Source organism: Panicum virgatum, chromosome 9N (assembly GCF_016808335.1).
Source record: "Panicum virgatum strain AP13 chromosome 9N, P.virgatum_v5, whole genome shotgun sequence".
NCBI classification, from domain to species: Eukaryota; Viridiplantae; Streptophyta; class Magnoliopsida; order Poales; family Poaceae; genus Panicum; species Panicum virgatum.
The window spans coordinates 2206190-2323654 of record NC_053153.1 but is presented as its reverse complement, the minus strand read 5'-3'; the positions used below and the strand labels follow the sequence as shown (position 1 = coordinate 2323654).

At 47.6% G+C, this 117465-nt stretch overlaps 11 protein-coding genes and 3 pseudogenes across 19 annotated transcripts in view; 5 read left to right on the top strand and 9 right to left on the bottom strand.

Annotated features, from left to right (window-relative positions):
• The first annotated feature begins 17836 nt into the window (after positions 1 to 17836).
• On the top strand, positions 17837 to 20889 carry LOC120690275 (hsp70 nucleotide exchange factor fes1-like). The gene is made up of 6 exons (XM_039972867.1): positions 17837 to 18172; positions 18634 to 18776; positions 18951 to 19001; positions 19097 to 19318; positions 19431 to 19533; positions 20139 to 20889. The coding sequence occupies exons 1-6, from the start codon at positions 18084 to 18086 to the stop codon at positions 20674 to 20676; spliced, it is 1146 nt and encodes a 381-aa protein (XP_039828801.1). The 5' UTR covers positions 17837 to 18083; the 3' UTR covers positions 20677 to 20889.
• A 346-nt stretch (positions 20890 to 21235) lies between these two features.
• Positions 21236 to 22916, top strand: LOC120690276 (annotated as a pseudogene).
• A 582-nt stretch (positions 22917 to 23498) lies between these two features.
• On the bottom strand, positions 23499 to 27653 carry LOC120693527. Of its 2 annotated transcripts, none has more exons than XM_039976978.1 (3): positions 27491 to 27653; positions 24172 to 24764; positions 23499 to 24039 (listed from the first exon to the last, which is right to left on the bottom strand). In XM_039976978.1, the coding sequence occupies exons 2-3, from the start codon at positions 24751 to 24753 to the stop codon at positions 23797 to 23799; spliced, it is 825 nt and encodes a 274-aa protein (XP_039832912.1). In that variant the 5' UTR covers positions 24754 to 24764; positions 27491 to 27653; the 3' UTR covers positions 23499 to 23796. The 2 variants fall into 2 exon arrangements, with proteins under 2 accessions (XP_039832912.1, XP_039832913.1); XM_039976979.1 differs by lacking the exon at positions 27491 to 27653 and adding an exon at positions 25053 to 26832.
• A 951-nt stretch (positions 27654 to 28604) lies between these two features.
• Positions 28605 to 36706, bottom strand: LOC120687203. Its single transcript, XM_039969195.1, has 3 exons — positions 36578 to 36706; positions 29155 to 29724; positions 28605 to 29069 (listed from the first exon to the last, which is right to left on the bottom strand). Exons 2-3 carry the CDS (start codon positions 29713 to 29715, stop codon positions 28905 to 28907), a joined length of 726 nt encoding a protein of 241 aa, XP_039825129.1. The 5' UTR covers positions 29716 to 29724; positions 36578 to 36706; the 3' UTR covers positions 28605 to 28904.
• On the top strand, positions 32812 to 35294 carry LOC120687202 (zinc finger MYM-type protein 1-like). Its single transcript, XM_039969194.1, has 3 exons — positions 32812 to 33162; positions 33256 to 34727; positions 34816 to 35294. Exons 1-3 carry the CDS (start codon positions 32954 to 32956, stop codon positions 34857 to 34859), a joined length of 1725 nt encoding a protein of 574 aa, XP_039825128.1. The 5' UTR covers positions 32812 to 32953; the 3' UTR covers positions 34860 to 35294.
• Positions 36707 to 37020: 314 nt separating the features above from the next.
• Positions 37021 to 40523, top strand: LOC120688380. Of its 3 annotated transcripts, none has more exons than XM_039970683.1 (5): positions 37025 to 37167; positions 37366 to 39311; positions 39611 to 39815; positions 39930 to 40123; positions 40211 to 40523. In XM_039970683.1, the coding sequence occupies exons 2-5, from the start codon at positions 37388 to 37390 to the stop codon at positions 40282 to 40284; spliced, it is 2397 nt and encodes a 798-aa protein (XP_039826617.1). In that variant the 5' UTR covers positions 37025 to 37167; positions 37366 to 37387; the 3' UTR covers positions 40285 to 40523. The 3 variants fall into 3 exon arrangements, with proteins under 3 accessions (XP_039826619.1, XP_039826617.1, XP_039826618.1); XM_039970684.1 differs by having other exon boundaries at positions 37050 to 37167; positions 37371 to 39311; XM_039970685.1 differs by lacking the exons at positions 39930 to 40123; positions 40211 to 40523 and having other exon boundaries at positions 37021 to 37167; positions 39526 to 39670.
• A 133-nt stretch (positions 40524 to 40656) lies between these two features.
• Positions 40657 to 43173, bottom strand: LOC120688381 (annotated as a pseudogene).
• Positions 43174 to 51733: 8560 nt separating this feature from the next.
• LOC120687275 (L-type lectin-domain containing receptor kinase SIT2-like) lies at positions 51734 to 54255 on the bottom strand. Its single transcript, XM_039969262.1, has one exon. The coding sequence runs from the start codon at positions 54082 to 54084 to the stop codon at positions 52021 to 52023; it is 2064 nt and encodes a 687-aa protein (XP_039825196.1). The 5' UTR covers positions 54085 to 54255; the 3' UTR covers positions 51734 to 52020.
• Positions 54256 to 56951: 2696 nt separating this feature from the next.
• Positions 56952 to 61934, bottom strand: LOC120687547 (D-xylose-proton symporter-like 3, chloroplastic). The gene is made up of 14 exons (XM_039969560.1): positions 61673 to 61934; positions 61458 to 61546; positions 60877 to 60955; positions 60740 to 60799; positions 60581 to 60647; positions 60373 to 60497; positions 59554 to 59655; positions 59098 to 59475; positions 58890 to 58937; positions 58679 to 58741; positions 58474 to 58554; positions 58116 to 58214; positions 57885 to 58022; positions 56952 to 57480 (listed from the first exon to the last, which is right to left on the bottom strand). The coding sequence occupies exons 1-14, from the start codon at positions 61889 to 61891 to the stop codon at positions 57346 to 57348; spliced, it is 1683 nt and encodes a 560-aa protein (XP_039825494.1). The 5' UTR covers positions 61892 to 61934; the 3' UTR covers positions 56952 to 57345.
• A 171-nt stretch (positions 61935 to 62105) lies between these two features.
• On the top strand, positions 62106 to 66574 carry LOC120687548 (diphosphomevalonate decarboxylase MVD2, peroxisomal-like). Of its 5 annotated transcripts, XR_005680781.1 has the most exons (11): positions 62111 to 62726; positions 62805 to 62903; positions 63567 to 63610; positions 63850 to 63914; positions 64069 to 64132; positions 64233 to 64295; positions 64678 to 64835; positions 64920 to 64971; positions 65768 to 65888; positions 65990 to 66364; positions 66416 to 66574. XR_005680781.1 is itself a non-coding variant. In XM_039969562.1 (10 exons), exons 1-10 carry the CDS (start codon positions 62306 to 62308, stop codon positions 66211 to 66213), a joined length of 1308 nt encoding a protein of 435 aa, XP_039825496.1. In that variant the 5' UTR covers positions 62106 to 62305; the 3' UTR covers positions 66214 to 66571. The 5 variants fall into 5 exon arrangements, 3 of the variants coding, with proteins under 3 accessions (XP_039825496.1, XP_039825497.1, XP_039825495.1); XM_039969562.1 differs by having other exon boundaries at positions 62106 to 62726; positions 64920 to 64965; positions 65765 to 65888; positions 65990 to 66571; XM_039969563.1 differs by having other exon boundaries at positions 62109 to 62726; positions 65768 to 65894; positions 65991 to 66571.
• Positions 66575 to 72080: 5506 nt separating this feature from the next.
• On the bottom strand, positions 72081 to 76036 carry LOC120692639 (annotated as a pseudogene).
• Positions 76037 to 86997: 10961 nt separating this feature from the next.
• LOC120693468 (trigger factor-like) lies at positions 86998 to 87396 on the bottom strand. The gene has a single exon (XM_039976914.1). The coding sequence runs from the start codon at positions 87394 to 87396 to the stop codon at positions 86998 to 87000; it is 399 nt and encodes a 132-aa protein (XP_039832848.1).
• A 15198-nt stretch (positions 87397 to 102594) lies between these two features.
• On the bottom strand, positions 102595 to 105271 carry LOC120691813 (protein NRT1/ PTR FAMILY 5.6-like). Its single transcript, XM_039975007.1, has 4 exons — positions 105034 to 105271; positions 104645 to 104862; positions 104043 to 104566; positions 102595 to 103772 (listed from the first exon to the last, which is right to left on the bottom strand). The coding sequence occupies exons 1-4, from the start codon at positions 105164 to 105166 to the stop codon at positions 102923 to 102925; spliced, it is 1725 nt and encodes a 574-aa protein (XP_039830941.1). The 5' UTR covers positions 105167 to 105271; the 3' UTR covers positions 102595 to 102922.
• Positions 105272 to 116190: 10919 nt separating this feature from the next.
• Positions 116191 to 117465, bottom strand: part of LOC120688058 (ras-related protein Rab11C-like) — an 8665-nt gene continuing 7390 nt past the window's right edge. The window contains exons 1-2 of one of the 2 annotated variants that reach the window (XM_039970197.1): positions 117368 to 117465; positions 116195 to 117008 (exon numbers count right to left, since the gene is read on the bottom strand). The exon at positions 117368 to 117465 is cut by the window's right edge and continues 317 nt beyond it. In XM_039970197.1, coding sequence (XP_039826131.1) covers positions 116526 to 117008; positions 117368 to 117370 — 486 coding nt within the window. In that variant the 5' untranslated portion in view covers positions 117371 to 117465 and the 3' untranslated portion in view covers positions 116195 to 116525. Of the gene's footprint in view, positions 117009 to 117367 lie in introns of both variants that reach the window. The other variant, XM_039970196.1, reaches the window with a different exon arrangement.

Sequence of the window (117465 nt, the reverse complement as noted above, 5' to 3'; positions counted from 1 at the left end):
GCCTAGGAAGGATCAAATCGGCGTGGGGAAGCTTCTTCTTCGCGGTTCCCTCCCTGGATAGCAGTGGATTCAAGTTCTTCGCGTGAAAATGACTCATCCATGGTACTCTAGCTAGGAATGAATCGATCTCCTTTTCTAGATGATCTTAGGTGATTTCCTCTGGTCAAAAACGTCTAAATGTATCCCTGAACTAGTGCCTAGAAGGGTTTAAGGACTTGTGAGCGATTTTCGCCGCGCCAAGGATTCCAGCTTTTGGTCTGGGTTGGACCGGTTTGACCGGTGGTTGGTTAGGCCAGGTAGCACCGGTCTGACCGGTGAGACATACCGGTCCGGTGGTGTTAGAACTGAACCAGTGAAGTAATGTACTTATATGTTTTCTTTTCCATTTGAGCTTGGCTACGCTATGTAAAAATTTTAAATTATGTAATTTATGTAAATTACGCGAGCTTGTGTTTAAAACTAAATTTGTAAAACTCTCGTTATCGGTTGTCATCCTTGTATATTTTCAAGTATTTTATCGTGATTGTACCATCTGCGCCCGCCTTTGCGTGGGACTTCCAGTGATGTTTCGATCGTGCCGTGGGTTGAGAAAGAATCGCCAAATTAAACTATTAAGCTAATGCGCCCGATGTGTTCAAATGACGGCCATTACATTTAATTTAGAGTTTTAATTTGGCGGTTCCGTCACACAAGTGATACTCGGTACGTGAACACAGCCATTAGGTTGTCGATCTGGCTCAGCCTCTCGCCACCACGTGCCCCGGAGCTTCGAAACGCAAATCCAAGCAAGAACAAAGAGGAGGAGCAGCACCTCTAACCTAGAAGAAAGGACTCCTATACAAAGACTCACAGACCCAATCCCACCGCCGGAGCTCGCGACGGTGAAGAAGAGAGAAGCCCGGAGTACCTTATTCCACGAACGCGACGCCGTCTCCCTCATCCGAGCGCCGCCGGGAACCACACACCTCAGGCTGCCACTGGCCCAGGAGAAGAAGAGGCAGACGAACCCGCCGTCTTCAATGCCGCTGCTGGATACGCAGCACAGGTAGACACCGTCCTCCAACAGCCCGAAGACCATCGGAAGCAAAAGACGCTGCCATGGATCGAACCTCTCCACCTCCACCCGAAGACGAACGGTAGCGACGCCGCTCCACCGGCAACCCTAGCTACCTAGTCCTACCACCTAAAACTAGAAGCTAACCCACGCCAGCCGCCGATCCACCCGATTCCCCTGCCGTACTGCCGCCGGAGCGGCCTCCGGTGAGGGGAATCGGGCGGATCGACGTTGGAAACCGAGATCTCGCCCCTTTCGCCTCTCTCGCTCCTGTAGCACGGGGAAGAGACGGGAGATCACGTGTTTTCAGTAGTCGCCTTTCTTCCTTTTGAAAAAGAATTCGCATGTAATAAGTACTAAATGAAGTCTATTTGCAATATCTTTTTAGGAATGGGTATAACTTTTCGCGACGAATCTAATGACAGTAATTAATCTATAATTGGCTATAGTGATGTTACATTAATAATTTTCTAATCATCAATTAATTATCATCATTAGATTCGTCGCGAAAAGTTACGTCCATCTCTGAAGAGATTTTATAAATAGATTTCATTTAGCCAGCCCGTTGTGCCACGCTGGCACTAGCTTTTTCGTCGGCCAGCAATGGGCTAGCTCCACGTGTCGCACCTGCTGACCACAAACCTGGTCTGCCGATGGGAGCCTTTTCTAGTCTATCCGTGATCCGTCCATCCACCCATCCACGGCTTCTAGTAGGAGGCCTTTGTTTAGTTGCTTCCGTAAAATTTTTGAAATATAATTTTTATATATTTAAAGTATTAAATATAGACTAATCATAAAACTAATTATAGAACTCGTCTGTAAACTATGAGACGAATTTAATGAGTCTAATTAATTTATCATTAGAGTATGTGTACTGTAACAATTACTATAATAATTTAGTGTCTAATCATAGCCTAATTAAGCTTATTAGATTTGTCTCGCAATTTACAAACAAACTATACAATTTATTTTTTATTTCATCTAGATTTAATACTTCATGCATATAAAATTCTTTTTTAATGTGATAGATTTGGAATTTTGAATTTTGCATCTAAACCAGCACGGAAACTCACTCTCCTGTGGGTTGTGGTAGGCTACCAGCTTCTCTGAACATCAGTGACCATTCGGGATGCACAAAACGTAAGCTTTCGATTGCACATTGAGGTTTTCGCAACCTACGTTCTCTACTGCCTTTTACTGACTTTTTACCGATGCTATCAGGAATTTACAGTTGATCATACAGTTGGAAAACGCAGTTTTTTTTTTTAAAAAAAGTCCCAGACAGGGATTTACTGGTAATAATACTGTGGTTGTTTTCCGTGCAGTGCCGTGTTTAGATCACCGTCCCAAAATTTTTGGAAAAGAATTTTAGTAACGTAGAGTATTAAATGAAGTCTATTTATAAATTTTTTTATAGATAGGTTGTAAATCGCGAGATGAATCTAATAAGCCTAACTAATTTATAATTAGAGAATGATTATTATAGCATTACTGTTGCTAATCATAAATTTAGTAGGCTTATTAGATTGGTTTCGCGATTTACAATCTATCCGTGCAAAAAAAATTATAAATACATTTCATTTAGTATTTTATACATGTTTCCAAATGTTTGATGTGATGTTTTTTATTGTAAAAATTTAGGATGTAAGGCAGCGTTTAGTTTTCCAACTTTTTCTACAGTACCCATCACATCAAATTTTCGGACACATATATGAAGCATTAAATGTAGTTGAAAAAAATAACTAAGTATACAATCTAACTGATTCATACGAGATGAATATAATAATATTAATTAATCCATAATTAAATATTAATTATCAAATAATAATAAAATATACTACAGTACCCAAATCTAAACTTTTCACCAACTAAACACCCCTGAACACACCGGGGATGTTACAAGGAATCCGGCCGGACGGGGACGGCAGCTCTAGACCATTCCGCTACTCTCGACCGACGCGGTTCCCACGCACTGGCCAGTCGGTGACACGTAACTCTCCCAGCCATCCCGCCACCACACGCACCAGCTGCTGCACACCCACGTACTACTGACAACGGGGCTCCACCCATCGTCGTCCCCACAAGTCATACACTGATTCAAGGCCCATGGAAGCCCCCAGGCACGCCACCGCCATGCCGCTGGACTCCTCTTCGCGCGTTGCTGCTACGTCACCAATACCACCCACCGCTATATTTACCGCACCACCAGCTCGCTAGGGTCGCCTCAATCACTATCACCATCGCTTCCTTGGCTCTCTGCACCGAGCTGCGAGGAGACCAGGCGCGAACACTACTGTTTCAAATCGTCCCGGGAGAGCGCGGGAGGGGGACGATGGAGGCCGAGTACCACGGCGAGGAGACGGGTGGAGGAGGAGGGGTGGCAGAAGCCGAGGCGCTAGGACTGCCGCATCCCCGTGGTGCCCCCGTGCCCGGCGGCGCCGCCGCGGAAGAAGGCGGTCGCGCTGCCGGAGCTCGGAGGCGGCGGGAGGCGCCAGCCGCCCAAGGGCGGCTACTTCCAGCCGCCGGACCTCGAGTCCCTGTTCGTGCTCGCGCCGCCGCGGAGGCATGCGGCCTCCAGCTGCGCCTGAATTTGCGTACGCACCGGTGGGGATGGTCCGGCGGCCACTGGTGAGCAAGCGACGAAAGGTAGCGTAGGGATGCAGCGGCAGCGGCAGCAGCAGCACATCTTGCTTTTTGGTTTTTGTGGAGAAGATATGGGCGTGCAAACATTCGCCGCTGTTCTTTTTTTTTTTGTGTGTGTGTGTGATGATCCTGCTTGGACTTGTGTTGGTTAGGAGGTTGGTAGAAGTGCAGCCGGTGCGCAGTCTGTACGTGTATGTTAATTTTGTAAATGTTCAGGCAAGTTCGAAAGAGGTGCACCTCAATCTACGGGGCCTTGGCTATTACTCTTTCCAGTTTTGTGATCGTCTATACCCTGTAGTATGGATACACATTAGTTTTCTGATTGTCGGTATTTTATATCAGGGATATCTATTTTTACTACAGTCAGGCAAGGCCCGCGTAGTTATCTGTAACCACGCGGTAAAGGACGGAGCAGCCGGGTCTTACGGGTCAGGCCCTTATCTCACCGGGCCAACGGCCTCGGACCCGCTCCTCGCTTGGAGACGGGTCTGAAGACGCCACGTGTCCCTGAGGAAGGGAAGCTCTGAGCTGACAGCCGAGGCCCCGGACACCCATGGGGTCCGGGACCTCCTACGTCCATCCGGACCTCCCACGCGGTAGAACTCACATACCACCGGACCAGGGAAGCTCTGAGCTGACAGCCGAGGCCTCGAACCCCCATGGGGTCCGGGACCTCCCACGTCCATCCGGACCTCCGACGCGGTAGAACCAACATACCACCGAGGGGGTCCGGAACCGCCACGTGTTCCGCAGGCGCGGGCGCAGGCTCGAGCGCGAGTCTTCCGTTGGAAGACTCGCCCACCCACCGCATTCAATGCGTGTGGTAGAGGCGTGCTCTACCGCCGCGGCACGTGGGGCAGTTTTTGTCAGGCCTCACTGTGGATCGCGTATTACCAAGGTATACAGTGCAGCCGCCTGCGCCGCACCCACGCAGAGCCCGTCTGCCGCATTAATTGGATACGACGGCACGACACTTTTCCATTATGCCGCCTACGCCGCAAGCTACGCGGCCCGTTCAGCTACGTGGCAGGCGACACCGCTAGCTACGCCTAGCGCCGCTCCGACAAGACAGTGCCTGGACATGCTGAATGGGGGGTTCCAGGAGCAGGCAAGGAAATTCAGGAGTATGATCTCCTTCCCCTGCAGCGCCATAATGTGTGAACAATACGTTGTTTTGTATTACATCGTTGGGCCTACCTGTCGGGGACCCAACGGCCATGTACGCGCCTCCTTTGAGATATAAAAGGGTAGCGCTCGCTGTACACCACAAGCTCTCAAGGGCATACACACAGACACGCTGGACTCAGCGCCAACTCTTCAGTTTTGAGCAATACAGCACATAATGGATGTAGGGTATTACGCTCCGGCGGCCCGAACCACTCTAAACCTGTTGTGTTCATCGCGTTCTTGAGCAAGATCGAACTAGTCGTTAGCTAACCCCCCGAGTACTCACCCTCTGGGCTGAGGCGGGTGCATTCCGTCATCCGCCTGTGGTTTGCCACACCACGACATTTGGCGCACCAGGTAGGGGCATATAGCTGGTTTCGGTTCATCTCTTGCTCGTCTCCATGGTTCAGGTGGACGACGTGGAGATGACAGATGGTGTGGCGTCCTCCACGCGACATGCCTCTCGCGTTCCTGCTCCTGGGGCAACCGTGCCTGTGGAGCAGCCACCGTCGGCGACGGCGCGAGCTACTCGTTGGCAAGAGTCAGGGCGCCCGTCAAGGGCCCCCTCACAAGCTGCTAGCGGCGGAGCGCTGGCCGCAGCTAGGGAGTTGCTTCGCAACCCTCCAGCTGCTGCAGCCTTGCCAGACGCCCTGAGGCAGTGGCGGGACGACGTTGACCGTCTCCTCCATCTGGCTCAGGCCTCCCCCAGTTCTGCAAAAACTGGGCAACGACCACCGCCTGGCAATGTGGTGGTACCCTACCACCGGCGCTAGGGCGGCGCGTCGGCATCCGTGCGCTCCCCCACAGTGAGGGGTGCACGGACAGAAGACCTGGGGCGGAGCTCAACCGCAGGCGCGCGGGTGAGGACGCCCGCATCTCCGTGGAGAGGGCGCGAGAGCGCCGTCTCAACATTGTGGGCCGCAACCTCAACGCCGACTTGGACGTGTTGGCACCCAAGCCTCTGGTGAACGCCCGGATCCAGTTGGGTCCCCCGGTGGCTGGGGTTGGCTGTGCTGCGCTGGCGGAGCACCTCCGCGCGGTGGCCTGGCCGTCCAAGTTCCGCCCGCACCTGCCGGAGAAGTACGACGGTCCCACTAACCCGTCGGAATTCCTGCAGGTTTACATTACCGCCATCACAGCAGCCGGTGGTAACGCCGCCGTTATGGCGAGCTACTTTCATGTAGCCTTGACCGGGCCAGCCCGGACTTGGCTCATGAACCTTACTCCTGGGACGATCTAGTCCTGGGAGGAGCTCTGTGCGAGGTTCACTGCGAACTTCGCCAGTGCGTACCAGCAGCATGGTGTGGAGGCTCACCTCCACGCTGTGAGGCAGAAACCTGGAGAGACGCTCCGGGCCTTCATCTCGCGCTTCACCAAGGTGCGGGGTACCATTCCTCGTATCTTCGATGCATCTATTATCACTGCTTTCTGACAGGGGGTACGTGACGAGAAGATGCTCGAGAAGCTGGCGACGCACGAGGTGGAAAGCGTTACCACACTTTTCTCCCTGGCAGACAAGTGTGCCAGAGCCGCTTAGGGCCACGCATGGCACTCAGCCCCCCTAGATGGAGACACCAAAGCTTGTGGCTCCGATGCTACCGCTCAAGGCGGTGGCAAGAAGAAGAAGAACAAGAACCAGAGTCGCGGGGAGCCACATCCTGGCGGACCAGTCGTTGTAGCAGCGGCGCCAGCTGCGACAGCGGCTGGGGGTCAGAACGCGCTTGGCAAACGCCCGCGCCCACAATGTGGCAGTGGAGGTTCATGCCCGGTGCATCCCACCGCTCGCCACAGCGCCGCTGACTGCCGTGAGATCCAGAAGCTCGCGAAGCGGGTCAGTGGGCGGCGTGAGCAGTCCTCTAAGGACGGTTCACCTCCTCCTCGCCAGTGGCCTGGTAAGGAGAAGGCCTCCGACAGCAGGGCCGCAGCCGGGGAGAAGGAGCTGGGGTACCAATCCCCCGCTCGGGAGCTGAAGGGCGTGTACCACGACGACAACTCCGACTCCGACAACGACGACCGCCGCAAGAAGCTGTACGTAATGTATGGCGGAAGCTGGGAGCTTGTCTCCCGGCGGGACGTGAAGACCCTTCGCCGAGAAGTCCTTTCGGCGAAGCCGGGGGTCCCGAAGGCGGCGCTGCACCAGAGGTGGATGAACACCACCATCTCTTTCGGGCCATCTGACTGCCCGCCGAATATGGCTGGGGCCGGTGTACTACCTCTAGTCACCGCCCCTGTCATATCCAACGTCAGGCTCTACCACGTGCTGATCGACGGTGGGGCTGGCCTCAACGTCATCAGCTATGCAGCGTTCAAACAGCTGCAGATTTCGGAGTCCAAGCTGACTCCCTCTCGCCCATTCTCCGGAGTGGGCCCACATCCGGTGTTCCCTCTGGGGAGCATCACACTGCCGGCCACGTTCGGGACCGAGGAGAACTTCCGCATAGAGAGCATTCAGTTCGATGTTGCGGAGGTGAACCTCCCGTTCAACGCCATCATTGGCCGGCCGGCACTCTATCGCTTCCTGGCCATTGCCCATTACGGGTATTTGGTTCTAAAGATGCCTTCCCCTGCCGGTGTCCTCACCGTGCGGGGTGACCGCACCGCTGCCGTCGCTGCAGTTGAGAGACTGCATGCTCTGGCGGCAGAGGCTGCATGTTCTGAGGAGGATCCATCCACCTCGCAACCCAGGGCGCCTGCAAAGACCGGGATCCCCAGGGAAGTGATCGAGCACAATCTGAGGATCTACCCCGACACCACGCCGGTGCGCCAGAAGCCTCGGAAGCAGTCCGTGGAGCGGCAGAACTTCATCCGTGAAGAAGTCCGCAAGCTCCTACACGATGGCTTCATCGAGGAGGTCCACCACCCCGAGTGGTTGGCCAACCCGGTTGTCGTCCCAAAGGCCAACAGGAAGCTTCGGATGTGCATCGACCACACCAGCCTCAACAAGGCATGTCCTAGAGACCCCTATCCTCTTCCACGTATCGATCAGATCGTGGACTCCACCTCCGGGTGCGATCTTTTGTCTTTTCTAGATGCATACTCTGGTTTCCACCAGATTCAGATGTCTAGAGAGGATAGGAAGCATACTGCTTATGTAACAGAAGATGAGCTTTATTGCTATATTGTCATGCCATATGGTCTACGGAATGCCTTACCCACGTTTGTATGAGCTATGAACTAAACTTTCTGTAATCTAGTCAGAGATATTGTTGAGGTGTATGTTGATGACATTGTGGTCAAGACCAAGGTAGGGTCCACACTAGTTGAAGACAAGTCCCTCGTCTTCGACCGGCTGCGCACTACGCGCACGAAGCTGAATCCCGAGAAGTGCATCTTCGGTGTCTCGGCAGGGAAGCTGCTGGGTTTCCTGGTCTCACATCGAGGCATCGAGGCAAACCTGGCCAAGATCAAGGCGATCGAAGCAATGAGGCCTCCTGGCCGCATCAAGGACGTCCAAAAGCTTACTAGATCTCTCACCGCTCTTAGCCGCTTCATATCGAGGCTGGCTGAGAGGTCCCTCCCCTTCTTCAAGCTATTGAGGAGGTCCAGTCCATTTTCTTGGACTGAAGAGGCTGAACAAGCCTTCCAGAAACTGAAGCAGCATCTCACCTTACTGTCAGTATTGGTGGCTCCAGAGCCAGGTGAGACGTTGTTCCTGTATCTTGCTGCGTCTGCGGAGGCAGTCAGCATGGTGCTGGTCGCCGAGAGGACGGAGCAAACTCGCCAGGGGGACACCAGGGTCTCCCCGGCCAAGGATAGTGAGCCGGACCCCGGGCACGGGGGCCCGTCAGCCTCACCTCTGCCTGAAGGTCCGGACCCCGGACAAGGGGGTCCGGAGGAGCCTTGTACCAGTGGGAACCCAGAACCGCTGGGGGCCCAAGGACCTGACGTGGTGGATAAAGGCGAGCCGGACCCGGTCACCAGGGTCCGGACCATCCAAAAGCCAGTCTACTACGTCAGCGAAGTCCTCCACGAGGCGAAGGCCAGGTATCTTGAGACGCATAAGCTTATCTATGCGATACTTATTGCGTCCAGGAAACTGCGCCACTACTTTCAGGCACACCGAGTTGTCGTAGTGACCTCTTACCCGCTAAGAGCGATCCTGCACAACTCCAACGCCACGGTAAACATCGCCAAGTGGGCGGCAGAACTAGCTGAGTTCCAGCTAGACTTCCAGCCTCGCCATGCAGTCAAAAGCCAGATCCTGGCTGATTTTATAGCGGAGTGGACTCCTTCCCCAAGCAATTCTGGGGGCCCGGACTTCAACGCCGGACCCCCGGAGCCGGAAATCAGGACACCAGTCTTCACCAAGCCCCACTGGACACTCTTCTTCGATGGGTCCGTCCGCAAGAAGTGGGCTGGAGCTGGTGTGGTCCTCATCGACCCAAACGGAGATCAGCTGAAGTACATGGTGCACCTTGAGTTCAAGGCCACCAACAACATGGCGGAGTACGAAGCCCTGATCTTTGGCCTGACACAAGCCCTGTCTCTCGGGGTCCGGTAGCTTCTGGTGAAGGGGGACTCTCAGCTAATCATCAAGCAGGTCCGAGGGGATTGCAGCTGCAACAATCCCCAGCTCGCGGCATACCTCATCCACGTGAGTAAGCTCGAGAAGGACTTCGACGCCTTGGAACTGCAACATGTTCCCCGCGAACTCAACTCAGCAGCAGATGATCTCTCCGCGAGAGCATCTACCTGGGCATCTGTGCCCGAGGGTGTCTTCGAAAGACGGTTGCTGAGACCTACCGCCCAGCCTCCCGAGCTGGGTGAAGGGGATCAAGCTAGCACCTCGAAGCTAGCGGTCCTGGCGGCATACCACCTGTGGTGCCCGCTCTGGGTAGTGAGCTCTGTCGAGGATCCTGGAGACCTTGTGGAGTCACTCCCACCTGCTCAGGGAGCTCCCGATGCATGGATCTCCGAGATCCGGGGCTACCTGAAAGACAACATCCTTCCTGATGACGATGTGTCCGCTGAGCGCATAGTCTGATTGGCTAAACGCTATGCGGTGGTAGAAGGGGATCTCTACCACCGTGGAGCCAATGGTATCCTCATGCGGTGCATTTCCTAGGAAGAGGGCCGCGAATTGCTCGCGGAGATCCATGGAGGCGAGTGTGGAAGTCATTCCTCATCTCGCACGCTTATTGGTAAGGCCTTTCGGCATGGCTTCTACTGGCCAACAGCACTCCAGGATGCGGCTGAGCTGGTAAAATCCTGCAAAGCATGCCAGTTCCATGCAAAGCAAATACACACACCGGCTCAAGCTTTACAAATGATTCTGCCCTCATGGCCATTCGCCGTGTGGGGCATGGATATCCTGGGGCCATTCCCCCGGGCCGTCGGCGGGTACCGGTTCCTCTACGTCGCCATCGACAAGTTCACAAAGTGGCCGGAGGTTACCCCTGTGGTGAATATCACTAAAAAGTGAGCAGTCGCATTCCTCAAGTCCATTGTGTGCAGATTTGGCATCCCAAGCCGCATCATCGCGGACAACGGGACCCAATTCAAAAGCAGACTCTTCCAAAAGTACTGCGAGGACATCGGCATCTAGCTATGCTTTGCGTCCGTGGCACATCTCCGCAGCAATGGATAGGTTGAGACGGCAAATGCAGAGATCCTCATGGGACTCAAGACCCGCACCTACAACTGCTTGAAGAAGCATGGTGCCAAATGGGTTGATGAGCTTCCGTGCGTACTATGGGGCAACCGGACTACACCCAACCGAGCCACTGGGGAGACTCCATTCTTCCTGGTCTACGGGGCTGAAGCATGCCTCCCCCAGAAATACACCTGGGCTCACCACGGGTCCAGGCTTTTAACGAGTCCATGCAGGAACAACTGCGGCGCGACGATGTGGACTTCGTGGACGAACGAAGGTGGCGAGCAGCAATCCGAAATGCACGCAACAACCAGGCGCTCAGGCGCTATCATCAATGGTTCGTGCAAATTAGGGAGCTCCGGGCTGGCGACCTCGTCTTGAGGCGGATCCTGAACCGAGCAGGGCTCCACAAGCTCTCCCCCAGCTGGGAGGGGCCCTTCAAGGTTACAGAAGTTTGCCGGCCCGGATGCGTTCACCTTGCCACAGAAGATGGAGTGCCGCTGCCCAACCCATGGAACATAGAGCATCTGCGTAAGTTTTACACTTAGGCAGAACGGGGAAATGAATTTTTTCTTTTGTAATAAGATAGAGTCAGTGTGCAGCTCAGAGCGGTTGGGGGCCCGCCCTTGTAAACCCGACCTCTGGCATCCATCGCACCATCGGCAAGCTTTAACGCGCGGCCCAGAGCGGTAGAGGTCCGCCCTCGTAAACCCGGCCTCTGGCACCCATCGCGCAAGCCATGTATATCAAGTTGCAAAGGAAGAATTTACCCCAATTCTGTCTTTGTGTCAAAATTTAATTTCGCATTTCAATTCTCAAGATTTTACTTTTCTAACCCCCGCGCGGACTGCCACTATTGTCGCTACAACTAAGATCTGTATTGAGTTACTGGACTGCCGTACCGATCTGGACCCTCTTGCTGCTGGAAAGGGGTCCGGACCCCTAGGGACCTGCTCTGGAGAGGGGGTGCTTGTTTCCTGGGGTGGTCCGGAGTCCTGTGTAGCCGCTTAGCCGGTTCCGTACCCAAAGCCTACACACTCCACCGCCCTGTAACAAGTGTCCTAGTACCTGGAGCTGGGTAATTAGGGGCCCGGACCTCGTTCTAAGCTCAAGGGTTGGCTTCCTAAGTCCTACACGGCAGGTCCAGCTCCATATCTCAAAGGATCGAGTGCGACAGAGTAACCTCACCCACTGCTAGGAAGGGTCTGGAGCGCTGGAGCCAGGACCAGAAAATTCGTATTGTTTCCTGGAGTGGTACGGAGCCCTGTGTAGCGCCTTAGCCTGGTTCCGCACCCTAAGACTACCCACTCCACCACTCTGTAACAAGCACTGAATTCCCTAGACCTGTGCATCTAGAGGTCCGGACCACGTACTAGCCTGGGGGCCGGTCCAGAATTAGTCTCGCGGGCCTGCTACTAAGCTGTAACTTTGAAGTGGTACACATGTTGAGCCTTGACTGGTGGTATCCAGCCTCAAACCATTGAGCCTACCTACCAGGGGGTCCCGGCATCCGCTTTAAAAGGTTTCATGCAGATCGAGGTCCACTCTTGGTGGTAGACAGACTCAAAACAACTGAGTCTATCTCCCAGGGGGTCCGAGGCGTTTGCTTTGAGCCAGACACCAAGGACCGATACTGCATGCGTCAAGCAGCTAAGTCGCAGTATCATTACTACCAAACAAGCGAGTTTGATTCCCCTCTCTGTAATTCTTTCCACTACACAGGGAAGGGAATAAGATGCCTGCTCGGCTGGCAAACTATGCTACACCTATGCCTAAGGACGCTTGTCCCGCCGGATCCGGGGGTCCGGAGTGTCTTCTGCGGCTCGGATGGCAGATAGGTCCTAGCAACTAAACCTATCTGCCAGGGGGGCAGGGCGCCGGGGTGCTGCATACCGCAACCAGAGCAATTGACAAGCAGCTAAGTTGAAATTTTCCTCTATTTAAAATTTCAACCATTACGGTACAATGTTTTGTTACATAACTCAAAAAAAAACAAAGCAAAGCTACAATGCCCAGCTAAAAGGTCTGCAGGCTCCCGCTTGAAGTAGGCGGCGACGAAGTCGACGACCTCCCGCACGCTGTCCCGAGCGGCGGCCTCCGTCTCCGCCACAGGACCATCAAGCATGGGGACTAGCGAGATGGCCAGGTCGTGGCTCCGGAGGCAGGTCAGGATGTGCTCCGCCACCATCCGGATCAGCTCGCGGCCCTCGGTCTCAAGCTGACCAGTAAGGACCGGCTCCAGACGCCGGAGCCTATCCGAAGCGGAGTTTAACACTGGGAGGGCGTCAGCAATCGAAGCTGGCGGCTCCGCCACTTGGATTGGGCTCAATCCAAGTGGCACCAGTGCTAAGCTCGCTTCGGTCGCCTAGTCAGCGATTCACTGGGCCCCCGCGCGCTGGTCCTCCTAGAGCTTACGGACCGCCTCCTGGACCGCCTCGTGCACCCGGGTATCCAGAGCTGCCTTGGCCGCTTCCACCTCGCGGGACCTCTCCTCGAGTTCAGCTTTCCTCTTCTCCGCCGACCCCTTCTGCTTTTTAAGGGAGTCGTGTTGGCACCCAAGCAGCTTCTCCATGTTGGCGGTGAGGGACTCCCGCTTATCGAGGGACTTCCGGTCCTCCTCCAGCTCCGCCTCGGCAACAGCCAGCTTGCTGGCCCTCTCCTGTAGTTGCTCGTGCCATCCCTGCAGAGTTGCAGAGAGATTGTCGAGCTCCTGCCTCCGGACCTCGAGACCCTGGTTGCGAGTCTCAAGCTCGGAACGTTGGGCCGCGAGGCCAGTCTCAAGTTCGGACCGCTGAGCCGCGAAGCTGACAACCTCCAGGGCAAAGGCCTCCTCCCGCTGTGCAAGGGATTTTTCCCGGCTCGATACTGCGAACTCCCGGTCAAACACCTTCCGAAGGTTGACTCGGTAGGCCTGTTGGTCGGCCTTGAGTTTGGACCGAGCTTCTGCAGCATGGGAGGCTTCAGCCTTCGTGTGCGCCTCCAGGCGGGTGTGCTAGTCGGAGAGGCGCTGGCGTTCGCTCTCCAGGGCAGCCCACTCCCGCCGGAAGGCCGCCTCGGCAGAAGAGGTTGCCTCCTCTATTGACCGCCGGACCTGGACCAGCACCTGGGGGAGGGGAGTCGCATCCTCCTCCAAGAGACCCTGCAGAAGCTGACTGCCAAAGACCACCTCCAACTCCTCCTCCGCTATATATATGATCGGAGCTGGAGGTGGGAGCTTCCGGCGCAAGCCTTGGGGCCTCAGTAGCCGTTGTGTTCACCGCTGCAGCACTTGCTACCGTCGCGCTCACCGCCGCCGCCGTGTCGGATGCGGCTGCGCCCAGCGCTGGCGCATCCGCCGCCGCTGCGTCGGGTGCGGCTGCGCCCAGCACTGGCGCCTCCTTCGCCGCTGCATCGGGTGCGGCTGCGCCCAGCACTGGTGCCTGCGTCGGGTGCGGCTGTGCCCAGCACTGGCGCCTCCGCCGCCGCTGCGTCGGGTGCGGCTGCGTCCAGCACTGGCGCCTCCGCCGCTGCTGCGTCGGGTCCGGCTGCGCCCAGCACTGGCGCATCCACCGCCGCGGCATCGGGCGTTGCTGAGCCTAACGATGGCGCGCCTGCCACCGCCGCATCAGGCACCACCGGGTTAGTAGAGGTCGCTGCACCCGAGGTTCCCGCACCCGCCGTCGCTCCCGCTATTGCCGCCGAGACCCCGGTCGCCTGGGCACCAGCCGACGAGCCAGCGATGGTGGAAGAACTGCTTGGGCGAGGAGCCCTGGCAACAAAGAGAAGAAGCCTTCAGCAAAAAACAGATCACCTAAGACAGAGGGAGTGAGCAGAATAACACTAACCCAGAAGCGCCGGGTATCCAGCGACCACGGAGGCTCGATGACTGCTTCTGTTGTTGCCGCTGCTCCCATGTTGGCGATGGTGGCGCAACCCGGGACTGTTCCTACTGTTGCTGTTGCTGCTGCTGCCGGAGGGAACTATCTCTCGGCGGTGATGGTGGCGGCGCGGTCGCCCCGGAGGACCCGCGAGGGCCGGAGGCCCGGGAGCTACCCTGGCCCCCGCCCCCAGCGGTCCTCTGGCGCTTCGCGGCGGGCTCCGTGACTGGGGTTCCGTCGCCCCTGAGTAACTTGCGCCGGCCTGCATCTCCCGACGACGCGCCAGAACTGCTCCGGACCTGGCTGGGACCGCTTGTGGCGGCACTGCCGGCCACGGCCTGCTTGCCCTTCGTAGTGGGGCCGGACCCCGCGGCGCTCGGAATAGCTTGATCTCCGGACGCGCTAGGGATCCGGAGCCCACGGTTCGGGTCGCCTCCGGTCTGGCGTGCGGCCAACCCACCGTCGTCGAGAGTTGGCAGGGTAGCCAGCACCGCCGTCCTCAGGCGCGAGTCCTCGCAGAGGGGGACGACGCCCTGAGGAAGGATTAGGTGCTCCGGGATGAAGACTTTCCCCGTTACCGCCCGCACCAGGACCTCCAAGGCTTCCTGGGTCAGGTCGCTCCCCTCTCCGCGGTGCGTCCTGCTGTAGCCGTTGAGACCGGTGAAGCTCCAACCATGACGTGGCCGCTGCTTCAGGTGGGCGATCCGGCGCTTCAGGAAATCTCCGAGTACGTGCAGTGAGGTGAGGCCGCCCTCCGCCAGCGACCTGATCTTGCCCAGCACAGAGTCGAAATCCGGCGGCAGGGACGACTTGGCCCTCCAGGATGAGCGGTCGGATGCGGGTCCCTCGGTCGGCATGGCCAGGCGCTCGTTGGCGTCGGTGGTGGCGATGACCCACTCCTTGCGCCACTTCTCCCACTTCCCGCCATTGACCCTCGGAATGTACGGCGACTGCAGGTCGCTCCTCGTTTGGAAATAGTAGGCCCCCACTTCGTCTTTGCTCTTCCTGGACTTCACCAACTGGAAGAAGTAGCGGAAGAGGATGACATAGGGCCGCACCCCCACGAACATCTCGCACAAGTGCATGCAGATGGCCGTCAGGAGGATGGAATGCGGCGTGAGGTGTTGAAGCTGGAGGCCGAAATCTTCCAGCAGCAGCAGGAAGAAGGAGGAGATCGGCAGCCCCAAGCCAGTGGCGATGTGCGAGATAAACAGCACAAACTCCCCGGCGCGCAGGTTGCCGAGGGAAGCCGAGCCAGCTCGGATCCCCCAATTCGTCTCCTGAGCACTCCATCCAAGCAGGCGGCGCACCGTGCTCAGCTCTTCTTCGGACTGGAAACAACGGGGATGAGCAAGGGATGCCATCTCACTGCAAAGGAGAGGAGCAATCTACGTGGGGGAGCATCGGCGAAGAAAATCGAAGGCAAAGGGGCGCAAAGGTTGGAAGGAAGAAGGTGAATGCGGGAAAGTAACCGCGGTATGCGGTTCACCCCTTTATGAAGCCTGACCCAACCTGTGCGCCCCGGAACCGTCGCTGGAACCCAAGCGACGCCCGCACCTGGTGTTAACCGCCCAGTCCATATCTAGGGGGCCAGGCCCACCTGTCAGGGAGGGCGGGTAACAAACAAATGTGTGAAAAGGCGGGATCTGAACCGTCACCCGCGCGCGAAGGAAGGCGGAAGATAAGCTGACGTGCGCAAATTAAGCGCTGGCATGGCCAGGATTTTCGGGAACTGCGCCGGTGGTAAATATCCCGTTTACTCCGGCCGCAGCTATGCCGAGCGTCGCGCGCGTGACTTGGTGAACCACTATGCGTGGGGGCCACCAGTCAGTAAGCCGTTGCGGAGCGATGAGGCAGCAAAAAAACCCGATGGATGGTCAAGCCGGTCAAGACCTCTGCGACAAGGGGCTTCAAGTTATGCAGGGCCAAATCGCAGTAGTGACCCCACCTGTGGGTTCGTACCTCCCCCGATATGGGCCCGGGGGCCACTGTCAGTACCTTGTAGCAGGGATACCCACTTCTACTGCAGTCAGGCAAGACCCGCGTAGTTATCCGTAACCACGCGGTAAAGGGCGGAGCAGCCGGGCCCCACGGGTCAGGTCCTTATCTCACCGGGCCAACGGCCTCGGACCCGCTCCCCGCTTGGGGATGGGTCCGGAGACACCACGTGTCCCTGAGGAAGGGAAGCTCTGAGCTGACAGCCGAGGCCGCGGACCCCCATTGGGGTCTGGGACCTCCCACGTCCATCCGGACCTCCCACGCGGTAAAACCAACATACCACCGGGCGGGTTCAGAGCCGCCACGTGTTCCGCAGGCGCGGGCGCAGGCTCGAGCGCGAGTCTTCCGCTGGAAGACTCGCCGACCCACCGCATTCAATGCGGGTGGTAGAGGCGTGCTCTGCCGCCGCGGCACGCGGGGCAGCATTTGTCAGGCCTCACTGTGGACCGCGTATTACCAAGGTATACAGTGTAGCCGCCTGCGCCGCACCCACGCAGAGCCCGTCTGCCGCATTAATTGGATACGACGGCACGACACTTTTCCATTATGCCGCCTACGCCGCAGGCTACGCGGCCCGTTCAGCTACGTGGCAGGCGACGCCGCTAGCTACGCTTGGCGCCGCTCCGACAAGACAACGCTTGGATATGCTGAACGGGGGGTTCCAGGAGCAGGCAAGGAAATTCAGGAGTATGATCTCCTTCCCCTGCAGCGCCATAATGTGTGAACAATACGTTATTTTGTATTACATCGTTGGGCCCACCTGTCGGGGACCCAACGACCATGTACGCGCCTCCCTTGAGATATAAAAGGGTAGCGCTCGCTGTACACCACAAGCTCTCAAGGGCATACACACAGACACGCTGTACTCAGCGTCAATTCTTCGGTCTTGAGTAATACAGCACATAGTGGATGTAGGGTATTACGCTCCGGCGGCCCGAACATCTCTAAACCTGCTGTGTTCATCGCGTTCTTGAGCAAGATCGAACTAGTCGCTAGCTAACCCCCGAGTACTCACCCTCTGGGCTTAAGCGGGTGTATTCCGCCACCCGGCTGTGGTTTGCCACACCACGACACTGATCTTCCTCACCGAGAAGCTGATGAATTTTGCTGCTGGTTGCATCTTTGTTAGTAGCACTGAAAACTGCACAAATTTGTGGTGTGTTATTGCATTCCAGGGGTGCGTTATTATTTCTGCGACCATTTTGAAATGCGCCTCTCTTGCCATGCACCTTGTTTTTGTTTTACGAACGTTCGAGGAGCGACTGGTTTGCTGCTACAGCTCAAAACTAGTACGGCGTGCATTTGTGTCAGGCTCGAGAAGAATCGGTCCGAATGGACCAAAAAGGATACGGGCCCATGTAAGGCGTGCAACGTTGACGGCCCAATGAAAAGTAGATAGTTAAATGGGCCAAAGCTTTGCTTTTGTTGAGAGAAGCCCATACACCAACCAATGGGCCGCCGGTAACCAAATTCGCAAGCGTAGTTAGGCGGCCCAAGAACGTTCAGGAGGAGTCGAGCGGAGGCGACGACCGGCCGCGTCCGCAGTCCGCGCACCGCAGGTTCGGGAGTACTACGGAATCTGCCGCCGCCGCATCTACCCGACGCCACGACTGACGACGGGGAGCCCCCGGTTCTCCACCACCGCCACTTCGCCACCCCATAAAAGCAGAGCAAGAGCCAGCTTGCAGAGAGAACCCTACCGATCTCGCTTGAAGCCATCGCCTTTTGCCGTTCTTCTCGCCCCATCGTGCTCAGCAGCAGCAGAACGGAGATGGCGAAGGACGGGGGCCCCGACTGGAACGGCCTGCTCAAGTGGAGTCTCGCCCACGGCGACGGCACCAACCAGCCGCGCGCTCTCAGGTCTGCTCCTCGCGTCTCCAGATCCTATGCTTCTTCCTCCTTTTTGCGCTTGTCCTCGTCCTGTGCCAAAACCCTAACGAATGCTTAGTGTTCATATGCATAGATTTTGATTGTCTTACTCTGCACTATTGCTCGCTCCGTCCCGTTGTATTTGTTCTGTTGCAACAGATCCTTAGTGTTCAAACATATGCTCAGTTTACAGTTTTTACTATCAGGCTATGTGTTTAAACTCAAATAAGAGACACCTGACTTATTTTCTTGTCCTGATTCGTGTGGCTAGTAGCTTTAATTTCTGCTGTCAAAATTTCCGTACTTAGTCTAAGAGAAGTGTGAATCATGACTTGTACTACTGTAATAATGAAATGTTTGATCGGGTGTTAATGCATGTCACCAGAGAAAAAAACAACAACATGGGATTCAATGTTCGTGTTGTTCATACTTTTATTGGTTCCGTTCTGCAGCGAGGAAGACAGAAAATGGTTCATGGAGGCCATGCAAGCGAACACAATAGATGTTGTCCAGAGGATGAAGGAGATCACTCAGGTGATGAAAACTCCAGAAGATGTCTTGGAGTCTCAGGGTGTGACCCCAGAGAACATCGAAGGTATTGTTTGGAGCGTGCCCATATTTCCTGAGTCAATTCTTTCGTTGTACAGACTACGGACAAGAGGGCCAATCTAATGTTGTGAATTATTTACCTTTATGTTTATATGTTCAGCAATTGGTAGCTGATACAGGTAGATTATTATTGGAATAACAATTTATTGCTATATTTCAGATATGTTGGATGAGCTACAAGAGCATGTGGAATCCATTGACATGGCAAATGGTAAGATTCATAGCTGAAATCAATGTCTTCCTTGTTTGCCTTTTCTGCTTATCATTCTGGATCACTTTTAACACATACACAAATTATCCAAACAGATCTACATTCTATTGGTGGATTGGATCCTCTACTTGGTTACTTGAAAAATTCCCATGCTGGCATCCGAGCAAAGGCAGCAGAAGTTGTGAGTACAATTGTGCAGAACAATCCCAAGAGTCAGCAACTTGTCATGGAATCCAATGGACTGGAGCCCCTCCTGACAAACTTCAAATCAGATCCAAGTACAAATGCACGAACGAAAGCTTTAGGAGCCATATCCTGTAAGTATAATTCTGTATCAGTATAATCCTTTGCCAGGATTGTGCAGTTAATTGCACACAGTATCCTCTCCTGCTCATGCTAACATGTACTCTATATATTTGTGTTTTGCAGCTCTGATTCGTCATAACCAGCCTGGAATATCTGCATTTCGCCTGGGAAATGGCTATGCTGGATTGAAGGATGCTCTTGGTTCTGATGATGCCAGACTTCAGAGGTATGTCAATCATAACTAGGAGAGCCAGCATTTTGTAGAAATTACTGACAATGGCGCTGTTCGGCTGGGCTGGAGCTGCTGGGGCCCAGCCGCAGCCGCATGCTTTGCAGCCAGTCCAGCGCCAGCCCCAGCCCCAGCTGCGATCAGCCCAGCAAACCGAACACGCTGAATGTGGTTGATTGTGTGGTATATTCTTAAACAGTGTCTTAGAGACAATAAGATTTGGGTAAATGGAGTTATCTGGGCACTCCACTACAAATATATTACTAGAATACATAGTGATCTGACAGGGCACTCTACTACAAATATATTACTAGAATACATAGGCGCCCTATGAACAGGCAGCTGCATACTAACAGAATCATATTACCATATTGAGATACTTGTGCTCATGTTGTATTGAAATTTTCTTCTGATGGTAGTGTGCCATCATGAGAGCTTGGTGTAGAAGATGGTCCCTAATTCTGAGTGTTGTTTTAGAGCCATTTTATCTCTTTTGCTGAAATTGGATCAATTTGTCATTGGTATTGGCTGAAATATTCGCTGCTTGTGGAATTATTACTCAACTGCAATATTGATGACATAGTTCTGCCATGCCCTTGCAGGAAAGCTCTTCATCTCATACAATTCCTGCTGCAAAACAACAAGGCGGATAGGAGCGTAGCAACAGATCTTGGTTTTCCGAAGCTGATGATGCACCTCGCATCCAGTGATGATTCCTTAGTGCGTGAAGCTGCATTAAGCGGTCTCCTTGAGTTGGCGCAGGACAAGACATCTGGTAATGCTCTACCCGACCAAGACAAGCTGAAAGACATCCTCAAGAGCCGCATTGAAGGCATCAGCTTAATGGATGCCGACGATCTCCATGCTGCCCGTGAGGAGCGGCAGCTGGTGGACTCGCTCTGGAAGGAATGCTACGATGAGCCCTCGTCACTCAGGGAGAAGGGCCTCGTGGTGCTTCCTGGAGAGGACGCACCCCAACAACCCCCACCAGACGTCGCAGGGAAGATGTTTGAGCCGCCACTTCGCGCATGGGCAGCTGCAAGACCTGCTCCGAAAAATGATTCTGATTCCGGCAGTGAGAAGAAGGATGCGCCGCAGTTGCTGCTTGGCCCTGGGCCGTCTTCCAACACCAATTCTTAGACTTGGTCACGTTTGTGGAAGGTTGAAATAGCAGCAGACCTGATGGAAGTCCTCAACTTCGTGGGTGTGCAAACTCCTGTGGTCGTATTCTGATGATGTGCTCGGCATTTTGTTTCGGAGTTTGCTTTGTGGAGAGGTTAATATACTTGTACTCTGTGATGCTATTAAGTTAATGCTACTACTTATGAATTCCCTTTGCCCGAAGAATTTTAATTCCGATGCTTTCTCATCACTAGGGATGGTAAAGCATCCAAAATTTTGAACTAGAAAATCTAAGAACCGGGTCTTAAAAGAGTCGGACTCTAATTTTATACAATTTTGAGTTAAAAAAAATTTAAGGGCTTTGATGGACTGTGAAGAGGTCACTAGAACCGTAGCCCACCCATGACTGATTATCATAATTCGACGGCAAATGTTGTGGCTCCACGACGCGAACTAGCGTCTGTTCTCACGCTTTGCTATTTAAGGATAGCCGTCCGATTGCCACCGGGCCTCTGTGGCGCATGATCTGGACGGCTGGTAATCATGCCTGCTCCAGTCCAGTAGAAGGCTCGTCGCAAGCCATTCAAAAGGCAAACCCAAATCAAGCTATCTCCGGTCCCCCGGCTGCGCCATGGCGCTGCAGCTACAGGGCGCCTCCCCGCCTCCGCCTCTACCACTCGCCGCCTCCCGCTGCCGTCTTGCTCCGCCGGCGCCTCCCCTCGTTCGCCTGGCTGCCATCTCTTCAAGCTCGGGCCCCTCCGTGCGCCTCTCCTGTCGCAGCCCCGCGCCTCGCTGGCGGCGGGCCAGCGTGAGGGCGCGCGCTGGGGCCGGCGGCGGCGGGCGGAGGGAGTCCCCGTACGAGGTGCTCGGCGTGTCGCCTTCGGCGGCGCCCAACGAGATCAAGTGCGCCGTGCGCGTACCGGCGCCTCGCGCTCAAGTACCATCCGGACGTCAATAAGGAGGTGCGTGTGGCGAGTGGCGACCCGACCGCTGCTGGTTGCTCGCGCTCTTATCCCTTCGCATTACGTCTGATCTTCCATGCGATTTCTGGTAACGTAGTTGTGACTCTGCTCACCGCTGGCTTCGCGGATGGCGTCAATGCAGCCCAACGCTCAGGAAAAGTTTCTGCGGATCAAGCATGCTTACAACACTCTGATGAACTCAGAGAGCCGATCCAAATACGCGAGCACCAGTTCGGATTCGTCTTGGTTTTCCAGCTCCAGGGAGAGCAAATCAACTGCTGCAGAAGAGCCATTCTATGGATTTGGTACTGAGTTCTCTCCCCTCTTCTGCTTTCATCAACAGCGTCCGTCCTTGGAAATTTTGTGCGAGCCAGAAAATATGGTTAGGTTAAATGGTTGACCATTAATCTGAGCAAAATATGTCAAATGTCGCTGGAATATTCTACTGCAAATTTGAGACCATAGTGGTTGATATGTGGAGATGTAAGGCTTTCTAGTGTAGTTCAACAAAATGATTTCCCCTACATTGGAAATTTGAGACCACAACGCCTTTTGCAGCGGAATTCCTTAAAGATCTGCAAACAGAATTTCAGAACTGGGAAGCTGGGTTAAATTCAGATCAGAAACCTAAAAGCCTTTGGGAAGAATTGGCTGTAAGCTCTTTATTTAACCATTCATTATTGTAACTGTTACTGTTGAGAAACAGCTACTGATTATAGCTTGTGGTTGTGGAGATGTCATCATGTAAACCCACTATTGCATTCTTGTCAATCAGGCAATTGGTGAGGAATTCGTAGAATTTCTGGAAAATGAACTGAAGATTGATGACTCCAGCCCTAGCAACAACACGGGAAACGATCCATACACGCAGTTTGGAGGGAAAGCAAAAAATGCTAAGGACGAAAAGACATCAACAAATAGTTTTGATGATGGTGTTTCTGAAATAGAGGCCGCTCTTGAGAAGCTGAAGAAGGAACTTGGACTCGGCTAAACCATTGATGTGGCAACTAAAGCTGTAGTTGATGTCGCTACGTGCTACTGACTTCATGTTCATACAAAGTTGTTTCTTGTATGTAACGGTTGGTGATACTAATTAGTGATTGTAATCTAGTTGATAGCTCATGAGCTCATACATTCAGCTTCCATGAATGTTTCTGATATCTAGAGCCGCAGCATTTTTCGGAAAGCACAATGATAAGATATTTGAGTTTCTTCGAAACTTTTGGGTAAAAAGGTTATGAATTTTGTATGTTGGAGTAGAAAACAAAAGGTTGTGCACTGCCATGACCACCTATTGTTCATTATCTGCTATCCGTTTTTCAAGTGAAACACAATTTTGCTTAGACATGATCACATGAACCGCGGTCCTGGCTTTTCTGAGACTCAGGGTGGTCTCATCTCATTCTCATGCAATGCATATTTGTTCTTCCTACTGCATCTAATGAATGCAAATTAAATCGAATATGATGTATGCTAGTATCTCTGTCTATATTGCAGATTAGATTGAATGTATTTTTTCTGTTCTGAACTGTTAACAATTCGAGTTCATTAATGGGATTCATTGTAAGCCTCTTCTGAAACCAAAAAAGAAAAAGGAAAAAAAAAGAGAAAATAACACAAAGATGTTCCTATCAAATGGAGTATAAACAAGCGACAATGCAAGTAGCCAAACCCTTCGGGGGTGGACCAAATCTTCATATTCATATCGCGTTTCTGCATTGCTGTCCATGACACTAGCATAGAGTAGTTCTAAAGATACGAAGCTTGCCTGGGCTACTCTATTGAGTTCTGGGAACCTGCAGCACAGACCAGGCTAGCCTGGGCTACTCTCTTTATTCAGAATTGTTCTATGTTAGTGTCATACATGTAGCCAAACCCTTTGGGGCCAGATCAAATACCAGATATGCAATTAACAATGGCATCACATACACACGATTCAGATTGTTCAGACAAACAAACTCATCTAGAACAATAACGAGTGAAACCGCAGCCAGCAGGTCAAACCAATCTACTCATCGATGCAGCTACGCTACGGATCATGCAACGCGATACACTGAACAACTGCTGACGACAACTGAACACGAAACACACACCATGGCAAGACGAAACTAGCCTACGGTACTCTATTGAGTTCTGGGAGCCTGCAGCATGCAACTGATGACACAACTCACAAAAGCTAGCGTGTTCTTTTGACCAATCTACGGACCTGGCGCGGGCGAGGCCTGCTGCCTTGGGTGTCGCAAGGAGCACAGTTGCTGCTGATCACGTACCGGTGATGGAACTCGTCGATCTCCTCCTGGAGGTTTTCGACCTCCTGCTCCAGGCACTCCACACTGCTCAGGAGGCTGTTGATGTGCTTGGTCGCCTTCTCAGGGAACTCGTCATCCAGCCACTGCGTGAACCCGCAATCTTTGCCTGCCTGGAAAACGGAATTCAGGTCATTTGCCAATACATGCAACCCTACTAGTTCTAGATCTTCACGAGAGTAATAAATTAACATGACATCCACAAGCATTTCTCAGAAAATAAAAAAAGGGCAGGGAAATGTTACCGGGGAGAGACGGCAGCGATAGAACCGTCGGCCCGGATCAAGATTACCCCATGAAGTCTCAATGCTGCACGGCTTGCCGTGCTTGCACAGTGGCCAGCTCACATCGTGTCCATGCATCACAGCGGGATCTTTGGGTGCGGCCACCATTGCTGCTGTAGCAGGCCCCGTCGCTGCTCCGCTGTTGCCAGTGATGGCTCCATCAGAAACAGGATCAGGTGCTGTGGCTTTAGCATGCCACTGGGCGTAGAGCACAAATGATCCACCAAAGCGCGATGTCATATCCACAAATGTTGCCCATGCATAGATCCCAGGTATATCGACCAGCATGTAGTAATGCCGGCGTGGTAACTGAGTATTTTTCACGCACACCATGTACCGCAGGGTGATGTCGTGAGTGGCTTTATCTACCTTAAAGGCATCCATTATCCAGTGCCGCATCATTTGGAACGTCATGTACTTGGGCCCTACTGGCCCTTTGACCTGGAAAGGGCAGTTCTTGCTCACTTCTACACCCCCGTGATGTTCCTTGGAAAACATTCCTTCTCCGTGGTATACCACAGATTTATCCGGTATTGTTGACATATCTGCAGGTTCTGCATGCAGAGAACACATCAGGCACGATCACACCATGGTTCAATCACAGTCACAGTATTCATACTCCTTAATATATATATATATATATATATATATATATATATATATATATATATATATATATATATATATATATATATATATATATATATATATATATATATATATATATATATATATATATAGACACACACACACACAGAGGTTCTTGTGATATGATAGCCCTTTATTTTTCCAGCCTTCTGTGAGAATTCTTGTCAAAATCTCTGCATTTCCACTACAATTACCATTATTTTGTAGCGTTCCCCTTCAGAATCACCAGTTCAGAATGTTATGGTGTAGGCAAAGTGGGCCTTGTTTTGCAATGCCCAAAGCAAAATCAGACCCACGCTGTCTCCACCACTGCAAAAATTTAACCACAACCAACAGTTTCATCTGACACAGACATACTAACTCCCACAGCAACAGTTTAGCAAAACGATTCCATGATCAATGCCCAATGGCAGAAAAACTCTTCTCAGGGTCCAAAGAAAAATAGCGTGTCAAGCCTTTATAAGACTCCCAAGTCCTTGCTCCATCTGGGCAGTGGCAGAACCAGGAAACTGTCATGAGGGGGGCCGGACAAACGCGATCGGTGTCTCACAATATATACTATCAAAAGAACCTACATAAAGCTAATTGTATGCAAGCTAAATTTTTTGTTACTTACACATTTAGAACCGTTTGGGAGGTACTAACTCTGCCTTCATATCTTTTACGCAAATCGAAGCACTGAAGGGTGAAAATCATTTTACAAACTGAGACGAATATGAACTAGAAGCAAAGTGAAGCCAAATTCTTTGGTTTCATTGGTGAATCGGATTTGGAAGAAACCCTCATTTTGACCCTTTACTAAGGATTTAGATAATACTTATAATGGGAGTAAAACCTATAGAGATGAAAATTTCACATGAGAGAATAATCAATAAATAGCTGTGCTAATGCACCCGTAGCACGGGGTTGGTCGTCCACGTGTAGGCATCCTACAAGTGATGGATACCACATGCAGATAAGTTATAGCCATTTAACACTCAATTCCTTAATATAAATCGATCTTCTTGTGTTTCCAGTGCAATTAATTGCTCCTTTAGCTCGTCAATCTCATGCAAATTGAAAAAAATTAATAAGTGATTCTAAAGGCTTTGGTATCTACTGGGGCAGCTAGCTATCTTTCTCTTTGAACTTATGTGTTTTTTCACCTTGGACTGCATGTATGCACTGTGGAATTGTTACTACGCAGAGGGAGCTAAAAAATTTACTGGAGCTAGGGGGCCAAGGCCCCTGCTGGCACCCCCCTGGTTCGGCCATTGCACCTGGGTAGAGCTCTCAATCTTGCATGGTAACCGGAAAACCACTCAAATCAAAACCTTGGCGGATCAAATCGGACTTCATTGTCTCTGTAAAGAACTAGATTTTGGGATATGAGTCAAAATTAAGATCCCTCAGGTGTGTACATCTTAATTTAAATGTCTAGTTGTTGGAATTGGGACTACATTTGGCATCGGCACAACTGCTACTTAAGCTAGATCTAACCCAAAATTTCTTAAATCACATATCTGAACTTAACTAAGAATCTGCACCCATTGTGGCCAATCCAATATACTGCAAAAAAACACACATCTAAAAGTTTATAGATTAAATCCATCATAGTTATTACCCAAAAATTGTGGTTGAGCAACAATACATCTAACCATAAATTATGTGCTGTAGCTAACTGCTAACCTACCGTCAACTAAATCTCGCCCCAACCCATGACTTAAATTCGACATCTCTTATCTATCTTTTCTTTAATATATAAAAAAAACCATTCCTAAAGTCCCTTCCCCTGCTGATGATGTAGTAGCAGGGGGAGCATATCGGAGGTTCACAAAACAAAGCAAAGGTGCGGACTCAACTACAATTGGTTCAGATGCTAAAAAAAACTACATTTGGTTCAAATAAAGTCCGGAGGGTAAAAATGCAAGCGAGCGAGTGATTTTGTCCTCCATATTTCCAAAACTCAATGCGCATCCACAAAAGCTTCTTGTCTTCCACTGGCATTCACCCCCCCAGGGTTTTGAATCCCGACCGGTGACCGGTAACCGCCGGCCTCCGGTTCCGGTATACCGGTCCGGTTTGGCCGGTTACCGGTCGGAACCGGTGGAATGCAAATTTGAATTCAAACGCCCACGTTCAACCGGTTCCTACCGGTATACCGGTCGGTTTGGTCGGTATACCGGCCGGTTTGACTAGTAACCGGTCAAATTCAAATTTTTTTCTTTTTGGTTTAAATTCAAATGCCCACAAAGTATACTAAAATAAATATTTGTATGACATATTTTAGTCTAAATGAACCCTCCAACTCTTTTTTATACTACTTTTACATTGTATTTGTATACTTTCGTATGCACGTTTTTTTTATTTAACTTATAAATTCCGCAAACCATACTAAATGAACGATTTTTTGAGAAAATTTGACACCATTAGATTCTTTGCACCTTGAAATATTTTTTGAAAATTTTTCATTTTTTTGAATTCAAATTTAAATTTTGAATTTTGAACGGTTTCATACCAGACCGAACCGGAACCGGTCCGGACCGAACCGGACCGGTTACCGACGGTTCGGTTAACCCTGCCCCCCCCCCCCCCCCCCCCAAAAAAAACATATACAGCTCTGTAGTAAAGAAGCAGCACTGGTAAGCTTTACCTTGTGGTTGCTGATCAGCTGACGATAGATCTGCTCCTGGGTTGGTTAGGCCGGAATCTCGTCCGCCACCGGCCCACCGCCCGCCGGCGCCGCGGCCTGTCTCTCCAGGTCAGTCTGGTTCATCCTTCTCACAGGGAAATGCGGTGTGTGCCTGGCCCTGGCTATAGACAACTGCCAGACTAATTAAAAGTCTACTATGCATCTATGGGACGTGCACCTCTTTCGATTTGCTCTACCATCACCGCTTCCTGTCATATTTTGGATGTTAATTAAAAGTATTAAATATTAATTAATCAAATAAATTTTTAACCTCTAATTTGATTCGCGAGATGAATTTATTAAATCTAATTATTTTATAATTAGCCCATGTGATACTATAGTAAATATATTTTATAAATTAATTAGATTTCATAAATTTATCTTGTGAATAAGCTCAAAATTTGTGGAGTTAGTTTTATACTTTGTAATTGAAATTAGCATCGAAACGTTCAACGCGGTATAGGGTGTGTTTAATTTCCCCGTTTTGGAATTTTAAAAGGATTTTTTTTCACATTTAAACTATTAAATATAGACTAATTATAAAACTAATTACAGAACTCGTTTGTAACCTACGAGACGAATCTAATGAGTCTAATTAATCCATCATTAACACATGTTTACTATAGCTTTATTGTAGTGATTTAGTGTCTAATCACGATCTAATTAGATTCATTAGATTCGTCTCGCGATTTACAGTCCATTTGTGTAATGTGATTTTTTTATTACATTTAATATACCATGCAGACGATTTATAAATTTTTTATAATTTTGAATCGTGAATCTAAACAAAAATATATAACATAAAATAAACATGAGCTAGCCTAGCCAGACACCTTGTCGCGGGTACGAGCGCGTGAATTAATTGGGTCCCTTGGGAATCGGGGGCGAGATTGTCCGGGCCGGCCCGTGAATGTTTGCCAGGTTCTCCATACAAGCCAGACCGGATTTAAGTCACTGCCGTGCGGCCCAAACAAATTAGGGCCGAATTGATATGTTCAGTGTCTTTGCAAAACCCAAACAAATTAGGGCCGAATTGATATGTTCAGTGTCTTTGCAAAACAACAAATTGGCCGGGTCAGCTAATCACAAACGCCTCTAAAAATGCAAGAAACATGGCACATATAGTTTACAGCCACGGTTCAGAATGTCCAGGGAGACCAGCTCTTCCAAAGCAACAGCGAACGGCGCGGCTACATCAGCACATCGCGAACATAACCAAGAGGAACGGGTACTGACAACACGGTCGAAACTAGCCAAGACTATTCTTTGGCATCGGTTATTGAGAGAACATTACATGCGTGCATGGTCAGTTGTCCCTAGCCAATCTGCAGACCTGGACGATCATGGCTGCCGCGAGGAGCGCAGTGGCTGCACGTCAGTCACATACCGGCGACGGAGCTCGTCGAGCTCCTCCTGGAGATTCTCGACCTGCTTCTCCAGGCAACCCCACACTGCCCAGGAGGCTGCTGATGTGCTTGGTCGCCTGCGCAGGGAACTCGTCGTCCAGCCATTGCGTGAATCCACAGTCCTTCTCTGCATCCTGGGGGAAACGACCAAAATTAATAGGGAATGTCATTTGATCTGACGATGCGTTTACACCACCATGAACACAGGCGTTTTCGTACCGCGAAGAGACGGCAGCGATAGAACCGTTGCCCCGCGCTGCGAGGGCCCCAGTCAGTCTCGATGGTGCACGGCTTGCCGTGCTTGCAAACTGGCCAGCTGACCCCTCTCCTGCCACGCCCATCCGCCCCGGCCGTGTGCAAAGCAGCCGATGCTCCGTTGCTGCCAGCCATCGCGCCGCCAGGAACGGGCCCCGGCACCACCTGCTGCTTGGCGCGCCGCTCGGCGTAGAGCACGAACGATCCACCAAGGTGCTTGGTTATGTCCACAAACCTCCGCCACTCATCGTCCCCTAAAATGTCGACCAGCATATCGTAGCGCAGGCGTGTTGACGAAGACCTGAGCACGGGCACGATGTACCGCAAGGTGATGTCGTGCGTCGCTTCATCCAGCCGGAAGGTGTCTAGTATCCAGCGCCGCATTTCTTGGAACGTCTTGAGCTGGGGCAGGACCTGCCCTTTGGCCTGGAATGGGCAATTCGGGTTCACTTTTACCCCCTCAGGTCCCTTGCAAAACATTCCTTGCCCATGACATACTACAGATCTATTCTGTATTGCTGGCATACCTGCAGGCTGCAAGAGAGAACACATCAGCTGGCAGGATGGCAACACAAATCATTGCTCAACTATCATGGTTAAACATAGTCTCAAACTCTACAATTGTATTGCGTCATCTAAAAAAGAGGGTGCTTTTCATAGTTTAATTCGCTTGCCCTGTGTTTCTTTACTTCCCCCTTTTTATTAGCTGTTTTGTGCTATTTCTTGTAAAATTTTCTGTAATTCCATTAAGCGTCATAATTTCGTATCATTCCTCTCACGCACAACCCTATGCTGTTGCAGCATGCTTCGATTCCGAAAGGACCTCCTCCTCCAATATCCTGCATCACCATACCTTTATACAACCACGGTAACACAGTACCTGATCTTCCCTACCTTAGGTAAATCGTAAAAAGATCTTAGCATATGCCTGAACCATCACAAATTGAAGCCATGCCACCAGCACTACTAAAGACATTTCAACCATTTCTTCATCCAATACACATCAATCGATTAGTTGAACAACTACTCCACAAACATCGCAGAACTCTCCTTAAGATCTAGAGAAAACAACATATCTACCGTTTCATCATCTTCCTACTCTCGCGGAGCCAACAGCGGAGCACGGTCTCATCAGCCACCCCTGGTTCAAGTCTTGCATCCTTCTTAAAACGAAAGAGGGGTTTGGGAATTCAATCATTGTAACCGGAAAAATGCTCAAATCAACACAATCGATAAAGCAACTAAATTTTGTTAGGCCCAAGACCCAACATATCTACCACAAGGCACACTCTAACATAGAATACACCCAAATTGTAATGACAACTGTTGGGACTCGTAGCACGAAGATCCTAGTTACAATAGAGCCCTTAAATATTTCATAAAGCAAAAGGTGTATTTTTCATCCCTTAAGTATTGCAAAAGTGTGACTTCCATTTCTCGTGTTTTAATTAGTGTAAACCTATCCCTTAAGGCCTTAACTCATTAAACCGGCCATCACTATATCGGTCTAACAATGGTTTAGTGCCATGTACCAGCAGTTCAGACCACATAATCATTTTAATAGGTGCAAACTACTCCTCAAAACAAAACAAAAAGAAATGAACTGAAGTCCCCTACCTTCCTGAATCCTGATAGGTGTAAGGTCTCTCAAATGCGAGCAGAGGAGAAGAGAGGAGTGGAGCGCATGCCAAAAAAGAAAGGATTCATCTCCATCCCTCAAAGACAGTTTCCCTGCAGATATTGGCACATCATTCTGGTGGACCATAATTGGACCAGGGGGCTATGGAGGATGAATACGGTCGATGAAATGGTAGCATTCGTGCAGCTGTGGGTCCTAGTGCAGGACAAGCAGTTCACAAACCAGGAAGACCAGATAAGATGGAAGTGGAGAGATAATGCAGCTTACACGTCGAAATGGGCATATCTGGTTCAACTGCATGGAACTACAGCACCTTTGAGGGAAGAAGTATTTGGAACGCTCATGCCTCATGCAGAAGGAAAAATAAATCTTTTTGCTTGGCTGTTGGTGCAAAGCAAAATTCTGACAGCAGATAAAATGGCGGCAAAACATTGGTATTGCAATCAGACTTGCCCCCTGTGTGACCAAGAACCTGAAGCAGCACTTCATTTGTGTCTGCATTGCAGTTATTCAAAAGAAGTTTGGCAACTGATGAGCAGATGGACGGCAGAGCAAGTTTTAGTGCCCGAAGGAGACGAGACAGACATGGAAGCTAAGCTTGGTGGACCAAGATGCTGACCCCAGTACCATGGAGCCAGGGGCGGATTTAGACCCCGGGCTATGGCCCGGGGTTCGGCCCAAATTTTTTTTTCAACTTTTTTGAACTGGCCCAGCCCAACATCGAGGAGGAGGTTTCTACCTGACCGTGTGCCCCTGCCCTTCGCCAGTTCGCCCCAACCCCGACGCCGCCTCTCCCGCACGCCAGTACGCCACCACGCGCATCCGCCCCAACCCCCAGCCCCCAACCGCCACCCGCCAGCGCAGACCGGCGACGCCGCGCGACGGCCGACGGCAAAGGCCACCCTCGGCCCTCCGGTCCGGCCTCAGGCGCCAGGCGCAGGGCGCAGGCGGCCAGGCCCCTCCGCGGCTCCGCCTCCGGCCCTCCCTCTCCCTGGCAGCGGCAGGAGCCAGGCGGCAGCCGGCAGGCCGTAGGCCCCTGCCCGCCGGCGGCCCCTCCCTCTCCCTGCCTGCCTCCTGAGCGGCACGGCTGCAGCCTGCACTGCTCCCTCTCCGAGTCTCCGTCCGAGGCTGTGGCAGACTGATAGTGAGGTATGCTCCCTAGTCCCTAGATCCATCCCTGGTGGTTTCTCCTCCTCCAAATTAGAGTACTATGATGTATTGATGTTAGAGTGATAGAGTCAAACTGTCAATTTTTCAGATTTGAGGATGAAGAGGCATAGGTCGATTAGATCTTTTTTTTCTCTGGCTGTAACACCGGTTATGCCAACACAGTCACAAATAAATACCAACCTAAATCTTTCCGAAGAGGTAGAAACCGGTGCTAGTAATATCCCAAATGATGTCCTTACTGAAATGAGTGTTGATGCTCCTGTTGAACCTCCTGTTGAGGGCAGTCCCCTGGTTGAGGAGATCCAACCTCCTAGCAACGATCCCTTGCCTACCACTACCAATGCAGCAATAGAGTTTGATCCTACAGAAATAGTTGTTGATCCTGGGCTCCGAAAACCAATTGAGGAGTATGACATAAACATTAGAGATATTGTCAGAAGAGAATATTTGTTAAGGGGTCCATGTCAACCAATTGGTTATTTATATCCAAAAAAGATACAGAGTGGTCGAAAAAGAAGCTTCCTTGAATCATGGTTCAAAAAATATTCTTGGTTGGAATACAGTGTTAACGAAGATGCAGCTTTCTGTTTTTACTATTACCTTTTCAAGCAACCAAGACGCGGTGATAATTTTGGTGGTGATGCTTTCACAACTGAGGGGGTTAGTAATTGGAAAAATGCAACACAAATATTTAGAGAACATGTGGGTAAAGTTGATAGCCTGCATAATTGCGCTAGACAGCATTGTGAGGATTTTAGAAACCAAAGGCAAAATATGGACAATGTGATTCAGAAAATAACCAAAGAACAACAGGAGGAATATTTAGGTCGGCTCACTGTGATATTGGCTGTTGTGAGATTCCTTTTATTGCAAGGTCTTGCCTTCCGTGGACATGATGAGTCTCGTACCTCTTCCAATAAGGGAAACTTTCTTGAATTGATTGATTGGTTGAAAATGAGAGATGAAGGTGCCAAAATCTTACTTGATAATGCTCCTGGAAATAATTTATTGACTTCACCATTTATACAAAAAGATATGTGTGAAGCTTGTGCCAAACTGACAACTAAAGTCATTTTGGATGACATTGGGGATAAAAAGTTCTCTATTCTTGTTGATGAGTCTCGCGATGCATCTATCAAGGAGCAAATGGCTGTTGTTTTGAGGTTAGTTGCTCCATTATGTTTGTAGTCCTTTCTTTTTTTGTGAAGATTTCTTGGCGCTAACCATTTATTATTGTTGGTCTTGTGTTGTCTTAGGTATGTGAATGATAAAGGTCATGTGATTGAGAGATTTCTTGGTGTTCAACATGTTCCGGACACAACATCAGCGGCACTAAAGGGTGCTTTGGATGCTATGCTACTTGCTCATGGTTTATCTATGAATAACATACGAGGACAAGGATACGATGGGGCATCAAACATGAGAGGTGAATTCAATGGGCTACAAAGATTGGTACTAGATGAAAATCCCTATGCCTTTTATATACATTGCTTTGCCCATCAGTTACAGTTAGTGGTTGTTTCAGTTGCTAAATGTTGTTCATCTGTCACGGATTTCTTCAACTACACCACTTTAATTGTTAACACTGTCAATGCATCTTGTAAGAGACATGACCAATTGGCCCAGGAACATCATGATAATTTAGTGAGAGGGTTAGAAAATGATGAAATTTTTTCTGGGAGGGGGAAAAACCAACAAACAAATCTTGCAAGACCTGGGGATACTCGTTGGGGATCACATCATAAAACTTTGTGCCGTCTTCAACTCATGTGGCAAGCAGTGTTAGAGGTGTTAGAGAATATATGTGATGATGGCCCAACATCAACAACAAAAACTTGTGCAGCGGGTTTGCTAAAACAAATGGAGAGTTTTGAATTTGTGCTCATTATGCATCTTATGATAAAAGTACTGGGTAAGACTAATGATTTGTCACAATGCTTGCAAAGGAAGGACCAAAATATAGTTCATGCTGTAGCATTGATTGGAGCCACATTACAGAAGGTGAAAGACCTTAGAGAGCATGGTTGGGAAGAGATATTTGAAGGTACAAAAAGATTTTGTGCCAAGCATAACATCATAATGCCAAATATGTTGGATACAACTATTGCAAGGGGTCGTTCGAGGGGTCGTGGAGGCCAGCTAGTAACTTACCAACATCATTTCCATCATGAAATCTTTAATGTGGTACTTGACCAACTTATTGTGGAGTTAAACAATCGCTTTGGTGAAAGATCTACACAATTGTTGAAATGCATTGCATGCCTTGATCCTAGGAATTCTTTTGCCAACTTTGATATAAGTAAGTTAGTTGAGCTTGCTTCAATATATGATGCCGACTTTAAACCATATGATCTGATATTGTTGGGAGAGCAACTTGAGACATTCATTCATGAAGTAAGAAATGAAACCAAATGGTCAAGTTGTAATGATCTTGGTAAGATTGCAGAGTTGATGGTTGACACTGGAAAAGATGGGGATTTAGATTTGGTTTATCGTCTTATTGAGTTGGTTTTGATATTGCCGGTGGCAACTGCATCCGTAGAAAGGGCCTTTTCAGCTATGAATATCATCAAAACTGAGTTACGGAATAAGATGGCTGATGATTGGCTAAATCACCGCATGGTGTGCTATATTGAGAGAGATATATTTACTGCCATTGAAAACGATAAGATATTAAAGCACTATCAAGATATGCGAAAGCGCAGGATTCAACTACCTCATTCGAGTGGTATTTACAAAATCCTTATTCGAATTGTTGATTTACATTATCATTGCTATATGTTTTAGATATTTAATATATCTTTTTCATTTTGCAGTAGCTTCTACCTCTGGACTTGGATCAATTGCTGAAGAAGAATAAATATATTACTTCGCGATGGCGTTTTTTGTATGTTTTCTATCTTTCCGTTTATATTTTCATGTATCTTTTGAACTGTGAGTTTGTGGACGTCTAGTTTTTTTGAACTGTGAGTTTGTGGACGTCTAGTTTTTGTCACAACTATACTTAAAATTTGGCCTGGGGTTCGACTCAATCCTGGTTCCGCCACTGCATGGAGCGGCTTTGTTGATGTATACAGCTTGGCATATCTGGAAGGAGCAAAACAGGCGTGTTTTTGACAAGACACAGCTGCCACTCAAGTGCTTGGCCTAATTCAAGATGAGATCAAGCTGTGCCAGCAAGCGTGCGGAACCTCTCTGGTGGGTGGTGATTGAGCTATCTTAGTTTCCAATGCTACAAGTTCAGAGAGAGTGTTTCTATTTATGTAATATTAAGCTATCTGTAAAACTGCACTTCTTCCTCCTTAAATGATTATGCAGCGCTCCTGCACTTATTTTTTTCTTTATAAAAAAAACAACTCCAGCGAGTTAAGTCTTGAACCAAAGACTTGGGGACGAGAAAGGAAGCGAGCACGCGGCTTATCCCTTTCCGGATTAGTCCTACATAGCCCCTTTTCGCTGTGATGGTGCTGGAGGCTACTGTTGGATTGGTGTGAGAGAAAAACATTGCTGACTGACGAATGACTAGAGGCTGCTGCTAGAGTGGTGTGACCGTGTGAGAGGAAAACACTGTTGGCTGATGCTGGAGCAGAGCAGCAGAACAGGGTGATATTTTCGAAATCTCACATCACACGCGCACGGCGCGATCTCAAAAGTTCCCGTGCAGTTTTCCATTGGCATTTCCCAGCCAAAAGGGGAGAGATTAGGCTATCTCCAACCATTCCTCCCATCCAACTCCCCCCAAACGTACTATTTACTATATTTTACTACCTCCCTCCAAAAGATTCCTCCCTTTATAACTCCTTCTCTCCAACCATTCCCCTCATATCTATTCCCTCTATATACTATCACTCATTAACTAACTATTTATTTATCGTTTTTGAATTTTAAAAAAATCATACAGTATTTATACTATCATAATACGTATTATCATTATGTTACGGGGCTCAAACGAGATTAATATCATGAAGAAACGGTGTGATTAGAGATATAAGAGGAGTTGAAACTCACTCTGTATATGAAGGGAGTTTCAACTCCCCCCGTATATAGGGGGAGCTTTGGGGGGAACCGTTGGATCAGATTTCCCCCAAAAGCTCCCCCTACATGGGGTGGGGGGCCATATAGAGGGCACAGTTGGAGCAAGTCTTAGGGCCTGTTTGGCTCCGGGACTTTTTCCAAAAGTCCCTATCACATCAAAAGGAATCTTACTATTTTATATTATTAAATAAAATCTGTTTATAAATATTTTTTGACAGCTGAGTGCTTTTTCGCGAGACGAATCTAATGAGCCTAATTAATTCATAATTTGCTACAGTGATGCTACAGTAACCATTCGCTAATCATAGATTAAGATACATCATTAGATTCGTCTCTCAGTTTAGCCCCAGGATTCTGCAGTTAGTTTTATAATTAATATTTATTTAATACTTCTAAATACTAAAAAGTCCCTGGGATTTTTTTAAAGTCCCTGTTTCTAAACACCCCTTAGAGAGAGAAAGCCAGAAAACTAATTATTTCTCCCGACAGATAGACCTAGCTCGATGTACACAAAGAAACAGCATCGTGACCCGAGAACCCTACCTGTATGCTGCTGATGGCAGATCAGCTCCTAGCAAGGCCGCCGGAATCCCCTCCCGGCCCGACCCGTTCCCCAGCTCTCGATCTAGCTACAGTTCTCAGTTCATCTTTGCTACCAGCAGGAGAGGAATGCAGCGACCACACCCGGCTCGAGCGACAGCCAGTGCCTCGGGAGTCGGGAACGAAAGCAAGTCCGGGCCGCCGGGCCGGACGCCTCCTCTCCTCTCTCACACTCATGAGAGACTGACGGGTGGGGCAACCGAGTGCTTTGCATTCTCCTCCGGCCAAACCAACCAGGCCGGCCCACTGGTCCGGCACATTCGCCCCGATCAGCCCAGCCCGACGCGACCTGACCCGAACCAACCCCACCCAGCTCGAGAACCGGCTGGGCCGGTGTCCAACCCTTCCCCTCGCGCACACATAACCGGCCAGGTCAACCACCCACCCGGCCGAGCCGCTCCTCACCCCTACCGGACCCCCCCTCCCCCTTCCCCGATCGGCCAATCCCCCCCGTCTCGCTGGTTTTCTTCCCTCCCGCCCCGGCGGCCGCCGATTTGCGGGGAGCCCGGCCGTTTCGCCACCGAAAAACCAGGGTGAGTTCTCTCTCGATCCCACTCTACTACCCTTCACCCTTCTCCTCGGGTTCTCCTGGTTCGTCCGGCTCGCGCGCGCCCCCGCCCATTTCGCGCGCGCGCGCCACTGGGCGATTGGGGATCAGTACTAGGGCTCGATAGGCTGCGTTCGAATCCAATTCCGCCGTTCGTGACGCTCGACGGTGATGGCTGATGCAGTGCAGCTCGCGCTCGCGCCCGGATGGAGACGCAGGATGGGGAAGACGCGGCGTTGGTGGCCGGGGAGGAGGAGGTGGTGCAGATCGGCGCGCAGAAGCACGACCCGGCGTGGAAGCACTGCCTCATGGTGCGCGCCGACGGCCGGGTGCGCCTCAAGTGCGCCTACTGCGGCAAGCACTTCCTCGGCGGCGGCATCCACCGCTTCAAGGAGCACCTGGCCCGCCGCCCCGGGAACGCCTGCTGCTGCCCCAAGGTGCCCCGCGACGTCCAGGACACCATGCTCCGCAGCCTCGACGCCGTCGCCGCCAAGAAGATGCAGCGCAAGCTCGCCAACGCCCTCCCGCCCGGCGACATGAGGCGCTTCGCCCACGCCGACGCGCAGCCTGCGTCCGCCGCCGGCGGGGGGACCGAGAGCCCCATCCACATGATCCCGCTCAACGAGGTGCTCGACTTCGAGCCCGTGCCGCTCGAACAACAGAGGACTCCGGTTCCGGAGACCATGAGGGGGAGTGTCGGCAGTAAGAAGAAGAGGAAGACGATGACTAACGCCTCCACTCCACCGCTTCCTATCCAGACTCAGCAGCAGCATGTTCCGCCTACTCCTCAGACCAATCCACTTCATCAGGTTGTGATGGCAGTCGACGCAGTTACGCCAGCATCAGGACATTTCGGACACGCTGGTTTGGACAAGGAGCTGGTTTCCGTGGCAGTTGGGAGGTTCTTGTACGATGCCGGTGTGCCATTGGAAGCAGTGAATTCAGTCTACTTCCAGCCCATGCTCGAGGCCATTGCATCGGCAGGAGGGAGGCCTGAGGCGCCCTCATACCTTGACTTTCGTGGTCACATTCTTAAAAAGTCACTGGATGATGTGATGGCTAGGTTGGAGTTCTTCAAGGGGTCATGGACCAGGACCGGCTGCTCAGTGTTGGCTGATGAGTGGATCACTGATAAAGGAAGAACCTTGATAAACTTTTCAGTATATTGCCCGGAAGGTACTATGTTCCTCAAATCGGTGGATGCAACCAGCATTGTCGCATCTTCAGATGCACTGTACGAGTTACTGAAAAGTATTGTTGAGGAAGTTGGCGAGAAAAAGGTTATGCAAGTAATCACAAACAACTCCGAGGTCCATGCAGCTGCAGGGAAAAAGCTAGGCGAAACATTTCCCACATTATTCTGGTCTCCATGCTCTTTCCAGTGCATCGATGGCATGCTTGAAGATTTCAGCAAGGTAGGGGCAATCAGTGAGATAATAAGTAATGCAAAGGCCATCACGGGGTTTGTCTACAACAGCTCATTTGCGTTGAATCTAATGAAGAAGTATTTGGAAGGGAAGGATCTGCTAGTTCCTGTGGATACTCGCGCTGCCATGAACTTTGTCACACTGAAGAACATGTATAGTTTGAAGGAAGCTTTGCAAGCCATGGTCAACTCGGATGAGTGGATACACTTCGTGCTGCCAAACAAAGGAGGGATCGAAGTAACCAATCTTATTAATAATTTGCAATTTTGGTCCTCTTGTGCTGCCGTTGTTCACATCACCGAACCACTTGTGCATCTCCTTAAGCTAGTCGGTAGTATCAAGAGGCCTGCTATGGGCTACATTTATGCTGGATTGTACCAGGCCAAAGCAGCAATCAAGAAAGAGCTAGTGAGTAAGAATGACTACATGGCTTATTGGAATATTATCGACTGGAGATGGGACAACCAAACACCACGGCCACTTCATTCAGCTGGTTTCTTCCTGAATCCACTATTTTTTGATGGAATTCGAGGTGATGTATCAAATGTAATCTTCTCAGGGATGCTAGACTGCATAGAAAGGCTGGTTTCTGATGTGAAAATCCAAGATAAAATCCAGCGAGAGCTCAACATGTACCGGAATGAGACAGCTGGAGATTTTCGTAGGCAAATGGCTGTCCGTTCTAGACGAACTTTACCCCCTGGTTAGTATTTTATAACTTGTTAAGAACTAGTTTATTTCTTTTCTAAAAAAGAACTACTTTACACACTAGTATTATTATTCTTGCATTTTGGCCATGCAAACATGAGTTACATTTGTGGGGTTATTTTTTTACATCAAATCCAATGAGATGTAGTACTTTTCTGATAAACCTTGTTAGCTGCCTTTAAAGATTTGGAACCTTGTTAAACTTGCAGATCCTTTGAACGAGGTTGTCACAGGGCGAGGTTTGTTTGGTGATAGTTAACGTTTTGTCTTTACTATTGTTATTTGATCTTGTAGCTGAATGGTGGTATACATATGGAGGAGCTTGCCCAAATTTAACACGTCTAGCGGTCCGTATTCTCAGTCAGACCTGCAGTGCTAGAGGATGCGACCGGGGGCACATTCCTTTTGAACAAGTTCATGATGAAAGAATGAATAGTTTTGAGCGTCAGCGAGTGCATGACCTCACCTTTGTTCAATACAACCTACGGCTGCAGCAAAGGTAATGTAACCATCTCGTTGCTTAGAATCTTGCCATTGGTTGTTAATTTTAGAATGTGTTTTGCTTGTTAACAAAGCATGGATGTATTGAGTGATCTTATTGATATGTTCATAGGCAACAACGCAAGGTGAAAACATTTGATCCTGTCTCAGTGGACCATATAGACATAGTTGATGACTGGGTTCTGGATAGACCTGCACTGTTCTCCGGCCTAGCTGAGCAGCCAAACTGGATGGAGATTAATCAATCAGTCACCCGAATCACACCAAGGGAACCAAATGAAGATGAATTTGAGTCCTTCATTGAAGGTACATCCATATGTATTTCCTTTTTGTAGACTCTATCTGCAGGTAATGACCGAAGCTAAATATCAAAAGTTCTAAACTTACTTTCAGGAGTTGATGACGAAATGATCCAAGGTGCTGCACAGGGGATCGAGGAAGATGACAATGATCCTGCTTGTGGCTGAGGCTATAGATGAACTAGTCAGCTAACCTGTAAGCTAATGTTCATGGATAAAACCTGGCATTGCCTGTTGTGATTCTCCAAGTAGGACCTTATAATGTCACTTGCTCTCTATTTTGGTTTGTCAGATATCTTTCTTATCATTTCCCAAGTCCACTGTTCTAAACGCATACTGGTATTATGAAGTTTGTTGTTTTTGTGACACGATCAATTTCCCATGATATGCAAGTAGTTTGTCTTTTAGTTCCTTCTGAGAGAAGATGACGCTTGGGTTCTTATTCTTCACAGAAATGATGTCACCATATTATTAGTTCGTTTGAGGTTTATTAATTGCTAACCTGAAGAGATTCACCTACAATCAATTAAGGCTGATGTGTTCAACATTTGTTCTCATGCATTTGTCGTTTGCTGGTGTTCTGAAAATGCACCAGCCTAAACTGATAAATATGTGACAAAAAAATTAACCGGATTGATATAGCCTCAGCAGTTAGAACTTGATGCATCAAACTTTTTTTTTTTGTCATCCCTACGAATTGCTGACTATCCTATGTTCACTTCACAAAGAAAATCAAACAGCACCTGAACTGTGACTAGTTTTCCTATCCAACCATTCGCAAACACACAACTCAATTTTTTGGTGGTTTTGGTGAAGATGGCACTACTCAGCCGGAGATCAGCTCCTGCTGCTCGTCGTTGGAGTGCGAAGAGGAGGGCTGTGTCGTGACGGTGGTGGTTTCGGACGCCAGGAAAACGGTGGCGAACTCGTCGAACGACTCGCTGTAACCGAAGAACAGCCTGTTATTGCTGCCTAGATCCTTGGGCGGCGTCTCCGGCACCGTCCCGGTGCCTTCCAGAATCTGTACCACCTGCCTCATGCTCGGCCGGCTCCGTGGGTCCGGGTGCGAGCAGAGCAGCCCGAGCTTGAGCACCAGCTCGAGATCGGCCTCGTCGCACTTGCCAATCCTTGGGTCCTTGGCATCCATGATCCTCCCGGCCTTCCAGCGCTCGAGGACGAGGTCGGCGAGCCCCGGCGAGTCGAGGTTGTCGTCGCACACCATGGGCCTCCGGCCGCAGGCCACCTCGAGCAGGAAGGCGCCGAACGCGAACACGTCGGTGCTCGTGGTGGCCTTGCCCGTCTTGCTCATCTCCGGCGCGAGGTACCCGAGCGTCCCGATGACGTGTGTCGTCTGTGGTTTGCTGCCGTGGTCGTACAGCCGCGCCAGGCCGAAGTCGCTGAGCTTGGCGTTCATGTCGGCGTCGAGGACGTTGGCGGCCTTGATGTCGCGGTGCACCACCACCTGCTCCCACCCCTCGTGCAGGTACAGCAGCCCGGCGGCGACGTCCCGGATGATCTTGGCGCGCCGCTCCCAGCTCAGGGCCGGCTTGTTGTCGGCGAACAGGTGCTTGTCGAGGCTGCCGTTGACCATGTAGTCGTAGACGAGGATCAGCTCGCCGCGTCGCCGGCAGTAGCCGAGGAGCTGCACGAGGTTGCGGTGGCGCAGCCGGCTCATGCTCGCGATCTCCGAGACGAACTCGCGCAGCCCCTGCCGCGAGCCGTGGGCGACCTTCTTGACGGCGACCTCGGCGCCCGACCGCCGGAGCACGCCGTGGTACACGGTGCCGAAGCCGCCGGCGCCGATGACGTCGCGGAATCCCCTCGTCGCCGCGTGCAGGTCCTTGTACCTTATCCGGTGAGGGCCGTACTCGATCTCCCAGTCCTCCTCCTCCTCGGCGAACCGCCGCCGCCTTTTGACGAGCACCGCGACCGCCCCCGACACCAAGATGAGAACCAAGACGACAGCTAGAACCAGTATGACGATCAGCAGCCGCGGCATCGTCTTCTTTGACGACGGGAGCGGCGGGAGTTTCGAGAGGTCGAGGTCCGGCTCGCGGCCGCCGCCGATGCGGAAACTCCAGCCGAGAACGTAGTGAGAGCTTGACGCCGCGCCGTTCGCGCCCAAGAACCCGATGTATGTGTCGTCGGCCACGGCCGACGAGAGGTTGACGATGGAGGACACGAGCGGGACGGCCGGCCTGGGCTTGCCGGCCGGCGACACAGTCACCTCCAGGCGCATGCTGGCGCCGTCGTACTCGATCCACACCTGCAGGGGCTTCCCACTGACCAGGCTGAGGCTGACGAGGCTGGCGGTGCCGAGGTCGACGTACGCCGCCGGTGCTGAGGTCACGGACTCCAGTCCGTCGATGTCAATGCCGACGTGGTTGTCGTTCATGTCGAAGAACTCCTCGTCCTTGGCCGTGTCGAGCTCGACGGCGACGACCGCGGCGCTCCTCCCCCGGCCCCTGTTATTCGACGTGTTGAACAGGCCGAGGTACTTCCCCGCCACGGCTCCCGGCACGGTCGGCGACGGCGCGAGCGCGAAGGCGATCCCGTGGCCGTGCGCGTCCAGGTACCGCGGCACGATGGCGACCACGAACGTGGTGGAGAAGGAGAGCGGCGCGCCCGTGGAGGCGTCCTTGAAGCGCAACGGCGCTGGGTAGAAGCCGTGCCCGAGCACCTCGTTGGTCTCGTTGGTGAGCTGCAGGAGGCCGGACGCGGTGACCACGGCCGCGCCGCTGGGCGTCACGCTGGCGCGCGCGAAGCCGGGGAACACGAACTCGCCGCCGGTCCGCCTCGGGCGAGGAGGAGCAGGGCGGCCACCAGTACGGCGAGAACGGCCGCTGCCATGATGGAATTGGAACGAACAGGACGATGGCGAGCTAGGTGAGCTTTGCTAGCTCTGTGCTTACATCTTCCGATCCTGTGGCAGTGGGATCCCAGTGAGTTAAATTCATGGATCTCGTTTCGGTTACTGGTGGCCGGGTAGGAGTCGGTCGCGTCGTCGCCGCTGCCTCGATCAGCTGGTGGTCCGCGACGCGAGAGGGACGCGGAAGGGGACGGCATCGGGGGGGGGGGGGGGGGGGGGGGGGGGGGGCAGGGCCACTGGGCCAGGGAGGAAGCTATAGCTAGGGAGGGGAGCGCGCGGGTTGGCTGCTCGGCCAGGGAGGAAGCTATAGCTAGGGAGGGGAGCGCGCGGGTTGGCTGCTCGCGGGTGATTCTTCAAAGCGTGACAGGTATGTGAAAGGTAGAGAGACCTTGGGGTGCTACTCCTACCAGCTTGATGCCAAGCGTGTCACTTGTGCGCCGCCGTTTGGTGTATGGATGCAGCCCCACTACTGACAATAATATCCGGGCGTCCTTGAAAACTCTCAAGTTCTATTTGTTTTTGGCAAGCTATACGGCATATTTTTCCACCTCACATCTGAAATTTTTCTAGCTCTTAAGGGCAGCTCTAGTGTAGTAGTCGAACATGTCAGACACAAAAGTCGAACACTAGTAGCGTTCGATTCCTCTAGTGTGGACATCACTGGTAGGACCCAAGTATAGAGCTCCGTGCCTCCGTTTCTCTCTCGCATGCATAGACGGGTGTACAGAGCAAACATCCATCTACCGGCGATAGTATTATTTAATTCGTCTTGGTTCGACACTTCCCCAAGATGCGCTTTCTCTTCTGACAACCATAGTTCGATGTCTCTAGTGTTTATGGTGCGGTTCACACTCCCACGGTCCGCTTTCCCGACAACACTGGAGGTGCTCTAATGGTGGGGTCGCTACATCCAAATCCCATTGTCCTTACCGAAGCCCCTACGCTCCCTCATTGGTCATCACCGTTGGATCCCACCGTTGGATCTACCATATCTCCCTACTATCCACACTCCATCGAAGCTACACCCCCTAAGATGCCCCGCCTTAACACTCCACGTTGGTTATCCTTTGTCGCGCTGGCTAACCATCCTCTGTCCACCAAGCATTTCCATTACTAGACTATAACTTTCCTTCATGTCCCCCCTTATAAGTACTCAAATCCAGCCTCCAAATCCTAAAATCCACTAACCCTAGACTCGTAGCCCTAAGAACTTTGATCTCACCACGAATTGAGTAGAGGAGCCGGGATGTGTCTGGAATCAGAGAAAAAGAACTAGTGAGAGCCGGGGGTGGGTGGGGGGGGGGGGGGGGTTGTGACGGAAACGCCAAATTAAAATTCTAAATTACGTGTAATGACAGTCATTTGAATAAATTAGGTGCATTAGCTTAATGGTTTAATTTGACGATCCTTTCTCAACCCACGGCCCGATCGAAACAACACCGGAAGTCCCACGCGAAGGCGGGCGCAGATGGTATAAGCACGACAAAATACTTGAAAATATACATGGATGACAACCGATAACGAGAGTTTTACAAATTTAGTTCAAAACACAAGCTCACGTAATTTACATAAATTACATAATTTACAATTTTTACATAGCGTAGCCAAGCTCAAATGGAAAAGAAAACATACAACTACATTACTTCACTGGTTCAGTTCTAACACCACCGGTCAGACCGGTACATCTCACCGGTCAGACCGGTGCTACCTGGTCAAACCAACCACCGGTCAGACCGATCCACTGACCAGTCAGACCGGTCGAAACAAAACTGAGGGTTGCACACCTTGCCCTCAAGTGTGCAACCCGCCAAATCCCTAATCTAAGGGTCTCTCTCCACCACTTCCCACCCCTCTGCATTTCTACGGATAAATTTGACGCAGCAGGGGCAGAAATCGACGTCTGGGTGCCCTGAAATAAAATATGGTGGCAACAAACCCTGAGCAACTAATACTCAGCAAGACTTACCCGACCCGTGGGTATAACTTAGCCCACATATCTAGACATGCAAGGCTTTTGGCCGGTGGTTATTTTGCAGAAAAGCAACTAAAGTAATTCCTTACTTTCATTATTTTAACCCTAAATTCTATATATAAATTAACTCTAATATAATATTTGCACGAACCAACTATAACAAACATGGTGGTGCAATCAAAATAATTCAATATGTTCAACACTATATATAGATAGCTCATATTCTAACATTTTGCTACGATGCAGCAAAGAGATCAAGACCCTCATAACCGCGAGACACGGCGAATCGATTCGATTTAACCTTGCAAGGTAGACCTAACCAACATGGCATGCGTATGCCCCATCGGACCACACGCACCAACCCTTTCCCTCCCCGCCTCGAACTACAGAACCACCCCACCTTCATATAGTCAGCCGAGCTCAACGTGAGACCACCAAAAGTAAACATATGAATCCCGTTTCTCCACGACTACTCGACTCACCCTAAGGGGTGGTGATGCAGTTCTGTACTTTCGAAGCGAGGCAATACTAGGCTTACTGGTTTCGACTACCTCCTACTCCCAGCATGCGATTAGTACAGTTCAATCCCCGATCAGCACTGCCGACAACGATCGGTCCTTAATCGACACAGACGGGGCTAAAGCACCCAGAAACCCTGTCCTGCTGCCATCCCTAAACATCCTCATCATTTCCCCGTCCGGTCTCAATTTCCGTATCAAATTCAATAACTCATGTACTGAAATATAAATATATCTTATATCTTGCGAGTAGCCGGAAATTACTCGACTTCTAAACACCCTATATCTCGCGAGTGACAAGAGATCACTCGTCTTTTCTACCGAGAACCATTAAGCATAGCACTCCTATCGTCCTATGCATTCTAGTATAACTCAGGGGAAAACCTAGGGATCATGCAACTAGGGTTTCAAACAATTTCTAAACCTAATGCACAAGTAATAGAGACATACATAGGTATTATAAGTTGAAATAATAGAATGTGCACCGGGCTTGCCTTGAGTCTGCTGCTCAGAACTGGGGTGAGCTGGGCCTTGGGCCAACCCCCCACGATCCTCCTGCTGCGGGGCTTGCCCCTGCGACTCCTGTGGCTCCGCAACCACCTCGTATATCACCTCCTCCGTGACGGCTGCTACACGTATGCATATGCATATGACATGAGAAAGGCATGCATGATTTATAAAAATTACAAGTAACCATTAACCACATTAATTTCTAACCATTTGCACCAACTAACCCCAATTCAACCCTCTTAGCTCTGCTAGCACCGGTCAGACCGGTATACCAAACCGGTCAGACCGGTCTGGCCTGTGCGCGCCTCGATACCAAAAATCCGTAGTATCCGGACGTATTCTCGGAGTATCCGGACTCCCAAGTCCGGAGAATCCGGACCTAACTCTGGAATGTCTAGATCACCACAAACCCGGAGTATCCGATCCAATGGCCGGACTGTCCGGGCCCCTACCGGTCAGACCGGTCCCTCCGACCGGTCAGACCAGTCCAACCCAGACCAAAAGCTGGAATCCTTGGCGCGGCGAAAATCGCCCACAAGTCCTTAAACTTTTCTAGGCACTAGTTCAGGGATACATTTAGACGTTTTTGACCAGAGGAAATCACCTAAGATCATCTAGAAAAGGAGATCGATTCATTCCTAGCTAGAGTACCTTGGATGAGTCATTTTCACGCGAAGAACTTGAATCCACTGCTCCCCAGGGAGAGAATCGCGAAGAAGAAGCTTCCCCACGCCGATTTGATCCTTCCTAGGCCTTGGAATCAAATGGAAATGATGGATTAAGGATTTAGGGCTTTGGGGAGGGGGAGAGCTCGGGAAGGGCGAGCTGAGCACGATAGAGGTGAGTGAGTTAGTGAGGGAGAGAGAGAGAGAGTGATTTAAATACTGCGGGCCCCAACCAAACGGTTATCTCAGCCCCAACCGGTCAGACCGGTTGCCCAGACCGATCAGACCGATCTGGCCCAGCTGACAGTAAGAGTTTTTTATTAGCAGGGGTGAAGCTGCGCTTTGCCGTTGGGGTCGCCGGACCCCGACGAAATCCGTCAAATCAAAGGAAAAATACTGTTCAGCACTGTTCATACACGTGTTTGACCCCGGTATTTAACAGAGCCGACCCCGGTGGTTCCAGGTTTTGGCTTCGCCCCTGTTTATTAGCGATTTGTCGCATGAGTTAGAACTAATAACCGTAATAAACTTTTAATTATAGGTGATTAATACCTGAAGTGTTACATGGGTAACAGAAATTCAGGTGTGGAGAGTCAACTGAGTCGCGTGTAGCGTTTTCATTTTTTTCCCCAGATACTGGGACTTTCTGGTCCACATAATTTTGAGGATATATATGCGTGGGCACTGCATATTCATATGGAGCACAATAAACCTCATTTATTTTTCTCGTGTTTCGTTCGTAGATGCCATGCACATCCTGAACTTTTCAATCTAAAATTCGATAGTCCAGATCAACCCCTTGCATACTTCCATCCCCCGTAACCTGCTTTATCTTTCTCTACCCAGGTTTTGCTGAATTTCACACAAAGTAAGGCCGTGTTTAGTTGCGCTCCATAAAGTTTTTGAAAAATCATCTTTCTATGTTTGAAGTACTAAATATAGATTAATCACAAAATAAATTACAGAACTCGTCTGTAAATCGCGAGACGAATGTAATGAGCTTAATTAATCCGGCATTAGAGGTTGTTTACTGTAGCATTACTGTAGCAATTTAGCGTGTGATTACGGCCTAATTAGGTTCATTAGATTCGTCTCGCGATTTACAGGCAGCAGTCGCAATGTGTTTTTTATTTCGTCTAGATTTAAGTCTCCATGCATGTGTCGGAAATTTTTTTTTGGAATTTTGATTTTTGGAACTAAACGCGGCCTAAGCAAAGGATCGTGAGGAAACATGCATGCCAAAAGTATGGTATTAACAAATCTTACACTGGCCCACTTAAATGCCCAGCTACAGGTCCCTTCAGCTCGAGACTTAAGGTGTGTTTAGTTGGTGAAAAAATTTGGATTTTCAGTACAATAGCTCATTTCGTTGTTACTTAATAAATAATGTCTAATTATAGACAAATAGGCTTAAAGATTCAGCTCGTGCTAATTAGTTAGACTGTGTAATTAGTTATTTTTTTAAATGCATGTGTCCGAAGATTCGATATAAAGTATTGTGTAAAATTTTTTGGGAACTAAACAGAGCCTTAAGCCATATATCTTACACTACCTAGTTTACGCGGTAGCTGAACAGCATCGCATCCACTGCAAGACGGAGAGCGAGGCAAACAGCGCGCAGCACACTCGCAAGCAGTGTCCTGTGACTACCATGTCAACCCAGGTCAGTCTATCCATGTCACTGCACCATAATTATCCACTCGATCAACAATATGGTAAGCTTTCAAATAGCATATGTACCCCCATCAGAGCAGAGGTCGACATCAGCTTAATTAGACGTCTAGGCCCAAGTCATCAGTCTTCTGTCCATATTATTTTAAATGCAGATTCTGCCGATGCAGAACAGCAACATTCAGAAAGAGACCCACAAGAACGGGTGTGTTTGCAGTAAAAGAAGACGACTAATGACTCTGCAGTGATGTTCTACACGGTGTGGCCGTTGCTGGATCTCCAGTCGGTCCATCCCGTTCCCATGTTAGCAGAGGATGGTGAAGGCGTACCCCGGGACCGGCCGCGGCCTTGACGACGAGGTCGAGGTCCTGGCCGGCGTTCCTTGCTAATGCTTGGGCAGGCAGAGCAGCGGCAGCCGGTCTCCCTCTCACTCGAGTCTTCGCTTGGCGAGTCAGGCTGCTTGGCGAGTCATGAGTGCTGTTGCCGCGTCCGATCTCTGGTCGGCATCGCCTACGTGCCGTCTTCTTGGAATCTTGGTGATGCCACAATGTCTCTTTCTCTCTCGAGACCGGCGACGTGGGGCCTGCCTATTATTTCGCCGTCCCTGTTCCGGGCCAGGTATGATATTAGGTCTGGTTTAGACGCGAAATTTTTTGAGTATAAAATACTGTAGCACTTTCGTTTGTATTTAATAATTATTGTCTCATAATGAGTTAGCTAGGCTCAAAAGATTAGTCTCGCAAATTATAGTCAAACTATATAATTAGTTATTTTATTTAACTACATTTAATACTTCATCCATGTGTTTAAAAATTTGATGCGGTGAAGAATCTTATAAAGTTTTGGAATTTTAAGCGCATCTAAACATGGCCTGATATGAGTGGCAGAGGATGCAATTGGTGTTGGATCATTGGATGGATCCACGGCGTTCACATCGATCGAGCTGTGCTGTCTCTGGCAACCGGAGAGATGGCTGAGGCAGTGCTCCTGCGCTCGTGTCGTGCGGGACGGAGGAGGATGCGGCCGCGTGCAGGGGACTGGGGACTGCGGATCCGTGGCTAGCACCTAGCAGGTTTCATGAAACTGTGTAAAGGAGCTCTGCTCTTTCAAAAAAAAAGAAAGGTAAAGGAGCTCTTTCCCCATTTTGGAAGGTGGCGATTTTCCTGGTTAGCAGATGAAATATGTACTTCTGCAATCTATGCTTGCTGTCCTTTTTGGGTCCTTCAGATATTTAGGATTCAGATATCTTCTGCTGCTTCCAGTCCATCACCGGTAAAAAAAAGCAGGATTTTATGCTAAACTTGTAGGTTCCTGTGATCCTTTCACCCATGATAGGTTGTGATAGGTTGCAACATCTTTCAGTTCCTTGGGTGAAGGCGATTTTCCACTTTCTAGTCAAAAAAGCAGGCTTTAATCCTAAACTTTTAGGAATCTTCTGATCCTTTCCCATGACTAGCATAGACGTACGTGTGGCACGCACGTGATTTAAAAAACTTACTTAGCATTTAATTCAAAATAAATACCAAAAAACATGTATCATGATAGATGTCACTGCTATCTCGTAGCTTAGGTCGATACGAACTTATTGCAACAGGAACAGAGCTAAAATAATTAAGCAGTTGAGGTTAAAGATATAGGAATAGAGGTTTAAATGTTATTAACTCTATACTTCAGAGGTTTGCCTGATGTCGTAGGTTCAAATCCTACATAGCGTGATTCCATGTATCTTATGTCAAAACAGAGTAAAAGAACTATATAAAAAAATAGAATTGCAACTCCAATTTGACCTCATCCGGATTAGAGAAGAGAGGTCAATCAAAAAATAAATATTACTCAATCAAAGATCCAACTGATCCCCACGCCTGTATTGCAAATACGCAGTCACGAATAATCCCGCTAAAATAATAAGAATTAGGCCTAAGACGATTCCAAATAGAAAAAAACTTCAATTATTTCGATTTGTTCGAGGGGATAAGAAAAAGAGGTACGATCTACATCTATCACTAAATAATAGTCTAATTTATCCACGAATCTCAATGACCATTGTAAGACACATTGAATAGTTCTTGCGTATTTTTGAGTTAGTTATGCAAAAAATCCAATGGTAAGAAGAAGCCAATGGAGCCTCTCACATCACGTAGTGAAGTTTGGCGCAGAAGTGGTTTCTTTCATTGGTAGCAAACGTCCATAATTCCAAGAATCAAATAGTGGTACTATTCTTTTTTATGCCTGAAAATTCAGTATGTCGCAGTGCATGTCAGTCAACTCGAAAATTACTTGGGAAGAACAAAATCAAAGTGTACTCTGTGTCAATCATTCGAAAAAAAGGGTACTCTGTGTCTCTGTCCCAAGTTCGAAACAGAAGAAGTTGTTAAAAAAAACTGAACTTTTTACCCTAATGATTCGTTAAAGAAAGTAGGGATGAAATTAAGAAGATAAAAGCAGCCCCACAGAGAGCGCATTAGATGTTGGGTAAGGCCCCTGGAACGGCAAGACCGATGTTTTAACTCAAAAGGCTAGGAAATTTTGTGCTCTGTGTCGTGCAAAAGCGGCGCCAGGCTAAGAACAACAAACGATCCAGAGATTCCTGTGGTTGCTAGGCTGCCAGCAGCAAGGAGCACTCGGCGGCGGCGGCGGCCGTGAACCAAACCATAGGGGCAGCACCAGGGCCTCCGTGTATGGACGGTATACCTCGGTGGGCGAGCTCACCGGAGGCGATGCCGGTGGAGGTGATGAGCAGCGATACGAACTCTGCGGAGCCCTCATCTTCAGCAACGGCCTCTTCGGCCACACCAGCTACCACGGGCTTCCCGGCAGCGGCGGCCTCCCGCGGTGGTGCAGGCGTTTAGTGCTAGGCGCGAACGGGTGGTCGCGGACGCATTCCACTATTCCAGGCGCAGAGCAGCGAGGATCGATCGGAAGCGTCGGCAGCAGTTCTAGTGTTTTACGACATGAAAAAATAATGGGGGAGGGGATCGTAAAGAGACAGGGGAGGGAAAAACAATCCGAAAAGCAAAGTATGGCCGCCGGGTACAATTGTAGACGGTAAAAAAAAGTTTTTTTTGGGCAGATACACCCTCTAACATTTTCTATTAGTCTGGACCTTCTTCCACCCCTTCTGCCCCGACGTGTGGGTTCAGCGTGAGGGGTACGGCAGATCCGATCTGGATGAAAATGATTTTTAAAAAATTTCGATAGTATAGATAAGCATTGCAATATCTTTAGTTCCTCTGAGCACAGGCTATGCTTCTTTTTCTTCACAGAAGTCAGAAATGGTGTTACGATATTTGTATTTTTTTTCGGGGTTGATTGCAATTCTGAAGAGATTTTCTGCGATCATTTACGTTCATGCATTCGCCTGTTCTTATCATTTGCAGAACCAATTCTTCTGAAATGCAGCAATCTTAAATGATAAATACGCGAGAAATAATTTAAGCTTTATTAGTATCCTACTATGTTTACTTACATAAAGGACCTAAGATAACATGTACGAAACCTCAACGATTAGTGGTTAGGATGACAACAAAAACCTCTCTATGATCATCCCTAAAACTGTACCCTATGCTCACTGCCAGAGGATTGTTACTACACTACACATGATCCTGTAGCTATTTGCTTTCTTATTTCAACCATCATATGCAAATCACTACAAATTATATAGACTTTTGAATTTAGTTACAAGAGAACGAATTATGTAATTTAGTGACGAGAGCTGGTGGCAGAACTCAACTGCTGGTGTTCGGCGCTGGAGCGCGAAGAAGGCGGCTGTGTCGTGACGGTGGTCGGGAACATGTTGACGAACTCATCGAACCCCTCGTAGTACCCGAAGATCCTGCCACTGCTGCCTAGATCTTCCGGCGGCGTCGCCGGCGCCGGCGCAGCGCCTTCCAGTATCTGCACCACCTGCCTCATGCTCGGCCGGCACTGGGGGTCAGGGTGCGAGCAGAGCAACCCGAGCTTGAGCACCACCTCGAGATCGTCCTCGTCGCACTTGCCGATCCTGGGGTCCCTGGCGTCTCTGATCCTCCCGGCCTTCCAGCACTCGAGGACGTTGTCGACGAGCCCCGCCGGGTCGGCATTGCTGTTGCTGAGCGACTCCATGGGCCTCCGGCCGCAGGCCACCTCGAGCAGGAAGGCGCCGAACGCGTACACGTCGGCGCTCGGGGTGGCCTTGCCGGTCTTCAACATCTCCGGCGCGAGGTACCCGAACGTCCCGATGACGTGCGTCGTCTGCGAGTCGCAGCCGTGGTCGTACAGCCGCGCCAGGCCGAAGTCGCTGAGCTTGGCGTTCATGTCAGCGTCGAGGAGGACGTTGCTGGCCTTGATGTCGCGGTGCACCACCGCCTGCTCCCACCCCTCGTGCAGGTACAGCAGCCCGGCGGCGACGTCCCGGACGATCTTGGCGCGCCTATCCCAGCTCAGGGCCGGCTTGTTTTCGTCAGCGTCGAACAGGTGCTTGTCGAGGCTGCCGTTGACCATGTAGTCGTAGACGCGGATCAGCTCGCCGCGTCGCCGGCAGTAGCCGAGGAGCTGCACGAGGTTGCGGTGGCGCAGCCGGCTCATGCTCGCGATCTCCGAGACGAACTCGCGCAGGCCCTGCCGCGAGCCGTGGGCGACCTTCTTGACGGCAACCTCGGCGCCTGACCGCGGGAGCACGCCGTGGTACACGGTGCCGAAGGCGCCGGCGCCGATGACGTCGCGGAAGCCCGTGGTCGCCGCGTGCAGGTCTTTGTAGCTGATCCGGTGAGGGCCGTACTCAATCTCCCAATCTTCCTCCTCCTCGGCGAATCGCCGGCGCCAGACGACGAATAGCGTGACGCCCGCTGACACCACGAGGAGCGCCACGACGCCGAAGAGGATCAGTGTCAGGAGCAGTTGCGGATGCATCGTCTTCCTGGGCCTAGACGACGGGGCCCGCGGGAGCTTTGAGAGGTCGAGGTCCAGCGCACGGCCGCCGCCGAGGCGAAAGCTCCAGCCAAGAACGTAGTGCGAGCTGGAGGCAGCGCCGTTCGCGGCTGAGAAGCCGACGTAGGTGCCGTCGGCCACCACCGGAGAGAGGTTGACGGTGCAAGACACGAGTGGGACTGCCGGCCTGGGCGCGCCGGCCGGCGCCACGGTCACCTCGAGACGCTTGCTCGCGCCGTCGTACTCGATCCACACCTGCAGCGGGTCCCCGCTGACCAGGCTGAGGTCGGTGGTCCCGCCGGTGGCGGCGTCGACGTACCCCACCGGCTTTGAGCAGTTGGACTTGAGGCTGTTGACGTCAACACCGACGTGGTTGTCGTTGACGTCGGAGAACTCCTCGTCCATGGCCGTGTCGAGCTCGACGGCGACGACCTCGCTCCTCCCGTTGCCTAGGTGGTTGGACGTGTTGAACAGGCTGAGGTTCTTCCCCACCATGGCTCCCGGCACGGTGGCGGACGGCGCCAGCGCGAAGGCGAGCCCGTGGCCGTGCGCGTCCGGGTAGCGCGGCAGGATGGCGACCACGAACGTGGTGGAGAAGGAGAGCGGAGCGCCCGTCGAGGCGTCCTTGAAGCGCAGCGGCGCGGGGTAGAAGCCGTACCCGAGCACCTCGTTGGTCTCGTTGGTGAGTCGCAGGAGGCCGGAGGAGGTGACCACAGCCGCGCCGCTGGCCGTCAAGTTCTCGCGCGCGAAGCCGGCGAAAACGAACTCGGTGGCTGCGCCGGCGCCCGCGGCCGCCGAGCCGCCTCGAGCCAGCACAGCGAGCAGGACCGGCACCAGCGCGGCAAGAACGGCCGGCATGGTGGAGCTGGAACAAGACACGGCGGCGATCTCGCAGCGACCGGGCTTATAGTTTCCTGCCGCAGCAATCAATCCCAGCGTGTCAAAGTCATCGTGGGGTAGAGGCTAGAGCTACACCGGTGAGCGCCTGGGTTTCTCGTGCGCGGGTTGGGTAGGGAGGGGGGAGGTCCGAGCCGAGCCGCTTGCGGCGAGAGGGACGTGGAAGTGGACGGCCGGGCATCGCCGGTTGGCTGCTCTCTACAAAGCATGGGTGGGAGAGGACAGAGGATGGGACGAATCAACGAAAGGTACTGGTACTTGGGGTTTTTAACTTTTTATTTGTGTCCGATCCGTTTATTATTTCTCACTTATTATGATTCCAAGACTTAAAACACATGATTTACAAGATCAATTAGTGAGTGATGTTGAAGTGATCATATGCCTTAAACATTCATGAATGTTACGATAATATACATACGACTACTGATGCAAAAAAAGAAGAAGAAGAAGAGCATGTCTAGATCTTTATTTTATCCAATGCATTTCACCACTCCACCGAAAATTTCCTCTACCCTACCATACTCCATCTTGGTAATTTCCACCGTCTGTCTAGGGTTGAGTTCTGGAATTTGATGGCGGACTTGAAAAGCCACCTACAGATGCTTTAAACCTAATCATTCTGAATAACGCTTGCATCCTCTCGCTCTGTCTTACCGCCGCTGCTGGCACAGAGTTAGCTAATGCTTATCATGGCTTGAAACCTTCTCTTAATTTTATGACTACCAAGTCCTGCAAAGATCTCCTCAATATAGCACAAAATCAAGAAATCGAACTGACCAGGGAAGAGCCGCACCAGCTGACAAGCAATCCGATTTGGCGCACTTGGTGGCCTTCATGTCACCTATTTTTCCAAATCATCGTAGCTCATTATCGATGTTTGGCACCAGTGAAAAAATATAAAAAAATCAATATAACCCATATGCCATCCCTAGTGTGTGTGTGTTTTTCTATTCTGAGGGAGAGCTCCAAATCGGTCATAAAGGATGAATAGATAAACATTACGACCTCCTTGCAAAAAAAAACATTATGACCACATTGGCATGACACATATATAGCAAACATAAAGCTATTTTTTGATACTTTACCCTCAAGTGAAAAAATTAGCAAGTTTAGGAGAAGCCTAGAACGTAGATCTTCAAATTAATAATTCTGAAGATCTTGATGATACCTCCGAACAAGTTTGACTTGACTCTGATTGACGTCCACGTGCGGTTACATCTTAGTTTTTTTTTTTTTGAAAAGAAGGTTACATCTTAGTATGAGCCCACCCAAAAGCAAGATCTATCTATCTCATGGCTGAATTGAAAAGTGAGTTGTTTGGAAGCCCTAACGCCTAGCTAGGTGACATATATATGTAGTATAGATGGGCCTTTGCAGATCGAGCACAGGATTACGGTGGTCAAGTGATGTATACATCCGTTGGAGATAGAAAAGATGGCCAGAAGAAGACCAGCTCCCGGCCACATCACGGCCGGGGAAGGGTACCATGCTCAAGTGGCCGGGCACACACACTAGGGGCCCCTTTGGCAGGGCTCCATCACCGGCTCCAAAACCAGCTTCACCCGGAGCCCTGCCAAATGTGGTGCTCCACTTCCGGCTCCGGCTCCTAGTCCCTAAAATCCCAGTGACTGGAGCACTTCGGGCGAGGCGGAGCCACAAAATCGTGGCTCCGGCTGGCTCCGTGCGCTTCCTCCTCGCCCTTTCTCGGCCTTGCCCCCAGGTGGGGCCGCGCGGCCCACGGGGAGGAGGTGGCTGGCGGCGGTCATCGCGGCGGGCACCTGCGTGGAGCCAGTGGCCGGCGGTGGCCGCCACTAGGGCGCGGCCTGCGGGGAGGAGGGGGTCGGCCGGCAGCGGTTGCAAGGACGCGGCCTGCGGGGCCAGGATGGAGGACGACGGCGGCGGCATCCGTGGGTAGCAGTGGCCCGGCGGCGGCCGCGGGGAGGAGGGGACCGGCGGCGGCCGCGGGGAGGAGGGGACCGGCGGCGGCCGCAGGGAGGAGGGGCCCGGCGGTGGACGCCCGCGGGGAGCCGAAGGCGCGGGCGTTGGCCGGGAGGCGGCGGAGATCGGGGGGCGGGGCGGAGCAGAGGAAGGTGGCGTTTGGATATGGAGGAAAGGAGGAAAAAAGAAAAGGAGAGGAAAAAGGAAAAGAAAGAAAAAAAAGGAAAGAAAAGGTAAAAGAAAAATATAGGGAAGGACAATTTAGACATTTCACAATCTCAATCCAATAGGTGAAGCTATTTTGCCAAACGTTTTCTAAAACAGCTCCAACTCCACTAGAGAAGCTGCTCCACCAGATGAGCCGGAGCCGGAGCCGTTTTTGGAGGAGCCGGAGCCCTACCAAACAGGCCTAGGACTAGGCAGACCCAACCCAAACACGTGAGAGTGAGACCCATGGGTAGCTAGCAGCAACTGCCAACTGGATCTGGCTGCGATCGAGCGAGGACGAGGCGGTCAAGGAGTGGCCTTTGCAGTTGAGTTGGTTGGGATCATTGGAACATCTTTTCTTCCTAGGCAGCTGTGACAGTATCTAAATCCAAAGATGCACGATCCAGTCCCGCCACACCAGGACGCGATATGGGCCAAATACATTCAGGCAAAGTCAACGATATATCGTCACCAACTGATGAACAATGAAATTAATAACAACCCTGCCTGCCCACCCCCACAGCAACAACTTGATAATTGTCTTGTCTGTCGTTAATATAACTTGCTGTCGCATTGCTGCCGTTGTTTTTTGTATATGGATCTTGATTGTGATACGTAGTATATACGTAGTTGTCATGGTGTATTTCTTATTCCTGAATCATCAGAGTATAATACGATTCCACACCCCCACCAGGACGCAATCTGGGCCAGATGCGTCATCACTTCATCGGGAAACAAATACATTAGAGTATATCGCTGTCCCGTGGACGAGCTTAATCAAATGCTAAATAAGCAGGTATTGTTAAATGCGGTGGTCTGTTTCATGAGCTCCTTGATTGTGATGTCTGGTTCAGTGACACTCCAGATGCTGAACAAAGTCTAGTCTAGTTGCAGATGCATCCATGGCAGGGAAGTAGCAACAGCTATACATGCAGCAAGCACAATTTACACCCGAGACGTGTCCTGCTTATGTACTCAAAGTCTGAAACTTTGACGCACTCTGATCCTACGAGTGAGCATCCATGTTGTAAACTTTCTGGGTGACAACTGGGGCTGTAGAGCCCTGACCACGCTATTTTACTTCAGGATCTTAGACTCGATCTCCTCCAAGCTCAGTCCTTTTGTCTCGGGTACATTGAGGATCACAAATACGAGGGCTAGCACTGCTATGGCCCCAAACAGGAAAAATATATTCTCTGGCCCAAGGAATTCCTGTGGTGAAAAGAAAAATATAAATTGTTGGCAGAACCGCAAAAGTGTAATGCTTGTTCCCATATGGGTATTTCAAATAGATAGCCAAAATACACTAATTTGGTAAGGCGGTAACCCCAGTGCAACCATGGTTGGAGGTCAGTTAGCAGTTTTGAGTTTGAAATGCAAACAAAAAAATCACTATGAATTTGGACCTGACAAGAGGCTGAATTTGAACCATACAACAGGGTACACCAGTTTTTCTATGACAAGGATCAAAATGAGTATTTAGTGGGCAAGGATTCATTGATCACAAGTTCTAGGTTTTGACATGTTTAGTTGGTCATGTAATTTCAGGACTCCACTAGAAGAAACTAAACACCATGAAATTGCAGACCAGGAAGTGGCAGTATGAGAAGCAATACCTGCAAGGGTGAAAATGCAAATGTCACCAACGCATTCGAGCCGAAATTTGTTAGTACAGCGAGGCTGATCCCACGTCCTCTTGTTCGGAGGGGAAATATCTCAGACACCATTAGCCAACTAATTGGACCAAATGAGACCTGAAACACATGGGTGTATAAGCTTTTTGTGGATTCCTGAAAACAAATATTGTTGTGCTTGTCATGCTCCTTGTACAGAATAAATGCACTGACCTGGTAAGCACCAACATAAAGAAGTAAAGCGCCAACAGCAACAAATGGAAAGTTGTTCAGAATCTTGTAGTAAGCTGCGAGTAAGAAGAGTGACAGAGCCTGCATTTACAAGTTACAGGAACATAAGGGCAATTTAGTTATAACATAGGAATAGAAAGCTGACAGAACATGCGCAAAGTTACTAATACTGAGTATCTCATTTTAATATAGAGTTATAGACTAATACAGTACCTCAAATACTAGTATTTCCAGTGTTCATGCTAAGTGGGATTGCCAGACTGAATTCAAGTCTGTGTATGGGCACTTTCCATGTAATATGCAGAACTAAATCAAATAACACGAAGAAATAAAAACTCACGATTCCACCAACACCTCCTATCAATAATGGGCGCCTTCCAAGATCATCAACTTTCAATACCGCAACACCTGTCATTAGCAACTGCAAAGAATAGAATAGAATTGTTACAAAAACTCGAACTAAAAGAAAGCATAAGATTTCTACCTACACAGTTTGATACAAAAGCAGCTAATATATGAGTATTGAAGTAGATCTTCTGCATTACCTTGAACAACCCAATATAAATTGCCACTCTGGCAGCATCTGATGCAGCTGAGAACCCAGCAGTCTACATAATGCATACTTTACACTTTTAGATATGGAGACGTTGAATTCTATGAATTAAAGAAATGGACCGACCAGATAACAGTATTCTACTTCTAAATTTTCTATATTAAAACTATACCACCAAACAATTTAGAGCAAAATATTGGTACCTGAAGTATCGAAGCTGCATAATATAGAACACTTGGCTGACCTGTTATCTGCCAAATAAGAGTTTAGCTCGATATCACAGTTCCAGCATGTTAATGATACCACTAAAAAAAGTGGCATTCATCCGTATTTTGAAAATAGATAGAAAAGCATGGCCAGAAATTTAGTTTGTATAATCTGCATATACATGGGTTAAAGAGAACAAAACACCTGCTGAAATAGAACCAGCCCTCCTCCAATGCTGAAGGCCTTTAAGCTAGCTCCCTCAAATACCTCCCAAATATTTCCTTCACCTTCCTGTCCGGCATAGGCTGCCTTAATAGACACAATGGTATCCTCAACATCATCTGCTAAAACCTTCTCACTTGCTGAGCGGCCCCTCAATGTTCTAAGGGCTTGAATCGCTTTCTTTTTATTATCCTCCATAGATCCCTTTCCTTGAACTGCCCTGAGAAGTAGCCATCTTGGTGAAGGTGGTAAACTCCACATACCGATAGCCATAACAGCTGCAAGTGGAGCGCCAAAACTAAACATGTACCGCCATCCTCCTACGTTGTCAATTTCAAGACTTCCTATAAGGTATCCGAACTGCACAAAATTGTTTAATGATCAGCATGCATGAAATGCATGTATAAAAGTAGAATATACAGAGGAATAGATAATTACCAGTATTCCTAACACAATAAACAGCTCCTTCAAAGATATCAATGTTCCACGTATTTGTGAAGGAGAAGTCTCTGCAATGTAAAGTGGCGCACCATGCATTGCCTGGCACAGAGCAATATAATGGTTCAGTGCCATAACATCCTAATGTTTAGGACATCATTGATCTATAAACTCTCCCAAACCACTAGCTAAATATGCACATGCTCCTTTGCAACTGTAATCCTCTTCAATTACTATTAATCCCTTTTTAACAAACCATGGATCCATGGACAATTTGAATGCTTGTGGATGTCAAACAAGCTAGTGTAAAGTACTACACGACAAAACGCTGCCTTAGCAAATAATGGATTTACAACCAACTAGATTTTGCTGTATACCACTGGTGACATTCAATAGACTAATCATAAATTAATTACATCAGAACATAACTTTAACTATTTGCTAAGGTATAAAGCAAAATCAAGTCCGGATTGTTTTTTCTGTATACCGGCAGTTGCATTCAATAGACTAATCAATAATTAATTATGCCAGAAAGATAGATTAACTACCTTATGAAATGATAGATTTTACAAACAGCTTGTTGCGTATATTGCAGATCATGGAAATAGAGATTTTTCTGTATAATTAGCAAATTAATTGATTGGTCTATAGAAATATCGAAACACCAAGAGAATGTCATGTTACCCAGCTTGAGTGAACATATAGGTTATTGTCCACAGAAATCATTTTTACATGTGTTCCTAAATTAGATTCATTTAATAACAGTAACATGGGATCATCATCATCTTTGGGGAAACAAATTGTGCCTGCAGTACTCACCAATCCAATACCAATCCCATAAAGGATACGACCTATGATTAGAGCTACAAAATTAGGGGCAAATCCAGTGACCAAAGCACCAAGAATATACAATGCAGCTGCGGTGACCAATTCTATTCTCCTTCCTGTATCAAGATGGTAGAAATTATCCACCCCTTATCAAATAAGTATAGTAAGAAAATTAAATTGGTGTAGCTTTTCAATCCACCTAGAAAATCTGCAACACGATATGCGAGAATAGAGCCACCAAGAGCACCATAAAGTGAACCACTTGCCTGAATTAAAAAAAAGTAAAGTCAGCTTGATCTTGATAATTGATAGGAAAAGGAAGAAGCAAAAGCTTAGGAATCATTGAAATTTTGATTACCACAAGCCCTAGTTGCACAGATGACAGGTTGAACCAAGTGGTGCCACTGAGATCAGCAGACTGAAGAGGAATACACCCGGTGGCAGTGAGACTATGTAAGCTAGAGGAAATTCACAGGAACAAAAACAGGGACTAACTTGCACAGAGATTGTTGCTCCAGAGGTTGCGCCAATGTCATAGCCGAAAAGGAGTCCGCCCAATGCAGGGAACAAGAACCTGTTCCAAACAGTGATCCATTAGTAGTTCAGTACTGAAAGGCTGCAATCTCAATAGGCGTCCTGATTACCCCCTTTTTATTTGTTTATTTTCGAATCTCTACACCAAGGAGCATTGCTATGCAAGCGCCAATTTAATGAATTCAAGTCTGTACAGGTCCTAAATTACTATATCTACATTCTATGACTGCTCCATATTGAAGGATCACATTTTAAAATGGATAAATCGTGGATCTTAGTGTATTTTGAAACAAGAGATAATACAGTTGTACATTATGTGGCCAATTTGCTACGATGCAGCACAGTTGGGTAATTCCGCTACATGATTAACCCAGCCAATTCCTCATCATCACCCTAAACCAGCCAAAACTACTGAACAACCTATTTAATGTGCATCAATTAGGCTAACTCCTCAAATCGGTTGCCTCGATCAGACGGTGTGCAAAGTTGAATCAGGCTAGAAATGACGGTTGTAGTTCGAGGGTGGGCGGCAAATAGCTTACGGGAGGATGACGGGTGCCCACGAGAACGCCGCGTCCCCCGCCGCGGCGCCACGCCCGGCATCGCCCTCGCCCTGCGCATGGGTCCGCACCTGCACATCGACCTCCATGCCGTCAGACCTTCACCCCACCAACCAGAGCCGCTTCCTCCCCAGAATAGAAGGGGCGCACGACGGCTATGTTTAGCCGCCGCCTGGGGGTAGGGTCGGGCGCCGTACGCGGAGCCTGGGGTGTCCCCCGGCGGCGGGGCGGAGAAGCGGCTCGGCGTCCCCCGTCACGCGGAGAGCGTCCATCGCCGACGCGCGGCGGCCGAGGGCCAGGGGGCGGCGGCGGCGGTGGCAGGGCAGTGGGCGGTGGGTAGCGCAGGTCGGGGCTGCGATGGCCCGAATGGCGGTGGATGCGGCGAGTGACGAAGGTGGGAGGCAATGGGTCGCCATGGCTGGGTCAGAAGGACCTCAGCTTGGCCGTGTGGGCTCGCACGTGCAAATTATTTTATTTTATTCTTGAAAAGAAGCAAGAAAAAAACTATTTCAATTAAGCTTGAGGCCAAACTTTAATTTGTTGGAATTGTCGGGGGCTGCGTACGAAAATCTCTATAGCCGATTCCTGGCCAATTCCGACGCTTCTCATTGGGCCACGTCCGCACGCGACATTCCGGCCGTCCATCCGGCAACGAACGGCCCTAGGAGCGGGAGGAAGGACGGCCCCCAGACGCCGGCTGTCGAAGGGGGGAGGGGCCGCCGCCGGCCGCCGCAACGACCTCGCGCGGCCGAGGCTCCCCGGCGACGGCTCCTCGCGGCGGCCGGCAAGGGCAGTGAGCACAGGATGCGCCGCCGCCTCCGCACCAGGCCATGGAGGCAAGTGGGAGAGGCCGGGCCGCCGACGCACCACAGAGAGGAGGAAGCAGAGGCCAGCCCGCCGCCCCACCGCGAAAAGCAGGGGGAGGTGGGCCGGCCATCGTTCGCTGCGGGGCCAAGGGCCGCGCACCGGCGCTTGACGCAAGCGCTGCCGGCAGCCGTAAGGGGGAAGGGTCGCGCGCCGCCACCGGCCAGCCCCTGGCCACCTGCTGCCGCGGGGGGAGGGGGCGGGGAGGGGCCGGCCTGCCACCACGCCACGGAGGGGAGGATGAGGACGCCGCGCTGGCCCCCACCTCCAGCCTCGGCCGCCGGCGGCCATGGAAGGGCGGGGGAGAGCAGGGCCACTCGGTCTACACCAGCGCGACCTGCGGGGTGACCGGCCGCGAGGATCCTGGTTCCTCTTTGGTGCTGGGAGATAAGTCGGGTGTTCCTTTACAACTTGGTGTTCTTTTGATTCTATTAGCTTTCATTTTTCATTACTGAATCTTTTTAGTAATGTGCAAGAAGTTGATGCCTGTGAAAGCACGCAGCACTCTCAGTACACGGAGACCTGTCAGAAAGAAAATCCATGATAGGATCAATGCCATCTATTGTAAGGAAAACCTTGTTCCTACTCATACGAAGCCATTTATTTTCTCTGCATATAGTAGTGGTTTTGCATATTCCATTTTGCTGTCGAAAATGTGAAGGATCTGTCACATTCTTTAATTAAATGATGTGTTTCTTGAATGACATTTATACCTTTTGTTACTTTTAAAATAACCTGATGCTAAAACAACCTATTTGTACTCGTAGGAACAGAGCATGTAAACGTTTAATTTCCTATATTTCTTATCTATCCTCTCACTAAGTGAATGCATCATTGGCAGCAACTTTGTCAGTTCTGGAAAACCGAGGAGTTGAAACCCAAGTGAATGATCTCAGGAAAGCATCATTAAAATTGAGGCTGTGTTTAGATCCCTGGAAAAGTAGGAGAAAAAGTCACATCGGACACTGTAGCGCACTGTAGTACTTTTCGTTTGTTTGTGGTAAATATTGTCATACCATGACCTAACTAGGCTCAAAAGATTCGTCTCGCAATATATATCAAAACTATGCAATTAGTTTTTTTATTTACCTACATTTAGTACTCCATGCATGGGTTATTTGCTATATTTAATGTTTCGATGTGATTTTGATGTGATGGAAAGTTTGGATTTTTGGGGGGTTTTGGGGATCTAAACACACCCTGAATAAATCATTGAATCTGGAACAGACCAGATTAATGGTGGAACGAGTGATCCAGAAGAACACAGAAAGGTATGTTCCCTTTCATTTCTATTGATCCACCCACACAATTTCTTTGTTCCTTGACGTTCCAAAAGTTCTTATAATATTTTGGAAGTAACTCTGTGGTGATTTTACTAATACTATTATTATGTTTTGAATTCAGCCATTATTGCTTAGTCGTCCATAAATATTTCTTCATGATCTTTGCTTTGATAAACCGTTTATCAAAAGTCACAGCATAATAATTTGTTGTCGAAGTACTGCTACAGTTTTCACCCTTTGGAAAGCTAATAAATGTGAAAGAAGAATATGGAGAGCTTTCTTTAATAGCAAGGTAAGTTCATGCTATTTATACAATAATTCCACCATTTTCATGCTCTGTTGTTCATGCTTTTCTTCTCCTTGAGACAGTGCAAGGAATTTGCCAATCAGTGCTCAAGTAAATTGTGTCTCTTGTCCAAAACTTATATCTGTCAAACTTCATGCAGGCAGGGATCTGGGAGTGCATACCGCAGTATGTATGGTGGATTTGTGAAATGGTGTATGGGAAAAGTGAGTAACAGTATGGCTATAGCTATGACAAAGAAACAGCGTAGGCTAAATGCATGCTTTTCCTGTTCAGAAAGTCTAAGTGAGGCCTTACTGTATGCAGAAAGATGATGGGAGTGACAGTATTGCGGTGCTGCTTGCTGATGAAGCACATTGGAAGGATCTTGTAATTATTATTGCTGTGATATGTGTCTATCTGATCTATATTCCACATGACCTACTACATATTCTTCTCATTGTCATGTGGCTTCAGTGATAGCAATTATGAATTGTGTAGTAACTCTTCTTCATGTTCCTTACCTGTAAATTTCCCTTTAATTTTGCTCTATGTGGTATGGTAAATAGTTGATGCACATTTGCGAATTAGTTCAGTTCAAAGCATAAGGAAACAAGTAGCACCAGTATAGTGTTGAAACAAGCCCCAGGTGATTGTGTTCTCATTATGAACTTGAACTTGTTCAAACAGTTCACTGATAGGAGCTTAAATTTCTCAAAAATATTTTCCCCTCTTCTTATTGTGCATTGCGCTGGTTGTTCTTATGCTTCAGACTGTAGTGCCAAGTCGGGTGTTGAAAATGGAAGAGGCCATCAAGAATCACGACTTTGAATCGTTTGCCAAGTTAACTTGTGCTGATAGCAATCAGATCCATGCTGTATGTTTAGATACAAGCCCTCCCATCTTTTATATGAATGATACATCACACAGGTATGTTTTTAGCAGGGTATTACTTTTTGGATTCTGTTGCTCCTGAAATGCCAGATTAAGAATTTTGGTCTCAATTAATTACAGGATAATTAGCCTTGTAGAAAAGTGGAACCACTCGGAAGGATACCCACCACAGGTATTTCTATTTTTCTTGATGAACATCTGTTGCGCATTTTTTTAAAAAGTTCTGAACTCCATCCAAAAACATAGTTAATTTTGTTGTTGTATCCCAGTGAATATTGCTCCAACAACAACATAGCCTTTTATCCCAAGTGAGTTGGAGTAGGCTAGAGATAAACCCACAAGACACAAAGGTCACTGTTCAGGCATGTTGATAGCTAGTCTCCAAGCGCTCCTATCCAAAGCTACCTCCTCAGAGATATTCCAATCTTTAAGTCTCTCTTAACCGACTCGTCCCAAGTCAGTTTAGGTCTACCTCTACCCCTCTTTACTTTATCGACACGCTTAAGCACCCCACTACGCACCGGCGCCTCCGGAGGCCTCCGTTGGACATGTCCAAACCATCTCAACCGATGTTGGGTAACTTTCTCCTCAATTGGTGCCACCCCTACCCTTTCCCGAATAACTTCGTTCCGGACTCTATCCCACAAAACCATCCAATTGGTTCTGTTGCAGTTTCATGAATATATCAGCTTGAGAAGTTGTTACTGCACTGGCCAAAACACTTTTAACTTGTATAACCGGATTGAATAATTTAATTTCAAGAGCGAACATCGGTAAACAATGGCGCCATTCACATTAGCGATTGCTATATAGGCTGATTGCGATTGCTGGTATACATTATTTCATCCATACTACAAGGCCATCATTGCTGAGGTGGTGCAATTGATGTGTTAGCGAGACCATTTATGAGTGTGCAGTAGGCATGTGTGTTGTAGATCTCTAATTAAGATGAGCATTTCTAATGGCAGGTTGCCTACACCTTCGATGCTGGCCCTAACGCCGTTTTAATTGCACGAGACCGTAAAACTGCAGCACTTCTCCTTCAGAAGCCCTTGTACTATTTCCCTCCACAAGACAAGGATTTGAGCTGAGCTGGTTCGTCTGATATTCACGATTAAATTAACTCTTTGTTATTGACTATTGTAGCAGAGCTCTATGGATATATCTGATCTGATCAACATCATCTTGCAGCTATTTGGTCGGCGACAAATCAATTCTAAGTGATGCTGGATTGCATTCCATAGAAGACGTCGAGGCTCTCCCAGCGCCTCCAGAGATGAAGATACATGATCAGAAATTCAAGGGCGATGTTAGCTACTTCATCTGCAGCAGGCTTGGGGCTAGCCCAAAGGTTGTCACTGACGAAAGCCAAGCGCTGCTGAATTCAGTCACGGGGCTTCCAAAAGGAGCCTGATTTTAGAGTACTGGTTTGGTTTGATACATTAGCATTGTGTACTGTTTGGTTTTTATGCTGTGAATTACATCATATCCTACTGTAATTTGTAGTGCTGTAGGTCTGATCCTGTAATATTGTCGATCCATCCATTTGGACAGCTAAGGAATTGGTCTGATCCTGTAATATTGTCGATCCATCCATTTGGACAGCTAAGAAATTGATGAAAGTAGCAGAGAAAAATGACCAAAATGTTAACAGACTTGATGATGCGAGTGTCTCTGAACTGCAGAATGGAAACTTGCCTGCTAATGTAAGCACTTGGTTACACTGTGCTTGAGACATTCTGACAATTACATTTTGGTGTCCCTTCTTCCAAGTCTGATGTTTGGTTTGTACAATTTTTAGTAAATTTTTGATGGATTAGTTGTTGTTATTTTGCACCAGTAGTATTCCAGTTTATTCTTTAGCTAAGCACTTCTGGATATTCAGATATGACAAACGATGATATAAGTTAGTATTTACTATAGTTGCTGGGATGGCAGTTTGCATGTTTGAACTAGGAAATATCTTTATTCAGTTCCTATAATGTTTGCAAGCGTGCTTCTCTTCTTTTGTTGAGAGAGCATGGCATAGTATTAAAATCAGTGTATCAATGGAATTGCGCACACTTTTTTTTACTAATGCAGTTATGGTATATCATTGGCTTCTAGGAAAAGAAGATTCAGAAAGTGCAAAAACAAGTTGAGAAGGAAATAAAACGCCAGGAGATACGAAAATTAGCAATAAGGCAGTGTCGCGGCGTTGCCGCGCATGGCCATCATTAGCTTTTTTTTCTTTTCCTTTTTGTTTGTATTTAGATGAGTACAAACAAATGTTTTGGAGTCTAAGGCGATGGCGACGGGTGGATTTGCTTCTAGACTGTGCAGGCGGAGCTGCTCATTGGAGAAGACGATGTTGTGGATCTCGATGTAATTTCTATTTCTTGTAGTGTTCTTTATGCAAAAGGGGATGTACCGGATGCGCTGTGAGTTATTAATATAATATACCCTATTTCGAAAAAAAGATGAGTACGAACAATGGTAACTGAATTGCTCTTTGTACATTTATTGAACTTTTATACAAAAGTTTTAAATATTTTGAGCAGAGTATGTAACAACAGTTGTTATTGATAGAGTAAAACGCACCAGAGGTCATCAACTTGTAGAAGAGTGTCACTTAGGTCCATCAATTTCAAAATTACATTTTTGGGTCCATAAACTTGTAATTTGTCACTTAGATCTACAAACTGTTCATTTCTAAGTCCATAAACTTATAATTTATGTCATCTAAGTCCATACTCCACCACCTAGCCTTCGTGCACTGATATCGCACCAACATGAATCTACACGGTTCCCACACATTGCTGGAGTTTCATCAGAACGGTAAAATTTGAGCCCAATTCCAAATCAAGTGCATAGGAGGGGAGAGGGGGGATAAAATATTTATTTTGGAGGTTATTGACATGTAGTGGGATTCAAATGGGGCTTTCGGACTGCCATTGGTGAGTTCTGGAGCTTAGATCCAGATATAACCCCGTAATATGGGTGGAGAGTAGGAGGCGATTGCTTTGGAAAGATGGAGAAGGTTATAAAGGAACTCAACAACATGTATACCGTGGTAGGGGATATTATATCCTCTGTGGCGTGGGTGGCTGGATATGGTGGTGCAAAGTGTTGTGGCGAAAAATCTTGTGACGGCGTTAGACTTGGGTCAACCTAGAGTAGTTCTCGGTGAGGGGTTGAAAGATATTCATAGACAACTATGTCGGGGCGACCTTTAAGGGTTTATAGCCACACGATTGCTCATGGATGAAGTTCATTAACCTAAAAATGCACTTTCGGAGTTTATAGACCTAAGTGACACGAATTATAAGTTGACGGACCTAAAAATACACTTTTGGAGTTGGTGGACCTAAATGACACACTCTTACAAGTTGGTGGACTTCTGTTGTATTTTACTCTTATTGATATGTTATTTTGATAAACCATTAGGTTGTGGCACGAACAGTTGAAAATTATCATCTGTGCCTCTCACAGTATATCCTTTGTATCTCGCAACATTGGGCATATTCAGTTCCAGAGATATGTACGAGGATATCAAAGTTACATTCAGTTCCACAAATATATGTAGAAGAATAAGTACCTTTGGGAAACATTAAAAGCCACCCCCCAATATATGTAGAATAAGTACCTTTGGGAAACATTGAAAACCTTTGGGAAACATTGAAAGCCAACACCCCCCCTAACGCTAAGCAATGCCAGTGAGCACAGCCTGTGAAGTGCTATCGCCGCTAGATTGCAAGAAATCGGCGCACCTGGTTGCAAGAATAGCAGGGTCAATGCCTATAGATCACACATTTGAGAAACAAGCTCCAAAAATTGAAAGACACAGGTACGTATAATCCACGAGGAACTATTCTGAATGCATTTAATATCTGTATCACATAACAAATCAGCCCCTGTGCTAACATACGTCACATCTTGGTTACTTGGTTCAGTGGTGCAAGCAACAAACAGGAAATCATATAGACTGTTGTGATGTACTTTTGATCCCTGCACATAGAAATGTTATTTTCGTCAGAGAAATGAGCTATACTTCCTTGTAAAATTTGGCAGCGATCAACAACTCGTACCAAAGTAAAGATTCAGTCAGTTGTGCTGAGAAAGCATGTATAAAAAGAGAGGTCTGATAGTAGTCAAAAAGAAGGAAGTTTTCGGTAACCAAACTCCTTATTATGTCATGGACCTTTAGATGTGAGAAAAGTAGATGCCGGAGCAGAATTAGGAATGAAATATTTGTTTTCCCAGAACGAAATGAAACGAGAGGTAAATATCCTTAGTGCGTGGCAAGTGGATACATTTGTGGGACTAGTGGCTCCACAGGCTATGATTCCTTAATTCGTGCACAATGATTCTCCTAATGGAAACATGCTCAGCATAAGTTGAGATAAAGAAGAACCATGTGATGCAAAATGATAATTCTAGCATGCTAGTTGCAGACAGCTGAACGGCGTTACGTACTGAAGAAGTTCTTTTCCAATAAACTGAGCTAACAAAATCATCTTTTGGATTTTAGAGATCTGCCTGTTAATTCTGACAGATGAACACGATATTGCCTTCTCTGTTTCTTTATAAACATACAAGTACCTAGCCCATTAGATTTGATATGATAGCACTCCAGATGGCGAAGTTGATGCGTGTTGGTTCTCTGATTCAGCTAGCAAGTATAAATAAGAGATTTGCATCAACTACCATGACTAGTGCATCATATAGGAATAGCTTATGAGTATGCACACAGTGAACGCATTCAAGACAAGCAGCCATGATGTAATTAACATTAGATGATAGAGTATGTCCTTTGTAATTAGGAACAGATCTGCCGACCGATGCCATACTCATTAATCTTTGAACGAATAGCTAGGCCCTATCTCTCTTACTATGATGATGTTTCAGAGTGTCCTTGAGCATGGATCGATCGGAGCTCGTTCATGTCCAGAAGAGAGGAAAACTAAACTAGCAGTGATGGAAGCATGATCACAGGAGTCAGGAGGCCAGCCTGGCAAAAATATTAGTATGATGCAAGTATATGTAAACTCGGATGACTATAGCGTTGTCATCACTTTTTCACTATAATTTCTGAACTTCAGTTGTTCTGTATCTCTGTCAAGTATTGAGTTGACGTGCTGAAGAAAGCTAATTTCTTAAATGATGTACAATTGAATTAGGAGCGGATAGACACGTATGGGGGGCTGAATGTTGAACGGCATATGCACGCATGCGCACGTATGCGGGATACTACTGGTTCCGCCATCAAAGCTGCCAGGACCACGAAATACGTAACCGCGGCACAGTTGGATTAGCGGCCAGCTGCAAACCCGCAAAATCAGCCTGCACTTGGCGTGCCAGCTAGGCAAAAATAGCAAAATTAAGAGTAAAACTTCTCTCGCAAATATGTAAGAGGCAATCTAAGAGTGGTTTTCGGACGAGTGACAACCGTTATAATACAAACATGTAAAAAAAACCCGGAAGGGGAGAAGTGAAAATGGCGTGCCGGGAAGAAATCACGCGGAATCGCAGAGGAAAACCAGCGGATATGCTGATTGGAAACGCAAGCTAGCAGCGTAAAAAAAGGCTCCAGCAGCGTAAAAAAGGCTCAGTTGGCCACTGGTATTGGACGCGCGAGGATATTGGGCACCGTTTTTGACACCTGTTGGAGCTGGTGTTTTTATATTTATTTCCAAAACTGAGTTTTTTTTAACGAACAACACTCGACCAGTACGTTTCTATTGATATAGCAGAAAAAAATACAAGGTTATGTTTCTGGGAAGCCATAACCAGGCAACAAAAGAAAAGAAAAAAGGAAAACCACAAAAACAACACCGGCGGGTTGGATTGGGACATCAACGCGTGCCGAACTCAACTCTACTCAACAACTCAGGCCGGTCGGATTGGGACATCGACACAGCTGCACAACTCAACTCCAACGCAAGTCTGCTCGGTCAGAAAATAATCCACTCAGCAATAGCAACAGAACCGAAGCCCGTGGCACCCACCCAATCAACCATACTCGTGTAGTAGTCGTGAACCTCCAAGCGCCACCCCGCGTCGATAGGGAACTGAAAGATGCAGACCGCACCGCACCGGGAAGACCACCGCTATGCGGGACCCACCGCCGCCGTGCCGCTGCAACACCACCTTCCACCTGATGTAGTGAAACCACCGAAACCGGATCTCTCGTAGGCTGCCACGCAGTCGCCACCGCGAAACACAACGCGTGGGGGCCTCGCCACTTCCGCCGTTGGACCTCACTCTCGTCGCCTCGAATAATCACCACGCGCGGGGCCTCGCCACACCCGCCACGGTACTCCACGCCACGGTTTCGTCTCCTTAGGCGCCGTCGAGGTGGTGAGCAATGTTGCCCCACGTCCCCAGATCTCCATCAATGTCGAACCACCGCCGCAGGCCAACCTCACCTACTTGCTTCACCCACGTACATGACCTCCGCCACCGTGCCAGCAACCGAAAAAGTCACTTGCGCCATCTTCCGAAGATGTACTGCACCGAGAAGCCCAGCCAAGCTGAGCAGCCCGCCGCGGTCCGCTGCAAGCCAAGTCGTCCCAGAATGCCGGTACCGCAAGCGCCATCTTTCGACGCAGCCCCACGCCGCACTGACAGTTGCCAAGCAACGCCAGCCGCCGCGGTCCGCTGCAAGCAGCCACAATCGACAAACATGCGACAACCTCCGACCGCCGCCACAACTGCGAACGCCACCACGAGAGCTCGGCAACGCCCATTCAACTTGCCACTGTTAAGCATAATAGTAGTCAATTGATAATGCTCTTATTGTTACTATTAAGCATAATACTATTATCAAAATTGAGTTTTGATAATGCATTTTGGGCATTATTGAAAATGCTCTTATTGTTACTATTAAGCATAATAGTAGTCAATTGATTCCATTGTTATCCAAATGCTACTTCGGCTGGACCGAACTGGCTGGGCTGGAGGCCAACTAGCTTCAGCCAGCAGCGACACATTCGGCTGGACCTAGGCTAATGGGGTGCAGAGCTAATATCTACCAGCCAGCAGCCGAAGCTGTTTGTCAAGTTGCTTCTGAGAATTTCCAAATGCTTCTAGAATATGTGAAAACTTAACAAAAAAAAGTCAAAACTTTAGTATAATGTATGTACAAAGTGCTCGATGTCAAATGAGGGGCAAAATCGCAAAGGCCATATCTGTATTTTTGTTACGAAATTAACACCGTTAACTGCATCTAACTGAATAGGGGCAAACTGGATCTTCATTTTTGAAAAAGTGAGAGCAAAAACGCACAAGACAAAAAAAGAGGGGTAAAATCATAATCGACATTCAAAACAGGGATAAGAACGCCAAAGCCCCAATGTTCATTGTCATTGTCATTTCAGAAGTTAAAAAAGCCACTAGACATTTATGATACCAGGGCAACTAGAGAAGGTTAATTAGCTGTTTGAATGGGGAATTATTGCCTGCCAAAATACAAACACCATCGACCTAGGCAACTATGTTCTTGCGCAAGGGTAAAAACATATGCCTATAACTAAGAATCCCATATTATAAAAATAAAACTGTAGCAGGAGGAAAAGCAGGCATCACCACCAAGGTGCAGGAGCCGTTTACCCCTATCATAATGCAAGAAGAAAAGTCAGTGACTATGCCAACGAAACCAATCTGTTAGTGGAAAACACATGCACGATGAAGTATTCAGATACAAAACCTATGCATAAATAAGTATATAAGCAAAAGACAAAAAAAGGGGGGCTATTTCAATGTGAGGTCAGAATATCATTTGGTTTGCTTTGGTTAACTATAATGACCATACAAAAAAATATCCTTGTACAACTTCTGGAAGAACCATGTCAGCACCGTGTTTTGACTCCCCAATAATACAAAAACTTGCAGATACATCCTCGCAATAAAAAACTTTTGCTTTCTCTTTGCCAATTAGGTCCAGCGCTAACAAACCGAAAATCTTGCATGATGACAGGTCACCGTGATTGCAACAGGGGTAATGTTGCGATCATAAATAAGAACCAAGACTAAATTTCAAACAGCACTAAGAAGACAACGTTTTCAAACATAGACGGTCACCATGCTCAGGCAGAAGGATAGGACTGATCAAATTGTGCTGTAGTTTCGTATCAAGGTCGTTACTCCTTATGTAGCTCTAACCCTGCATCTAGATGGGTGCAGATAATATTCCATACGGTTAAGTGCAACTGCAAAGCTGAACCAGGAAAATTTAAAATTCATCACTGGGTATATTTCTTTCCTAGCCTAAAAAACACATGTAAATAAAGTAACCTAATAATTCATCTTATGCAATATGCATTATAACAATATAGTCGTCACTAATATAAATAAAGCCCATTTTACTATTTTATCAGAAAATGGGAAATCGCCATAAGTAGTGAATACAAAGACCGGTCTAGACGCGAAATCAGCATAATCATTTGGTTTGCTTTGGTGCGCAAACTCTGCAGTGAACATCCTAAAACTATCCTTGTACAACTTCTGGAAGCAACATGTCAGCAGTGTGTGTTTGACTCCCCAGCGATGCTTATACTTGCATTACCTACGTCGACCGTAGCCAAAATACATTTGCTTTCTCTTTGCTATTTAAGTTCAGCATTAACAGGCCAAAAGTCTCAAAGGTAATACTCATAGTGCCATTGTAACAGAGACAGCGTAGCAACTACAAATGACACTAGCAGCTAAATAAATTTAATTGATTAATAATTGTGGCTGCAATCTTGGAGTGGTAGCTAAGAAGACGGGTGCCCTGAACATAGATGCTCTCTACACTTAGGTGAACTGTTTGAGATCAAGGTCATCACTCATCAGTATTACTTTCATGTTGAGTTGGTTACAAATGTTTTCCATGAAATTTTAGTCCTACTTTGTAGCTCTGTGCAAGCACTCAAGCAGCTGTCATGAGATCATTTTGAACCCTTCCCGCACCAATGTGTGGGAGTAACAGACCACAGGTGTGAATGTGTGGTGAAGTGCAAATACAAAGCTGAACCGGGAGCATCTTATCTTCCTCATTGGATACGTTTCTTTTGTAGCCCAAGACACAAGACTTACTAATTGTAAATAACTTGACCAATAATTCATGTAACACTATTACTATAATTGTAACCAGCAATAAAAAAAATTAGTATTCCTCGACAAAATAGGCAATCACCGCTAATACAGACAAAGTTGAAGCAGCTTACCAAGTTTTACACACCCCACCCCGGTAGAGAATTGCATGGGTATCTATTGTCACGTATCTAATTAAAGGATTCATACTGATTTGGGACTGTGCACAGTATGATGTCACTTTAGTACTCTTGAAACACCAAAGAACTTAATTAACGGAACTGAGCCTTTGTGGTCGAGGGAAATTGTGCCATAGAACATGCCACTTGTTGAAAGAAACCAAACAAAAAAATGATATTTGCTACTAGCCACTATACCTTTGTGTAAATTTGCTTCTACATAGAAGTATGACTTAGTGTCCTCCAGCAAAAGTTCAAATAGAAAATCTCTAAGGACAAGAAACTGTGTGTAGCAGAAAATATACACGATTTTATAAATTCTTATTTCAAGTAGTAAAGATCAGTTCTTTTCAAGTAGTAAAGATCAGTTCTTTTCTCGAACACAGTAAAGATCAGTTTTGTTATGTCTTCCAGCAAAAGTGACATGTTTTTGAATGTCCTGTGGCAAAATCCCCCAGCACTAAATGTAGGGCATGCCAAAAATGCATAAACTACAACAGAATTATTGCAACGGAGTTAAGACTTACCCCGTGTCGCCACTTTCTCTTCACCCTCCACTGCTTCCAATTCCCATGGAAGATTATCTGTCCTTTGTTCCTACAGCAGAGAAGAACATGGGAACGGTGAAATGAACAATCGCTATTGGGAAGAACAATGACGTAAAAACAAAACCAGGTCACTAACCAGTACTCGCGAAAGCAGCAGGTAAAGATATGGGAAATTATGGTAGAAGGACTTGGAAAAGCAATCCCTGGTGTAACTGATGCTGCCGATAATGTGTCACTATTGAGATGGTATTGAGCAAGATATTTTTTAATTGGTTCGAAAAGAACAATGGTGTCAGCCACAATGGTAGGAAACGCCTCAGAGTATCTGCCTAGAAAAGAAGATAGTGCTGCCATCGATGCATGTCAGCGGGACAGTCCTTCCCAGCATCAGATCAGCTAATCTGTACAATGAATATTGCTCACCTCTTAAGGTCATCACCAAAATCTCTGAGTTGCATTCTACCAGATCATACAAAGGGGGACAAATTTCTGTGCTTGCTGGACATTTGGCAATAAACTTTGCTGGCGGCAATGATGGCGTACCCAAGTTCATATCTTCCTGCTGGGGGGGGGGGGGGGGGGGGTCGACCTGGAAGACCTCTGGTTCGCTGTTATCTTCAGGATGATGCAACATATAGAACTTTCCTTGGAACGGCAATGGAACACAACTTGGACCACAGCGCCAGCTTGAGATCCTCCATTGCTGATCCCCAGAGGTAGCAAAGATAAAATTCCGGTTACCGGGTAGGGACATCATTACTTTGACGACTCCATCTGCACCCACACTGATGCAGGCAGCACAGATACTTCTGAGATAATTCCACTTGTTTCCCCGCAACCATGGGTCCACATGTGGCAGGAGGGTCTCCAGCGGTGGGAACTCCGCGATGTCGCCAGTGAAAGGATGAAGGAGACGGATGGCGGTGTCCTGATCCCTCTGCAGCAGGAGGATGCCGTCGACGGAGTCGAGGACGCAGTGATCCCTGAAGAACGGGAGCCGGACGCGGACGAAGGCACCAGTTGAGAGGTTGAAGAAGTGGACGTACCCACCGAGTTTGCCGTGGCCCGGGTAGAGGCCGTGGCCCTCGGGAAACAGCATCCACCGCCGCGGGTGGAAGCGCGGGTCGACGATGCCGCGTCCGCGCGGGCAAGTGGTGCTGGACCGCCAGTGGGGGCACACTGCGCGGAAGCGGATATAGTCCCGCAAATCGCCGGCTAGCACTCGCCACCCGATTAGGCTGACCAAATCCTCGTGTAGAGACGCCCACGAAGATGAATCCCGGGTGGCGGCGGCGGCGGCGGCGGCGGCATCAGCTATCTTCCGCCGCCGGCGCGAGCTGCTGCACACAACCAAGGCCGCTGGGCGCTTGCTGCTGCACGCAACCGAGGCGGCTGGGCGATTCATGTGCCTCGATGACATCCCGCTCTCCCAAACAGCAGATCTGGTTCACCAAACTAACAGTGACAACATGGCCTGAAGTGAAATCGAGTTTTACCCTAGAAAATTGCTACTATAATAAAACTCCAAGGGGATTCGCTAAAATAGGATTTATAACATTCGCTTCGCTAAAATGACACTCAAAACATTTGCTCTTCGGAATACATAACATTTTGCTCATTTTAATTCATTTGATAATACTAAATACATGTATTTTTCCTCATATGACCGTATTGTCCCTCATCGAGGTATCGACGTTTCATCTACCTCCCAACCCTAAACGCCGCCTCCCACCCCGACGTCGCTTGGCTGCGCCGCCGAACTAGCCCGACGTTGCCCGGCCGGGCCACCGCCTCCCCAGCCCGACGTCGCCCGGCCGCCACTACGGGAGACGCCACCTTTACTGTGTGCGAGAAGCTTTGTCGTGTGCACTTTGTCGGGCACACGATAAATAGACTCTTTGTCGTGTGCCTAAAATGTAGCACACGGCAAATATACAGGCACACGGCATGTTTGCCGTGTGCCAAGTGTTTAGCACACGGCAAACAAATGGACACACAGCATAACCCCATCTTTTGCCGTGTGCCGAGTAATAAACACACGGTAAACATATACACACGGCAAAATAGTCTTCTTTGCCGTGTGTTTTTGTTAAGCACACGGCAAATTTGACTTTAAAAAATTAGTTCTCCGTTTGAAACTTTTTTTATCTCTATATTATATGTGGAACTCTACATTAAGTTTTGGTAATTTTCTCGGTCATTTTGCTATATTTAACATTTCTATTTCGTGAAAAGGAATATTAGAGAATAAGTCAATTTTGAACTGCAATAATTGTGAATAGAGTATTAATGAAGCAAAAAAATGTTGTTCACATCATTTTTTTCCCATTTGAGCTCTAATCTAAAAAATGGATGCAAAATTTGAAGATCTTGCTCATGAGCCATGCCATGAACCATGTGCCCCAATAATTTTTAAATTCTATAAAAAGCAAACTTACTCTGAAAAATATAAGATTTGTTATGCTATCATGATTTTATAAGTGGAGGCTATGGAAAAAATTTGAAAATGTTTAGCACAAGTTATCGCATATACTCCTTATAAACCGAAGAATCTTCAAAGAAAATCTATAGAGTTGAGAAGGAGCTGTTGATATTTCAAGTGAAAGTGGTAGTCGAATTGGGTGTTGACTTCAAAATTTTTTGTACATGCAATACACATCTTAAAATCTATCATGCCAAAATTTCATAATTTTGTAGATTTATTTGTTATTTTTTATATCTTGTCTCCATTAAATAGTACCATATGACATACATTGAAATGGAGGTGTAACTGCATGAAATAATGATTTTTCCAGTGCAATCATAGAACATAAAATGTTGAGTGATTTTTTTGTGATATTTAGAGTGTTTTGAACAAATTTTAGTTAAACACGTAATGGTGATTCAGTTGTTACATATCGGATTCAAATAGCATGAAATAGTACATTTAATCCGCATGTGATAATGAAGCAAGAAGTATTTATTCTTGCACGAAATAAATGATACATTTTTTGAATTATTAATTATTTACTACAGAAGTTGAAACACTAGTTAAACAATAGTGGAAACACTAATTAAACATAATTAGGAAGGAAAAAAAAGAAAATGATTCTTTGCCGTGTGCCCTGCTCAGGGCACACGGCAAAGACATGCCTTTGCCGTGTGCCGGATCGGAGGCACACGACAAAGGTGGTGTCTTTGCCGTGGGCCAGATCGGCGCACACGGCAAAGCCTGCCTCCCTTATCCCCTTCCAACGGCTGCCTCAGACACTCACACACCACACACGCCACACACGCACTCTGCTTGCGCCGCCGCGCTCCCGCCCGCCGCTGCCGCACGCTAGCACGCTCGCCTGCCGCCGCTCGCACGCACGCTCGCCGCCGCACACCGGCGCGCCGCCGCCGCACGCCCGGCCGCACGCTCGCCCACGCCGCACGCCCGCACGCTCGCCCGCACGCCGCCCCCGCCACCCTCGCCCGCACGACGGCCCCGCCATGCTAGCGCCTGCCGGTCACCGAAGCACGCCGCCGAGCCCAGACGGCCGCGGGGTCGCCACCCCGGCGCCGGCACTCGGCCCGCCAATGGCCTCGATGGCGCTCGTGAGCCCGACGTCGACGCTCTCGGCCTCTCGCCAAAGGGTGGCCGGCCGGCGGGGCTGCTACGCCACCTCCCTCACCGGTGCTTGAGCTGGGCCCGCCACGCTCGCGCCCGGGCTCGGCCTCGCCGGCGCTCGCCACCCGGACGCCGACGCCCTCGCCGCCGGTTGCTGGTCGCCGCGCGCCAGGCTGGCTGCGTCCAGGCTCGGCGCTCGCCGCGGCCACGCACGTCGCGCCCCTGGTGGCCATTCACCGCGGCCACAATCGCTGCTCGCCGCGGCAACGATCGCTGCTCGCCGCGGCCACGGTCGCCGCGCCGACGCTCCCCGTGCCCACGCTTGACGCGCCGCCGACGTCCACTACTTCACGACTGACCGTCTCGCCCGCCGTCGAGCCCTAGGTGAGCACGTGCAAAAGACCCTGCCTCCGTCTAATGTTCGTAGCAGATTACATAACCTCGTTGCCCGTGATGATATAAATTCTTACCTAGATTTGGTCTGGGTAGCATATGATGATCTTGAGCTTGTGGTTATATTTCTCATGATTGTCATCAAACCATGTGAAACATCCATGCCCAAAGCAAACTCTCGTTTGTGTTGATATTTGTGTTGATATGATGGTTGGACTGGATGTGTCACATGGTTCCATGTATATCATGAACTTTTTTTAGATGATTTCTTATGCTGCAAGTTCAAGATAAAATGAAACGAAACATATCTGAGGCATACAACAGTACTTCAATACTTTTTTTATTGAGATGACCAAAAGTAACAAATTATTGATTATAATTTCACACATATTATTCTTTTTTTTCAGGACCAAGCACCGCCACCTAGTTCCCGTCGCCGGCCTCCGCCACCGGACCATATAGCAAGGTGAGGCATACAAGAGTAGTCTGCTTTTCGTACCGCATGTTTGTATATCACGTAACCTAGTTAGGCGTCTCCCGTTCGAAATAGATACGGATGGAAATATGCAAAACTTTGCATATGTACGACCGTATCTATTTCGAATTGTCCACGTTTTTTGGACAGCCCGAGGATGCGTAGATGGAGTTAGTTTCCATGTTCTACTCGCATTCGAGACAAAGTATCAGCATCATTTCCCCGTTGTTCTCCGGATACACAATCTTTCTTCCGGGACGTGTATTTGGAGAACAGCGGTGAAATGCTGCCGAAATTCTGTCCCGGATCGGAGTAGAGCATGGAAATCGACTCAAGCTACGCATCTTCGGGTGGGATTAGGACCTATCTTAACTTAGTAGAATGTTTGAACATCGTGTAGATGCAAACATTCTCTTGTATATTATATTACTCGTTGATATGATAGAGTATGGACGACTGTGCGTGGATGTACTCCGGTTGGAAACAAGGGGGGAGTTGACCTTGGAATGGATTCAGAAGACCGAGACTTTCTTGGATCGAGCATTTGCAAAGGTTAAAGGAGGCTCATGCACTTGGTGTCCCTGCACCAAATGTGGAAACACGCGTCGACAGACACGGGAAGTCATGACACAACATCTTTGCAATTATGGATTTACGAGAGACTGTACCCGGTGGACCTACCATGGTGAAGGCAATCGTATGAGAAACGAGGTCGTTAGGCAACGCATTGAAGATCATGATACTGATGCCGGGGTAGGAGATATGTTAGATGACTTTCATGAAGCACACTTCGAGGGAGAACATAGCGAGGAGGAGCCAGAGCCAACCGCGAAGGCGTACTATGACATGTTGGGTGCAGCACAAGAACCCCTTCATGGGCATACCAAGGTTTCACAACTGGATGCCATTGCGCGCCTGATGGCCGTGAAGTCCCAGTTTACCCTGAGTCGAGATGCTTTTGATGTTATGTTGACAGTTATTGGCACTCTGCTTCTGGAAGGTCACATTCTTCCAAAAAGCATGTATGAGGCACAAAAACTCCTTCGTGCATTGAAGATGTCGTATGAGCATATTCATGCATGTCCGAAGGGATGCATCTTATTTAGGAAAGAACATGCAGAAGCAAAGTACTGTCCAAAGTGTGAATCTTCTAGGTTCGTAGAGGTAGATACTAGTGATGGTCAGAAGAGGCAGCTCGCGGTCCCCGTGAAAGTCCTACGATACCTTCCGCCCATACCGAGGATCCAACGGCTATTCATGACCGAGGAGTCCATGAAACAGATGACATGGCACAAAATGGGAACTCGATACAATCCTGATAAGCTTGTACATCCATCCGATGCTGAATCATGGACCCACTTTGACGGGATTCATCGAGTCAAAGCAGATGAAGCTCGTAATGTGCGTGTTGCCCTAGCAACAGATGGCTTCAATCCATATGGAATGTCGGCTGCACCTTACACTTGTTGGCCTGTCTTCGTTATACCCCTCAATCTCCCTCCCGGCGTGATTTTCCAACAACAGAACATATTCTTGTCGCTGATAATTCCTGGACATCCGGGAAATAATATGAGTGTCTACATGGAGCCCCTGATTGATGATTTGTTCAATGCTTGGGAGGAAGGGGTTTGGACATACGATCGAGCTACAAAGAGAAACTTTAGGATGTATGTTTGGTACCATTATTCCCTACATGACTTGCCGGTGTATGGAATATTCTGCGGCTGGTGTGTTCACGGAAAGTTCCCTTGCCCAGTATGCAAGGCAGCTCTGATGTTCATATGGTTGCTGAAGGGTGGGAAAAATTCTTCGTTCGACAAACATCGACAATTCCTCCCTCTTGACCATCCATTCAGACACGATAAGAAGAACTTCACGAAAGGTGTCGAAGTTCTAGACCTTCCCCCTCATATTATGACAGGTGCTGGTGTTTGTGCTCAGTTAGATAGTCTTGTGGCTAATGCAGATGGTGGTTTTGAGGGATATGGTCAGCAACATGCATGGGCGCAGAAGTCGGGCTTGTGGAGGCTTCCCTACATGCAAGATCTTCTCCTTCCACATAACAGAGATATGATGCACTCTGAAAAGAATGTCGCCAAGGCATTGTTCGGAACTATCATGAACATTGTAGAGAAGACAAAGGACAACATTAAGGCCAGAGTGGATCAAGCAACATTATGCGATAGACCGAAGCTAGACATGAGGCCTCCTGCGTCAGGCAAGGCATGGAAAAAGCCAAAGGCCGATTTTGTCCTGACGAGGCCCCAGAGGAGGGAAGTGCTAGAGTGGTTTCAAACCTTAATGTTCCCTGATGAGTATGCAGAGAATCTGAGGAGGGGAGTCAACTTGTCTACTATGCGAATCAACGGGCTCAAGAGTCATGACTATCACATATGGTTAGAGAGGCTTCTTCCGGTGATGGTTCGAGGATACCTCCCTGATCAAGTCTGGCAAGTGCTGGCAGAGTTGAGCTTTTTCTTCTGCCAGCTTTGTGCTAAGGAGTTATCTCTAAACGTTATTGAAGAAATGGAAAGAATGGCACCTGTATTGCTCTGTAAGTTGGAGAAGATATTTCCACCAGGCTTCTTCAACCCGATGCAGCATATGATTTTGCACCTACCGTACGAGGCACGAATGGGGGGCAGTGCAAAATCGTTGGTGCTACTCAATTGAGAGATGTCAAAAAGTCCTTCGAACTAAATGTAAAAATAAATGCAAAATTGAAGCTTATGATGTGAATGGATATCGTTTCCACACAACAAGTCACGAGCAGAGTCGGCCGAATAGAAGGACCACAAATTCCGGAGTGTTTACGCCAGGAGACGATGGGCTCGAGTACTATGGAAGAATCGAAGAAATATACGAACTCACGTTTCATGGGTCGAAACCTCTGAAACCTGTCATATTCAAATGCCATTGGTTTGATCCTCATGCTGTGAGACGGACTCCGAATCTTGGGCTAGTTGAAGTTCAACAAGCATCCGTGTATCCAAGAGATGATGTCTATATTGTGGCTCAACAAGCCACGCAAGTTTATTATCTCTCATATCCGTGCCAAACCGACAATCATCTCAAGGGTTGGGATGTTGTGTACAAGGTATCGCCACACGATAAATTACCTGTCCCGAACAATGAAGATTACAACATAGACCGAAACACATATGCCGGTGAGTTCTTTCAAGAAGATGGGCTAGATGAGACTTTTCAGATAGACTTAACCGAAGCGATGGGAATGGAACAGGACAATGAAAGAATTGATAACGATGATGCAGGGGATGAGGTTCACAATGTCAAGGACTTAGAATTACTAGAGCGATTACGCTTAGACAATGACAGTGATGATGACAGTGTTCCTCCTATGGAGATCTGAAAGGATCTTGATCACGCGATGTCGTAGCATAGAGGGGGGTGAATAGGCGTTTCTTTCAATATTTGGCGCTTAATCCCTGCTGGGACTGCCTGGACCGGTCAGACCGGTCTACCAGACCGGTCAAACCGGTCTATGCAGGCAGACAGCCTAGTCAGCAGGAACAAGTCCCCTCTCGAGCTTGAACCTATAAGAAACTTGGGATATGTGTCTTGCAGAGTATTTCTAACAATATAAACAAGTCCCTACACACAAGTAGAGCACACCCAAGTAGATCGAGCGGAAGCACAATTCAAACTCAAAACTATAAATGCAAGGTAAATAAATCAAACCAAAATAGAAATGATGCGATGAATACACGGTGATTTGTTTGACCGAAGTTCGGATTCACCCCGTGCACCCACGTGTGAATCCTACTCTCCGTTGAGGAAGCTCGTAGTGACCCCAAGGTCAAGCTATCTCCTCTTCTCCACTATATGACCATGCGCCCTCTTGGCACACGATCGAAGCCGCAACAAACTTACCGCTGCTCACCACAACCTTGGGAGCTAGCCGGCGACGCCTAGCCGTCTAGGAGCCGATGCTCCAAGAGTAACAAATGCTTCAATCGAGTTGGCCGACGCAACCTCAAGTGCTCAAAGCTAGGGATGTTTCTCTCTTGCTCAAATGGCTCTCAAGGAATGGATTCACTCAACCCAACTTAAAGATTCACCTTGAATCAAGCAACTCTCACAAAGAGAGGTTGGGGAGGACTCTCCAAGTGCTCACATGGCTCTCAAGATGTTCTGAAAAGTTCTAGCATCAGCACCCACGAATGGGTGAAGTCATGGGGTATAAATACCCCTCCTAACAAAACTAGCCATTGCCCTGTCAGTGTTGGACCGGTCAGACCGGTCAGACCGGTCTATTTTGAAAACTAGCCGTTGGAGGCTCACCCTGCTCAGACCGGTCAGACCGGTCCCTTGGACCGGTCAGACCGGTCCCTCTCTGTTTTCTGCAGTTAGCTCTCCCTCCTTAGGCTAAACTCTCTAGGGACTGATTTGAGCACTTTTGGTATTGTCTAAACCTACTGATGTTGCATCCCTCTTGATAGTACGGCATACCTATACTCAAGTGCACAAATGAAATATACAATTTCCACGATTACTTGAGTTTCTTCATAATATGATCATGCTGACTTTTCTTCGATCAATATTGTGAGGGCATCAACATCTTCTTTCTTTTGAGCATACCCGCTTTGAGCTAGTGACTTTGAATCTTTGAATTGCATAGGAATGAAATCCACCTTGATTCACAAGTCACCTTCTTTTCTTGAATAATGACACTCTTCAACATAGAGCTCTCCATGACTCTAGGATCTCCGGCCTTTGACCCGTATCGGTTTCTTTGCTCCCTCCAAGCCGTCGCTTGTGTAGCCTCTTGAAACACGCCTCTCGGTCCTCTACCTTTATCCTAGCCGTCCATCTTGAACTCATATTGATTTGTGCCATGCATGAAATCTTCATTGTCAATTTGAATTCTCAATTCAATCTTATATGCAAGCCTTCCAATTTGAGACATCATATATGTATCAACTCATGTCTCATTCTCTTTTGCCTTGCTTGCTTGCATCTTAAGTTAACATCCATTTATCACATGTGACAAGATCTTCTATATTTGAGACTATGCATAAGCATATCACATCTCATTCATCAAATCTTTACTTGTCACTTTGAATCCCATCATAGATCGAAACAAGCCTTCGCAAATATTAGAGCCTTTATATTAATCATGAATACTTTGCTCTATTTTCCTTTTCTTGTTTTGCTTGTCACATACACATTATACTAATGGGATAAACACACTTGCTTGCAATACTTGAGCTATCTCTTTTAATACACATTTCATAATTAAATACATATTCATAATCTCATGCAAACAAGTTAGTCCTTTAATCGTGTTGTCAATCAATGCTCCAAAACCCACTAGGGCCTAGATGCTCTTTCAATCTCCCCCTTTTTGGTGATTGATGACAACCCGATTAAAGCTTACAAAAAGATATTCAATAAAGCTTTTGAATTCTCAGATTTAGTTGGAGCTCACCCTCAATATGTGCATATGAATTGAATTCAACACAAGTTGGCCTCACATGTCAAATTACACATATTGAGCACAAATGGGACTTCCCCTAAATCTTAGCAACCGTGGAGTGTAACAAGTGTGTGTGATCATCATAAATAAATCCGTGATGCAATATGTCATGTAACGCACACAAGCAAACACAAGAGCAATGACGCTGCCACAGACCGGTCAGACCGGTTCATGGGACCGGTCAGACTGGTCCACACCAACCAGCACGTGCTTGGACCGGTCAGACCGGTTAGAGACTGTCAGAACAGCCCAAGGCTAAAACAAAAGACATCACATCACTCAAAAATTTCACACTATCATAAACATTCCTTATGTATTTAAAACATGATAAATACACCCAATAGCATTCAATACAAGAGTTCTCAAGTCCGCACAAATCCTTAATACGAAAGAGATGGATATGATTTTACAAGATGAGACAAGAATATCCAAACATGTCCAAATCATGATGTCCATACATCCATCATCCATACATGATATATCATAAAGAGCTAGATGAGACAAGATGATCTCAAGATACATATCCACACTACTCTCAACATCTACTCTCAAGATGGCACACACACAGACACAAAGATAAGCTTTAATCCTCCAAACTTCTCCCCCTTTGTCATCCATCAACAAAAAGCGTACAAGAGGAGAAGAGTGTGCTGCCATTCTGAAATCACTTCCCACCTATAGAGAATCCACCAGTACTGCTCGGATAAGCAAAGAGTGAGTCACTCTAGCTAGCCACTGTCGCCTCAACTGAGTCAGGAGCTGGAGAAAGTGAAGCTGTAGTCCCTGCATATCCCATATCTGGTGAAGCAAAAGTCCCTCCAAGACCAAAGTGAAGTGAAGGGGGTGCATAAGCTATAGGAAATGTCGTCGCCGATCCTGGAATAGTCGACGAACTGACGTGAGTCCCAAACTGAGGTCCTGCACTGAACGGTGGAAACAACCCCATGAAACTGGAAGTGAATGGTGGGGGCCCCGAGTATGGTCCAGCGAACTGAGATCCCACAAACTGTCCTGCGAACATTTGTGGCCTGTGGTGAAAAGCTGTGGACCTGGACGGAACTGAGGTGCAAAAAGTGGAGATCCGTGTCCGAACTACTGAGCTGAAGACGATCCACCTGGCTGACTCTCCTGACCAAAGAACATCTGCTCGCCCAGGTGGTCATACTGCCCAAAGTCTATCCCCTGGAAGCTCTCAATCATCTGGTCAACTGAGGGGATCTCTGCTGCCTCTAGCTCTGGTGAGATAGGCGAGAAAGGTGGCTGGAGCTGCATGGCAGTGTACATCCTCTTCTGATTATCCCTCAACTTCTTGTTGTTCTTCCTCTCCCTCTCCTGATTAACCAGAATGTCTCTCTGGTTCTTGATCATGCCTACAAATGTCCTGAACATCCGCCTAAAGGAAGAGGAAGACCTGCGAGGAGGGGAAACATCTCTACCCTCATGAGGCACAAAGCCTCCAGCTGGCTCCTCCTGCTGAGGCACGTCCTGAGCGTGCTGCTGTGCATCTGCATCCTGATCAGGTAGTAGACCCTGATCCTCCTGATCCTCCTCCTGAACCTCGTCATATCTGCCCTCAGAAGGAACTCTCACATGCTTAGGATGCTTGATCCTAAGCGGCTCATGCTTCACGTCCATCCCAAAATTTCTCCTGGTGACCTTAAGTATCACCCTCATGATATACGGTGCATAGCCACATGTCTTCAAGGGAGTCTCAGAAATATGCTTGATTTCCTCCCAAATGAAGTCACCAACACTGAAGTCACCGCCTCGAGGGTCTGGCTGCATCCTGCTCATAAGATTCTTGGCATGCGCTGAGATGTCACTGGGATTCCCATCCCGGGGTGTAAGTGTCTTCCTGAACATCCTGTTCAGGATGGAGTAGTAAGTATACAACCCCGTGACCTTGCCTGCATTGCCAACCCTATCCCTCGGATACATGAATCTCACCTGATCAGCTGACAGAGGTAAATCATAGTGAAGCTTAGGACGATTCACATCCTGATCATCAAGTCTCAAGTAACGGCAGAAAGAAGTGTAGGAACACTGGTAGCGATGTCCCTCTGTAATCCAGTAGATAGTCCTCTCATTGCCATTCTCTGGATCATGCCCAAAATATACGGTCGCGTAGAACTGGGCTATCACCTCCTTGTTCCAATCATGCTGGAACCCCATAATGTCCTTGATGTGCCTGTCCTCACACATCTGAGCCACCTCATCACAGATTTTATGACCCAAGTTTGCCATATGTGCCCAATCAACCCACTGGGCCTCTGAAGCAATCCCTGCCTTGGCAAGAATGACAGTCTGATAGAAGTCCTGCTGAAACCGAGTGTGAAACTTGTAGTCCACGGTGTCCTTTGGGACATCCAAAGGACTCTGATGCCTCAGCAAACGTGTAGCCGCTGTCATCCCGGTGTTGTAGTAGCTGACAATCTCTACACCGGCCTGCCTGACAGGAATCTAAATAGCTGGGGTCACCACAGGACCCTCCAAGTCTGAGCTACCTGCTGCACTTTCCTCTGACTCATCATTGCTATCATCATCATCATCGTCATCAACAACATCATCTGCACCTGCATCTGCATCTGTCTCAGTGTCCTCATCATCACGAGGATCTCTCAAGTAGGGTGCATCCTCCTCTGTGTCATTGCCTGATGACTCGTCAATGTCCATCTGCTGTGCCCCTGTCTTGGCCCTTCTAGGCCTCAACTGATGTTGACTAGGAGCAGCTGCAAGAGGCTGTGAAGCGGACACAACTGCAGCTGCCTTGGTGCCTCCACTGCTCGAACCCACTCCAGCTGCTCGTGCAGCTCGATCCTCATTGAGTTTGCTCCTCTTCTCACGGTTTCTCTTATACATGATTTCCAATCTGAGATAGAGAAATATTGAGACGAAATTAGATCATGAGAAGCAACCCACAAGATCTGGATAGAAAGTATTTGAATTGCACTAGAAAACTGGAAACTGGGTTCTGTCAGTCACAGACCGGTCGGATGGACCGGTCAGACCGGTCCTTGACAGAAACTGGAGAAAGATTCGGTTTTGATGATCTTTGTTTAAAAAAAATGCTAGAGAACTTTGATAAACAATGTTAAGATTATCTAGCACTTTACAAAGCAAAAAGTGGCTTAAACTGATGGTTTTGGGTTCTGGCCAGACCGACTGGTCTGACCGCTCGGGCGGACCGGTCAGACCGGTCGGGTGGCGCCCGAACCCTAGGATTTGATTCCGAGCAATGCGAGCCACGAAACTTCTTGATCTCTTAGGGAATAGTTCCTAGGCCTAGTAGAACCTACTGGACCAAAGGGATTGAAAAGATATGCGCTAAGCTAAGAGATCGGGCGAGGGAAACATGTGATGCCTTGGAAGAGAGATGAACTCGTGAGGAAATTCAAAACCAGCTTCACCACTGATTGATTTCCCCCTTCTAGCCCCAATGCATGTGATGAAGCAACCAAACAAGGGCTAGAACTCCAAATCTCCAATGGAGTGAAGAGGATGGAGAGGAATGTGGAGAGGGGCGGCACACGGGTGAAAGAGAGGAGAGGTCGGTGGCACAATGGTGAAAAGTGAGACTGTTTTACTATTTTACCCCGCGGAGGGGGTAAAAGGAAGTTACCGGGTTGGACCGGTCAGACCGGTCAGACAGACCGGTCAGACCGGTCGCACCTGAAGTGCCAGAAAAATCCCGTCCAGACTATCCGTGTGAATGTCCCGAGTATCCGGGCATAGCCCAGAGTATCCGGGCTAAAATCCAGACAATCCGGGAGTTGACCATGAAAAAGTCTTAGAACGATAATTCCTTGATCAAATAGTTAAGCACTCTCCATATATTCATACTTTTCTGACTTTATGTGCTAACCATGAATTGGATAGGTGGACGACTAAGTAAGGAGTATTTTGATGAACACATTTTTCCGAAATAAGAGCTCCTTGTCACTTCCAAGGAAGAGATGATTTTCCAATATAACCGCTCCTTGGATGAGAGAAGTGATATAGATAGGAATCTATGGACTTGAGAAAATCTCACTACTTGTGACTAGCTATCAAACAATCAATGAGAACTATAGTCACAAGTAGATTGATACGGTCACAAAGACCAAGATCCAAATATTTTCAAATTTGACACACAACCTATCATGCTAGTTGAGTTTCCGAAAAAATCTATCCTATAACACTCAAAGCATGCTACAAGTCAAGCTATCACCACACTAGAGAGCTTAGCACAAACCTTACTTAATTTTACACATGATTGACACTTAGTCACAATTAGGAAGGTTTTAGCTAAATATCTAGGTGACAAGATTTCTTGAGCTTGATGCATACAAAGGCACACACTAGCATTAATACGTGGCCTAGATGTTCAAAGGTAAAGCATGATGAGTAGAAAACATACCTTTGCCTCTTAGCCACTTAAACTTATGCTTAAACTTTTAGAAACAATCACTAGTTCTCATAGATGAGAAATAGTGTGCAATGTAGCACAAGTACTTCATGATTATGCTTTGTCAACCAATATTTGATCTGTTGGATGGGTATACTTATATTAACTCTCATTGGATCCATAAAGAGCATAATCAACACTATAAGAGACTACACATTCACTCGAGGAAAATGTTAGTCCCAAAGACACAAATTGTAAAGTGATCTCCCCCTAAATAAGTGCATAAGAGTTTTGAATTTCTTTTATATGCACTTTATCCATATTAAGAGACTAAGAGAGACTACTTTAACAAGTTGGTCATAAAGCACATAAAAAGATATTTAATTGAAATTGTGCTAGATTCTCTTACTGCCTAAAGTACATGACCCCAAGAGATGTCTATAAAGCATATGTACTAAGAAGGACCCTTTTTCTCGTAGCTTCTTTCTCGTTTCTTCAATTTGTTGCAGTTTTCTGGTCCAGATAGGTCAGACCGGTCTGATGGACCGGTCAGACCGGTCACACCAGTCAAACTGCAGTAACCTTTAATTTATTCATGTCTTGCTTAAATGAATGTCTACAAGATATATTTGCTTACCTGCACTAAAACAAGACATTGCTCTACACAAGAGCCATTAAACGCATCTCACGGCAAATAGGGAGTAACTCAAAGGAAAAAATGCTTTAGTCACTTATTTAGAATGTCCCAAACTTAACACAACTGACACACTAGTACTCACCAGCAGTTAAGTGACTAATGCAATTTGAAATTAAAAACGAGTTACCGAGATAGCATTGGATGAAGATATGCAAGATTATTCTTTGAACTTGGTCAATGACATGAATACACAATAAACTTCAAAGAGTCAAGCTCTCCAATGCATCTCCATGTACCTGCAACCTTTTAAGCTTTCTTTGGTGCCCAAATGTTGTTGGGCCCTACAACATTAGCCACAATAGACTTGGGGACCCAAATAGATCTTATGCTAACATTGGGTGATTTGATCACCTTAGTAGCATGAGTATTCATCTTGTCCTTCCCAAGCTTAGCAACATCATATTGAACAAGTTTTGTGTTAAGCAAATTACCGTTTCGGCAATCCTTGCTCATATGCCCTTTTGCTCGACAAGTGTAGCAAATTCGGTGCTTAAGCTTGACGAAGGTGCTCTTGACTTTATTATTATACTTCTGAGCATCACAAGTCTTCTTGAGTGTAAGAGTGGACTTTGTGGGCTTCTTGACGGGTCCTGCAGCAGCTCTGGCCTGGACCGGTCTAACCGGTCAGGAGTGACCGGTCTGACCGGTCTGGTAAGACCTGAACTGCTGAGGACAGCACTGGGTCATATGCCCATTTTTCCTGCATCCAAAGCACACTCTATTTTCTGGAAGCTTTCTTTGACTTCTTGAAAGTCGCTCTTCCTAATCGGACTTGATTTGACAATTTCTTGCATAATGCCCTTTCTCTAGGCATCTATAGCACTTGATGTGTCCTAGAGACTTCTTTCTTGAAATCTTGTGCTTGATACTCTTTTGATATTGTTGAAGAGTTGATCTAGTGATGTTTGAACCCTTCTCAAGCTTCTTCACCACGGAGTCGCGGTTATCTTGAGAAGGTCTCACTTTCTCGTTGCCCTCCAACTTAATCACTTGTTCTTTGAGTCTTTTTACTTCATGCATAAGTTCTTCATTTTCTTGTGCAATGAAATCATCACAAGATTCTACAAATACTTGCTCAATACTAGATTGGCTTGATTGAGAACAACATGGTTTAGTACAAGTCAAGTCAAATTGAACTTGTGAGCATGTGCAAGTGTGGGATAGAGGTTCATAGGATTTTACCGTTGTAGCCATAACCTCATGAGCCACTTCAAGTGAGACATGTGAGTTCACAAGCATCTCATAGGATTTTTTCAAGCTCCGTATGAGTTCCTTGCAAAGCCATATGCTCACTAGTAAGCTTCTCCAACCTTGCCTTGAGCACTTGATTCTCCTTCTCTAAAGAGTCAATCCGACACAAGGAGTTAGTAGATAAATTCTCTGATTTTCTTACCAAGGAGGCATAGATGATCTTGAGCTTGTCAAGCTCTTCTTTGAATTTCATTGCCTGCTCAACTCCTTGGTTATCTCCTTTCTTGATTTCGGCTGTTAAGCACTTGTGATCAACATCAATTGAAGATGTTGACTCATAAGAAGCTCTTGCTTGCCTTGATCGCCGTCGGGAGCACTTTTTGCTCTCTTTGCGCTGTCCCCTGGTCAGACCGGTCCGACCGGTCATACATACCGGTCTGACCGGTTCCAACAGGGAACCAGCAGACTTTGCTTCTTTTCTTCCTTGATCATCGAATGAGACCACAAGAGGATGAGTATGATTCTCTGAAGTAATATACTCCTCTAGTGACCCTTCATCTTCTTCTTGATCTTCGTCGTTACTATCTTCTTCGCATATTGCCTCTAGAAGTTTCCAAAGACTATATGCATCAAGACATATCTTTGCAAATTTCTTCTCCTCTTGTATAGAATCTGCAAAATCTTTGTCCATGCTTTCAAACAAGAGGTCAATTACACGACGATTACACAACAAGCATTCCTTTTCTTCATTTGACAAATTTTTAAATCCTTTAGGTAGAATGCTAGTCTTTATGGCTTGCTCAAAAGAAGGACCCATGTTCCTTAGCATGTTACGAATATGAGCTGACCAAGAAATGTAGTTTGAGCCATTTATACCAAGGGGCTCAAATGGTACCTTGCAAAATGTCGACATGGTGATTCTCCAAGCGGTGAGGCTTCAATCCGGAGACCAAAGCTTTGATACCAATTAAAAGGATCTTGATCACGCGATGTCGTAGCCTAGAGGGGGGTGAATAGGCGTTTCTTTCAATATTTGGCGCTTAATCCCTGCTGGAACTGCCTGGACCGGTCAGACCGGTCTACCAGACCAGTCAAACCGGTCTATGCAGGCAGACAGCCCAGTCAGCAGGAACAAGTCCCCTCTCGAGCTTGAACCTATAAGAAACTTGGGATATGTGTCTTGCAGAGTATTTCTAACAATATAAACAAGTCCCTACACACAAGTAGAGCACACCCAAGTAGATCGAGCGGAAGCACAATTCAAACTCAAAACTATAAATGCAAGATAAATAAATCAAACCGAAATAGAAATGATGCGATGAATACACGGTGATTTGTTTGACCGAAGTTCGGATTCACCCCGTGCACCCACGTGTGAATACTACTCTCCGTTGAGGAAGCTCGTAGTGACCCCAAGGTCAAGCTATCTCCTCTTCTCCACTATATGACCATGCGCCCTCTTGGCACACGATCGAAGCCGCAACAAACTTGCCGCTGCTCACCACAACCTTGGGAGCTAGCCGGCGACGCCTAGCCGTCTTGGAGCCGATGCTCCAAGAGTAACAAATGCTTCAATCGAGTTTGCCGACGCAACCTCAAGTGCTCAAAGCTAGGGATGTTTCTCTCTTGCTCAAATGGCTCTCAAGGAATGGATTCACTCAACCCAACTTAAAGATTCACCTTGAATCAATCAACTCTCACAAAGAGAGGTTGGGGAGGACTCTCCAAGTGCTCACAAGGCTCTCAAGATGTTCTGAAAAGTTCTAGCATCAGCACCCACGAATGGGTGAAGTCATGGGGTATAAATACCCCTTCTCACAAAACTAGCCGTTGCCCTGTCAGTGTTGGACCGGTCAGACCGGTCTATTTTGAAAACTAACCGTTGGAGGCTCACCCTGCAATTACTGTAGCAATTTAATGTAGCAAGTTAATGTCTAATCATGATCTGATTAGGTTCATTAGATTCGTCTCGTAATTTACAAGCAAACTATGCAATTAATTTTTATTTTGTCTAGATTTAATATTTCATGTATGTAAGATTCTTTTGAAATTTTGAATTTTGCGTCTAAACAAGGGGTTGAAGTGACAACCCACATGGGACTGGGACTATATTTATGTGGTCTGGTATGATTCCGAAATCAGTGTGGGTCATATGTCGTCTGCAGTGTGTGCTCTTTGGATTATGTTTCATCTTGTCTTGTGTTTGCTTTATTAGAGTCGAGAATTATGTCAACTTAACTTTCCCATCACCAGTTCATCTTCGTTGTCTATGAGTTGGCTAAAATTTCGATGCAGAAGATCTTAAAGGTGCGCCGGAAATTGCTTGATCGGTTAAGGATTCTTTTTTATAATCGATATACGTGACATTTCGGTGGTCATCGGCACTGAGAAGCTCCACCATTAGAAACTGTGCCGGCGGTCTTTGGCTGATTGGCTGACTGATTAAGGGTGTGTTTAGTTGGTGAAAAAGTTTGGAGTTTTAGTACTGTAGCATGTTTCGTTGTTACTTGATAAATAATGTCTAATTTTGGACTAATTAGGCTTAAAAGATTCATCTCGTGCTAATCAGTTAGACTGTGTAATTAGTTATTTTTTCAACTATATTTAATGCTTCATGCATGTGTCCGAAGATTCGATGTGACAGATATTGTGCAAACTTTTTCAGCAACTAAACAGGGCCTAAATTCGCCGCTAACACCTAGTGTTAGTTTCGCTTGCATTTTCATCAAAAGTACACTTAAATCACACACACAACTTGGTGAGGTCAGCCTGACACGCATGCACGTGCACACCTGCATGATATCGTTTTAGAAAACATTAACAATAATGCATCTGTTAATTATCAACGATCACGTGCGAAAATCCAGTAATCCACTGGTTTCATCTGCTACGTGCACGTTACGAATTATTAAATATTCAGCTAGAACGAATAGATTAGGGGGAGCTCTTTGATGAACAAGGTTTTATTGTGCGAAGCCAAATAACGTTATGCTGAGCGGCAACGCTACATTTGCGTTGGTGCAAGTTACCTTACATGTCACACGAAGGTCATTACGCTGTCATACAGTTCATTACGCTGTGCAGCAATATGTTGACAGGCAAAAGAAAAATACACTTCAGCAGTTTAGAAGAGATAATCGTGTAACATCTGAATGATGATAATCTAATCTTACAACACCATCCTGTTCATTGTTCCTCGTCAGTTTAGAAGAGATAATCGTGTAACATCTGAATGATAATCTAATCTTACAACACCATCCTGTTCATTGTTTCTCGTCCTGCGAATGAACAGACAATATGATCATATTCGCTGTGTTCGCTTGGTTTGTCAGCTAACTAGTCAGTAGTACTGTTCTCTCATACTAAATCAGCACCAGTCACCAGCTACCAGTCATTTAGCAGTACTGTTATCTCATAACAAATCAACACCAGTCATCAGCCACAGCCAAGCGAACACAGTGATTACGTCCAAGTTGATATGAGTATGCACAAATAAAATTAAAATTTATAAAATCAGAGCTAACTAATCTACGCAAAATCTCTTTTATTCCTTTATTAAATTTTATTTGTTGTTTCAAAAGTTATGATTTCGAATTCTCTCCTATTTTTTATTATTTCATTACATTGATGCTTTTATCACATTTTTTATGATGTGCTAAAAAAAGTCATTCTATGAATTCCTAAGAATCCTAAAATGATTATTCATAGAATGACATGTATTTATCCATATAGTGTCATAGTGACTGCTGGGCAATAACTTACATCCTCATCCTCCTCATCAGGCTCCCACCACTTGTCCCATTGTTCCATTGCCCTCTCATCAATGGGAGTTGAACTGCCACGAAAAGCAAGATTACAAAATAACAACGACCAGTTTGTTTTTTTTTTAAAAACGACCAGACCAGGTTGGCAATAAGTTAATGGAGTTTACTAATGTATGCACAATTGCATCTAGAATATGTACTGCACCTAATAACTTAAAGGTTACTGAGGTTGCATGAAGATTAAATTCAGCCAAAATGAACCTATGTTTTCTTTTAAAAAAACACCTGCAATGTGAAGAAAATAAATTCTAATGTATGCACAAGAGCAAAAACTAATATAAATTTTCGGATGTATGCACACATTGTTCAGATTGGATAAATGTATCACCACCTCATTCTTCATGCACGCATGATTAATACAAATATGAGATGAAGTAGTCCAAAAAAAATAATGGGATGAACTCATGATGGACCAGAAGAGACTTCCTTTATGTGCCATTAGAAATTTGGTTTTCCCTTGAGTGTCACTGAATAAATTTTACTCTCCCTTCCCTTGCATGCCAATTTGAATGGATGACCATTAACAGAGACCGGAAAAGACCATTTTACCTCCCCTCCTTGCCTCCTAGATCTCAGGATCTTCCTTCCCAGCACATCTTCTATGCAAGCGGCACGACCAAGCCTACTATGACGGGTTTGCCCACAACAACCATCACAACAGCGGTGGTGGCATACGTGGCACTCCGGGTAAAATGGAAATGGAGATCACCAAGCTGCTCAACTCGCGGCACCACTAGCCACTATCCATGGCTTCGCTGCCCACGATCTATGACTAGAGGTACAACCTCCAGGCCACTGAGAACCAGCGCCATGGAAGGCCAGCTACGGCCTCACCAAGCTGCTCTCTCGCGTTAACAAGGTCAAGGGCGCTGCCCGATCTCCTCCACGTACAGCCAGATATCGCCTCCACCACTCTGCTTCCACGCGGAAGGGCATCACGTGGGCCCAACTCTTCGGTACAAGGAAGAGCAAATATGGCCTTACAAACAAAACATGATTCTACCAATAGCAACTAGCAGTGAAAAATTAACAGAATGGCACCGAAGGGATGCGAAATTTTATCTAGTAGCACGAATTTGAATGGCACACAAGGAAACAATACAAATTTTAGTGGCATATAAGGGAATTGACTCTATCTAGAATGGGTTGATCCATCAAACCAAACACCCCATGAAGGAATAGGAGAGAGAGGTTATTATTAGGAGACAGTTCATATGCAAATCTTGTCTCATGGTATAACACAATGAATTATGTGGTTAGTTTAAGATTATGAAAAAGGCATTCCTAATTGTCAGACCTGGGACAGCGAGACTGCTCATAGGCATAGAATGTTCTAGAGTAAGAGATATCACATGGATGTACTTACCTCTCTTGTAACTACCCGAATAGGCATAGAACTAGCTGCAGTACAAGGAAACTACCCGACCGTGTTGTAGTAGGGCTCCAACTGTACTCGGTTAGGACTTTCCATGTAACCCTGTTTCCCGGATATATAAGGGCGGGCATGGACCCCCTCAAAAATATCAACACCTAAGGCAATACAAGCAACCACACAAGATGTAGGGTATTACGCATCTCGCGGCCCGAACCTGTCTAAATTCTTGTGTTCCTTGCACCATCGAGTTCCAGAGCTAATCGATCACTACCTACAATCCTACTGCTAAGGGTATCCCTGAGCAGGCTTGGCGGCAAACACCGACACTAACAATTTCTAAATTTCAAGATAGGCCATTAGCGCTTCCGTGAAATCTAGATGTAATGGTAGTAATGGTAGTTTAGCCATGTTGCAACGTTCACCTATTATGAAAATAATATTTACACTCCACTAAGAAAGCTGATGTTCTTTTACCAACAGCACTTCAATAGTCCAATGACAGTGGAAAATATATGATAGTTCTACAAAAATGAAAAGTGGTGTTGATGGTGGAGCAAGAGATAAAATATTGACATGGAAGGAACAACGTCCTTGATTTGATATGGACACCACATTCATTCCTATAACAAGTCATTTCAGTAAAAGGTTTACTCAATCTGTTCTCTCTCCCTCTCTCCCTATGCTTGTGGATTCAATATTGGTCGAATCCTTGTACAAAAAAAAATAACAAGTCTAGCTCTGATCTCAGCCCATATCTTGGTCTTGCCATTCTGATATATCCCATATTTATCCTATATACAACCCAGCCACCATGACAACACCAAACAGAAACACTTCTGGAGGGGGAAAAAGATATATGTGAATGAGTTTTTATAAGCTTTCCACATAGGTAGGATCCACTTATAAAAAATATACAATAGTAAGCAACCATATATTTACACAAGAAAAGAATATGAAGTGTATGGGCAACTTACGGTTCTGAAATGCATTTCTCTGCCACCAAGTGGTGAAAAAGTTTGCAAATAAACTCTACAATACCAACTGCAGCAGCGAGCTCAGTTTCTTCCAAAGTCTTCACTAATTGTTTTTAGGGTTTCTTATCACCATAAGGTACAAGCATACCATCTTGGCCTTGAACTAACCTTAACTTCCTCTCTTTCTTTGGAATAATCAGACCCATGATTGAATAGATGGCGTATAAACTCAACCATAGCCTCAAGGTCTTTGGGCCAAGGTATTTCTTCTCCAGGAATTGGACTCGCCTTCTTGTCTTATGCCTCCGTCTTCTGGTTCTCTTTGAAGTTGAGGGCAGCATCAATCATTGAATTACCAAATCTAATGCATTGCATTCACTCCCCCATCACACCACTTATAGCATCCTTGAAGGGTGCATCAGGATATTATAGTCATGGGAGCGACAAGCACTGTGGATGCCTGACAAAAAAATATGCTATAACCAGGGGAGGTTTCAGTAAGGGATGGTGCCTTATCAAATCACGAAAACCCTCGACCAAGTCACCATTTAACAAGATACTGGAATCCCAAGACATTTATGTTAACAGTCTACTGAATTGTTTTAGATAAGGAACAATGAACTGACCATTAACCTGGTGAGCCCGAATCTGAGTGCTGGACAGAATCATATAAATACCCTGTGATAGGAATAATTCTGTGTTGGGAACCGAGGTGGCCCTAATACCCACTAAGCTGATGACATACACCTAAGACACACCAACTCACTCTAGAGCCGGTTATTCTTTTCAATTTCTAGCTACTTAGTGTATAAGGTCATTTTGACGGCAGAGCCGACTTCTCGCTTCCGGGTGGCAGAAGCTACCAACAGATGAAACTGGCTTCCGGGAGGCAGAGCCTTCCTACGATGAAGCCCAGACCTTATGTGATCCCAGGTGGCAAAACCAACCTATGATAGATCACAACTCATACACTAAGTACTTGAAAACTGGGAGACTAACACTTACAAACCACTTGCTTTATTACAACACAGTAATATTACACAAGACACTCATTAGTGGCTACCTAGCACTCACCCTCTCATGCTCTCACCTAGCTATCTACCTTGCTCTCATCTACCATGCTCTTAGATGAATGGCATAGCAAGGGCGAGGGTCTCTATATATAGGGTTACAAAGCCATTGTATTATTGACATGTGGCAAAATCATAGCCCTTGATCTAAATTCTACACTCTTCCTTGAAAATATCTAGTCCTAGAAATATCTTTGATTTATTTTATTTTGATATTCTAGAGAACTCCATGGAAAATATCTTATTCTTGAATTGTGGAGAAGAGTGTAGAAGTTTGAGTTGCTTCCTTCAACATTCTGCATATTTGAGAAAATCCTTTTTCATGGCCTTTATCAACTCATCTAAAACCATAAACTTCTGTGGCAGTTTGGTGATGAGGAAAATGTTCTCATTGATTACCTCGATATTTTCAATATAGAAGATGCCATTCCAAGAGAAACCACTCTTGTGTTTCATGATGATAAACCATATAATGCCCTGCAACACCAAGATATAATCTGGTGTAGGAATATATATAGTACTTAGTATGTGGCCATAGACTTTCATTACTTCCACAGAACGTATTCCTTTATATGTTCCTTCAACCATTGGTGCCTGCAACGACAACAACATTTATCAATACATATCCCTATAATTTGTCTTTCAGAAGCTAATACAAGTTTGCTGTTGTGCACTTACTTCAAAGGAAGCTCAAGGATTTTCAAAGTACCCTTAGGCTCTGATTCCATTTGTAAGGACTGCTTCATGAATGATCTTGCAGCCTGGTTCAAGCTCTTCTTTAGCCTGTTGCACCAGAAATAAATCTTGAGCATCCAATGGAATAAATTGGCTAATGGAAATGAAGCAAAAAATGTCACCTGTTGTAGTTATTGCACAGAGTCATAGCAAGGTGTTGTGAAAATTCTCGAATGTGTGAATATGGTATGCGTAATACATAGGAGGATGCACCACTGCTATGAATCCCTTTCATATGGCGAAGATAATATGGTTGGCTTTCTCCATGACATACAAACCTAATCTTTTTTAATGATTATAAGCATTGGTCTTTCGAAAAACAATAAGGATGAGCATTAGGTACATATAGAAGAATACATATACTTGTTAAGGAACCTCTCAAATCCTTCTAGCACTTTTTCATTCTGCTGAATGGTCGCCGTCTTGATGAAGGATCCCCCCCTTCAGGAACATATATAAACCCCAAAAATCACATTTTAGAAGGATACAAAGCCAATAAATGCAAATGCAACGTGTGGTGGGCTGGGGGAGTGAACTTTACCTCTTCGACTGTGGTGTGTATCCATGGCATTCCTTGCATATCCTTCCCATGCTTCTCAAATTTTGATGTTGCACTTCCTTTCAAATATTGCTTCTTATATACATGCTTATATTCTTGTTGGGGAAAAAGATTCGGTTTATTCTTTCGTTTCTAATCCTTCTTACCACCACGAACTAGTTGCCATTTGGACCCTTGTGAGATAAGAAGTGAAGCAGGAGGTGGGTCTAGATCTCCGTCCCTTTCATAAAACAGTAAGGAAGAAAGTCATCTAGAGTGCACACACTGACTGAACGGTCATCAGTAAGAACCCATTCCTGGGCACATCTCACATAAGCAGTATAATGACCTAGTTCAGTTGTTATTGCGTGATGACGGACAACACCAATGAGGTGGTATTTGGTTCTGTTGAGGTCCTTGGAGCTACATATGACAAGAAATAGTGATGATCACATTAAGAACCTTTGTTGCCAATAAAAAATGCAAGTTGAATGGTAAAAGGAAAACATATTTAGTAAAATTGGAAAACATATTACCTTGGGTCCATGAATTTATGTATATCAAGCACTTCCTCAAATCTCACATGCCCAGTCACTTTACTATTCATTTCAGTCCAACTTCCTTCTCTTTCCACGCCAGTCCAAAGCGCTCTTTTCAAAGAAATAACCAGAACAGTTGGAGCCTTTTCTATAAGTGCTCTTCTCTTTCCACCTCTAGAATCCACCTTACTCGCAAGACACACATCACATATGAACTCAACTTGTTCTTCCTCAAATGGACGAAAGAAAAGAAAACAATAATAAAAAGATGCAGATGGCAAACACCATGCGTGTTTTTTTGACAAGCATACGCGAGCTTTATTAGTTCAGAATCGATATATCGTTTATTACAAACTCACGAATGAAACTAGGGGGCTCATCGTCCCAGATACAGTTTGTCTTTGATTGCAAAGCTCTTCTCGCCAGCTCATGTGCAACGCCATTTGAATCTCTACAGCAATGCTCTATAAAAATCTCCTGAAATCAGCACCAGAGAGTAATACATTCATCATAGATGGTCGCCGCTGAATTTGCCAAGAACCCTCCTTCCTTCATAATCTCCACAACTTCCCTGCAATCTGACTGGATGATAATTCTATTACCTTCGATGCTTTTTTTTGAGCATATTACCTTCGATGCTTTGTGCCAACAAGAGACCTTCCTTCAATGCATATGTTTCAGCCATAGGTGTATCTATCACATGGGAAATAAAACTATGTGCAAACACCATGCATGTTAATCTCGTGGCCAGCTGCCAGCCTGACCTAGCTTGTTAATCACGTTCACGTGGCCAGAGGCCAGTCTGCCTAGCTCATGGGCCGTTTAAACAAAAAAACAGCCCAACAAGAAAGCAGACGCGCGCACGGATTCTTCAGCGATGAATTGGACTATTGTAGCTCGCGCGATGTATAGCCGTTCTGCGTCGGCCCACTCCAAGTCGGCAAGTCCCCAAATATCTTGTAACGAACCAGCCCAGCTTTTCAGCCCAACCACTCGGCGGCGGCCTCTTTTCCCAAATTTGCTTTCAGCCCAACTCGACCTGGCCCTGGCCTGCTCCCCTTGCCAAGTTGGCTAAATCAACTAAGGTGAAATTGATCGAGTGCTCTAGTATGAACTTAGATCTATGGCTCCAACTAGTTTGCACAAAACTTAAACTAAAACATGCTATCTAGATGTGCAACTAGGTTGTTCTAGTATAAAACCCCTATCCCAAAAGAGTTTAGCAACCTATAGTCTTTCCTATCAAGAAACTATTCTATAAAAGAAGACACACAAATTGCTAGTATGAAATGCGGAAGCTTAAAGAGCGGGATAGGAGATAGCAAACTCTTGACGCAGGTGTTTATCCCGTGGTTCGGTTAGCCACAAAGGCACACCTACATCCACGTTGTTGTAGCACTCACTAAGAGTATTGCTACTCGGCCACCAAGTCTCTTCCGTGAACACAATCACGGTCACCTTGGCCCCGGGGTTCCACTAAGGAGCTTCTCCACAAAGGATGGGGGTCTCCACGTCCCCCGCACAAAGATGTCGTCGCCGCTCCACACCAAGTCGGAGGGTCGATGACGTTGCCGGCGAGCTTCACGCTCCAAGGTACCGGCGCACCATGCTCTTATTTTGGTTCGCTAATGAACCACAGCACAAAGGCTCGAAGCCTTACAATCTCAATCACTAAGAGCTAATCCTTTACACAACACTCTCAAAGTGTGCTAAGGGCTAAGGATATGATCTTGATGCTTTTGTATGGCTTGGAGATGTTCTTGGGTGTGTGTGGGGTGTTCAGCAACTCCAGCAATCTTCAAATGGCCGGGGTGAGGCGTATATATAGGCCACCAAGTCTTGTAGCCGTTGCTCCAACGGTCAGCAGAAAATCTGCGTATCATCGGATGAACCGATGCCTCTGGCAGGGGTAGCGTCGGTTCATCCGGTCACTCTAAGACACGAAGTTGCCGTTGAACTTCTGACTGCTGACACAGTGACCACCGGTTGAACCGATGCTTGCCCGTCGGTTAAACCGGTCACTCACAGCCTTCTCCTCTTCTGCTGACGTCATTACACCGGTGCTTTGCTCCGATGCACCGTCGGTTGAACCGGTGCTGAAGAAACTTCTCCTGGACACTTGACATCGTCTCTGGTACACAATACGCCCAATGCACTGATGCCCTTTCTTGGACCGTCAGTTCAACCGGTGCCTATAGGCTGACTTGGCTTCGATTCCCTTCTGCACCAAACATCATAGCGTCGGTTCTTCCGACAAGCGTTGGATGCACCGATGCTTAGGTATCGGTTCTTCCGGTGCTCCTGATCCGAGGGCCTAGCTACGCCTATCTTCTCTCTCTTTGTCATCACTTGAACCTAAATGCCTGAGAATGGTCATCTTAACAATCATATTAGTCCAAGTGTTGTGTTGTCATTCGATCACCAAAATCACTCGAAATGTCATAAATGGTGCCATGTTCGTTTCATAAGGAACCCATGTTCTCCGCCGCCGTTGTTACTTCCAAGTTGGCAGTTTGCCACTAGCCACCCCATGATCCCCAACCCCGTGCACTGCTGACGCCGCGGCGCCGCCACTCACTGCCAGTGCCAGATGCAAACCTTCGTCGCCCGCCGCCGTTCCGCTCTGCCGCCGGAGTAGGGAGCAAGTGCCGCCCCCCGCCGCGCCGGCCCGTTTGCTCTTTCATTTTTTTTTTTGGCATTTTCTCATCACGAATTAATCGAGCTCATGCATATGCAGTTATGTGTGTGATCATCAATCGCTGCTACAACGAAGCAAGCATCACTTGTACAGCTACATTCCACGGCACGCGGGTACACGAACGTCGTCTATGCTACAGGCAAACAACACCGATCCCATGCATCCCGGCTAAATCCTTGTTCTGACACGACACGTCGTTCCCTACTAGGCCCTACTACCTAGAGGCCGGCTACAGCGACACGATGACATGGTACACATCATCATAGTCACACCTTTTTTTATAATACATGATATTTATCTCTAATCGCTAGCCGCTAACGATATGATCCTGCCGCTGGTTGATCAATCGGCAGGAATCGGCTACGCGGCGGCGGCGCACTCGATGTCGCCGGCGGACTTGTCGTCGCCGACCTTGCCGGGCCTGACGGTCTTGTACGAGTACCTGGTGGCGACCACCGCGTAGAAGGCCAGGTTGACGGCGCCGATGCAGGCCAGCAGCCAGTAGAAGAGGTCGATCCTGCTGTGGTTGAGGTCCTTGGCGAACCAGCTGCCGCGCCCGCCGCGGGAGCTCACGCGGTCCGCCGCCGTGATCACCAGGCTGCTCAGGAAGCTGCCGGCGCCGATGACGCTCAGGTACAGCCCGATGCCCAGGCTGCGCATGCTGTCGGGGACCTGGTCGTAGAAGTACTCCTGGAGCCCCACCAGCGCGAACCCGTCGCCCACGCCCATCAGCAGGAACTGCGGCACCAGCCAGAGCACCGACATGGCCGCCGGCGCGGGGGACCGCAGGCGCCGCCGCTCGACCACGGCCGCCACGGCCAGGGCCACGATCGCGAACGCCATGCCGATGCCCACGCGCCGCAGGATGCTGATGCCGCGCTCGCCGCCCGTGGCGCGCCGCAGGTACGGCACCAGCACCTTGTCGTAGACCGCCACGGTGGCGATCATGCCCACCGCCGACAGCGCGAAGATGGACGCCGGCGGGAGCACGAAGCGTGGGCCCATGCGCCGGTCCATCACGCTCCCCTGCTTGATGAAGAAGGTGGACACCTGCGCTGCCGCCATGCCGAAGGGCAGCGTCGCCACCCAGATGGGCACCATGGTCAGCACAAGCTTCGTCTCCTCCACCTGCGTCACCGTCGCCAGCCGCCACGGCCCGGACGCGTCCTCGCCGCCGCCGTGCTCCACTATGGCCGCCTTGTCGAGGAACCTACACGTGCCACAGGCATCACACTACTCAGCCTACCATCGTAATGCTGGGCCGCTGTTCCCTTTTGCCTTTCTAAGATTTCATCGAGATTTGTTCATCCAAAAGAAGCAGAATTGGATGGATAAACTCGTATCGCAATCACCGGTCACTAGTGATGGTTGCAACAATTGCAGCCAGCAGCAGCAATTGCATCTCACGATCACTTTAATGGCGAAATTAAGAAAAGGCCGGCCAGCCGGGCCGGGGAAAGCAACGCCAGTTCTTTCTTACCGAAGCTGGTGGGTGTGGCAAAGCAGCCTCTTCTTGCTATTCTGCGGCTTCACCTCGTAAAGCTCGCCGGCGTCGGCCGGCAGCACGAGGCGCCTCTTCCGCACGGCGGCGACGACGGCCTGCAGCAGCGGCGTCAGCGGGTTGCCCTCCGGCACCCGGTAGCGGTAGAAGCGCCAGCCGGCGAGGAAGACGACGAGCGAGGCGGTCATGACCGCGGCGAGCACGACGCTGGCGGCGCCCCATCCGATGCGCTCCTGCGCGTAGACGATGACGGTGACGCCGAGCAGGACGCCGGAGCAGAGCGCGCAGTTCCACCAGTTGAAGAAGGACATCTTCTGCACCCGCTCCGCCGCGTGGCTCTCGTCGAACTGGTCGGCGCCGAAGCTCTCGAGCGCCGACTTGTGGCCGCCGGTGCCGACGGACACCAGGTATATGCCGACGAAGAAGAGTACCTCGTGCAGGCGCAGCGAGTGGCCGGGCTTGAGGCGCGGCGACAGCTGCGCCGTGGCCAGGACCATCAGGCCCTGCGATGGACAAGAGAGTCAATGGCGCTAGCTGTTGAGAAACTAAATGCATCTGCAGAAGAAGCCGCAGCAGCTCACCAGCAGGTAGACGACGGTGGAGAGGACGACGGTGGAGAACCTGCCGAGGTAGCCGTCGGCGAGGAAGCCGCCGAGCAAGGGCATGAGCGTGGTGACGCTCATCCAGTAGTTGACATTCTTGGCCGCGACCTTCATCTCCTCCTGCAGCACCTTGGTGAGGTAGAGCATGAGGCTCGTCGCTATCCCGAAATAGCTGAGCCTCTCGCTGAACTCGATCACTGCATGCGATGCGAAGGAATCAACCACCAAGGAGGAGAGGAAGACGACGACGGGTCAGTGTCCGATCGATCACCTAGCTATTTTGGGAGGAAGGCTGCTAGGAACCAGCCCGAAGAACACGCCGACTGAAAAGAAAGAAATAAGAATAAATCTGTCGCCTGGCTACTCACAGATGATGAACATGGCGGCCTTCCAGGACCCGGTGGCGCCGCGGGAGGGAGGCCTCCCGCGGTGATCGACGGAGGAGTCGTGCACCCAATCCCCGCGGTCCTCCATGACCCCAACCCTCAAGCTCTTCTCCATCCCGACCGACCAGCAATCAGAAATCCTTGGCCAGTGAAGGGGAGAGGGAGGGGTTGTTCCGTTTGATCCAGCCACTTGTTCTTTCTTTGGTCTGAAGACCAGACGCCGGCCAAGAGGAGGAGAGCGGGGGGCCGTTATATAACCCCCTCCGCGGGGCCCACATGGCAGCACGGCGCAGCCAGGGAAATGGGAAAGCGAGGAGGGCCCGCGCTCTGAATTGCGGCAGGCACGCTGTTGAGATAGATGTGCGCGAATCGAATCGAGCAAAGGCGAGGCGAGACCTGCAAATTTTAATAATTTCCATGTTTGGGCGAAAGGCGAATCCATTGTTAATCTGGCAATTTTTTTTTTCAGTAAAGAGGCAGCACTAATGCGAGAGATCGCTGGCCGGGTTGGCTGTCTCAGAAGCAAAAGCGAGTCGGAGCAAAAGGGGCGCTCGCTGTGCATCTGTCTACTGGTTTATTGCCAAGACTGCAGGAAATCTACTTCATAAAAGGGGCGCTCGCTGGTATATTTTGTACGTGGTGCTAAGCGCGTCGTATACAACATTATTATCCCCTGGTTTAATTTCCCTTTGGCAAGCTCATGATCTGTTCGTCACGAAGTATGCACTAGTACATGTGCTGTGCTGTCGTCAACTGAACTAAAGAAGATACATATGCATTTCTTTGAAATAAAAAGATACTATACAAGTAATCTGTCTCCAACTCTAATCCAACCAAGAGACGTCAGCCTCTGACTCTCTGCATCTCGGTGCGGTGCTCATGTTCTTGCTCTTAAATAGATAGATAGATAGATAGATAGATAGATAGATAGATAGATAGATAGATAGATATGACATCTTGCTGACAGATGGACGTGTAACGTCTGCATTCAGGGCCAGCTGCAAACCGTTGCAGATCACCGCGCGGCACTTCCGGTTCAGAGTTCACGCCAGCCATCAGCAGCAGGCCCTCGGAAGCGGTGGTACCGTACGGTGCCGCGACGATGACGATGCGGTCCGGAGGGCTGGATCTCCACTCTCTTTGCCGGTGTGTGTGTGTGTGTGTGTGATGGAAGCGGAACTGGAATGGAATCCAACCTCCGGCGTCGTAGCTGTTGCGCGGGTATCCAGCTCCTTGTTTCCGACGTCCCGGGTGTCCTGTCCCAGGACAAGGGTTTTAATGGGGGTTGTTTGGAGCGGACGAGCAACAGCTTCAGTTTTTGGACTATGCAAATGAGTGCAGCGACCTGAATCTGGGACGACTACGTTTGAAAATACAAGGTGCTGCTTTGTTTAGATGCGAAAACTTTATCCTGGATATGCCGACACCATTTGAAGTATTAAACGTGGACTAATTACAAAATAAATTGTAGATTATATTTGTAAACTACGAGACAAATCTAATGAGCCTAATTAATACATCATTAGAGCATGTGTTATTGTAGCAATTTAGTATCTAATCATGGCCGAATTAGGCTCAATAGATTTGTCTCGTAATTTACAAGCAAACTATACAATTAGTATTTTATTTCATCTTAGATTTAATACTTCATGCATGTGCTACACACATTCGATGATGTAATAATTTTGGAATTTTGAATTTTACATCTAAACAAGGTAGGTGTATTTTTCACCTTGCACGTAGTCAAAGCAATCATGTGAGATGACTAGGGCATTTCAAAAATTACATTCAATGTATGGGTCAACACAATATGGAAGTGTTTTCAAATATAAATATAATTATATAAAGGTTGTATCCTGCAATGTACAAAAATCTTATATTAAATATTTGATAGAAAATTATAAAGCTGCGTATTTGTATTGGAATACACGATGTAGAATATCAATTGCACTAGTGAACAAGATATATATGCTTTGTTTCAAACCGAGAGAGTAGTTTTATTTTTTTTTCTTCTATGTTTGCACAATTTTGAAATTCGTTACTGAGCTTGAAGACGTGCTTGGCCAACAGTTTTATTTTTTGGCTAGTGGTTAAACTTTTTTTAAGAGTTAGTGGAGAAAGTTTTTAAAAATTGTAACAGTTGGATACTTTTACCTCTTTTATTCAATTTTTTCTTTAGCTCAAGTGGTCTGAGTGCAAGTCGGGTTTGCAAGCCCACAGTTTAGTCAGTTTTCTTCATTTTGTTAAAGAAGCCCGGCCGTTTTTGTTTTACTAGTGGCTAAACTTTTTTTTAATAGTTAGTGGGTAAACCTAGAAGGCTACTATAACATGAAGGGTCAATCAGAAGTGATTGTGCATTCTAATCAACAAATTCTTATTCCTGAATATATCGCCTAGGTAGCCCATATCCGGAGGGAACAAGTTGTTGATTTTACTGTTTGGGGACAAGTACTTCCACCAGAATAATACGTGTGGATGCCATTGATTTGACACTGAGTTTTTGCACCGGCGCGCTGTACAATCAGCAGCATGAAGGTGATTCTTGGTAAAATGGATGCTATACTAGTCTAGTATATTTTCCTTTAATAGATAATAATCAGTAACTAGTTTTGGTTGATAATAATGAAGTTGCAATAATATTTGTAAAAAGGATACTAATCTACACTTGTAACTGTAGCAAGAGCTGTTATGTATAGTGTGTAACTTCGCGGGATCCAACAGTTAGCGGGTCAATGGACGACGCGGCAAGATGGATTTGCTTTGCCCGGTTTGAGCCCAGGATTTGTGTTTAGAAGATGTGGTCATACCCCATTATGATTCTTTACCTTTTATTTTATTTCTCTCCCGTTGAGTTGTCATATTGCTTATACCACCTCTTTTGCCCCTTAAATCTTTCTAATCATGAAGGCTATGTGGCTAGAAAGGCTACTTATTCTGCAAAAAGAAAGAAGAAGGTTCTGGTCTTATTTTGATACCACATATGCAGTGGACATCTCTAGCTTTGTAAGTAAAACACAGCTTTCAGTTAGTACTCTGGAAATTAAAGTTTGGCTCAGCGACTGAACGAACACCGTCATGTTAAGGACATGTACAACAATTTAGATGGTTGTTCTCTATAAACACATACTACCTCCCACCCAAAACAGACAACTCATACAAAAATATCTACATACTATTTATTTTATTAATGAACACATAGATTTTGGATCCCACCCAAAATGCGAGCGCTGCAGCGAACGTCCACAGGCTCGCCTCTAAGCACGGGTCGTGGCCATTGACTCGCGAGATGACGGCTCCCTTCTCTTTCATCATTAATTACGGTACATGTCGGACGAGTTTTCTTGCATGGCGCAAAATGGATAGCAGCCGGATGTGCGTTGTACATGCCCTTAGCATCTCCAAGAGCCAGCTATCCTAGCAACGCTAGCTAAAAAAATAAAAACCTCACCAAAAATTGGATCCAACAGCATCTGTATCAACCTCACTAATGTATCCCGTTAGGTATACCATCATCCTCTCACTGGAAATTTTTGCCTAGATCCATCCACTCGCTATCCCAACCCCGCGCTCCTGGCTCCACCCTCCCGCGCTTGAGCGGTGGCGCCGGCGTGGACGCAACGTTGTCCCCTTGGTCCCCGGCGAGCTCTACGGCTCGGCGGTGTCGATGCAGGTCCAGGACGGGCCCTGGTTCCCGTCCCCGGAGGGCGCGGGCGGGCGTAGCGTCCGCCTTGGAGTCGCCTCCTCCCCCGGCCACCATCGGCGTCGAGAAGGGCAGCCAGCCCACACCTCATCCATTCGGCTCAGCAACTGGCTCTCCATCCATCCAGGAGCTCACCTTCACCCTGGCCTCGATGCCGCCGACTACGGGGCAGCTCGCCCCACTCCTTGCTCTGTCGCGGGCCCAGTTGCTGTTGTTGCTCGCCATTGCCCAGGTTACGGACGCGCCTCGCCCTCACCTTCCGTAGGTGTCTCCGGGCGAGCCTGGCCGCTCACCGCCGGCCTGCCTGCGTAGGGCGCCCTGACGAGCGCCTGCATGTGGTAGCTGTGCCGGCGTGGAGGAGGGTCACATCGGCAGCACTCGAGCGAAGGGAGGAGCTGCGGCGGCACAGGCTCCCTTGCGGTGGGCGGCGCGGGCTCCTGGCGGAGGCCGGTTTACGGTGGGTGATTACCGCGAGCAAGGGATTTGTGGGAATCGAAATTCGGCCAGGGGTATAAACCGCACAAGGATCTCTCCTAAGAAAGCGAGTGGAGATGGTGATTTTTAGACAGGTTCAAGCCGTCCGAAGGCATAATACCCTACGTTCTGTGTGTGTTGTGATTGGTTCTTTAACAATCCCGAGTTGGGGAGCCTAATCTCGGAATGTCTGTATGAGTTTGGTACCGAAAGAGCCGGTCCTTTTACATGTTCTGGGACCTTTCTATTTATAGACTATGTCTGTCTTCTCTGTTGCTTCTCTAACTAGTGTGAACGCCCCCTTTGCATGGTAGGCGCCGTCTTCCAGGCTGCCCTGCCCCTGTCAGGCGAGCAGGCGTCTTGTCGGGCCTGCAGTAGCATGCTTCTGGGGTCCCGCCAGTGTCAGAGGCGTCCCGGCGTGATCTCGGGGAGTCCCGGGGTGTCTGGTGGCTGTAGACACTGACTGGTGGGTCTTCTTATCCCGGGGTGTTTCGGGGTAGTCTGGCTGGTCCTCGCGCTCCCAGGGCGTCCCAGAGGGCGTCCGGGGTGGCGCGAGTGCGGCCACGTGGTGACCTCCAGGGTCGTCCTGCGGACCTTTTTGGTCCGGGGTGACCCTGGTCAACCCCGAGGTGCCGCCCGGGGTGGCTCTGGCTTTTACCGTGATGGGGGCGTGATAAATGACAGTGGGTCCCGGCCACCGTCCATCTTCAGGCCGATGGGACGGGTAGCTCAGGGATAAGCTGACGTCGCCGGCTGACGCAGCTGGTGGGTTCCATATTCCTTAACCGTGCATGAATCTGGGGTTATGGGGACCCGTTCCCATTACGCTGACAGCGGTCGCTGGTTAGGGATGGAGTATGACGTGTGGTGGTCACTCGTGAAGAGGGCATAAATGGAGTATGCAGAGTCAAGATTTAGAAAGACGGTTGGGTTAACCTATCCTTTGAAAAGCTAAATAGCTAGCTAAATGGTTAGGTAATTGAAAATTTAGCTAGCCTGATTTAGCTAAGCTCTTGGAGAAGCTCTAACAACACAAATGTAGCTCCCTGCAAGAATCAATTGGAAAAATGTAGCTGTGTATAAACCTACAAAGTAGTGGTGGTCCTCAGTGTTTGAAATTTGAAACCCAGTCAAAGTTGGATCGTGGATGGGATTTGCTCCAGTACATGTTGTCGACCGCAAAGAAAGTTGACAACAGCCAACGAGACATGGCGGATGAACTAAGATTTGACGAAAAGGATGAGCACTGCACCCACTGATCGACCAGTGCAGCGCGGTGGAGCACAATCATTTTCAATAGCAGAAGATAACTGCTTGATGTGCCATCCGTCTGATGTCACTCGCAGCTAACCATATCCATTATCTCTGAACCGATTAATTCCATCCACAAATCATGCTGCAAAATTCGATTGGCATGTGCCCATAGCCCCATATACTCTGCTTGTTTCAAAAAATTCGTTTGACTTTTTTATTTTAAATTTGATCATTCATCTTATTCAAAAATTTGTGCAAAATATCACTGTTTTTGTTGTGGCTTGCTTTATCAATACAAATTCTTCAAGAATAATTTAAATTTAAATATATTTGCATAAATTTTTTAAATAAGACGAGTGATCAAACTTAGGGTTAAACAAGTCAAACGACCTATAATTTGGAACAGAGGAAGTAATATTTTCGTACTGCAAAGTTATAAGCCTAGTCCTGACCCACATATATGAACATCACTCTTGATTTTTAACCCAAATTAGCAGTAGTTCCATTCATCAAACCTGCTAGAAAACAACTCCATGCATGCACTTGCATCACCGACAACGACGAGTTCGATGCAATCTCGGTGACGGATGGATGAATGCGATCCACACCACAGCTTTGCTGCCACCACTTTGGTTTTGCTTTAGTCAGTGGCTGCCTCCAACTACTAATTCAAGCACATGAAAGAAATGCGGCAGAAATTTGCACATCAAGATCGTACAGATTGAGCTAATTAGTGGATGCTAATGCAGATCTTCAGCCGCCACCGGAAAACGCTCCGGGTACAAGGTATTTTCCGCGGGATCGGTAGGGTCCCAGTCACTGGCATATGGGTCCAGCTGAAATCACACCATCAGTAGAGCCTGTTGTCAGTGACTGTTAGTAAACCGATCGAATTGCTATGCGTACCACCTCTCCTTGGGCTAGCAGATGTGTCAAGAACTTTAGATTGACCGGTCCGGGTATTGTGGGAGCGGCAGGGTAATCATTTGTACCTATCCGGGCACAGTGGACGTGCTCTCCCATTATGGGCATCATCACACTCCAAACTACTGTCAAATCGTCAGGTTGAAAGGATACTTATGTATTGGCATTGTGCTTTCAGTAGATCGTGTGAAGCTTTCAGGCTTTGACCATCATCAAAAGCCGAGGTTAGTGAGGGGATGCATCACTAATCTGTAGATAGTGGCGCCGGTCCACGTGTCGACCATTGGCGCAATCTGAAATGTCAACTGACATGTGCCTTCAAACAGAGGATCGTATGGCTATAATTACAGATATCCTTCCTTGGGCCATTTAGCAGTGCCAGGTGGATTGATTGAAATTTGGTGATGTACAATGTGCTGAAAACATTCCATATTTACATGATCCAATTGAAATGCCAACCAAAATAGACGCGTGGAGATAAGGATCGGCTAGGCTTGGCCAAGTGATATGGAATAATCGTATTTCTTTCACAATGAAATATGATTATCCCGGCCTTGTGTTCGAAGACTCATACCTGAAGTGGTCTGGAAGAGCGGTTGGACAAATATTTGATCTGCATATTATTTGATTTCAATTTGTAGCACCTGATGGTTTCTTTTGAGTTGAGTTTGAAAATATGATAGCGATGTAAGTAGATTGATCTTTAATTGTAGTTTCGTAAAAGTATATTTTGATTATATTTTATAAATTTTTATAGTAAAAGATAGTGAGTGGTTTAAGTTGTTTTTGAAGACCGTGTCGATGTCCGAAACGACTTCTTTTACAAATATTTTATAAACTTTGTTACACTCAATTTCAATAAAATGTGACAAATACACATGCTGTCGCACTGGATTTGAATTTGGATGCCTTTTTCTTCTCACTTGTGCAAGTGATAGAGCCATAGAGGTCCCCGTGTCGTCTCCATTATTGCACCTACAAAGTACAATGCATATGGTCTTATTCTAGTATTTGAAGCCAATACCATCCTCACCAAGATGTGCACAAATTCGCTATTATGCGTTTGGCTGTGGAGCATGAAATTCCCAACCAAAATCTCATGATGGGAGCAAAATGATTAGCACCAAGTTTAGTGGGTAATCTCCTCGTCAACCCCTGGCGTACACCGACCAAGTCTGCATCTAGAGAGGAATTGGAATAAATATTTAGTGGTAGATTGCACCCCAGCCACAAGTGAGTATTTTTATTGTCCTGGTCGTAGTGAATTTCCAGCATGGTCTAGTCTAACCCCTGATGAGGACAAGCATACAGATTGTGGGGTGAAGCCTTGTTTTCCATGATAGGCAAGGTGGTGCCTACACGAACGCTTCTTAATAGGATAAATTCAGAGAATCAGAATGTAGCCATTTTTTTATTGAAAAATGTCACCATTGGAGTACCAAATTGGAAACATATAATCCATGATTGGAGCATTGGCACATTTGTGGATCAGGATTTGTGGTAGCCAGTAACGAGTTACCTTGTTGCTCTTGCATCAAACACCCACTCGCTTCTTCAAAGTGCGCCTCACATCAATCCATCATGAAGGGTAATTTTCTATCTGGGTTCAGTTGATCATCGTCTTTGCCGGTCTTTGCCTTGCTAAGCAATGCCAACCAATCAAAGAAGGGAAGGGTCAGAACCCGAGTTGGCTAGCCATGTAGATGCCCAGGAGACTCCTTTAAAAAAATAAGCACATGACTAATACCAACCTTCATGACAGATCACGGTCAGGGCCAAGGCTGCCTGCCACTGGAACCGGAGAGGAGATGCATTGGACTTTGATCAGAAAAATGATTAAAGCCGGACCAAGGTTTCTAGAACTGCTTTGCTTTGGCCTGCAAAAGAGGTATGAAGAGAGCATGTGTCAATGACTGTGCACATTCTCGCCGAGGGGACAGAACAGGATTCGGCAAACGTTTTGCGTCGCTGAGAATCCAGTTTGAGGAGGCTCGACAGTTGACGAACGACCCGCACGATATCATCATTCACTATCATTTTCTGTGACGAGCATCTGTGCAAGTTTGAATGATTTTTTCTGTGTGTGGACAGAACATTTTCTCCTTAGCTGCTGCAAATGGAGATAGCAAGTTGTTAGGGACTGTAGTCACACTTCACAAAATCAAAAAGGTTCGTCTCGTTTCGTTCTTTAGAATTCAGATAAAGCTCTTCAGATTTGATCATACTGTCAGATCTCATTTCTGAAAGACTGCGCATCTGAATAATGTAGGGGTGTAAATTGGTGACCTTTAGGTGCACCTCCAACCCTATTTAGTTCAAAATTTTGTACTAATTCTCCAAATTGAGATTTCGTTTTGGAGAATTAGTATAAAATTTTAAACTAAAGAGGGTTGGAGGTGCACCTAAGGGTCATCAATTGACACCCCTAGAATAATGTGCAGCAGTCTTTGTAGAAAGGGATAGATCGTCGGGCAATGCTACGGTACTCCATTTACCTCTTAGGAGGTAAGAGGTCAAATAAATCTGAGCCATTGAATTTTTAAGGATTAAATCCATCTTAAACATAAAAATATCCGTGCTTATTTATCTTGCATGCATGCATGCATGCAGAATTGCAGATCCGAAAACCATGGAACTCCAACGTTTTCTAATCATGCATGCAGGCTCTTTCACCTAAATCATACATGCACGTGTGTGGAAAAAATTTGTAGAAATATTAGTCTCTTTGGAGTTTAGAAAATTTTTCTATAATAGTTGAAAAACATAGCACCTCCCGCTCAAACATAGCAATAACATGTGCACATGTATTTATGTCACACTATAGAAAATAAACGCCTGCATCTAACGCTGCATACATCTCTCTGTTTTTTTTTCAAGTCATTCGTTAGAGGCATGTCACGTTAGACCAAGTCCTACCACTAGATAACTCAAAAAAAAAGTCCTACCACTATATTATTATGTAATGATACATATGTGCAGCTGTCATGCATGCTACAAAAGTTATAGGCACCTGCCACAATATTGTTGTAAAAATATTTTTTCTGGTCAAGTTTGTCACTTATACATATTATTGTCACGAACATGTTTTTTTCAAAGTGTGACCACACACCTCACGTTTGCTTTTGTTCACGTTAAAGTTAAACAAATTTGAGATCTCATCAACTCATATAATGTTTATGACCGGCACATCACATAAAAAAACAGAAATATAAGATCTCAACTAATCTGCATGCAAGTTAGTTCTAATTCTCTATTTTTTAATTTAAAATATATAAACTAAATATTAAAACTATTACCTCCTAAAAGGTAATATGACATTAGATCAACGGTCCGCAGTTACTTTGGTGTACCGTAGCAAAGCCCGTCGTGAACCGGCCGAGAGTGATACATGGGTGCGAAGCCACAATTGACAAGGAATTTGGCGCTTCCAATCTTATCTTGGAAGGCCCTTGTGTTCTTCAGATTGTTCAGATGGTGATATTAACAGGTTGGTCTCTGAAAGACCGGGCATCTGCACAATTTGACGTCGACTCTGCAGAGAGCAACAGAAAAAAAAACCGCGGAATGAGGATACAAGGCATGCAGGGAGGGGTTGGAAGTGTTGCCGTAGCAAGCGTTATGCATGGTTCCTACTGACAGCGAAGATGCAATTCCGAAGGGAAAGCTGGAAAGTTTATGCTAAAGCTGAAAGCGGAGAACTGATTCTGTCAGAATGTGCTAGCAGCAATGAACCACATAATAAGCTCAATCATGATGCACTATGCTACACGAACTACTACAGCATGGTTTAGGTGAGAAGGGACATAGTAGTTTTTTTTTGTTGAAAGGAGAAGGGACATAGTAGTTGAAGCAACGAGAGAATGAACCAATACGACAAGCAAATGAGCAATAAATAAAGCATGAAGGAGAACAGATGGGTTGTGCAGCCGGGAAGAACAGAACGTGGAAACACAAAAGAATGGACGGATATGCTTCAAATTTCTAAAAACTCATGTAGAATTGGAAATGAAAATTTGATTCCCTGTAGTAACTGGTAGGTCTGCCGAAAGATGACCTCTACCAAGGATTTGCTGAAAGGACACTGGCCAGCCTAATCTTTGAAGGTTCTCCAGAGAATGCTGGTAAGATAAGCTGATTTCTGAGAGACTGCGCATCTGAATTATTTGTCTCAATCTCAGCAGAAAGCGAAAGCAACGTTGCGAGATGAATCGGCCGAGAGCAATATAAGGATACAAACACAGAAACAAGGGGTATAAATCACAGTTCATAATCATAGGGAACTGACACTGGCCACACTTATCTTTTAGGGCTTCAAAAGAAAAATGCTTTGCAATCTTCCTTATATTTTCAAAGTGGCTCTCGATAGACGGGCATCTGAATGATTTGTCGTTCTCCCAGCAGAAAAGGATAAATCATCACAGAAAAGGATACGATGATATAAAGCCACACATGAATATATCAAAAGTTTGAAAGGAGGTTGAGGTGCTTTAACACGAGTTTTGCATGGTCGCTCGCTCACTACTGACAGTGAAGATGCAGCTTTACAGTGGAACTGGAAAGAGGATTATGCTAAAGCAGATAGCTTAGCACTGATTCTGTCAGAATGGAACAACTATGAAAACAGTCTCAAAATCGATGCATAACACGAGCATAACCGAAGTATTGTTCCCGTGAGAAGGGATGGGACACACAGTCCAAGCAACAAGAGAACTCATCAACACAAGCCAAAACCATGAAGGTGAATACATGAGCTGCAGTTTGGAAGAACCTAATTTGGAACACGTATGGATATTCTAGCACAGAAACCAAGTCTCGAATCATACCACAAACTCAAGTAGAAATACAAGAAATATTTGATTTTGTTCTTTTCAGTAGAAAGACTATTTAAGGATAGAACACTCAACACTGAAAGAAAACACCCTCTCGAAGCAAGTCTGCCAAACACTGGTCTCTACCAAAATATCTACCTGAGAGGAGAATTTCTTTGCAGAAGTATGAATTGTGATTACAACCCCACCAGAGTTACAGGCCAAAAGGAGTCAAGGCAACCTACATAACACCTACAGTGTTGTAAGATCCATAATATTTTCCTTTTGCAGTACCATCACATCTTTGTTTGCCCCTAGGAAGAACAGCATCCTCTCTTTGTGTTGGCAGACGAGTCAGCAACATTGATGGTGGTTCCTTGTCCTGGTGGCCCGCTGCCTGCTGCCTCCTGGGCAGCAAGCGCCTTCTTGCTTATGATTTGATGAATATCAGCGAGAATAGTCTGAAATGCCTTCTCAACATTCACGGCTTCAAGAGCTGATGTCTCCAGGAAGGATAAGCCTTCCTTCTCCGCTAATGCCTGGCCATCTTCCTCTGGAACTGATCTCAGGTGGTTCAGATCCGATTTGTTACCAACCATCATGATCACAATGTTGGAGTCTGCATGATCACGGAGCTCACGAAGCCACCTCTGGATATTTTCAAATGTCTGCTTCTTTGTGATATCGTAGACTAAAAGTGCACCCACAGCTCCTCTGTAGTAAGCGCTAGTGATTGCACGGTACCTCTCTTGCCCAGCAGTATCCCATATCTGAGCTTTGATGGTCTTTCCTTCTATCTGTTAGAACAAAGAACACAGTAATAGTGTTAGAAAACTTGCTTTTAAATTACTCGCCGAAAGAAAACAGTGAAATACCAATACATTGAAGCAGCAAATAAGCAAAAGGAAGATCATTTATTGCAAATAAAAAGATCAAAATAAAAGTAGATAACTAAATTAAAGACAAGCTGATGCAATCGAACAGCTCCCAAATTTTCTTATATGTACTTGTTGGTGTAAATAAGAAAATGTAAAAGGACTATTATGTAAAAGTGAAAAGATAAATGGAGTGAGTCTGGGCTAGGAACGAATGCCAGACATTTTCCCCAAATGCGACATGGTATCCAGAGCCATGGCTAGGGTTAGGGTTACCTTACCATCGACGGCGGCGACCGGTGTTGAGCGCCGGAGACGCAGTGCGGGCGGCTTGTCCGCGCACGAAGGCAGGTGCCGCGCGAGGAGAAGGCAGCGCGCC

What these genes read in the sequence shown, in the direction of transcription:
- LOC120690275 (XM_039972867.1), top strand. Translation starts at nt 18,084, where the DNA reads ATGGCGAAGGACGGGGGCCCCGACTGGAACGGCCTGCTCAAGTGGAGT. An exon ending in ATCCATTGACATGGCAAATG is followed by an intron (nt 19,002 to 19,096) that starts GTAAGATTCATA and finishes TTATCCAAACAG; the next exon opens with ATCTACATTCTATTGGTGGA. An exon ending in GATGATGCCAGACTTCAGAG is followed by an intron (nt 19,534 to 20,138) that starts GTATGTCAATCA and finishes ATGCCCTTGCAG; the next exon opens with GAAAGCTCTTCATCTCATAC.
- LOC120693527 (XM_039976978.1), bottom strand. Translation starts at nt 24,753, where the DNA reads ATGTCAACAATACCGGATAAATCTGTGGTATACCACGGAGAAGGAATG. An exon ending in ATCGCTGCCGTCTCTCCCCG is followed by an intron (nt 24,040 to 24,171) that starts GTAACATTTCCC and finishes TCCGTTTTCCAG; the next exon opens with GCAGGCAAAGATTGCGGGTT.
- LOC120687203 (XM_039969195.1), bottom strand. Translation starts at nt 29,715, where the DNA reads ATGCCAGCAATACAGAATAGATCTGTAGTATGTCATGGGCAAGGAATG. An exon ending in ATCGCTGCCGTCTCTTCGCG is followed by an intron (nt 29,070 to 29,154) that starts GTACGAAAACGC and finishes CGTTTCCCCCAG; the next exon opens with GATGCAGAGAAGGACTGTGG.
- LOC120687202 (XM_039969194.1), top strand. Translation starts at nt 32,954, where the DNA reads ATGAGAGATGAAGGTGCCAAAATCTTACTTGATAATGCTCCTGGAAAT. An exon ending in CAAATGGCTGTTGTTTTGAG is followed by an intron (nt 33,163 to 33,255) that starts GTTAGTTGCTCC and finishes GTGTTGTCTTAG; the next exon opens with GTATGTGAATGATAAAGGTC. An exon ending in TCAACTACCTCATTCGAGTG is followed by an intron (nt 34,728 to 34,815) that starts GTATTTACAAAA and finishes TTCATTTTGCAG; the next exon opens with TAGCTTCTACCTCTGGACTT.
- LOC120688380 (XM_039970683.1), top strand. Translation starts at nt 37,388, where the DNA reads ATGGAGACGCAGGATGGGGAAGACGCGGCGTTGGTGGCCGGGGAGGAG. An exon ending in AACCTACGGCTGCAGCAAAG is followed by an intron (nt 39,816 to 39,929) that starts GTAATGTAACCA and finishes ATATGTTCATAG; the next exon opens with GCAACAACGCAAGGTGAAAA. An exon ending in ATTTGAGTCCTTCATTGAAG is followed by an intron (nt 40,124 to 40,210) that starts GTACATCCATAT and finishes ACTTACTTTCAG; the next exon opens with GAGTTGATGACGAAATGATC.
- LOC120687275 (XM_039969262.1), bottom strand. Translation starts at nt 54,084, where the DNA reads ATGCCGGCCGTTCTTGCCGCGCTGGTGCCGGTCCTGCTCGCTGTGCTG.
- LOC120687547 (XM_039969560.1), bottom strand. Translation starts at nt 61,891, where the DNA reads ATGGCGACCCATTGCCTCCCACCTTCGTCACTCGCCGCATCCACCGCC. An exon ending in GAGCAACAATCTCTGTGCAA is followed by an intron (nt 60,800 to 60,876) that starts GTTAGTCCCTGT and finishes ATTCCTCTTCAG; the next exon opens with TCTGCTGATCTCAGTGGCAC. An exon ending in TTATTGTGTTAGGAATACTG is followed by an intron (nt 59,476 to 59,553) that starts GTAATTATCTAT and finishes AATTTTGTGCAG; the next exon opens with TTCGGATACCTTATAGGAAG.
- LOC120687548 (XM_039969561.1), top strand. Translation starts at nt 62,306, where the DNA reads ATGGAGGCAAGTGGGAGAGGCCGGGCCGCCGACGCACCACAGAGAGGA. An exon ending in GAGCTTTCTTTAATAGCAAG is followed by an intron (nt 63,915 to 64,068) that starts GTAAGTTCATGC and finishes AACTTCATGCAG; the next exon opens with GCAGGGATCTGGGAGTGCAT. An exon ending in CAAGACAAGGATTTGAGCTG is followed by an intron (nt 65,890 to 65,990) that starts AGCTGGTTCGTC and finishes ATCATCTTGCAG; the next exon opens with CTATTTGGTCGGCGACAAAT.
- LOC120693468 (XM_039976914.1), bottom strand. Translation starts at nt 87,396, where the DNA reads ATGTATAAGAGAAACCGTGAGAAGAGGAGCAAACTCAATGAGGATCGA.
- LOC120691813 (XM_039975007.1), bottom strand. Translation starts at nt 105,166, where the DNA reads ATGGAGAAGAGCTTGAGGGTTGGGGTCATGGAGGACCGCGGGGATTGG. An exon ending in CCACCGTCGTCTACCTGCTG is followed by an intron (nt 104,567 to 104,644) that starts GTGAGCTGCTGC and finishes TGTCCATCGCAG; the next exon opens with GGCCTGATGGTCCTGGCCAC. An exon ending in TGCCACACCCACCAGCTTCG is followed by an intron (nt 103,773 to 104,042) that starts GTAAGAAAGAAC and finishes TGGCACGTGTAG; the next exon opens with GTTCCTCGACAAGGCGGCCA.